We start from the raw sequence: 144,179 nt of genomic DNA, 5'->3' as shown, positions 1-144,179 counted from the left end.
AGCTTTAAAATTTATGGCTAATAAATTAAAGTTTGTAACCAATTAAAGCCGAGTGAAATAAATCAGATCAGTCATCATATCCGAACGAGGCCAGGGTTGGTCGCTAGTAAAAGTTAAAAAGAATTTTATTGCAACTTATAAGAACTACTATAAATAAAGTTCCATTTATTGCTTAAAATTATTTTAGCAAATCTGTTAGCAGTTTGCTTGTATAAAACATACTCCATGCTGACGATAAAGTTGAATGCATCAGCATAAAACCGTAAACAGTATGGCCGCCATGTTCCTCGACAGTTCAAGATGGCGCCTTTAGTGTTTTGGTAGTTTTCTTTGAACTATTTTATACCGTAGGTATTTGTTTGTCGACGGTAGTAAATATTTGAAACTAATCGACTATAAGGAAACCTTGAACATGACAATACCTACTCGAAGTACGAACTACTTAGGTATATAATTTCTATTTTACTAAATTAATTAATTCAATATTAGTATTCTAATAGTGCAGTAATAATTTAAATTTAAATTATCTGATTACATTAAATCTCTTCTTATTGTATAACTATAAGATCAGAAATTCAAAATTTTGAACTCTAGTATGTACCTATTGTAAGTAATTTTTGTTTATTCATAAAATTCTCTTTCTATACGGTTTTTGTTTTTCGATTTCAATAGCTGTATTGTAATAGTAACAGTTTAACACAAACTAATTTTATCGTCAGTTGTTAACAATGAAACTAATACCTACTCATAATTCGAGCGTTGATTACTATTTTTCCGTGATTCTATGAATCTTCATCTTAATTATGGGTACCTAAGGCAAAATTTTATTTTAATAACCTATGTGTAACAACGTGTGGATGCTAAGATTTTGAGCAACGTGTTTTTTGCTATACCTTAGTTTAAAGAAATCATAGTTCTTCATTTGAAACTAGATTTCTTGATGATTTTCTCAATTCGTTTTTAAAATTCCAGTTACTCTCTAAGCTATATTTAATAAGATGACCTTAATAACTACACAATTTAGATCACCTTAGTTCAAAACATTAATTTTTTGAGAACGTACTCGCCACGTCCTACGTTGAGTGACTCGTACTTCTAAAAACATCAAATTCACTTGCGTGAGGTATACTAATTTACAAATAGATAAATAGTAAATTTTATGTAACAATGTATTCTGTAATTTTTTAATGTATTTTTAGGGTAAAATCAATATCAGTCAAATGTAGCATTTACTTGCCTCTCAATTCAACTTCCTTGAATCGTAACGTAGTTTATCTTAAAATATCTCCTGAATTTTTTTATATACTTCTCAGACTAGAAACTCTGTGTAAACTGCAGTACAGACATGATTTAACTAGAATTTAAATTGTATCATCATATTTCGGTCATTCGTTTCTCCAGCTTATAAAGGTATTATTTTAGAAATTATACAAAAAAAAAACATATCGCGTTTGTCTAAGAATTTCTACAGGAAATATCAATCTCCGTGAAGTATTGGAGCTATCACCGTAGCAAAGCCGACGAGAATGTTTTGTAAACAGCGGGCGCTGTGTGTCGGGTTACAGCGAGTACGAACACTGCATCTGAGTAATTGAACAATATTTAGTCTGTAAAACGGACACATTTATTTGTGTATTCATAAATAATACGTCAAAGTTATGGAGTGTATTTCTAATTTTTAGCAATCGTATTAAAATATGTCTTTTTACATCAAAAACACCTCGCTAGTCATTTACCCATAGATTATAACTAATATTGCAATTAATTTTATGTATCCAATTATCCATATAGACTTTTAGGAACAGCTAATAGCTAAGACTGCGATGACGGTGGAGGATAAACATAATAACTGATTATATATTATTATTTATCATATAAATGTGTCAAGAAATCAAAATACATGTGTATGTCATCATCACTTCAGCCTATCGCAGTCCACTGCTGGACATAGGCCTCCACAAGTTCGCGCCAAAAATGGCGTAACTCACGTGCGTTGCCCATAGTCACCACGCTGGGCAGGCGGATTGGTGACCGCAGGGCTGACTTTGTCGCACCGAAGACGCTGCTGCCCGTCCTCGGTCTGTGCATTTGAGAAGCCAGCAGTTGGATGGTTATCCTGCCATCAGTCGGCTTTTCAAGTTCCAAGGTGGTAGTGGAACTGTGTTATCCCTTAGTCGCCTCTTACGACACCCACGGGATGAGAGGGGGTGACTAAATTCTATAGTGCCGTAGCCACACAGCCAACATGTGTATGTACTTTGATAATATTATATGTGACATTTTCAATATAATATTATCATTTTTTTTTTGTATTATCCTTTTTTTTTGCATTTTAGCTTGCCGACAAGCGCTACGTTACTTCGTTTTACCCCCGCTACAATCTTTTTAGAAAACCATTACAGCAGGACCCTTTATCTATCTGTAATGTAGCTATCTGTAGTACTACAAATATAATTTTGACTTAAAAAATATTAGTTGATGATGATGACCAGAGAAAACAGCTACAAAATTTCCTATTCTCATATTTATCGTTAACTAGCTGCCCGGACAGACTTCGTTCTCTCAAAAGTTAATATGTAGTAAAAATTAAAAAAAGTAATATTTTTTGTAGTATTAAGCCCTTCCGTAGGCGTGGGCCTTATTAAGAAACATACAAAAAAATAAATTAGCCGAATTGATCAAACCATTCTTGAGTTATGCGCTTTAGCAACATTCATTTTTATTTACCTATATCTTTAATATAAAAGTTGCTTGTTATGTTTAAATTGTGACTAAACTATCTTTTGTAAAGCTTTTCTAAAGACATTGTAACCCTATAAACTCAAATACTTAACTTCTTTGACCAGTAAAGTTTATTTAACATCCGATTACTCGTTCTTAATGCTACCGGCTAACAGAAAACCAGACAAGTGAAGACGTCACAAGCTTTAATCAAATAACACCAATACAAAACAATCGAGATCAATCAAAATAAAAAATATATTAAAACTATATACAATTGTATTATAGCAGCCGAAACAATCTGGATGATCAGTGTAGTTGTAGAGGATCTGGTGCAATCGCTCGAGATCAAACAACCGCTGACTGTAAACCACATCAAACGAAATCACGCTTCTCGTCCGAGATGTCCCAGTTTCCATTACTATGGGGATAGGAATATGTTACAAATGTTAGACTATCGACATGTATAATACCTTCGACGAATATACTACTAGATGGACTTCTAACTACTTCGATAGTTTGACTATTTCTTATACATAAAATTCTCGTGTCACAACTCACAATGTTAGTTAAACTACTCCTCCGAAACGGCTGGACCGAAATTCATGAAATTTTATGCGCATATCGGCTAGGTCTGAGAATCGGCCAACATTTATTTTTCATACTCCTAAGTTATAATGGAGCGGAATGAAGGGGGTTAATAACATATATGGCAAAACAACGTTTGTGGCGTCAGCTAATCTTTTAAATAAAAATCTCGCGTCACAATGTTATTTACCATACTCCACCGAGACGGATGGACAGATTTTTATGAAATTTTGTGTGCATATTGGGTAAGCCTGAGAATCGACCAATATATAAATTTTAATACCCCTAAGTTATAGGGGGGGGGGGACTAAGGAGGTTAATAACATATATGCCAAAACAACAATTACGGTTTCAGCTATTATATATATATATATATATATATATATATATATATACAAAACAAGAATAACTCGTTTAAAGATATCAGATAACGGCAGGTAAATTCAAACTATTAACTCTAGTAATCATCCCAGGGCTGCCGATAATTATAAGCTGAGATTTACCAGGGTTTACATTCAGTCCGTACGGCTTGCTCTATTTCAAAATATGATGCATCGATTGCGCTTACAATATCTTCCTGTGCAAAATGGCGATAAACCTGGACATCGTCGGCATACACATTACAGAGAGAAGAGATAAGCCGCATTAATTACCGTCTAATGATTCATCTATTCATTTACTAGTTACTAACATTAAAAGTACCTAAATTTACATTGAGCTAGTTTATTTTTAAATAATAGACACTCTTAAATACTACTAAATTAGAGTTACTACTGTATGATTCAAAAATATCTAGCTAAATTAAATTAATTAAAAAATATACATAAGTATTATTTCACACCATCGAACGATTAAGGACACAATTTTATATTTAAACATTAAAAGACTAACTATTACACGAATATTTTACATAGAATCAAAAATACGACATTGCTTCATTATACATATTATAAATCACTGAGAGTTTTTTGAAACCACTTTTATCTCCAAGATCAATTGAAACGAAACGAAAAATTAGACGTTATACAACTGAACACATGCGTTGATTAAAATACGGAGATACACACGTTACATGTCACATATTATTTTAATAAATGATTAAAAGGAGATTGGTGAGGATATATAAAACAATGAACAATGTTCCGTGGAGCTATTATCATTACAGCCTATACAGTCCACTGCTGGACATAGGCCTCCACAAGTTTACGTCAAAAATAACGTGAACTCATGTGTTTTGCCCATAGTCACCACGTTGGCAGGCGGGTTGGTGACCGCAGTACTGGCTTTGTCGATGCTATGATGGAGCGATTATTACAAAGTAATTAAATTGGATATTTCCAAAAACATATTTGACGCCGCATTGGCGCATCGGTCACAGCTATGGATTGTGCCTGTTGCGCTGGCGGTTGCGGGTTCGATCCTCGCACATGACAAACATTTGTGTTGGCCATACAGGTGTTTGCCGTGGTCTGGGTGTTTGTGCAGTCCTTGTGGGTCTCCCCACCGTGCCTCGGAGAGCACGTTAAGACGTCGGTCCCGGTTGTTATTACACCTGATAGCGATTGTTACTCATAGTAGGGAATATATCCGCCAACCCGCATTGGAGCAGCGTGGTGGATTAAGCTCTGATCCTTCTCCTACACGGGGAAAGAGGCCTATGCCCAGTAATGGGATATTACAGGCTGAAGCGAAAAACGTATTTAAAAGCATCCCAAACAGATTATCCAGCTGGTGATCATATTATCCAGTTACTGTATACAGTATTTATTGTTTATTCACTATGTAAACAACAAGCAAACGGTTCACCTGATGGTAAACGGTTTCCGGTAAGCTACGGCCTATAGACGCCTGCAACATAAGCAACTAAAGCGCGTTGTTGACCCTATCGATGCTGTCAATACAGCGCATGACAAAGCTACATCACAATAGTAACACAAAAGTGCTTCAATACGAACACTAGGAAGTGATATTCTATTGAGATAAGGGCCCTACCCTATTTAAAAATACTACACTTCGTTCAAAAATATGTCTACGTGGTAAGGCAAGTCCATTGACTCCAGTAATAATCCTAAGGCCTCCAGTAATAATCCTCGAGCCCGAAATAATGTTAAATCTAAATTGCTTAATCTTTATAAATATAATAGAACATGTAATAATAAAAAAATGTTTCCGTTAAAACTCCGCAATCCATTCGCGATTTCATTAATTCTAGTTTCAAGAAGTCTTTATTTTTAGATAAACGAGACAGACATATCAGAGTCGACGCGTGTCACGCTGCCTATACCGCTAGCTTCACTGTACTAAGTGACACAATTATTGTTTTTTCTTTTTTTTAATAATTATGTCGCACGCGTGACTTAAAATTTCTTAATAATTAGCAAAAATGTTTTTTAAAATGTGTGAAAAAATTCAGTAAAATGGCAAAAGTGTTTGGATTACCTAGCGAGAAGTTTGTTGTAGTGCGATCGGATCAGATTTATGGAAATTTATAATAGGAAGGAAGACAGTGCGAGCCTAATCGACTCCATCGCTGGTCTAAAAATCGGTCCAAAATAATATTAAAATGAGTTGATATCAACTTCTGCTAAATATGATTTTTTGTATGTATATTTATACCTAGTAAGTACACAGCTCAAATGTTTTTTTCCAAGAATACAAAAGATAGAAAATGACATATATATACATACATACCATATATGTGTGTGTACAATGCTTACAAAAAATAGCACTAGAAAATTCTCCGGTTTCTGCTCGGATTTGAACCGTCTTCTAACAAATCACCTGTTCTATTCACTCTTCCATCTGAGTAATGGTATAAAACTGGAGAGTTTGATGAACGCACAAATCTCAACAGGCGGCGCGGGCCCGATTTAAAATTTCTTTTTTCGTTAGATGTCCCGTTTATATGGAAACGTTATAGGCTATAAAACATCACAATATGTTTCAAAGGAAAAGGGCAGTAACCTGACACTAAATTATAGGAAAATACCGAAATACCAAGCTGACGCAAGAAACTGAGGAGTAGATACAATTATTTCAACATAAATTTCAATATAGTAACTTAATTAGTTACTTAGAACTTACAATATGCTATTTTTGTGTCATTTAAAATTAAAATAAAAACTTTTTCAGTGTTTAAGTACTCTCACATTTACATCTCTGAGACAGCATCTGTGCAACACATTGCACGGAGTGATGATAAATAATTTAACAAATATACATCTTAACAATAATGCATCTTAATATTTTGGATCTTTTACATATCGCATTACAAAAATTAACCGACACGTAAGCTACGCAATTGTTAATTAAAATCAATGGAAGCAGTAACTGATAAGCCAACAAAAATTTTGAATCTAGCAGATTGTACCGAATAAAAATTAACTGCAAGTATCATTTAAACAAAATGTTGTCACGTTTTTACCTGCAATGGCATTCGTAGCTTTTGTTACGCTAATATAAATATTGACATTGAAGCCTATATATACATGTTAAATTTCCCATATAAGCCATATATATATATTCCTCGCGGTTTCCGTTAGCGATAGAGACATATCCTATATCTTATATCTTCTCCAAATCGAACACCGATTTTAAAGGACTTAGATTTTAATATAAAGTATGTTAGAACAAATAAAGTATGTAACTACAGAACTAAAATATATTACTCATATCAATATTATGACTATATATTTAATGGCCTCTCAAAAAATTAAATACAATACGATACAAAGTAATAAAATTAAATCCCTTATTGTATCTATTTCAAAATATGAGCCCTGGGTCAAGACTCTGAGGCTAATCCTACACTTTTCTAAATGTTTAAATGGATGAATCCGGTTAATTTATATCAACACTCCCTACTTTAAACATTGAAATAGATATGACGTGCTATATTATTCTTAGATTTCTGGGTATATTCAATAAATTCGCATGCATGTCATCCACGCATTTAATCTTACTGTTATAAATCATAAGCATTTAATTTATAACATTTGTAATTTATATCCATAGATCTTCCTGAGAGGTAACTTAAATTACGCTGAAATTAATCAACTGCTCCTTAGTTTAAGCTTTCGATCATTTTGCTATTATAAAGTAAGATAAAATAAAATAAAAATATCCTCCGGTGACCATGAATGCTGTAAAGTATCCGAAACGTCGGCCATCTAAAAAACTTAATAAACCGCGATAAAATCCGAAAAAGTTGTTTAATTATAATGAGTATAATTTGCGTAAACATTAGAAAACAAAATAAAAATAATTACCTAATTAAAGCAATGATCGATACTTTCAGCAACAAAATTGAATTCCAGAAAATTTAAGCACTTTTTATAATAATATAAAAACTCCTTGTTACAAAAATGCACATATACTCGTAACACTTCGTTTGAATTCAGTGTCACTCACGGAAACGGTAGGGCGGGAAACCGTAAGACAGTTGAGCCGACGCACGCGCGATTACCACTGAGGCTGGCCGTGCCAATCCTTGCCATTGCACGTCACAGCCAACGTTTGCCAAACACACAAACGTCTGAATGATACATTCAGCCAACGTCTTTCAGGGACATACGTAGGGGTGCCGTTTAATCTGAGATCATCTTTCTAGAGGAAGTGGACAAAATTGAACTTTAAAAATAATCTATCTTACATATTATTAATACGTGAAACAAAAACTTTTTACCACTTTTTACGAAATTTGCGCAGACGGACGAGTATGAAATTTCGTACACTTATAGTTTATATAGAGAGGAGTGCAGAATGCTAAAAACTTTTTTAAAATTTTACATATATATACATATATTAAATCAATATAAAAAACATTGCATCAGTGTGTCAAATACATTATCATGTAAATAAAAAGAAAGAAATTTACAGTTATATGTAGTTGGCAACTTGGTTGGTTGGTTTATCTATATTATTGTAATTTTATATATTTTTTATGTTTTTAATAATATTATTATAATAGTTTGTTGTTGCTAATAGAACTTCTTGTTATTCTATTTTTTTTTTTTTTTTTTGATATCGCAGGGTAACCCATTTACGGGTGATATCCAGGATGCCCGGGTATGCATTCCTAGACCGTATGTCGGCTAGCACTTGGGGGTGCACTACCGACCAAAACCCCTGCGGGAGCCTTCAGCCGCTTTAATTGGAGGGTCCCGGATCTGCAGGCAACAGGATCCCTCCAGCGACAGGCTGGCCTCGGCGAAAAGACCAGACTTCTCCTCCATGGGACTGTCCGGCTCACCTCTGAACAATCCCGACGACGCCATGTCTAGCAGGACCGGGTTCCCATCCCGGCCCGACATGAGCACAGGGGCGTTACTGGAAACGCATTAAGTAGCGCCTCCTACGCACCCCCGTTAAGTAATCTGATCTACATTATCAAAGTTTAGTCCAAAACCGTGATTAAAATTCATTCAGGCAGTCAGCTCAGCCTATTGCAGCCCACTGCTGGATATAGGCCTCCCCAGGTCCTCGCCAGACATTCTGGTTTTCCGCAATTCTCATCCAGCTTACACCGGCAATCTTACATAGATCGTCGGTCCAGCGGGCCGTAGGTCATCCCACACTGCGTTTGCCAAAACGCGGTCCTCTCCAGGATACTTTTGCTCCGACGGTCATCAGCCCTACGACACAGGTGACCAGACCACTTCCGTTTCAGCTTGCTAATTCTGTGGCCTATGTCGGTTATATTCGTTTTCTCGCGGATAGTCTCATTTCGAATTTTATCTTTAAATTAAACTAAACTAATTACATAGATACTGTTAAATTCTAGACAGATTCTGCCAGGATTTTCGCTTATCCGCATATTCTATTCATCGCCTAATTAACTCCTACATTATAGCCTCCCTTTCTTTTCTTTTCTCAAATTTCATCATAGGCATTATAAATTTCACCACAACTGCCTTAGCAATTGGGCTACCAGAGCATAATAATTTAAGATTGTTGAATAACATTGTATTATTACTAATGTTATAGTTTAGCTATTTAAAAATATTGATTAATTAGATTTTCGTTAAGTTTTATAAATCACGTTATGACAAAATACATATTTTCATTTCATAGGCCGAGAGAGAATTTAAACAACTCATTACAAAATGAAACAAGTAGGTTCGCATCCCTGAAACATCGGTAGTACAATCACAAATAAAATCGTGTTCATCAAATGTGTACATTCGACCATCGCGAGCGCATGGCCGCACATAAAATGTTATTTTGATAATTTGCCCGTCTTATTATAACGAAATCGATGTTTGGTGAAACAGTTTAAAGCAAACGTAGAGATATCTCTCTAGCTGTCAGGAAACTTTTATTAATTACTTTAAAAATATATTATTATCTCTTAAGACCTAAAATATTTGTGAACGTGAAATATTAGATAGTGGATAGTTGTTTTTTAATTCACATGACTTCTTACGTATTATAAAAAAATATTTGGCTCGTAAATCCAATAAATTAATAAACGCCTCACATTCGATGATACACAAAATAGTCATAAACACCCAAACCGCGACAAAACATTTGTCATTGACGACAATCAAAAATGAAAAAGAAAAACCAACAGCCATTTGCAAAGACAATTACGCCAACATACAGTCAAATGATCTAGACTTATTTGCTCTTCGACTTTTTTTAATATAACTAAGTCGGCAAACGTCGGCGTACGACAATATATGACATCGTTGTTTTATACAACTAGGTCGACAAACAAAAGTACGGCTAATCTGATGGTAAGCGATACCGTACCTTATAAACGTCTGCAATATCAGAAGCATAGAAAGAGCGTTGTCGACCTTACCCCAACCCAGGAGCTATCGCTACCTTACTTATCACAGGAACACAACACTATTTAAGATCAGTATCATCATCATCATCATCATCATCATTACAGCCTATACAGTCTAGTGCTGGACATAGGCCTCCACAAGTTTACGCCAAAAATAATGTGAACTCATGTGTTTTGCTCATAGTCACCACGCGGGGCAGGCGGGTTGGTGACCGCAGGGCTTTGTCGCCCTGAAGACGCTACTGCCCGTCTTCGGCCTTGTGTATTTCAGTTCAGCAGTTCGATGGTTATCCCGCCATCGGTCGGCTTTTTAAGTTCTAAAGTCGTAGCGGAACTATGTTATCCCTTAGTCGCCTCTTACGACACCCACGGGAAGAGAGGGGGTGGCTATATTCTTTAGTACCATAGCCACACAGTACAAGATCAGTATCACTTAGCTGAAATCTTTAAATTTATCTACCCCGTTCTAGCAATACGTCGATTTTTGACCGAAGAGGTAAACTATTCGGATTCGTCTATAAATGCCGTGCACGCATCAAACATGGTCGTGATATTATAAATATTCTCCGTACAAATCACGGAAAATTAACTTTAATATTTAGCTACAAAAAAAAATATTTTCTGCTTATGACACCTGAAACCATGGCGCTACTAACAACAACGAATATTAACAACATATTCAGTGACCACGAATAAATATTTATAAGGCTATTTTTAAATGAGCTACTTCACATCTGCCATTTCCGCGTGACTATTATTTTTAACAGAAATTTCAAATTATTAAACTTCCACGGTAATTGTGAACATTTTTTTTCTCTTTTCTAATGTTTACGCGAATTTTACTCATTATAATGAAATAACTTTTTCGGATTTTATCGCGGTTTATTAGGTTTTTTTATATCCCAACTTTTCAGATACTTTACGTATATGACCTTAAAGTATCCTCCCGTGACTACGGTTGCTGTAAAGTATCCTTAACGTCAGGCATGTAAAAAACCTACTAATATTTTTTTTTATTCTACAGGTCTTACCTTCACCCGTTACAATTGCGCCTGCAACATCGCCGACATGAGCGTTACAATATTTATTTATTATTATTATTATTTATTATTATTAATATAACAATCGCGGTGAGTAAAATAAAACGTGTTAATATACATTTGTGTTCAACTCGCAACTACTCTCGTAACTAAACTCGACATGCTTATCCTATTATTCGCCGCCACGTTGGCGCAACGGTTACAGCTATAAATTGTACCTGTTGCGTTGACAGTTGCGGGTTCGATCCCCGCACATGACAAACATTTGTATTGGCCATACAGGTGTTTGCCGTGGTCTGGGTGTTTGTGCAGTCCTTGTGGGTCTTCCCCACCGTGCCTCGGAGATCACGTTAAGCCGTCGGTCCCGGTTGTGTGGTGGAATAAGCTCTGATCCTTCTGCTATATGGGGGAAGAGGCCTATGCCCAGTAGTGGGATATTACAGGCTGAAGCGTATCCTATTATTATTTGTCTATGTAGCCTGACTATGTACGTATGTATGATGTAACATGACGCTTTAGCACGCCGAAAGCATAAACAGACAATAAATATTATTGTAAGCGTGTGGGGTACGCTCCTCTTAGTCACAGAATAACATAATTACGTCATTAACTGCGTTTAATCCAATTATCATAAGCCGTTACGAATCTGGCACCTTCAACTGAAATTGAAAAATGAAAACATAAATACATTATCAGTCACACTCTCTTAGTTCGCGTTTCCTCGAACACGACTCATCGTGTCAGTTGCCTTTGTGTCCTCCGCAAAATAAATGAATATGTTTTTGGCGATTTCTTTTAAAACTTAACATCAAGGACCCAACACAACTACACTCTACCATTGCTTCAAATATACCTGATCATTACACACCACAGATATACGCGAATATATTTCTATTTAATTTTCTGTGCCTGTTGCTATTAATGCTTGTGTTATAGATAATAGCCGACTCTTATAAAGCTAGCTAGCTATTTATTTTAGCTAAATATTTTATTTTTTTGATAAATATACTTAGAAATAATACGTATACATAAATATATACAAAGATTTCACCCAGACTCAGGTGGGAATCGAAACCACAACCCGCGGAGCAGAAAGCAGATTAACTACAAACTGCGCCAACGTGCTAGTCAAATTACTTTTCATTAATGGCTGAATCAGACAGAGTAACTTCAAGATCCCAAATGGTTTTAGGGCTCTACCAATGCTTAAGTAATAAGGCACAGGCCTAAAGATGATTTTCGTAAGCTGGGTTTTTGGGCTTCTGTGTTCTATTTGTTTTCTGACCCCAAAAATAAATCTGAATTATATCCTACTAGGACGCCGCTGAACGGTAAACGTAAGCGTGAGTAGGATAACACACTATCCTTTCTGCATTCTTCCTCTTTTGTTTACTAATTAATAAATTATTTTAAGTTTAAAATTGTAAGGTCAATCAACGATGATTACATTAGTATGGTCAAATCATTGTTATACAAATTTTGATATGTTTCTCTTCACCATAAAAACACATGCCGGTATTTTTAATTTTGCCGACCCATTCCCCAATCCCCCCCAGGAGTCACCTTACTCACCAACAGGAACACAATACTGCTTGAAAACAGTATTATTTAGCTGTGATCTTCTGTAAGGTCGAGGTACTACCCCAGTCGGGCTATTCCATATTTCGAGCAGGAAATTCCTGCTGTGCCCTACCTCAATTAAACGTGGTTAATTTTACCTAAGTTAAGACTTATATGAGAGTACATCCTACTATCACGAAGATCTCTTGTCTTACATGTCGTCTTCTCTGTAGAATCTACATTCCGAATCGGTGGTAGCTTTTACAAAAATAATAATTTATTTTTAAAGTTTTGATTTGTAAAATGACGATTCGAAAGTGCTCTTAGAGCTTATTTGAATAAAGCTATTTTTGATTTTGATTTTACAATACAAAAGCTAAGCTTAAAACAAATTATGTTTTTTTTTTGCACCCCTTCCCTTGTTTTCTATGTCAGCTACCCAAAGGAATGAAATCGCCTATAGCGATAAGGCCGCCAATTGCAATGAACGAAACTATGTTAGCCTTATATGTAGTTCTATACATTATCTATACAAATAAATAAAATTGGAGTATCTGTTTGTTATATTTAAATAACCGCTTTTTACTAAATGCATATGCATGTACACACAGTACATAATTATACCAAAATAGCATTTTTTACAATTTTTGTTTGTCTGTTTGTTCCGGCTAATCTCTGAAACGACTGGACCGATTTTGTCGGGACTTTCACTGACAGATAGCTGATGTAATAAGGAGTAACTTAGGCTACTTTTATTTTAGAAATTCGTTTATTTTGTAACTCTACGAACTGAAAAATCATTTTTTTTTTAGCCCAAGCGGACGAAGTCGCGAGTACTTCTAGTTATCTATATAAATGAAATATGAGTATTCGTTTGTAATATTAAAATTATCGCTTTTTACTAAATGCACATTTATGTACACACGGTATATAATTATACCAAAATAACATTTTTTACAATTTTTATCTATCTGTTTGTTCCAGCTAATCTCTGAAACAATTGAACCGATTTTGACGGAACTTTCACTGGCAGATAACTGATGTAATAAGGAGTAGCTTAGGCTACTTTTATTTTAGAAATTTATTTACTTTATAACTCTGCGAACTGAACAATAAGATTTTTATAAAATTCCATGCGTACATAGTTGCGAGCACAGCTAGTAAATAAATAAAATATTATGGGACTACATGCACCAAACCGCTTATTACACTTTGGCAGATACATACCTCATTGTTTTAATATTCATGACAGATTTTGAATTTGTGTCCTCCCGGAAACAGAATTGACACGTCTACAAATGATTTAGTGGATCAACGCACGTTAGCACCTGACACGCTGACGGATTTATTGTGAAACTGTTTAGCGGAAATCATAACAACCTGACGTCTCACAGCGCCGATGACAGATGCCTCGGAACGTGTTCGGTGGCAACGAGGAAGTACTCTTATTTCTTGTGATCTTGTATTAAATATGTAAAGGTACATACTATTCATGTTAATATTGCTATGGGGTTTAGAAGACGAAGTTCTAATAGCTGTAAACTTAACAATGTGTATCTTAACTTACTCTTTAACTCAGAACTTGACAATCGGGTCTAAATATACGAATGGAAAGTTTTACTGCCATTCCAGCGATTTTCGATCTTTCAAAAAAAAAAATTAAAAATCTATAATTTGATCTATTTTTGACTAATGAATCGTTATTATTTATCGTTTTACTAAAAGTACGCTCTTAATTTATACGTTAAAAGTGGGAAAAAAAATATTCACATTTCTATACATTTTTCTACGCTTCAGCCTGTAATATCCCACTACTTGGCACATAGGCCTCTTCCCCCATGTAGCAGAACGATCAGAGCTTATTCCACCACGCTGCTCCAATGCGGGTTGGCGGATATATTCCCTACTACGAGTAACGATCGCTATCAGGTGTTCATGATAACAACCGCGACCGGCGGCTTAACGTGCTCTCCGAGGCACAGTGGGTACACAAGGACTGCACAAACACCCAGACCACGGCAGACACGTTTTTCTACACATTTTTCTACACTTTTAAAGAATTATCAACTTCTTTTTGATATAAATAAAAGTATCTCTTGTTTACCAACATGTCAAGTTTTATGGCGATCGATCAACCTGCTGAACACTGAAATATTGTAGAACAAACAAACGTAGGAAACCTAAATAATCTTAGTAAAGAAGAATCTTTAACATTAACTACATATCATAGTTGTTTACATCTATAACTTATGTATAAACTGTATATATAAAAAATCTAAATATATATAAATTACGCGTCACGTTGTTTGTCCGCGATGAACTCCTAAACTACTTAACCGATTTTAATCAAATTTGCACACCGTATTCAGTTTGATCCAACTTGCAAGATAGGCTATATTTTATTTCGACATTTATAATAATTATATTCAAGAAAAAAAAAAGTAACGAACGGTACGAAGTTCGCCAGGTCAGCTAGTTTTATATATATATATATATATATATTATTAGTTACTAGTTTTATATATATATTATATATATATATATATATATATAATCGTAAATAAAAAATCTTTTTATATTTTATTTGTTTCAAGTAAGTAAAATATTACACTTTTTGAAATTATGTGTTTCTTTAATCTTTTAGTGGAAACATATATTCACTTAAAAAAAATAGCTATGACTACATTATCTAAAGCATGTCAACAATAACCTAACAATATATTTAAAATTATTTTTAGACTTACTTTGAAAACATTAAATATTTAAGGTATACAGCATTAAATTACTGAACATTATCAGTTTCAAGAAATAATCAAGTTTGTGGGATGTAATTTATTTAAATATATTCTTCAAACGAAATCATTTTAGTAGTCGTTTGCTCTCATTTATATTTCGTGAAATCGGAGTTTTTAGAATAATGTGTAATAAAAATTGTGTGGTCAGGTGGTAATTTACAACCTGCTAAGTAGTGGAAGTTAAACAGTTTACTGAAAAAAGATACAAGAATCGGAACACGGTTGTGAGTTCCGTAGCAATATTTTACCACTTTACTGCACTGCTGCATCAGTACGATAATGCTAGTAATTGAGCATTGTAATACTTTCGATTCTCTCATCCAGACGATATAATAGATCGGAGGAAAAGTCTTTTCGTGTTTTCTATTCAAATTTCGTATATCGATTCGTATTTTCAATTAAATCTTTTTGGTTGTATTGTTTGCAACTGGCTGGTTTTGATACCATGAAATGATGACATTTTAAAAATGAACTTAAAAAGGAAGAAATAGTTTCCTACCATTTTTCATTTTTTTTTTCTGTTCTCCAGTCATCGAACAAAATAGAATAAAATAATGTAAAATAAATCTTACCTTGAATGTCTATATAAAATACGAATAAAAATTTTCCCCGACTTAATAATAATAATTTATATTATCCAATTTACGCTGATTTATACCGAAATAGTAATTACGTTTTCGAATATATTACTATCCCAACCGTATGTGCAAATTGTAATAATTTTCCTGTAAATAAATTCTACTAAACAAATTCAGAATTTCGCCTCAATTGTCGATTTTTATAAAACAAAACACATTTCGTAACAGTTTTATAGTAAATAAATAGACTTAATAAGCCTTAAATTGTTTAATATATATGTGTTAAGTATTTTAAAACAAAATTGAATAAAACCGACAATCTTCAAATATTTCAATACAATTTTAACACAGTCCATCATGAATTACGACGCACATGCTAATGGTCCATTAAAATCTTTTTGTAGTTTCAAATGTTACGCACAAATAATGGGAAACGATCATTTGACGGATGAAAGAGAGCTCGATCGGTTTCTGGCTGACACGCAAATGTGTATGATACCTTATTAAAACGATATATCACTTCGTGCGTAGTTCTCATGTCGTCCGCTGAATATAAGCCGATAAGAAATATGGCTTTTGTCAATTGTAAGTTAACACGATTAGCAGATAGGCGATGAAGGTCGGAAGTCAGCTAATCTATAAACTAAAAAATAAAGTTCCGGATTTTCTGTGAATATTTTTTTTACTGACTTACTATTTCCTAGATTTTCATAAAAATATCAGCTATGACTTTATCACTTGTAAATGAACACGTGTAAAATAAAAATGGCCCTTAAACTTAACTGCACATAATAAACTTATAACAAAAAGTTGGTAAATCTACAAAAAGAAAACGAACAGCTCAGTTTCTTCATTGCAAACAATAGAATCCTTGACAACAGGTGCATGACGGAAGATATTTCAGACACGACCACATCAGACGCGAGGTACACATGATCCCTAAACAGCTCAATAAAAGTCCCTCTGACAACACAAATGAAACGTATGCTTATAATGTCTTTGGCTAAACTCCAGCAAAAATATCGTCAGAACACGGAACAAAGGATCATATCGCTTTGTTGTAATGTAGTCCTGCTCCTTCGTTTAATTACAAATACATTGTTTCAATCGTTCAGTTTATCGGAAATTTCTTCCGTGTTTCCTAATTCGAAATAAAATGGTTCATAAAAACCTTTTTGGTAAGGATTATTGCTTTGTAATTGTTCTTGAAAGTATTACAACGTGCACCTTTGGAACGACCTATTATAGGTAGCAAAATAATTGTCAACGTAAAAACAAACCGTGGCTTTAATGAGGTACATTCATTTACAACTTTATTGACAAGTCTACAGATTATATTTCTAAGTAAAAAAGTAAAAAATTACTAAATAAGCTACCTGTAAAGAACCTATGCTCAAAAATGTGACCTATAGAAATAGATTCCTATTAATTACAATTTATGATTAGATGTGCTGTGTGGCTACGGCACTAAAGAATTTAGCCACCCCCTCTCTTCCCGTGGGTGTCGTAAGAGGCGACTAAGGGATAACAAGGTTCCACAACCATCTTGGAACTTAAGAAGCCGACCGATGGCGGGATAACCATCCAACTGCTGGCTTTGAAATACACAGGCCGAAGACGGGCAGCAGCGTCTTCGGTGCGACAAAGCCAGTACTGCGGTCACCAACCCGCCTGCCCAGCGTGGTGACTATGGGCAAAACACATGAGTTCACGTTATTTTTGGCGTCAACTTGTGGAGGCCTATGTCCAGCAGTGGACTGTATAGGCTGTAATGTATGATTAGATAAGCTATCATTACATCATTACAGCCTATACAGTCCACTGCTGGACATAGGCCTCCACAAGTTTACGTCAAAAATAACGTGAACTCATGTGTTTTGCCCATAGTCACCACGCTGGGCAGGCGGGTTGGTAACCGCAGTACTGGCTTTGTCGCACCAAAGACGCTGCTGCCCGTCTTCGGCCTGTGTATTTCAAAGCCAGCAGTTGGATGGTTATCCCGCCATCGGTCGGCTTCTTAAGTTCCAAGATGGTTGTGGAACCTTGTTATCCCTTAGTCGCCTCTTACGACACCCACGGGAAGAGAGGGGGTGGCTAAATTCTTTAGTGCCGTAGCCACACAGCACAGATAAGCTATAATATTCCTAAATTACTTATTTTAAAAAATGGCTGTCTGTTTGTAAAACAAGAAGGTCACTTATTCAATTACTAACTATTCACTAAATTTCAAAAAACTACTAGATCTCTGAAGCTAAGATCAGAGACACACGAATAAAAGATTTTACGGTACTCCTTGCATAAAAGAACTAACATTAGCGCTTAAAGTTGACAAGGAAAAGGTAATTAGGCTGTTTTGTGTAACTATTCGAAATGATCTGCTGATCTGATTAAGCTTGTCTTTGAGTAAAGGTTGCAAAAGTAGAGCTGTTATAAATATTATTTTATTACTACGCTCGCTTTGTCCGCGTAATATTAAAAAAAAAAGTTATTGTTCAGTTCACAGAGTTATGAAATAAATAAATTTCTAAAATAAAAGTAGCCTAATTTACGCCTTATTACAATCAGCTATCGGCCAGTGAAAGTCCCGTCAAAATCGGTCAAACTGTTTCAGAGATTAGCCAGAACAAACCGACAGACAGACAGACAGAGACAGACAGACAAAATTTGTAAAAAAAATGTTATTTTGGTATATGTACCGTGTATAAAAATCCATATTAATTTACTAAAAAGTGGTTATTTTAATATTACAAACAGACACTCCAATTTTATTTACTTGTATAGATTACCAAATAAACAATTACTCAAGTGTAGTGGTGGTTAAAAGTCCCTAGGCACCGGTCGCGGGTTTGATTCCCGCTCGGGATGGATTTGTTTTTGTAACATTTGTTTCCAACGTGTCTTGAAAACACCTAAAGCTTTCAATACTTACAGTAGATAATATATCCACCAACCCGCGTTGAGTAGCGTGGTGGATTAAGTTGCGAGCCTTCTCATATATGGAAAAAGAGACCTCTGCCCAACATTGGGACGTTACAAGCTGAATCTATTACCAAATTATCATTACTATACCCTACAGTCAATCTTACGCGAGAGAAACCTAGTGGTCGCTCTAGTAGTAACTCGGCAAGTTACTTATAAAAAGGAACAGGCTATGTCTACACACTGAGCCCTCCTAAAAAGGGCTCTCCTCCTTCTTTCACGTCACAGAACTCAGCCACCGCACCATGTGACGCTGTTTAGGCCGATAGGACCATCAGCAATAGACATTCCGAAAAAAATGGTCTGCCTATTAGTGCTATGTTGTAGATGAAAAAATTAAATATATAAAACTACTAGCTGACTCGGCAAACGTTGCCTTGCCCGCTAAACGCTATTTAAAAATAGGGGTTGGTGGTAGAAGGGTGAAAATTTAGAGTTGTATGTATTTTTCAACGCCAAATCATAATAAAATAAAGAATAAATAATTTATCTAAAATTAAAACAAAAATTAAGGGTTGGACTACCCTTAACATTTAGGGGGATGAAAAATAGATGTTCGATTCTCAAACCTACCCAATATGCACACAAAATTTCATGAGAATCGGTCAAGCCGTTTTGGCGGAGTTTAACTACAAACACCGCGACACGAGAATTTTATATATTAGATTTTATAAAAATAAAAGATTTATGTACAATTCAACACATGTAATGAAAACAGTATCAAATAGAACGTCATAAAGAATCATATCAAAACATACAAAATATATAAAATAAGAATAAAATATGTATAATACAATGTTGATGTCTTGACAACCAACGCTATGAATTACATCTTGGCACCAAGCCGATGGGTTTCAGACATCTGAAGTCTCACCGATCTGTGAAGTAAGAATTTATTTCCTCGATACGATGATGTTTTTTAATCCTAACGTTTTATAAGTTTACAGTAAAATAACAAACTAGAATTTTAGATTTTTGTGTCGTATACGAATCAATCAATATCATTATATAGTATAAAAAAAGTCGCTTCCCGCTGTCTGTATGCTTAGATCGTTAAAACTAATAGAGTGAGTCCAGGGGAAGTTTTATATGTATGTATAATACATGAATAATATAGTAGAGGAACACTGATAGTTTTTGGCACCCGGGCGAAGCCGGGGCAGGTCGCTAGTATACAATAAAAAATACTTTAAACCTGCAAACTTTATTAGTAAAACAATAGGTCAACGACCTGATTCTTTACACGTGTGAAAGTGTGATCGTATTTCTCAGTAGAACTAATTAAGATATTGCATATACACATATAATTTTCATCCCTAAATCACGTCACGTTTTCCTGGTAAATATGAAATTGTTTGCTTGAGGAAAATCACACGATATCCTAGTGCATTTTAAGCGGCATTACGTTTTATTTCGAGACCTAGCTATATATCACTTAGTTGAAGAACTAAATCTTGGAATCTAGTTATTCATTTTCTAAATTAACTATCCTTTCTTATTTCACCCGTTCTTCGCTATCAAAATGACAGTTTAATGTCTAATGGCCTATAACCATCCTTAATACAGAGCCTGTATAACTTATCGTTACTCATTAATAGTAGGAAATATATCCGCCAACCTGCATTGGAGCAGCGTGGTGGATTAAGCTCTGATCCTTCTCCTACATGGAGAAAGAGGCATATACCCAGCTGCGTGGGATATTACAGGCTGAAGCGAGCGAAACAATTTTGTGTCAAATTCAATAGTAACATTAATTGGGATCATATGAGTTGTTGTATCCCTATTACCATCCTTTTGTTTGACTATCGACAACATGAGACGTAAAGATTATTTTAAAATTGAATAACATTAAAAGGTAACTAACATTATATTTCTTAGTACAATCTCTCTCCATCATATGGAGCTCCGTCAAGTTCTGGTTGCCTGGTACCCTCGGGCGGAAGACCCCAGCGCGGCCGGCAGCCATTGTGCGCGAAGTACCGAGGGATACGATCATCACGTATCATCTCATACGCCAACCGAGCTATGCTCTCCTGGTACTCGCTTACGCCAGTTTTGTAAAGACATGGTCGTACGTAACCGAGAACTACAATGTAAATTAAAAACTTTATTAACCATACGTAAAAAATTTAATATTTATTTTTATTTTAAATACCCTTTTAGAACAACTTACATAAAATATTATACCTAACATAACAAGAATTATAAGTTAATAATATTCCAGTAGTACAAATGATAAAATCATATTTTTTCCGTCATCTTTCAGACAACTTTCTCAATCGACACATACGTACGCAAACCAAAATTCTATATTTTACAGTTAATGCTCAAAATGAGGAATTTATTTAATGGAACCATTTAGTTCTGGAACAATCATAAGTGACGTTTCAACAAGACAAAACAATGCATACTAACAACACCACAATGCTGTCCTAAAATCTCAGCAATTCATAACAACTAAGATAAAAGTAATATTTTAATATTGTTAAATAAAATACAGACGCGTTTCTGTATCTAAGCATAATATTACGATAAAACCTAACATTAAATCATACGATAATATAAAAAAAAACTCTTTTAATAAAATAATTAATACAATTAACGTATTAATATATTTTTACTTTGACATGAAAAATAAATGACATTTTAATATCAAACACTTTTAACCTCATAATATGTAGATTAATCAGGAAAAAATTTATTAAATTCCAAATATGGTCTAGAGAAAAAAATATACTACCTTCGTTGTATAATAAAATTACACTATAATATAATTAGAAAAAGAAAATTTACTGTTTTTTTAGAACAGATTAAAAACTAGTGCGTTTACCAGTCGTATATTATATTACATTAATCTATAAATAGGTACATTTATCTTATTGTAACAAAGAAATTAAATTTAATACGAAATATCTTATATTATTCATGTCATAAAGTCTATTCGTTAACATCGTTATACCTTACAACATAAAACATAAAAACAACAATAGACTCAACACTAACTCCTCAAATGCGTAGGTAAAGGTTCTAGTGTCGGTTTGTCCATATCTCGCTCGTACAACTCCCGCGCCACCTTCATCAGCTCCGTGTCTTTGATGGCCAGCTTCTGACTTGGTGGCGGCGGCGTGTCGTCTATCACAACTTCAGACTTACACGTTGGACGCTTTTTCTCGCGAGGTTTGAATGGTCTGGTCTTGAATTCTAGATTATAAACATAAAAACGGTTGTATTACAGTGGTTCGTAGTTGTGTAAATGTCCAAGATGTATCCCGTTGTTTCTCCCTCGTTTTTTCGCCAACAACCGCCAAAAATAAACTTTTGAAAATTTCCATTAGTCACAAATATATAACTGTTACTTTATCATAATAAAATATGATAAAATGACAAAATCTAAAAAACTGGTATGATTCTGATATACATAAAACGACGATGGTCCGTTGACGGACTTACTGAATTGATGACGTGTAACATTAGGCTAGCGATAGTGAGGAGGGTAGTTATGAAAATAAGTACGTTAACACCTGAGGTTAACACTTAATTTTTTAAAATAATAAAATGATATTCTTTTCAAACATAAAGTAGATTTATATAACATAAATCATATTTAAAATGTGATCATCGCAATCAAATTGTCGTAAAGATGAACGCACCTACGGCGCGTGGGGTTAAGACCGTATAATTCTGGAATAAACGTTATGACATGCGATTGAAATGCTCATGATTCAAACGAGACATAAGGTTCTTCATGCTTTATACCAATTACAAATCACGTTGAAACCTTAATAAATCTAAATGATTCAGCCTGTAACATCTCACTGCATAGGCCTCTTTCTCCATGTAGAAGAAGGCTGCTTGTGTGTAGGCTTGGCGAATATATTCCCTACCACGAGTAACGATGACTATCAGGTGTTTAAGATAACAACCGGGACCGACAGCTTAACGTTTTCTCTGAGGCATGATGAGGAGACCCACAATAAAAATAAATCGTGCAGAAAACCTTAAAATAGATGTTCAGTTACTTCGAACAAAACATTTATTTCAGTAAAAATGTTATATACTTATGTAATTTAAACTTTATATAAACTGGGACATACCGGGTGAAAGATGTGCGCAGTAATCGTTGAAATAAGTGGACTGCCCACGTAAGCTCTTCATAGTTTGCTTTATAAACTGTTGTATTTCTTCTTCCGTCCATGCTTTCTGTATATAAAATTAATATTTCAAATTAAGTCAAGATTTGCGTTTTTTGATCACAAATCAGAATAAACAATTAAAAACTCCACGACCTTAGTAACTTTCTATTTGTAGTCACAACAAGTCTTCTATTTTGAAGTAAGAGTACATAATTATCGAGAAAGTCTAAATTTCAGACTGGAATTTTTATGTCATTATTATTAACTAACACAAAAGCTTCCATATCAGGACAGAATATTACGAATGATTAATAAAATTATTGTTGAATTTAAATTTCAAAGCTCGTGTTACATGAGTCTATTGATTCAATATGTGAGATAAACGTGTCAGCACAAAAATATATAAGTAAAACTAACATCTTCTGATCCCATTTTAGGGTCCAACCATTTTCCTTCCAATTTAGCCCATCTGTGCTCAGGACGACATCTGAAAACATATGTCTCTATTCGTATATATATATTTCATTTAAGGATAGATTTTGACCACAGCGGAATATAGGATTTTGACTTTAACTATTCAGAGAATTCAGACTACATGATGTTATAAGAAAAAATCGAACGTTCGTTCACCATACCCCTCTCTATTTTTTACTTTGTAAGTATATCTACCTAACAATATTTATAAAGCTTGCTGACAGATAAGTTTATTTCGTCTTAAACAGTCTTTTGTTAATGTAGTTTTACAATAAACTCTAAATAAGTTAATAAAATAACGAACTAATTTAGATAAACCAATGCATAAACAAATGATGTAGTGAACCGATATTGCAAATATTAATCAAAAGGTTGCAGGCTCAAAACAAGGACGACACTGCTGAATATCGTATAAGTAGGTAAAAGGTCCGAGATAATCCAACACGCTGCTGAGCGTCAGGTATTTACTAACAGCCGAAACCGAATGCATAACGTGCTGTGCGGCGCACGGGAGGAAGACCCACAAAGATAAACAACAAGATCGAAAACAAATATTTGTACAAAATTAATACCCATCCCGAGTAGGATTTCAACTCCCGTCCGCCGATGTTTAGGCCTACGGTCCTACAGTCATCACTACACCAAAGTATTTTATATGTTATCTTTACATAAAAGTTGAATATTTTCAGACTAAGCATCGCACGATACAGTTATAGTACGATAGGGCAAGAAATAATCTTCGAAATAATTGATTAATAGCTTACATTTGAGTTTTCCGAATAGGATGCTGGCGATACTCATCGAAATATTCCGTTAGAAACGACATTATTTTCACTGCGTAATTTATTTATCTTATCTAAAAACAAGCTCAATACACTGTATTTATTACTTACGAACCATCAATGTGTTTTAAAAGTCATTATATTTTTTATTATCTTTGTAAAACAGCAAAAAGTTCCGGCGAAAAAGGTACAACAGTAGTGCATGTTTTATGGTAAGTCCTACAATTCGACTGACATTTTTCTAATTTCCCTTACGAGTTCCTTTAGTAATGTAATCACGGCATCGCATGCTACATATTTTGGAGGGGTTGTAAACGTTTTCTTTTTAATTCCATTTAATTTTTGTTACCATTTCCTTAACACTCTACGATGTTTTCTTATTTCCGTATATCACAAATATAAGTAGGTATTACAAATTTTTCACATCCTCCCACACACTCTCAAAATTACCATAGAGAGAAACAGATTAAACTTCGTTGATATAAACAATGATCCTCGTCGCCAGTATGCAATATTCTCACGCTACATCTATTCATCATTAGATATATTTCAGACTGAATCCCTAACGATAATATAAACGTTTTAATAACAGATAACAGCACCAAAGTTTACGAAACTCTTCCGAACGAACTTCGTTATAACTCGTTCCTTTACATCGCTCATACAATTTTTATGTGCTAACCGCAGACGCTGGCGTGACGGGCCGCTCTAAATCACGCTATCGTATTTTTAGAAAGCACTAATTTGTCGTAAATCTGCCGTCGTCTCCGAAGGTCATTATCGTGAACGAAATCAATCCAAGGCTGAGAGGAAATTACACGTCATTATTTAATTTATCACGGTTCCTGTTCGATTAGCTTGTTTTTTTAGCAGAGATGGTCAAGAGTACACGTAAAGTGACTCCAGACGGTCGTGTGTTCTAGAATGTATATATTCCTATGTTTATTTTAATTTCAAGTGGTTAACTATAATTTATTTCGTGCTCAGCAGTTAAAACTTAATGTTAGTTATAGTTAATAACTATATTAAAAAAAAAATAGAATAGTCTTGATCAGTGGACTCGCGTTGACTTTTAGAAATTTTAAGACTAGCTATTAAGGTTTCTGGGATTCTAAAGTTGCAGTGAAGTACCGATGCATGTTTAAACAAAAAAAATGGAATAACAAAAGCACAGACATAATAAGCCTGTGGATTATCACAAAAAAAAAGTTAAAACATAGAAAATTCCTATTTTTTTATACTACTAGTGTGGAACACAAACTTATGGTCTGGTCGATGGTAAGTAAATCCTCCGTTTCCCATGGACAGCCTGCAATCATCAGGAGTATATTAAGCCCGTTGACGACTCTACCTTCTCAGTCTGACCAGCTCCTTCTCAGCTCTTAACTCCGTTCTTCAAAGCAGGAACACATTACTCGAGACCGGTTAAATTTTGGTTGTAGCCTGGTTGAGATATCACCCCAATCTGGCTGCTCCGAAGTATTGAGTAGGATATATTTATTATTGTTTTAACCGTTTAATGACTGTGATTACTTTGTTTAGTTTTTGTTTTTATAATGGATTGTCAAGTGTTTGTTATAATTTTCTGTGGAAACTTGATTGTTTTGTGTTTTGACGTGACAACGTCTTATAAATTGGTTTGCCGGGTGACACTTCAAGAAACTGCGTTACGCTCCGCTCACGTTATGCGCTCACAATGAGAGCGAGTGAGAGGCACGCGTCCCTTCCACTCGGGCATGGTTAGCCCGCCTAAGAGCGAGAGAGACAGACATAAAAAGTGAATGAAATTCAGTGCGAGATTCTTTGTATAAATTAATGCTTTAAATATAATTCTTTGTATAAATAAATGTTTTAAATTGTTACTATTATTTCATCCTTCTTCCTACTATACGAATGAATATTCACATTAAAATTATTTTACCACTCAAAGTCGTTGTCACGTAAAACTTTCGCCCGTATACCGACTTTACAGGCAACCAATTTTTTTTTTCTTGTATTGTTTTTATTGAAGAGTGTTGTAATATTTGTTTGTTTCCCAAATAATAAAAAAATATCTGCTGTTTTATACATCAAAAGTGATAAGCATGCCTGCGGTTCGACTGATGGGAACCAATTACATTTAGAAGGACTTCAAGGACGTTGACAACTCTTATGCTTCTCCCTCACAAGCTCTGGTTACGTTACTTTATCAGGAAGACCACACAACTTGAGAATTGTATTACTTGGCTGTGATCTTCTGTGTGGTTGAGATACCTCCGCAATCTGCTGCTATATCTGCTGTGGTTTCTCAGTAAAATCTCTTTTGTACAGTAGTAAGACAATCACGTAAATATACAATACAACTTTCATCTTTCGTTGTATCAACTACGACAGTTTTTAAAAGTCTAAGCCTAACCTGTGCTATATTAAGAAATGTGTAAAATTAAAGCCATTTTACATTTTACGATTATAATTTTAATTTTGGACTTAACTATATATTTTTTATTAAATATTTCAGTGTGTGTAACTTGAAACTCAGAATCTGAACTGAACGTACAGCTCATCTTTAGCTGGTACATTTAATTTATCTTTTGCACAGATTATAAAAGGGATAGCAATCGCAATAAATAAAAGACTAAAAATATACTAACCGATATGGTTTTTATTTCTGTACTAAATATTCTTTGTCCTACAATTTTACAAGAATAGTTATACTCCTTATTAAAATATAGACAATTGAAATTTACTCTTACGCTTTTTGAAATAAGCGCCAAACAATGTTCATTCGTGTCATCTTTGATACAATTTATTTTAAAAAAAAAGTTGATTAAAATAATGTATTGAAAGTCAATCAAGTGATGTTTTACAAAAAATAATTTATACGTTAAGGACTTAAATTTTAGACCAAAAATTAATTTTAACATTTTATGTTTCTTAAGATTAAGAAAAACTATTATTATGCTGTTACTATAAAACGATTTATAACTTTATTTACTCGAATATTAAAACGCAATCGTTCGTAATTTTAATATTTCAGCCTTTTTCATTTTAATTTCAAAAAACACTTTAAAAAAATAAAATTCGAACTAAAAATGTATTCACACACAACGGTGCACTTTATTTCTAATAATCGTCCACAAAGTCCTTATAGCTAAACAATTGGGAAATACTTGTTCTAACATTTCAATGTTCAGTGATCGTGGTCTAGACTAAATCTAAAATAATATTTAATTTACACAGGTAATCAATTTTAATATTAATTCATTTCGTAATCTTAGGTCGCAAATACAACAATAAAACTTAACGTTTTAATTTTATATTATTTTTAGTCGTTTAGCTGTGCAATACTTGAGTTGAAACACGGGGAATAAATATCAAAAAACAGTTGTTCCCAGTTTTATTTAAATCATATAATATTTAATAAATTTTTATCTTGTTATATCTTAACATAAATCAACGAAAAGTAATGGGATTTTTGTATAGATTTACTTTCTAAAAGTACAAGATATATATTATGTTTTATCGGAATACATTATGTAATATTCTCTGTATGACAGAATGAGTCCAATAATTCTATTTTAGTACTAGTATAATAACTAAAATAAAACAATTCAAATGTACGTAAAATTGATTTTATTATCATTACATTAAGATAGCTTAAACTATAAATGAAGTAATTCTTTTAATATCGTCGACAACTCCTAAAATGTACCGTTAACTTTGATCAAACAATTTATTTTAGTACACAAGGTATTACAATAATATAAACTAAAACATAATGAGATGTTTACATTTAACGACAACGGTGACAAAACAATAAAATTATTTACCGTTCGATCCACACACGAAACTACTGATATAGCTTTTAATTATTATCTTTAACATTCATAATTCTGTCAACAATTACTTATGAGACGATGAAGTATACGCGGTACACTCGTGTCATTAAGGGCGAAAAAAAAAAACTAAGTTTTTCTTTTCATTACATTTCATTTTGTGAAAAATACACGAATAGAATTCATAGGCACACAGTCGCAAGACTCTTTGATCAGTAAAGCGAGCATAAAGGCGAGTTCACATTATGTCGGTCCGGTTGTGTACGGTTTCTTTTTTTTAACTAGGTCGGCAAACAAATGTACCAGGTCATTAATCCAAAATGACGGCATTGTAGACCCCACTCACTCACTCACTTCAGCCTATCGCAGTCCACTGTTGGACATAGGTCTCCACAAGTTGGCGTCAAAAATGGCGTGAACTCATGTGTTTTTCCCATAGTCACCACGCTATGGGAGACGTATTGGTGGCCGCAGGAATGGTTTTGTCGCACTAAATGCGGGATTACCATCCGACTTGGAACCTGACTTTGAAATACACAGGTCAAAGACGGGCAGCAGCTATGGTCTACACCGTGAGGTGAAAAATAGAATAAATGCGGGACGGAAGAAATGGCGACAGGTCTCTGGAACAGCTTGTGATCCACGAATGGCCCTTACACTTAAGGGGAAAATCTACAAAATGATCATAAGACCTGTCGTAATGTATGGAACAGAATGTTGAGAAAGTGACGGATGAAAGAATAGTGCACGCAGCCGAGATGAGAATGCTGAGATGGATGTAAAAAAAGCGATGGATGGATTGTGTGAGTGAGGACATGGGAAAGAAAGGAGTAAGCACTGAATTGACGAATAATTGATGGAAGAGGAAAACAGCTGATGGTGAGCGATAACCGTAGCTTATAGACGTCTACAATACCAGCATTAATCAAATGCGTTGCCGACCCGAGGTCCCCCCTCCCTATCTCTGGTCACCATACTTACCACAGGAACATAATACTGCTTAAAAGCAAATTTATTTATCTGTTGTAGCTGTTCTTTGTAAAGTGAAGGAACTTTCCCAGTCGGGCTGCTCCTAATTTTGAGAATAGCTTTTGTAGTACTCCGTTGCAACCGATTTATCGCCGACATAACGTAAGTGAGCTTGAATCATCGTCTATTGATCAGAACCTAGCGCGTATATAGACCGCGGCCACGTCATGGTTGGCGTACCCGAGCCGCTTGGCGTGCTTGAAGATCTCGTTAGTGGTGGCCGTGAGAGGCAGCGACTGTTCCAGCGCGTCACCCAGCCCCAGCGCCAGCTTCAGGTCCTTCTGCATGTGAGTCAGCGGCTGGTGCGTGGAGTACGACGACTCGATCATTGCTGGAATCAGAGCGATATATTTAATTACATCGTTCCAGAAAACCAATGAAACCTACTGGGTCCTAAAATGTAAACTGCTGGATCCAATTGGGTCAAATTCTTATAGAACCAAATGGCAAGTAGGTATCTCCCATCCAACAACAAGGAATCAAATCGGATCAGAAGTCTCGGCGTAATCGGAATACAGGAGTCCTTATTGTAAAAATTGCATTTCTTTATTAAATTAGACCATTCAATATTTTTAAAGTACAAAAATGTCAAATATGTAATATCTATAATCTATAAATATAAATATCTACAGAATACAAACACGGTCGTCTGTTCCTAAAGTAAGCAACTTACGGCCGAACCCAATATTCAATCTAAAGATAGAGATAGGTAGTTATCATCAACTGCTAATAACTAACTATCTATCCTTTGTACTTGTCCCAATAATTCGGATATGGGACTACTATCTCCAGTTAGCTGTAGATAGACCGGCTACCTGAGCTCTCCCTTACATTCCAGTATACGCAGCGTCACAGACGGCCTCAGTTGTGTTACATAGATGTTTTGTAGTATTTAAATTTGTCATACAAATTTTATTCATAAATATTAAAGTAATCTTGTTTTATAAAAATATGGACAAATTAATTTTTACACAGACTTTTTAATTTATAATAAATGATATTATTTTAATATGGAATCCATGGTAAATCTAGTAACGGAACGTTTTAACACGACACGAAAAGACGCTACGACGCCATTACGCTTTATTGAATCGTTGTTTCGTTTGAATTTGTATATATTTTTTTACAAATCAAATTATACAAATCATTGCAAATTATAGGTACAATCATTCACCGAATTGTTTGTTTTATTCACAAGATGAGTAAAGTAAGTATTATTTCACAAGAAACATATTATTTTTATTCAATTAATTGTTGCAAAAGAGCAATATCACTTGAACTGCTACTTGAACTTGAGTCTGCCATTATTTTTCACCCGAAATTAATTTTATTTTAAACAAAAAAAATACTTTTTCAATTAATAAATCTTAGTTATCCCCCGAAAACTATAGATCGGATATTGTTGTTACTAAAGATAACCAACGTTACTGACAGATAGAACTCTATTATTATTGGGACGCTTACACTGTCATTTTCATACGAACTGTTATCTCTAGTAAGCTATCTTCCCTCTCGTCGATAGACAGCTTTGAAGGATAAGATTGCCTATCGTCGACAAGTTTATTGGGTCAGTAAAATGAATGATAGATAGATATTTCTGTCTCTAGTAGGACATAACCAGAGATAGATTGAATATTGGGTTCGGCCGTTAATGCTTGTGTTATAGGTAACAGCCGACAGGTATAGCTACAATTTTTTTTTTTCGATAAACATACTTATAAATAATAAATATAAATATATAATATTACACCCAGGCTCGGAGTGGAAATCGAACCCACAACCCCCGGAGCAGAAGTAGGGTCACTACAAACTGCGCCAAAGGGCTAGTCAAATAAGCGTACGATTTGCCCGTCGTAAGCAGACTATGGAAGCCTGCAATACCACAGGCATCGCTAGCGCGTTGCGATCTGGCTACTTTGCTCGTACGCAACACTCGGGAGCACTTTCCTTGATAGCTCAGTATTAATTAGATGCATCTAATTCTTCCTTCTTCAACTGAGGCAGGGCATAGCAGGAAATATCCTGCTCAAAATCTGGGGCAGCCCGACTGGGGAAATACCGCGGCCTTGATAATACTGATCTCATTTAAATAATACTGATTTCAAGTGGTGTGTTTCTGTGGTGAGTAAGATCCTGGAGAGGGGGAGGGGGTTGGGGTAGGATCGGAAACGTGCTTGCGATGCTTCTGGTGTTACAAGCGTCTATAAGTTACGGTTATCGCTTACTACCAGGTGAGCCTTACAGTTGTTTGCCGACCTAGTTGTTGAAAAGAATAGATGCTGTAATGAGAAAGCTACTAGCCAGCTCAAAGGCCGAACGTAAGATAAATTCTATGGCAGTAAGAAAAGATCTGTATAAATTAAAGTATCCGATGCTGAAAAGGAAAAATTTTATAAAGAAGCAGAGCAGTTTTTCAAACGAGCTATTAAATACTTAGAAGAACGATTTTATTTCAATGAGGACTTCTCATACAATCGCCGTCTATAGTGAGCTCTTTACAGAAACGGTGCCACGGTTCGCTTAAACCGAATATAAAAATCATCATATCAAAAAAAAAATTTCGATCTAGCGAGTACATCGTTCCATAGCTTAATTGGCTAGAGCGCCGACACGGTCAGTCGGAGACGCGGGTTCGAACCCCGCTGGTACAGTCAATTTTTGATATGATATTCAAAAATGTTTAGAATGCCTATTTTGTGGGTAACACAAAAATAAAATCGTAGATATTAATCGTTTTCTGCTTTTTTATGTTAGTATTTATTTATATAGACATTTGTATCGCAGCGGACGATGTAACAATAACGTTAATGTTGTTGTTTTAAAAATATATGTATTAACTTTAATTTAATTTTATTTTTGTTTCTCCCAACCTAAGTCCCACTATTCTAAAAAAAATTTCTCCCGACAAGAGGGTCATTCGAACTGGTAACCCTAGATCCTGCCCGTTGTTGCGGCGGGCGTGACGTCAACTATCGTTTCAAGGAAACGCACCGATACCGATTGAGTGAGTAAATAAAGATCCGTATCCGCGGATCTTGACACTAAATATCCGTATCCGGATCCGTATCCACAGATATACATTTCTGAAGATCCGGCACATCAGGAGCACACACAAACAGAGCTCACCGCGGCCCTTGAGGATGAGGTGCGGCGAGGCGAGCGGCGTGAGCGCCAGCACGTCCAGCAGGTCGGCCTGGCTCAGGCCCGCGCGGTCCGCCAGCGACACTACATATCAGGAGCACACACAAACAGAGCTCACCGCGGCCCTTGAGGATGAGGTGCGGCGAGGCGAGCGGCGTGAGCGCCAGCACGTCCAGCAGGTCGGCCTGGCTCAGGCCCGCGCGGTCCGCCAGCGACACTACATATCAGGAGCACACACAAACAGAGCTCACCGCGGCCCTTGAGGATGAGGTGCGGCGAGGCGAGCGGCGTGAGCGCCAGCACGTCCAGCAGGTCGGCCTGGCTCAGGCCCGCGCGGTCCGCCAGCGACACTACATATCAGGAGCACACACAAACAGAGCTCACCGCGGCCCTTGAGGATGAGGTGCGGCGAGGCGAGCGGCGTGAGCGCCAGCACGTCCAGCAGGTCGGCCTGGCTCAGGCCCGCGCGGTCCGCCAGCGACACTACATATCAGGAGCACACACAAACAGAGCTCACCGCGGCCCTTGAGGATGAGGTGCGGCGAGGCGAGCGGCGTGAGCGCCAGCACGTCCAGCAGGTCGGCCTGGCTCAGGCCCGCGCGGTCCGCCAGCGACACTACATATCAGGAGCACACACAAACAGAGCTCACCGCGGCCCTTGAGGATGAGGTGCGGCGAGGCGAGCGGCGTGAGCGCCAGCACGTCCAGCAGGTCGGCCTGGCTCAGGCCCGCGCGGTCCGCCAGCGACACTACATATCAGGAGCACACACAAACAGAGCTCACCGCGGCCCTTGAGGATGAGGTGCGGCGAGGCGAGCGGCGTGAGCGCCAGCACGTCCAGCAGGTCGGCCTGGCTCAGGCCCGCGCGGTCCGCCAGCGACACTACATATCAGGAGCACACACAAACAGAGCTCACCGCGGCCCTTGAGGATGAGGTGCGGCGAGGCGAGCGGCGTGAGCGCCAGCACGTCCAGCAGGTCGGCCTGGCTCAGGCCCGCGCGGTCCGCCAGCGACACTACATATCAGGAGCACACACAAACAGAGCTCACCGCGGCCCTTGAGGATGAGGTGCGGCGAGGCGAGCGGCGTGAGCGCCAGCACGTCCAGCAGGTCGGCCTGGCTCAGGCCCGCGCGGTCCGCCAGCGACACTACATATCAGGAGCACACACAAACAGAGCTCACCGCGGCCCTTGAGGATGAGGTGCGGCGAGGCGAGCGGCGTGAGCGCCAGCACGTCCAGCAGGTCGGCCTGGCTCAGGCCCGCGCGGTCCGCCAGCGACACTACATATCAGGAGCACACACAAACAGAGCTCACCGCGGCCCTTGAGGATGAGGTGCGGCGAGGCGAGCGGCGTGAGCGCCAGCACGTCCAGCAGGTCGGCCTGGCTCAGGCCCGCGCGGTCCGCCAGCGACACTACATATCAGGAGCACACACAAACAGAGCTCACCGCGGCCCTTGAGGATGAGGTGCGGCGAGGCGAGCGGCGTGAGCGCCAGCACGTCCAGCAGGTCGGCCTGGCTCAGGCCCGCGCGGTCCGCCAGCGACACTACATATCAGGAGCACACACAAACAGAGCTCACCGCGGCCCTTGAGGATGAGGTGCGGCGAGGCGAGCGGCGTGAGCGCCAGCACGTCCAGCAGGTCGGCCTGGCTCAGGCCCGCGCGGTCCGCCAGCGACACTACATATCAGGAGCACACACAAACAGAGCTCACCGCGGCCCTTGAGGATGAGGTGCGGCGAGGCGAGCGGCGTGAGCGCCAGCACGTCCAGCAGGTCGGCCTGGCTCAGGCCCGCGCGGTCCGCCAGCGACACTACATATCAGGAGCACACACAAACAGAGCTCACCGCGGCCCTTGAGGATGAGGTGCGGCGAGGCGAGCGGCGTGAGCGCCAGCACGTCCAGCAGGTCGGCCTGGCTCAGGCCCGCGCGGTCCGCCAGCGACACTACATATCAGGAGCACACACAAACAGAGCTCACCGCGGCCCTTGAGGATGAGGTGCGGCGAGGCGAGCGGCGTGAGCGCCAGCACGTCCAGCAGGTCGGCCTGGCTCAGGCCCGCGCGGTCCGCCAGCGACACTACATATCAGGAGCACACACAAACAGAGCTCACCGCGGCCCTTGAGGATGAGGTGCGGCGAGGCGAGCGGCGTGAGCGCCAGCACGTCCAGCAGGTCGGCCTGGCTCAGGCCCGCGCGGTCCGCCAGCGACACTACATATCAGGAGCACACACAAACAGAGCTCACCGCGGCCCTTGAGGATGAGGTGCGGCGAGGCGAGCGGCGTGAGCGCCAGCACGTCCAGCAGGTCGGCCTGGCTCAGGCCCGCGCGGTCCGCCAGCGACACTACATATCAGGAGCACACACAAACAGAGCTCACCGCGGCCCTTGAGGATGAGGTGCGGCGAGGCGAGCGGCGTGAGCGCCAGCACGTCCAGCAGGTCGGCCTGGCTCAGGCCCGCGCGGTCCGCCAGCGACACTACATATCAGGAGCACACACAAACAGAGCTCACCGCGGCCCTTGAGGATGAGGTGCGGCGAGGCGAGCGGCGTGAGCGCCAGCACGTCCAGCAGGTCGGCCTGGCTCAGGCCCGCGCGGTCCGCCAGCGACACTACATATCAGGAGCACACACAAACAGAGCTCACCGCGGCCCTTGAGGATGAGGTGCGGCGAGGCGAGCGGCGTGAGCGCCAGCACGTCCAGCAGGTCGGCCTGGCTCAGGCCCGCGCGGTCCGCCAGCGACACTACATATCAGGAGCACACACAAACAGAGCTCACCGCGGCCCTTGAGGATGAGGTGCGGCGAGGCGAGCGGCGTGAGCGCCAGCACGTCCAGCAGGTCGGCCTGGCTCAGGCCCGCGCGGTCCGCCAGCGACACTACATATCAGGAGCACACACAAACAGAGCTCACCGCGGCCCTTGAGGATGAGGTGCGGCGAGGCGAGCGGCGTGAGCGCCAGCACGTCCAGCAGGTCGGCCTGGCTCAGGCCCGCGCGGTCCGCCAGCGACACTACATATCAGGAGCACACACAAACAGAGCTCACCGCGGCCCTTGAGGATGAGGTGCGGCGAGGCGAGCGGCGTGAGCGCCAGCACGTCCAGCAGGTCGGCCTGGCTCAGGCCCGCGCGGTCCGCCAGCGACACTACATATCAGGAGCACACACAAACAGAGCTCACCGCGGCCCTTGAGGATGAGGTGCGGCGAGGCGAGCGGCGTGAGCGCCAGCACGTCCAGCAGGTCGGCCTGGCTCAGGCCCGCGCGGTCCGCCAGCGACACTACATATCAGGAGCACACACAAACAGAGCTCACCGCGGCCCTTGAGGATGAGGTGCGGCGAGGCGAGCGGCGTGAGCGCCAGCACGTCCAGCAGGTCGGCCTGGCTCAGGCCCGCGCGGTCCGCCAGCGACACTACATATCAGGAGCACACACAAACAGAGCTCACCGCGGCCCTTGAGGATGAGGTGCGGCGAGGCGAGCGGCGTGAGCGCCAGCACGTCCAGCAGGTCGGCCTGGCTCAGGCCCGCGCGGTCCGCCAGCGACACTACATATCAGGAGCACACACAAACAGAGCTCACCGCGGCCCTTGAGGATGAGGTGCGGCGAGGCGAGCGGCGTGAGCGCCAGCACGTCCAGCAGGTCGGCCTGGCTCAGGCCCGCGCGGTCCGCCAGCGACACTACATATCAGGAGCACACACAAACAGAGCTCACCGCGGCCCTTGAGGATGAGGTGCGGCGAGGCGAGCGGCGTGAGCGCCAGCACGTCCAGCAGGTCGGCCTGGCTCAGGCCCGCGCGGTCCGCCAGCGACACTACATATCAGGAGCACACACAAACAGAGCTCACCGCGGCCCTTGAGGATGAGGTGCGGCGAGGCGAGCGGCGTGAGCGCCAGCACGTCCAGCAGGTCGGCCTGGCTCAGGCCCGCGCGGTCCGCCAGCGACACTACATATCAGGAGCACACACAAACAGAGCTCACCGCGGCCCTTGAGGATGAGGTGCGGCGAGGCGAGCGGCGTGAGCGCCAGCACGTCCAGCAGGTCGGCCTGGCTCAGGCCCGCGCGGTCCGCCAGCGACACTACATATCAGGAGCACACACAAACAGAGCTCACCGCGGCCCTTGAGGATGAGGTGCGGCGAGGCGAGCGGCGTGAGCGCCAGCACGTCCAGCAGGTCGGCCTGGCTCAGGCCCGCGCGGTCCGCCAGCGACACTACATATCAGGAGCACACACAAACAGAGCTCACCGCGGCCCTTGAGGATGAGGTGCGGCGAGGCGAGCGGCGTGAGCGCCAGCACGTCCAGCAGGTCGGCCTGGCTCAGGCCCGCGCGGTCCGCCAGCGACACTACATATCAGGAGCACACACAAACAGAGCTCACCGCGGCCCTTGAGGATGAGGTGCGGCGAGGCGAGCGGCGTGAGCGCCAGCACGTCCAGCAGGTCGGCCTGGCTCAGGCCCGCGCGGTCCGCCAGCGACACTACATATCAGGAGCACACACAAACAGAGCTCACCGCGGCCCTTGAGGATGAGGTGCGGCGAGGCGAGCGGCGTGAGCGCCAGCACGTCCAGCAGGTCGGCCTGGCTCAGGCCCGCGCGGTCCGCCAGCGACACTACATATCAGGAGCACACACAAACAGAGCTCACCGCGGCCCTTGAGGATGAGGTGCGGCGAGGCGAGCGGCGTGAGCGCCAGCACGTCCAGCAGGTCGGCCTGGCTCAGGCCCGCGCGGTCCGCCAGCGACACTACATATCAGGAGCACACACAAACAGAGCTCACCGCGGCCCTTGAGGATGAGGTGCGGCGAGGCGAGCGGCGTGAGCGCCAGCACGTCCAGCAGGTCGGCCTGGCTCAGGCCCGCGCGGTCCGCCAGCGACACTACATATCAGGAGCACACACAAACAGAGCTCACCGCGGCCCTTGAGGATGAGGTGCGGCGAGGCGAGCGGCGTGAGCGCCAGCACGTCCAGCAGGTCGGCCTGGCTCAGGCCCGCGCGGTCCGCCAGCGCCAGCCCCTCGGCCAGCGCCGCCAGCGACACGCCGCCCACCACCTGCAGCACGGAGTTCATCTTCGACGCGTTGCCGATCTCGCCTGCGGGGAAGAGCGGGACGCGCTCAATGACCTTGGACGATTACTGCCGAGCCCTCACTGGGCCCGCCGTGCCGAGCCGAGTGGGACTCGCTTCAGCCCGTAACGTCCCACTGCTGGACGTAAGCCTCTTTTTCTTTCCTTTCTTTAATAACGACCGGGACCGACAGCTTAACGGTCTCTCCGAGGCACGGTGGGGGAGACCCACGAGGATTAACGACCAGACCAAACATAAATATTTGCATTAACACAAATATCCACTCCGAGGAATCGAACCCGAAACCGTCGCCGTCGGTATTTAGGCGCCGCCGACACGGCACACGCTCCATTACACCAGAGCGGTCCTCAGTGTAAAGTGTAACTCAGTAGGATATTACTGCGACTTTAACCTACCCAGGGAACACATGACCTATAACTGACGTCAAGTGTAGATCATAAAAGTGTAATATAATTTATACGTCTAATAGACATAAAAATGACACACTTCATGATCTTACACAAGACGGTATATTAGGTTATATCATTGAGACTTCATATTTACATAAAACGTCACAAGATGACATAAAAATGGGAAATAATGACCTTTAAATGACTTAACTGTGATTTATACTTATGTAAGCTATGATCTAGTATTATGTCATTCTGACGGTAGTTTGACGTCATAGTGTTTACTGAGTATTTAATGGATTATGAGTACGTAGTATCATCATTACAGCCTATACAGTCCACTGCTGGACATAGGCCTCCACAAGTTTACGCCAAAAATAACGTGAACTCATGTGTTTTGCCCATAGTCACCACGCTGGGCAGGCGGGTTGGTGACCGGTACGTAGTATAACTTGCTGAATTTCCCAATTTGATTGAACAGAAACACATTAAATATTTTTAGATCATTAGAAACATATAAGATACGAATAAATTAAAATAAAAAGTATCAATTCATAATAATACATTTGACAATTGTTATATTCTTCTCTGGACAACAGCTTAATAGTGTAACTTAAATCACTCAATTATCCGGATGTCTAGAACTCTAGCATGCTGTTATAAATATAAAATAGAAATATGCAGCATTGGATAAACCCTTCCTCTCCTCTTAGAAAGGATTACATAATTAGAAAGAAGAAGAAAAGAAAGAAGAAGAATAGAAAGGATCGCATAATTCGCATTTCCATAGTGACCCACGATTTATTGGTGGATATATCTAAAATTCGTCCCAACACAAAGATTCTTTACAATAGTTTTATTCACTCTGTAGGTAAATTTTATACACAGTTCTTAGAAATTCATCACTACTTATTAATTAATTTTTATTGATAATTTTTTTTTCTCTCCACTAGGCTATCACTAACTCACAGGAAGACAATGAAACCCACAAAGAAGTGGTATTATCAGATACCCACCCAGGTACCTTCAACTGAATAAGATGTCGCTTTAGAAGCCAAAACCACATGCAATATTTTAAGAAGCTAGAAAAGAATAATCATTATTTATTCAGGAAGCTTTTCAAAGCTTTATGAAATTTGTTTTTTTTTTGGGCGTCCAGATTTGCTCGTTCATTGTTTAAAAAGAAATAAATAAAAAGCGGTAAAAAAAATAATTTAAAAATAAAGTAAAAAAAGTGCTAAAAAAGTGTATTCCATTTCACACTCGCTCGCATCAACAATCACACAAACAAATATAATTAAAAATAATTGTACCATTTGCAAAATAAAATATTTAAATTAAAAAGTAAGTAATATTTATTGCAACATTCTTCTTAAAATTAATTATCCATTCAAGTATCCTTTATACTGTAACATAATCATGTAATCACTAAGAATTTTTAGATTTTACATTTAAACAAACACAGCTACATTTCCATTGTTTGTTTTAAAAATTTGTTTACAAAATCCAATCTCTATGAGATTTCCTTTAGCACTAGATGTGACATATCTATCTTAAGCCCGGCTATCTTCACCTACATGTCTTTCAAACTTTCCTATTTTTACCATCTAATCCACAAATCCAAGTCACCAACTCAAAACCTTACACTACATCTTTTACAGTCCCAGCTCATTGTCAACTACATGTCTTTCAAATCCTTCCAAACTGATCAACAAAACCAAGTCACCAACTCAAAAACTTTCACTAGACCTTTTACAATCCCGGCCATTGTCACTTACTTGTCTTTCCAAAAATCCCCTTTAACTCCGGCTATCAGCTACATATCTTTCCAACTTTCTAATCCTTGCAAAGATTTATCCAGAATACCAAGCTCAAAATCTCCCACTCTAGATTCCAATACCACGGGGTATCGGTTACAACAATGAACGAGCAAGTTTCGTCGCGCCTCGAACCGGAGACGCGGACTACTACCGAGGTAAAAGGAGTTCTTGCTCATCGCCTTGAAGCAGGACTGGCAGTCGTCGAACAGGGACCGGTCGCCCGCCGCCAGCACGATCAGCGTGCCCTCCTCTGCTTGCGTCTTTGAGCCTTGGATCTGCAAATTATGTCATGTCATTTAGAAGAAGTAAGGCCAAGACGAAATTTTTTGGTGTTTTTTTTTTTAGCCTAAAGACGAAGATCCACGTCACTTAGAACAATAAAGGTAACAAACGACATTTCTTTTTTATTTTATTTTTTCGAATTGTGTATGATAATGGACAATGAAGACGGATATGTTGTTGACTCTAGCAGCCTGCATATCAGTAGTTGGGAAAGGGGGAATCCCCAGAGAACCTAGAAAGAATTTTATTTATTATGAGGAATCAATGTCCTTTTATTTGCATATTAATTAACAAGAAAGTTGCAAGTAGGAACTTCTTTACTTTAGAGTCTTTCTTAGCGTTTTTATAACAATTTTCTTAAATCCTAGAGTAATTAGTGAATAAAACAATTTTCTTAAATTCTAATACAATGAGTGATATCATAAAAAATTAAATTTACTTGAGCCTCAAGATATCTGCCTCCCTTCCCACTGATGGCTTCGACGATGTCGTGTGACGTATCAGCATCTATGGAGGTCATCTCTACATATCCTTTGCCTTCTAAGGACGGACAGTGAAGCACTCCGCAGTTACCGAACACCATCTAAAAATGAGAATTAAGATTGTTTATACCAAATTTATTCATATAATAATAACCATGGTAGGATTGGAAAGTATTTTGTCCATTATCAAAATCTAAAGGAAACTTAGAAAAAGCCTAACAAATTAGTAAAAAAAGTGTAAAGACATGTATGTAAGCATTTAACGCGAACATAAAATTACACCAAATGATAACACTCTTGAGAGATGTACTTAAAGGACTTTTTGCTTTACATATTACATTTCTGTACATCTGTATCAACTACATTAATTTACAAGTCGAAATACATACATATTTATTTATATACAAATAAGATGTAATATAGCCTAAAATTTTGCCCAATAATAAATTCGAAACTAATACATTAAAATAATCAAACTATTTATTAGCACGATAATATTTGTAGACGGTATCAATACGAGATATATATTTAGTTTGTTGAACTATAAATCATTATCTATCAGATTCTAGAAAGGTCGGTGAGAAAGGTCGGCGTACATTAATATCACAACCGACCTGTGCCCTTCGTTGTCAAGGAACATTATAAAGAAAGCAAATTCACCTTTACAATATTTGACTCATAATAAAATATCAATACGTTTTTACGAACTCTACAAAAATAGTTTAGGAGTTTTTGTATGTAAAAGAACTGGATAATAGACTAGTTTTATTAATAAACGTTTTAAGTACAATCATAATCTTATAATCAAAAATTAAAAAAAAAAAACTGAAATAATTATGTTTAAAACAAATCACTCATCACTTCAGCCTATTTACTTATTTTATTTTTTTTACTTTATTTCGCAGTCCACGGCTGGACATAGACATCCACAAGTTCGCGCCAGAAGTGGCGTGAACTTATTTGTGTTGCCCATACGTCACGGTTGGTGACCGTAGTGCTTTGTCGCTCCGAATACGCTGCTGCCCGTCTTCGACTTGTGTATTTCAAAGCCAGCAGTTGGATGGCTATCCCGCCATCGGTCGGCTTTATAAGTTCCAAGGTGATAGTGGTACTGTGTTAACCCTTAGTCGCCTATTACGACACCCACGGGAAGAGAGGTGGGTGACTATATTCTTTACTGCCATAACCATAGAGAAGGTTTAAAACAAAATTTACATTCAATTTTATATTGCTAACCAAAACGCGCAATTTTACTCAAGTTTGCCTATGCGTTTCAGCGTTATATTTTATAGCCTTAAATCTTCCCAAATTAACAAACTTTGTAATAAAAAATAACAAGTACATAAATCCACACATTCTTTCTCCCCTTTCGAATAGCAATGTATTTATACATATTTATATTTTTACAACGCGTTGGCGCAACGGTTACAGCACGGGTTGTGGCTGTTGTGCTGGCGGTTGCGGATTCCAGCCGCGCACATGACAAACATTTGTATTGGCCACACAGATGTTTGCTGTTGTCTGGGTGTTTATGCAGTCTTTGTGGGTCTCCCTACCGCGCCTCGGAGAGCATTTCAAGCCGTCGCGTCGGTCCAGTTGCTAGCATGTACACCTGATAGCGATCGTTACTCATAGTAGGAAATACATCCGCCGACCTGCATCGGAACAGGGTGGTGGATTAAGCTAAGATCCTTCTCCTACATAGAGTCCTATGCCCAGCAGTGGGATATTACAGGCTGAAGCGAACGATATATCTATATAGGCTTGTCTTTGTAATACCTCTTTCGCCGCCTGTGGATCGGCCACACAAGAGAATGTAATATCGGCCTCTTCAACGACATCGCAAGGTGTGACGGCAATCGTGGCGCCGACCTTCTCGAAGTCTTTACACTGTTAACAAAAGAAACAAGCATTTAGAAACTATAAAACATATATGAGAACATAGAACCATCTTCTATTTTGAAGTTGGTTTAAAAAAATTCAAGAGTTGCTTAAGACAAAATAGAGCAGGCATGCCATATATTTTGACAGATTAATTGTAGTGAAATATTTAATTATAAACATTTAAAAAGTAAGTTTATTTATATTTTTAAAGGTTCAAATTATATTTTAGAGCAATCTTTACTTTCATTCATTTAACAAACATCTCTATTTACATATTTAGTCAGATATAAATTAATGCCACCAATAACAAAATTGTTTACCCAAATAAACTTAATTAATAATAAAATAATACATATAATGCCGAAAAGCGCCATCTCTTAACAACATAATAACACTCATTTTCTGAAACGCAACGTTAGATGTCGCTACCGGTTTTTGTTCATAGTTTCGAATCGATAGACACGCCACGCTGACGATAGGAGATACGGTAACGTCAACGACCCTCGCTCGGAATGGCTGGCGGGCCACGCGCCGCCATTTTGATAACGGCTCTTTCCCGCTACGCACAGTCGTGCACGGTTCGACACGGTGTTCCAACTGTGTTACTTGCTAAGTTAGTTCCGTAAAGAGCGCTTAGTCACGGTGCGATAAATCGACGTAGTTGGAATACAGCATATTTCTAACAAGACTGTAATATTATGCATTTGAGATGATAGAAAATACAGCTTTACCTTGTTTCATACACCGTTCGATTTAATTATAGTGTGGTTCAAATTGTTATTTGCAAAAACAAATTTATGATCCGTTACGTACATAGATACTTACGGGTAATAATTTTTTTTTATTACTAGTATTATTATATAATTAAATGTATTAATTGTGAAACTTACGATTTAAAGATTTTATTCCTGAAAGTAAAATCTTTTTCTTTAGCAAGTACCTAACATTAGATAGGTACCTATAGACTATTTTTACTTTTAAATAGCGTTTTATCCGCAATTTAACAGGCAATTAAGAGAAAAACTTAATTATCCTATAAACTAAATACCACACACAAATCGATGGCACAGTTTAACGAAATTAGGTACCCAATTAATTTAAGTAAATTGCTTTTCTTTATTGAAAATGAGACATTTATACAGCTACCTAAAAGCGCTCATATTTTCAGATGTAATTATAAAAGACGTAATTGTAAAGGCTGACATAGAGTTTAGTATATAAAACGAATCGCTTAAATTTTATTTGGAATATTTATATTATAAATTATGAGTACGTGAAAACTAATACAAACAACATTTTTCTTTCGTTTTCATCCGCTTTGACGTCCATGTTTACTAATCCGCACCTATGAGCACGTTGTCATGTAATCTATGACCTTTCTCAACAAACAGGCTTTAGTTTATCGTGTTAGCACATTCAAACAAATAAATATACATATTCAGATTTTAATATTGGCACATATACGTAAGTCCGCATCATATTTTATTAATACGCTAAGGTTAAGGATGTTTGCCTCCCTACTTATTAAGAAAAACCTCACAATTAGGTACTCCACATAAATTATATATCATTTTATAGGTTAATTGCTTGCTCTACCGACATCAACAACTAAAAAATTTATTATTGCTTTTGTTTTTGTAAATTTATTAATTATTAAAATTACATAGGTATATGAGGGCTTTAATTTTATACATAATATGTAGTATGATGAACAAACTTTTAAATTATATACTTTTAATACATTTTAATAATTACTTAAAAACATATTTATGTTTTAAATCATATTTATTACGACCACACAAAATTTAAAAAAGAAAATAGTCTTATAAAACCCTTCAAGTATAGTATATATAGTAGTAGTAATATAGTATATAGTAGTAGTAAGTTGAATGTTGGTTTTGAATTTGCATATTTGTTGATATCGATCAATGTCGAATATAATACAAAACCAAGAAAGATTATTTTCTAATGTTTACACGAATTTCACTCATTACCTATAATGAAACAACTTTTTCAGATTTTATCGCGGTTTATTATGTTATTTACATGCCCGACGTTTCAGATACTTTACAGCAACCATGGTCATGGAAGTACTGACCCGTGACCGTGACACTTTATGCTACCATAATCCTGTAATTAAGTAATCGAATAAACTTCAACGTGTGTGTAAAGCGCGTACATATTAATTGATAGAAGTAAGTAAAACGTGTATATCTGAGCAGTATCAAAAAAATTAAAAAGCCCATACATCAAAAATTCAAGACTACTTAAAATGTCATAAAACTAACATTACTTGAACTAATTACGAAAACTGTCTGACATTTTCAAACGTTGATAAGAAAAGAACAGACACTGAATCATTTTTAACCGTAAGAACATATCGGCTGACTAAACTTTAAAGTTTTATCGTCTCATTAAACATAAAAGAGTTTAAAATTGGTGTTTGGAAATCGCAAGTGGCGCCTGCTCTGACGAAGGTCAATGTCAGAATGAATAAGTAAACAATCTCGAGCAGGTAAAAACGTAACAAAATGCATTTAAACATTACATCTGCGCAGCTTCTGTTAGCGGAATTGTATTTGTGTATAAAGTTAAAGATTCAACTGTTCATATAATTACTATTTTTGGGCCTACCTACCTCACCTACTAAACTATTAAAATACCATATAGTCTTCCTCGGTCAATGAACAATCCAACACGAAAATAATTTATCAAATTTGAACCTATAGTTCCTAAGATTAACGCGTTTAAACAAACAAACTATTCAGATTTATAAACAGTACCTACATATACATTAAGAACATAAAATTGACTGAGGTATGGCACAGCAGGAATTTCCTGCTCAAAATACGGAGCAGCCCGACTGGGGTAGTACCTCGACCTTACAGAGGATCACAGCTAAATAATACTGTTTTCAAGCAGTATTGTGTTCCTGTTGGTGAGTAAGGTGACCAGAGCTCCTGGGGGGGATTGGGGATTTGGTCGGCAACGCGTTTGCGATGCTTCTGGTGTTGAAGGCGTCTATAAGCTACGGTAATCTCTTACCATCAGGTGAGCTGTACGCTTGTTTGCCGACCTAGTGATATAAAAAATAAAAAAAAACCTAACTTATTTTTTAAAGTCGGTTAATAATCAATATACTTCCCTAAATATTAACTTGTCTCTTCCTTATGAGTTATTCAACAGTTTGACAGTGAAAATGTAACATACAATATACTGCCGGGTGCCTACAGTGTTCCGACGGCTCTCTAGTATCCAGAAATGTCGCTTTATATCACTGCCAAACAAAAGGGTTGGCACATTTATTTTCATTTACCTACTCCTTACTAAATTTGCCCATTCACAGTTCGTATTAAGGTTACGCCAGGAATAATTATATTGTATTCAAATATTAATAAGAATCAATTATTTTCTCATAAACAGTTATAAAATGCAAATATATACATTATTATAGCCAATACTCAATTGATATACCAAGGCACACAAATATAATAGTATAAAAATATATTTAGTACGTATAATATTATAACAGCTACATTTTAACCTAAAGCCTCTTATCGCTGTGTCGCTGACGTAACATAAAAATTATCTCAAATGGGGACTCTATCCATTACCATATCTGACAAAAAATATATAAATGTTTTTAAACATATTTTATTTTAAATGTTATTTTAAGATACTGTACAACGTACATTACCTACAGATTTATATTATATATTCTGAAATTATGTTACTAAGCAATATGACCGACAAATAAATATTATAGCAAAAGGTACCAAATATTTCAAAATAATTATGATGGAACAAGCAAATCTCATATGCATACACACATATATACGAAGTATAAAACACATTTTTTTAATTTCTCAATACTAAACAGAAACTAATGTATTCCGTTTCGAGTGAGTTTAATGGTGTCATTGAAAACAATCGCCCACAGTGGCTCAACGTAACAGCTAACTGACCTAACGAGTATTACATTATTCTATAGAACTTTCATTAAACCAAATATTATTCACTCCTTACGTCATACTCGTATAACATAATCCAATAAAAATGTCTGCTATCCTAGACATAAATATATTACTATCTTTGTTATTGATTGACGAAATTGTTTAAAGGAATGATGTATGAAATATGCCGTAAGGTTTCGATTCGTCACGTGATCAGACTAAGCGAAGTACGTCTTGACCTGTCTAGACAAAAGTATTTGATAATCGTTACACAACTTTGTTTGGCTCAGCTCCACTTATCGTATTAATGTAAGACCGAATTAGATTATATCAACGATAAAAAACTAGACGATAAAATGGGGCATTACATGGCAAATATTATAGATTTTGTATGTCTATGTCTAGTGTTATTTACGCTAAACTATAAACTTATTTTTTTCCTGAACTACTTTTTAACTACTATAGCTTAGAAATGGTATGTGGTACATATTATGTGGTTTATTGTTGCCATCGTAACTGATAAACTACATTATTACATAGAAAATTCTTACATTATAATCAAGGTTGAGATACTACTACTATACATTGTGCCCTTCGTACTCTTTAAGTAAATTAAAACAACGTAATTAATCTTTAACTGTAGAGACTATGTTAATAAAATGTTAAGAATTTTAAGGGGTTGTGAACTTCACCCTTAGCGGGGTGTGGAACATCACCTTATACGAGTCTGTATAACAACAAAAGGGGAAAGTAATTTTGATAAAATATTGACGATAAATTTTTGCAATTGTAAACATTTCTTACGGGATATCCATTAATTACGTGAACTCAGAATGGGGGTAGGGGCCCAATGAAATCTCACTAAATCTCATTTAAACCGAGGGGGGGGTTAGTCAAAAATCTCACATAAACTTGAGAAAAATATAAAATATAACGATATTAAAAAAAAAATTTTTTGTTCTATTTGCCCATATATTCAGCGTCTACCTCGCGTAAGGGGGGTCCAGGCAAATCTCACTAAATCTCACCTAGGAGGGGGAGGAGTCTAAGCTGATCGAAAAATAGCTAACGTAATTAATGGATATCCCCTAAGAGTCAACCCTAGTTTGTTTTCGCTGGTTGCCAACTAACTGCACGAGGAAACTTAGAGAACGTCACTTAAACCACAATTTAATTCCACATTACTCACTTATGCACAAACATAGCTGGGCTTTCCTATTAAATACATTCTAAATTTTGTGTCATATCAAACTAGACTTTATCTTAAATTCTGTAATAGGAAAAGCGTAAAGGACAATATTCATCGAGCGTTTACTGTTTTAACTATAGCCATAATAATACTAAGTAACCAGATAATTAAAAAAATAACTATTTCATATCGCTCACTAAAACAATTCGCTCAGGTTTAGGGCTAAATATTAATTAGTTGTTTCCAAATTTGCAACACAAGAGCTATATAAATTGAAAATCCTTTATTAACAGTCACGTATAATCTTGTGCTGTGTGGCTACGGCACTAAAGAATTTAGCCACCCCATCTCTTCCCGTGGGTGTCGTAAGAGGCGACTAAGGGATAACAAGGTTCCACAACCACCTTGGAACTTAAGAAGCCGACCGATGGCGGGATAACCATCCAACTGCTGGCTTTGAAATACACAGGCCGGAGACGAGCAGCAGCGTCTTTGGTGCGATAAAGCCAGCCCTGCGGTCACCAACCCGCCTGCCCAGCGTGGTGACTATGGGCAAAACACATGAGTTCACGTTATTTTTGGCGTAAACTTGTGGAGGCCTATGTGCAACAGTGGACTGTATAGGCTGTAATGATTGATGATTGAAAATCTTGTCAAATCATTACATAGTAAAACAAAGTCGCTTCCCGCTGTCTCTAGGTCTTTAAAACTACGCAACGGATTTTCATGCAGATTTCTTCAGTAAATAGAGTTATTCCAGAGGAAGGTTTACGTGTATAATACGTGCATAATATAGTGGAGGAACACTGATAGTTTTTGCAACCGTGCGAAACCAGGGCGGGTCGCCAGTTATTGATAAAAACAAGTTATTAATCTAAAGATGTTCGTATAATAGAAGGACAAAGGGACCGGTTAAGTGAAAGTCGGTGTTCGCTGAAGGCTACATGATTTGTTACTCGCAAGCGACTTACGGGCTAACTAGAATGGTATTATAGAGACAAATCAATTGATACTAAGACTTTATTTATTACTCTGTATAAATAATTGAGCTTGTTCTCAAACAAAACAAACCGGGTTTAAAACAACTCGTCAGATCCCGCTCAATTAAAATGGGATTGGGAAATAGATGGGGGGGTAACACACACATAAAAAATAGAACGAAATTAAGATCTTTATTTTCTTAAGTCAAAAAGTAGTAAAATGAAAACTGGTACCAAGATTAACTGAAACATTTTTTGTAACTAACAGCACGCTATCCGGCTACGCTAGATGTACTTTATCTTCACATATGTATATCTCAGCATTTTCCTTAGACCATTTGATGGTTGATTTCAATTCTAAGCAAAGATGTTATAAAAGAACACTAGGAAATACAACCCTGCTAACCCATATTTGAGCCTAAACGAACCGGCTGTGTTTGCTCCGCTGGGCCATCTCATCTCATATTTATGTAAAGTAGAACGGTCGTGGAAACAAAACAAAATATTCTTGTATTGAGGAGAAAACTTATCTAAATACGTGAGATATTTATAACACACTGCCTAAATTAAAAAGATAATAAGGTAAAGGTGTGTAATATTATATAGCCAATCAAAAATCAATTCGAACCAGTACTTCCTGAGGTTAGCACGTTCAAACAAACAAACATTCAAGCTCTAAGATTTATAATATTAATGTGAATGAAACATGTTTTCAAATATTTTGTTTTTTACTAAATTACCGGGAGATTTACGGCCCTTTCCAGTAATCTATCTATCCCTGGTTTTATATTATATTTTATATATACTCTATATGGCGCATATGAGTGCGGTTGGCCGCAGACCGGACCAATTGAGGACTCAAACTGTAGATTTATTGCATCGTAGGTAACGGGACGGATGCGTGCAATATAATAATATAATATTATGATTAAAAACATCTCTATCAGCCACACAAAGAATTATCGATAGGTGACCGCTGTAAAAAAATGTGCTTTGTTTTTATTGAAAATTGTATCAATCGTGCAATTAATTTATAAAGTTATGCAACAGTATGGAATTACAGAATTATTTCTTCATACGAGTATGTATGCCGGTGTTGTATTAGTAAGCAGATTTGAAAATATAAAATCGCGTCATGTGAAAGTTTTAGCACCTATACGTAATATTAAACAATTACTAAGTATTCTCACAGCTTGCATACGTCTATCGTTATCATGATATCGAGTCATTGTAGAAGTTTAACGTTATCATTTATCACTACAGGTTTCCTTAGTCCGTTATCGATATTCGCCTTTGCAATAAAGCATATTGTTTTGCTTTACATATTTATTATCTAATAACTGTTTCGAAATTGAAGTTATAACCAGAATATAGTTACAATTATAACGAGGTCGCCTGTAAAAATATCTTTGTTCCGAAGGTTAGGTTTTCTCAAATCAATCTTCTAGACTTATCACAACATAACCTCCTACTGTCCAGATTTTTTTTCAGTGATCTTGGCACGGTGAAATACAAATAAGCTGCGTATTTTAGGCGAACGTAGAAACTAATTAAATATCAAAAATTCAAATTCATTTTTTTTAATGGTGCTAATGCCAAGTCGTAAGGTAAAGCAATATTCTGCATTGCGGGTTCTGTGATATTCTTTGTACCTAACCAACACGTAAGTATGGACGAATGTTAACAGACGCCTAATTGGAAGAACTCAAAAAGAACAAAAAACTGTACAACAACGATAGAAAAACATATTGAACTTACTATTTCCCTGCAAATAAAAAAACTACAATTTTCACACTGCAAATAGAAATGTCTGAGATAAAAATATTACGTCAGACAACTTTATCAGCCACAGATCTTTATCTGAATGATAATGAACTGATAACTGATCTATCTCTACATTTGCTTACAAGAAATATAACTTTGATGTAGCACAATAATATATAAATAAAATTCGGTCATTAGCTAAATAGATTCCATTGCCCTTTCGATTACGACAGTCTAAATATTAATTTGCGTTACCCATTGAGTAAAAATCGCGTGTTTATAGAACATAGTGAACATAAGTGCTTTTTTTATGACAAACGATCGCAAATAAACAACGGATAAAGTAATATTGTCATAACGTTCCCTCCATTTAATTTCTTATATTTACAAATACAGAACCTTACAAATATAAAAAATAATCGATTCATTATTTTATGAGCTAGAAGGGAACTTTGACCTGTCGGAAAAATTAAGGTATCCATGTGCCACCTAACGAACACGACTACAATACAAGTTTAAGGTTAAAGAGAAAGTTAGAGAGGTTAAGAAGGGTTTATCCGTATCCATTCAATACAAATAAATAAAATTGGAGCGTCTGTTTGTAATATTAAAATAACTGCTTTTAACTAAATGCATTGTTAATCTCTGAAAGGGCTGGACCGATTTTGACGGGACTTTCACTAACAGATAGCTGATGTAATAAAATGTAACTTGGGCTACTTTTATTTTAGGAATATTTTTAATTTGTAACTCTGCGAGTTGAACAATTTTTTTTTTTTTAATTACGCGGACGATGTCGCTGATACAGCTAGTTTACAATAAAATCATAAAATAAAAATAAAAATACAAATACTATAAATCAAAATACAAATACTATAAATCAAAATACAAATAGTCTAGTTGGTTCGAATAGTCGTCTAAAATACCGACGATTTGCGGGTTCGATTCTCGCTCGCAATGGATATTTGTATTCGTGCAAATATTTCTTTACGGTTTGGATGACTGTCCTTGTGAGTCTCCCCACCGTGCCTCGGAGAACACGTTAAGCCATCATTCCCGATTGTTATCATAAATACCTGATAGCGATCGTTACTCATAGTAAGGAACATATACGCCAACCTTCTCCTACGCGGAGAAAGAGGCTTATGTCCAGCAGTGGGATATTGCAGGCTGAATACTATTTCTTATAGTTATATGGTATAAAAAATTTAATTTTAGAACAAGTGTTTTAAAACTAAATAACTTTAACGATCAACTATTAATTACGAAATATATTTGCTTTATACGTATATTGACTTTAGTCCGTACACTATATACGTTATAAACAAGGGGATCGATTCAGTAAAATATTATTTAATGAAATATTAACCTACTTACATTTACGTTGTTAGTGGATTTTTAGTTCCCTCAATAAATAATACGTTCTCTTGCTTCTTTACCACAGACGATAAGCTAAATAATTTAATTATACGAAATAACGTGACACGGCGTGTTTCGTAATTAATTTATTACTTGACTAAGGTAGAAAACTAACTCAACTTTTTCCTTATTAAGAATTAATCCTTAATGTACTGGGTTACGAATTGGGTAGGAAAGGTTCATTTGGTATGCTCAGTATGTACGAAAACTACTGAACTGATTTTAATAATTCTTGCTATAATATAAAAATAAATAATTTTCATAAAGACTGCTTAATTCCCTTTTTTGTACCCATATCCTGACCCAAAAGTTGTTTAAAAGAAATCGTTTTCCAAACGATACAACCTTTGTACATGTATGGTTCAGCCGCACATAGATATCGCCCGATCAACATTTTACACGATATATTAGCAACATACATCAGTTCACGTATCATCATCGTACAGCGCGTTCGTGAGCTCTCTCATAGCAACAAAATACTACAAAATATATTTACATTTTAACTTTTATTTTTAAATATTTTATTTACAATAATCAGCAAGTCAGGTGTAACATACAGTACATATTTCTTTATATGTTCTACTTATCTGTTCTCTTCTATTCTTAGTGGTATGCAAAAAAAGAGTTTTATTATTCAGAAGTTCATAAAGTTCATAAGCTATAATATCAAGTTACTCTAATAACAATGAAAGTCAACTTCCCATATTTTAATTTATCAAAAATAATATCACAACTCGAGATATACAACATTAAATTAAACTGCACGAGTGTGGCCGAAACGGACCGGCAATAAAACTCTCCAAGTATTGTCTTGTTTTATGTTCGGAGCAGTGAAAGAACGCGTATGACCTAAAAAGGTACATAATACCTCGCACCGCAGCTGAACTTCGAACAATAGAAACAGGAAGTTTTACAGTCGTGACCTGTCTGATAGGATGGTACTTTTGATCATTAGGTTTTTTTAGGCCATATGTATGCTTATGTGGGAAACTAATCTCAGATACAAGATCTTAGGTAAAATTGGAATAAATAAACGATAATTGTCTTGACGATAGGTTGCGGAAGTGATCACAGCAACCGACTATTATGCTAGCAGTCGAAGTTTCGATGACAACATGATTATTATAAAGGTTAGATTTAGACTATACAGATATTTGCCATATTCTGAGTATTTTCGTATTGTGCGTGTATACATATATGTAGATTTGATTTTATTCTTCTTCTTCTTTTTTAGGGTTAATGGCTTTCAATTGTTCCAAATGAACACAGATGATTTCGACAATGTCACGTAGAATTGATTTTATTTAATTTTTAACTCACTTTTTTTTCGTTTTCACGTTTTTTTTTACATATAATTTTTAACTTACGTCAGTGTTCAAGTCATCTATCAGTACTGTCTTAAGAAAGCACAAAAGTGTGCAACAAAAGCTTAAAGCGTCAAACAAAATTTTTCTTGTTTCTAAGTAAACTAAGAATTAGGAAAATTAAAAATTCTTATCATTCTTCCTTCACTGGTCAATTTTACTCTATAGGCAGATAAGTGAACAAGTTTTGACATCAGAATCTCGTAGTAATCTTTTATCGTATAATTTGCTATCTAAGTAATTTGTATTGAAATCGTTTCAAAGGCATATGTAGTTTAGTTTTTGTATTGTAAATTTTATACGTTATGCCACATAAGTACACCGACCGGTTTATGCGTTAAAGACACTGATTATGCAGTCTCTAATTACAAACAACCTTTGATCGGACCATCTCGTTTCTAATTAGCCTAAACCGAGAAAGGAAGAAAAAAAACCGCTGTATAACGGTTACAAATATTTTATGCAGTAAAATGGCATGGGCAACTAAGACCCCTGGATGATGTTAATATATATGTATTTAAAAAAAAAATTCTAAACTGACGCGTCTTTCGACTTTTTTATCGAGCGGTATCAATCTCAAAACTTCCAATAATGACACGCTAGAGCTTGAAAAAACATAACGTATACGTCTAAGATACAATTATATCGCAAAAATATATTTAGTTTCAAAGGAAATATACTATCACATAAATCCCCAACAAATCCGCAGATAATTCTGGCTTGCTAAATTTATTTGTTGCATTTCGACGGCAGAAAGATTCAGAGTTTATACTATTATTATCGTTCGTTTGGTACAATCTTTTTAAATTTATACAAGTTGTGTCAAAACTTTATCTTTAATAGGAAAACCCGCAGATTTAGATATTGGAATTGAAAATTGTCGAACAGCTTATAGCATGTTAAACATTATAATCTGCTTTAACTTATCTAAGAAATATCATTGTAGCATTTATTGTTTGAACAAAATAAATTTTATGGATGCATTGTTTATCATATTTAAAAAACAAGTCGCAAACGAAAAAATTGTGAAGTATATACGCGTTATTAGAAATAACTCAAAAAGCACATGTCAGAGCTATATCAAACCTAAATAGGAACATCACGTTTAAATTAAAAAAAAAAAATCTTCGTATTCGGTTAAACCAGTAAAAAGTTCTAGGGTAAAACAGTAAAAAAAATACAGTCGAATTGATACCGTCCTACATTTTGGAAGTCGGTTCAAAAATGTACCAGTGTCTCGGGAGTCTAACGTTATGCAGCCTTATAACTGTAGAGGTGAAACATTAAACACAACCCGTCTAATCTTAACAACATTAACACAGTAAGTTCTGTGAAACTAATAAACATATAATTCAAATAGGAACTCATTCTGTTTCATACTTCCTTATTCATATGGTAAATCTTCACTTATAATAAAACTCGTAACAGAACTTTTTTTTTTTTGTTTTATTAAAGTTGTTTTAGAGGATAAGAAATATTTTGGAGTAAATGATCGTAGATGATATAGATAATAGTAGATGTTTTTTCTGTACCGTAACCGCATACAAAGAGTACTGAACGACTTTGAATGAAATTCAGTATTATTTGAATTCATACCACAAGTTTGATATAGTACACTTCATCCCAAAATTCAGTGGGTTCCTGCCAAAGGATGAATGAAAGGCGAATGAAGTTACGGGTATAATAATAATAATAATAAAGCCATTTATTCCAAATCTCACTTCCAAAATTTTACAATGTTTGTTAGTAAGCTGTTGCTTTAGTTTAAGAAAGGTTACTTATAATAAATGTTAGTATTATTTATGAGATAAGGACCCCTATTTGGGTAAAGGCCTCCTCCATCCTTTTCCATAACTCCCTGTCCTTGCCTGACTTTATCCAATCGTTACCTGCGACGTGTGTTATGTCATCAGCCCATCGTCTTAATTGTCTGCCAACATTCCTCTTTCCCATTGGTCCTTTCCATCGCGTGGCTTCAATGGTCCATTTTCTGTCGGAGTATCGTGAGATGTGCCCGGCCCATCTCCACTTAAGCAAGAGTGCGTGCCTGAGAGCATCAGTAGTTTAGTTTTTTGACGAATGTTTTCGATCTTAATTTTATGTATTCTTCGAATTTTTAACATGCTCCTTTCCATTGCTGTTTGACTGCATTTGATTTTTTGTTTTATTTTATTTGTAAATATCCAGGTTTGGCAACCATACAACAAGCAGGGTAATAGGCATGTATCAAATATTTTCCTTTTCAAGTGCAAGCTGTAGTTTCCTTTTAGGATTTCTCTGAATGCCCAGAATTTCTAGAAGTCACGGGTATATCTTGTAATAAATAGAATTCTAAGTATACTTATGTAGAACACAAAGCTATAGAAAATAATTATACACACTGTAATAAACTTGCGTTTGATTACAATCTAGCTTGATGGAAAGCAAAGATGAGGTCTAGGTTGAAGTTGGCTCGTGTAGAAAGTTTAATTTTCCCTACTTTATACCATTACAAAGTCTCATTGTTACAATCATGTATGTACCAGTGATATCTACGGTAGGTACTCTGTAAGTAAATAAACGCTTCACACCTAACGATCTTCAATACATGATCTATGCTCCAGGCCTAAGTCTGAGGCGTCTCCAGAAAAACATAACGATATAAACATAACATAGAGCACGACATGCATCAATTTTGCCTGTACGAAAATTGATCATGAGCGAGGATTAAAACAGTTGTAATAAACTTAAAATATTTTTAACAAAACTGTGACCAGACCAATTTTATTAACACAGTTTAAAATTTTTAGAGAGCACTGTGTAATCTATACACCCAAAAACCATTTTGTTTTTCACTTTTGACTTCGTCTATTTGAATTCATGTGTACAGTCAATTAATCAAGTCAGTTGTACACAAGAATTGTAAGAGCCTGACAAATAAATCTAAAACAAGAACTAATATAAAACAACTAGCTGACCCCGCAAACGTTGTTTTGCCATATATTTAATTAACCTTCTCAATCCCCCCCCCCCCCATAACTTAGGGGTATGAAAAATAGATGTTGTTCGATTCTCAAACGTACCCGGTAAAGACAAAATTTCATGAGAATCGGTCAAGCCGTTTCGGAGGAGTTTAACTACAAACACAGCGACACGAGAATTTTATATATTAGATATAGATATTTTGTAAACCACTTCGCATCTGTAAGTACACAAAATACTATGCAAATTTGTATGTATTTTTTTTTCTTGTCTAGAACGCAACCAACCGTTTCGTAACACCTGCCCTGTACACGCGAGGGGTCTACACAACGTGCAAAATCTAATAATAATACAGTAATGTAATTCCAGTATTTCCAACAGTCACAGACATTAATATTTACTTAAATATCTAGGGAGTCGATTTAAGCCTTATGTTAACAATTGTTTGCACGAAAGCAGAAAGTCTTTTTGCTACTGTTTGATTCAGAAATAAACGGAGACTGGTACCAAGTAAATGTTATTTGACGTAGCAGATCAATATAGTTTAGCGCGGTAAAGTACATAGAAAACTACGAGGAAGCTTCATTTCTAGCTTACTTAGAAACAAAACAATTTTAAATAAATTATCTATTTATTATATGCAATGGTTGTTATTTTGGAAATACCCTCTTTATTACATAAATCCATTTCCATGTGTATTGTTAACGTAATAATGAATTATTCGTCGTTTATAGCAAATAAAGCGACAAAAAATCTTAATCAGTGTGTAACACTGGTTCATAAAAATCAACGGTCGTTGGTTCGATTCCCGCTCGGAACGGATATTTGCATTTGGGCAAATAGTGTTTTCCGGTCAGGGTAAATGTTGTTGCAGGTTCCCCCACAGTCCGCCGGAGTTTGCAGAAGAATTTTGAATTCCTGCGACTCCGGCAATGGCGAGCGAGTGGCACCCGTGGATGGTTTTTATTCAGTAAGAGTCTGACTCCCCTCCGGTGCCCCTTTATGCCGGAGGGTGTCCATGATGGATTTTCCTCACGTTAAAAAAAAGATTCCCCCCACCGTGCAACATAAATAACGTTAAGTCAACCATTAGGTATAAATTACTCTTTGTACAAATGCTCTGTATAGGAAGAGTCCTATATCCATCAGTAGGTAATTTAGAGACTTATTATTATCATTTCATAATATTTTTATTATAACTATGAAATTGTCGAATGTTATTAATAATTGTGTACTGTCATTAGTATAAGTAAAAACGTAACAAACAATTTTGTTCAGCATGTATGGATCACTTTATGAGTCTGGTAATCCCGGTGCCTCTGGTACGTGACTGTCTTTTGTAAACGGGGGATGCGGATAGTAAACATGTTCTAGCTACCGTTACAAAGCCGAAACTATAACTAACAAAATAGAAGCATAGGATAACCACAACGTCAACATTGGCAAATATTAAAACAAAAAAATTAAATAAAACCGGAAGTTCTGTCTATTATTAAACTAGGCGCAAATAAATGATGACGTCACAATATATACGTCGATATTTATAACAATGCACGTCACTCATACATTTATAGCTATGTAGGCAACGAAAGACCGACCCAAACTGAATGACGCATTCCGGGCGTCTGATAGGGGACGCACGGCGATAGAATTCCGTGCGAAATTATTCGCAAAATCTATTATGCAAACAAAAGATAACAAGCGCACTGCGATAAAAACTTCTATCGAAATTCAAACGCGAAGTGCATATGTGAGTGATACAATTACATTTTTGTATGCTACAAAGATGGCAAACGTGTCCATACCGACGGTCTATAGGAGCAATGCAAGCGTGCCGCTGACCCTAGACCCCGATCCTCCACATGGGCTTTGGCGACCTTACCACAGTAATAAATCACTAATTGAGAGCAGTATTATTTAGCTGTCGCTTCAGTTTCAGCCTGTAATATCCCACTACTGGGCATAGGCCTCTTTCCCCATGTAGGAGAAGGATCAGAGCTTAATCCACAACGCTGCTCCAATGCGGGTTGGCGGATATATTCCCTACTACGAGTAACGATCGCTATCAGGTGTACATGATAACAACCGGGACCGACGGCTTAACGTGCTCTCCGAGGCACGGTGGGGAAACCCACAAGGACAATACAAAACAAAATATACAAGACAAAAGATACAAATGTTTGTCATGTGCAGGGATCGAACCCGCAACTGCCAGCGCAACAGGTACAATCCATGGCTGTAACCGTTGCGCCAACGCGGCGTTATTTAGCTGTGATCTTCTGTAATGTTGGGGTATGTCCCCAGTCGTGCTGCTCCATATCTTAAGCAAGATATTTCCCGCTGCGCCCTCCCTCTCTGAATTTACCAGTTAATAAAGCGCAGACACTCTCGCCGCAGTGCGTATTTTGACCGTCTCGACCTGCTTCCACATGACGTTGTGTATATCAATTGTAGTTGAATTCATTGCATACATCGGAATTCATTATACCTACTGCTAGTGTTATACTAGACGCCAGCTGACTTTTACGATTAGACGGCGCAGATGTATGCTTGAGAACATTTTATGAGGAACGCGGTTTAGTCTCGGTTACATAAGCGTCAAATTGGCTAACGATTATGGTTGCTTTACTCGTATAAATCGTAATAGTTAATGACTTGTTTGATAGTTTCGATAAAAAGGCTGGATACGATACAGCCTGCGCGACACACGCTGTGGACATATCACAACAAGCCTAATGTCCAAAATTAAAATAATACGATCACGTTAAGCCGTCGGTCCTGGTTGTTATCATGTACCCTGATAGCGATCATTACTCATAATCATAGGGAATATATCCGCCAACCCGCATTAGAGCAGCGTGGTGGATTAAGTTCCTATCCTTGTCATACATGAGGAAAGAGGCCTATGCCCAGTGGGATATTACAGTCTAAGGCGTATAAGGAAAAGCAAAATATAAAAGAAATATTTGACAATCTTTTCTTCATCTACACTTCTAAAAAAGTTTTAAAGGGACTTCAACGTTTATTTGAATAGAGTCTAGAAACTTTTAAAATTATATAACTTATATATTATGTACTTTAACGATTCACAATATTTTCTTTGCTTAACTAAATGGAACCAAACCAACGAAGGCCGTCCAAATATTCTATAAAAACACATTGGAGACATTAAAAAAAGTATTTCAATGTTCAAGACACGGGATTTGTAGCTATTACGACCCTCAAAACAGGATGGTACTAATTTAGCCGTCTGAAACCTAAGGTAGGCAATATATTATCCAATCATAGCCGCGGAGAAAATATACGAGATGAGATCAACGAAGCTGAGTTCGGTATGATTGACGCGTGTGTTTTTAAGATAATGTAGGTACGGCCGCCCGATAATGATTTATATATTTATTTTAATATATACATTACGTGGGAAAGTTTCTATTAAATAATATTTGTAAGCTATATTATAAAAATACGAACAGGAGTTTTCGTACCTTGTTATAGTAACAATTAATAAAAATTAGTAACTTTTATCAGTATGTATATTCAATATATATAATACATCTTGATAATAGCGACCTTCGTTTGTGTTGCTATGAGCAACGTGTCGATATTAGAACATTTCATAATGTGCAAAAAAAAAACATCATTATTCATCATTATATTTATATTGAAAGAAAATTATAGTTTGCTTACAAAATTTGTTCATATATGTAAGTAGTTCGTTCTTTAAAACTTTAATAACATAATATTAAATGTACCATGCTCGTTATGATTTTGACATAAGAGCCACGTGTACAAAATAAAACTTAACATACTTAATTGTAAATTGAAACCCATACTAAACTTTTTCCATAGTTCACACACAGCACCACATACTAGATCGTTCAATAAGTCCCGAGACTAACCTGGAAATGGCGCATATATTAAAAACTCTTTTGATTTTTAAAAAGTACTGGCTATCAATACAAGAATATGTGTCAAATTTTTAAAAATGGAACAATAAAATTATTGATTTTGAAACATTTATGTGACGCTACGGTTGTAATTTCGATACAATGGAAAAAAACGAGTTTCGCGTGTTGATAAAACATTGTTTTTTAATGGGAAAAAATACCGTTGAAGCACAGCAATGGCTTATAAAATGTTATGCAGGATCAGCTCCCTCTAAAGTAACCATTTGTCGGTGGTATGCCGACTTCAAACGCGGTCGCATGGACACCAATGATGGGGAACGCTCAGGTCGTCCAAATGAAGCAGTGACTCAACAAAATATTAACCAAGTCCTCAAAATCGTATTGGAAGATCGGAAAGTAAAAGTGCGAGAGATAGCCGAGATAGTGAAGATTTCAGCTGGTAGTGTTTTCACTATTTTACATAAAAATTTGGCCATGAAAAAGCTTTTTTCTAAGTGGGTGCCGCGTTTGCTTACAACTAATCAAAAGGAACAACGTATCAATGATTCAGAGCGATGTTTGGCGCTGATGAATCATAATAAAAAGGATTTTTACGTCGGTATGTAACAATGGATGAAACCTGGATATACCATTTCACTCCGGAATCCAATCGGCAGGCAGCGGAGTGGAGAGCGGCTGGTGAAAGCCGCCCGAAGCGTCCAAAGACTCAGAAATCGGCCGGTAAGGTTATGGCGTCTATATTTTGGGATGCGCATGGAATACTTTTCATCGACTACCTTGAAAAGGGGCAAAATATAAATAGTGACTATTATATGTGCTTATTGGAGCGATTGAAGTACGAAATTGCGGATAAACGGCCTCACATGAACAAAAAGAAAGTGGTGTTTCACCAGGACAACGCGCCTTGTCACAAGTCCGTGAGAACGATGGCCAAAATTAACGAATTGGGCTTCGAATTGCTTCCTCATCCCCCTTATTCGCCAGACTTGGCCCCCAGCGATTACTGGTTGTTTGCAAATGCTTCAGGGTAAGAAATTTGACTCAAATAGTGAAGTTATCGCAGCAACGGAGGCTTATTTTGAAGCCAAAGACAAATCGTTCTACACACATGGGATAGAAAAGTTAGAAAAGCGTTGGAGGGACTGTATCGCTCTTGAAGGAGACTATGTTGATGAATAAAAATTAATTTTATAAAAAAGACCTTTTTTTTAGTACTTAGTCTCGGGACTTATTGAACCACGTGTTAACTATCATTTTTATAAAATAGATTAGTCTCATATGATAATCATACATATATTATCGTAAATCGTATTTAACTGGGTTGATATTACGTTATCAAAGTAGCACCAGAACTCGATATATTTTAGATAAAACAAATCTCTATTAAACATACACTATACACATCACACCTTGATACTTTTTTATTTTATCTGCTGGCATTGATCTTTCAACCTCACTGGTCAGAAATATTTCAATGCACTCATTGTTACGAATTATTTAATAAATTGTTATTACTTTTTGTAAACAGAATACCGATCTATTATTATTTATGTTACTTTCCAGAAGTATGCTGTTACAATTTTGCCACTACCGTACATTAATGTACGAATAATGTTTTCAAAGTGATTTAATGATTTGATTCATAGCTGTAATAATGTTCACTTGATTTAAAGGAGTTACTTTGGTGAATTTGCCCCCCATTTGAAAACTGTTCAGTCACAATAACTGGTTGCTAGTTAAGCTTATACAAATAGATGTTTTTTTAGTCAAGGAGTTTTTTTAAGCGTAGGTACACAGTATTTCCAGACTAACAGCAGGATTCTCATCTAACCAAGATTCCTTTGAGTATGACGCGTCATATGTAGCGAATCTTAGGAATTTAATTAGTAAATTCTATTGCAAAATAACAACCCCGTCACACATTTTTTTTTAATAAACGACAGTGATAGTGAAATTATTTTATTTGATAGTTTCGGAAACAAGTCGTTGCCATGAAGTACACGCCTCGTTGAAAATACTAATTATAAATTACAACATTGTATTTTCCTGTATGTTTCTATTTTTCGTATTTACATATACACCGAGACGAATTATGCAAGATTTCTAACGTTTTATAACGATTAATACAAACCGCAATGTATTTAAACCTTCAATATCAAGCTTGTTATTGTTTAACATAAAACTTGTTATTTTTGCCATTATTAATATTTTATATAAAAAGACAATGAATAAAACGCTTTATAATTATATAAAAATTAAATTAAATTGTATATTAGTTACTCATAATAAACCTGGGAAAATTACTTATAATTAGTTAAATAAATTACCTTATAATGACATCACTCATCAACTCCAGCAATGATAATAATTAATCATCATTATTTCTGTTATTTTATTTAGATTTGACATTCCTTTATCTGACTTTAATAATAATCAAAATAGCTTTATTCAAATTGGCTTTAAAAGTACCTTAGAATCGTCATCTTACAAAATAATATAGTCCGTAAGGGGGTAGCGAGTCATTCCCAATACAAGCGTCTCTGACTACTTACTGGAAAGACTCGGTGATACTTTGTACTAGAGATTATAGAAATAAATTATTTTTATTTATTTATTTATTTAATATTTTAAATATTGTTGAAAGTGAAACTACGACCGATTGGTAACGTAGATCCTGTTGAGAAAAACAGGCAAAAAATTTTAGTTACTCTTTTCATCATTACAGCCGATACAGTCCACTGCTGGACATAGGCCTCCACAAGTTTACGCCAAAAATAACGTGAACTCATGTGTTTTGCCCATAGTCACCACGCTGGGCAGGCAGTTACTCTTTTAAATTCCATCTATATAGTTCCCAGTCAGTAATGGAACTTTTTTATCCCTTAGTTCTCACTTAAAACACCGACGGGAAGAGAGGGGGTGCTATTATATCTTGAATTAGCCATAGTAACTTAATATGACGTAACAAATATTAATACGGACCTAATTCATTTAAGTGGATGTTTCGACAAACGCCTATTTAATGTGCCGCCCGGCAAGGTTATCTACATTGGCCTATGCGGCCCTTGCTCGAAAAAACTGTGACAACCCCTGCACTATATTGTATCACTGGAGCTTAGCTAGACATACATTGTCTTGGAATTTCTTAGGAATGCAGGTAAACTCGCAATTTTATCGTTTTAAAGAAAATTTGAATATTTTTGTGAACCCTCGCCGTACCGTTCTGGTATCGATTTACATTTTTTGACCACTAAACAAGTCATAGCCAAGACGTTACTTTTAAGTAACGTTACGAACCCGTCCGTCTAATAATAGAGTGGCATTGATATTGCAAACAGTGCGAAACCGTTGACCTAGAAGAGTAATCATGAGTATGGGCTGTGATTGCGACATGCTTAACTTTTGTTTTATATCATTCTGGACGGAAATTTCATTGTAGTATTGATGATATGTGATTAACTTATTCGTTACAACAAAACGTTAGAACTATTTTTGTGTATATATACTTATAAAAACTGTAACAGGGCAATTATATTGAAGATATTAAAAAAAAAGATTTTCCTAGTCTAATATTTCCAAATACTTTTTTAATTTGCCTCTACTAAAAATTCTAAAAAAAAAATATCACGATTTAAGCTGAGACACGATTTTTTCTTTATATTCGATTGAAGTCAATATTTCAATTGTAATGTTAAACCTTAACACGTTATCGTTAACCGAAGTACAGGTACACACAACTATTTTCATCTCTATATCTAGTTTATTATACAAGCTTAACTAAAACCGAATCGTTCGTATTAAATCTAGAAAGTCGTGTACCACGTAAAATCACTTTAGACTAAGAATGTGAAGCGCCTAAGAATTTATATATGTACGCGTCTGATCTCATTACGTTACACTGTTATAAGGCCGAGCGTTACATAAAAATGTTTATGGCGCACGTCAAACATCTTATTGTTTGTAACGCAAAGAGGAATAAAAAAAAAACAAATTTATTTGCATAATAAATGACCTACTAAAAATCAACCGTTGCGAATGAGTCGCGACACTCGCAAACGTATATTATTTCGATCTGATTGCGACGTGTGGGTAATTCAGTCGAAGATAAAACTAACCATACACCGAGCAGCTATGACACATTACGCTATAAAATCCATTAGTAAAGTTATATTCGATTAATTTAATTAGTTCTTAATAGTAATCACCAATTGCAATTTAATTGTAATTGACTAACAAAGCGAGACGGATTCGTAAGTAATTGGTTACATTTAAATAATAAATATGAACAATGGCAAGCCTTGACATCGCTAATTCTTTAAACAGCGACAATATATTACAACTGTTGCGCCAATTTCATTACAATTACAATGAGCACACCGAACATATAACGCTAATATGCATTACAAAGCTTAATATTTTTTGCTAATCGCACTAATCTCTAAATCTTATCGATCAATTTGAAAATTCATTTTAGTGTTGGACAGTTTATCTAAGAAGGCTATAGTCTAGATAGCCACAAAACAAAAACAATGAAATCTATTCGAATAGTATTAGTAGTCAACCATCCTAAAAAAACACCGCATCGTAACGGAAATACCAGTTACACAATCGGTTACATAATAATTATTATCACGTCAGTTGAGAAACGAACAAATCCGTCAAGTGATTGTAGCTAATCATTATAACATGTAAGTACATGTTAACTGAAATCTGTCGTTTTCATTATTTCCTTATTTAACATGCCATAACATGACAATAACAGACTATACTAATACTAGTTGACCTGGCGAACTTCGTACCGCCTTATTATTATTTTTTTTCTTAAATATATTATAATAATTACATATATCAAAATAAAATATAGCCTATCTTTCAAGTTGGATCAAATCGGTTAAGTAGTTTAGGAGTCCATCGCGGACAACAACGTGACGCGTAATTTATATTATAATTATAATTATTAAGATTATAAAGATGAAAACTTTCGTTGTTAAAATTCAGGCGCTACTGCATGGTTGCAATCGAAAAATATTTTTTGTTTCAATTTACCGCGCATGGCTATAGGTTATTTTTTTTCTTAAATCAACGCGTGTGAAGCCGCGTGGCACAGTTAGTCTCACATTGAAGAGTTAGTTCGAATGCAATAATAAAATAAACTACACAACCGTAACGGCAGTCTTTAAGCTTTCGAACACTTCAGTATAATGGGCCCTTATGGCTGTTGTACTGGGTTATCTTTGAGTTCCACAAAGTAGTACTACTAAAGGACGTTGTTATCTCCGAAACTAAGCGGTATCTTTGATATGAGAATACATACCCTTACTATGTTGTCAAATGTATACTTAAGTATTATTTTGTTTGTTTTCCTATTAATACATAACGAAGCAAATAATATGTATTGACATCAGGAGCAGTAGATAAATATACAATTCCTAGTTAATGGTGCTATAATATGCAATATTACGATACTATATTGATCTCAATCTAATTTAGGGCAGAAGAAACGTCGGGAGATTGAAGACATTTATTTAAATATTATATTTATGTCATTGTAAATTTGTTTACCTCAGTCTGGTCATTTTAATTCCATACAACGTTTTAACTACAAATGGAAAATATAATCAGTTTTAATTCAAATCTATCGTTTTTCTTCATCGCATACTGTATCACTAATATTTTTCTAAAATCATTACAACGATCGACGTAACGAATTGATGAAAAAAAGGAGGTCATAATTTAAATTTTCAAAATAATCCAGCATGAACTGGGTCACAATCTAGTTTGTCGACTAACGAAGATAAAGTAAACAGTGCAGCGCTGGATTACAATAACGCTGTCGTTACGCAAATTGGCGAGATTAACCATACATTATGCATTATAAAGTTTTAAGTATCAAAGTTTTTCTTTTCACAATAACTGTGAACAATATTTATAGAGGAGGAAGAGTGCCAAATTTTATTAATTCTGAGAATAAGGTATCTATAAGCGCGACTAAAATATTGTTTGTACTTATGTAGTATTGATTTTTAACCGAATTCCAAAAAAAAGAAGGTTCTCAATTCGATTGTATTTCTTTTTTTAACCGACTTCCAAAAAAGGAGGAGGTTCTCAATTCGACTGTATTTTTTTTTTTTTTTTTTTTTTTTTTTTTTTTTTTTTTTTTTTTTATGTATGTTACATCAGAACTTTTGACCAGGTAGACCGATTTCGACAAATTTTGTTTTAATCGAAAGGTGGTGTGTGCCGATTGGTCCCATTTAAATTTATTTGAGATCTAACAACTACTTTTCGAATTATATCTAATAATGCGTTTTTACTTGACGCTTTTTTCGTCGACCTACGTTGTATTATACCACATAACTTTCTACTGGGTGTACCGATTTTGATAATTCTTTTTTTGTTGGAAAGGGGATATCCCTAGTTTGGTACCATGATAAGGAAACCAGGATCTGATGATGGGATCCCAGAGAAATCGAGAGAAACTCTTGAAAATCCGCAATAACTTTTTACTGGGTGTATCGATTTTGATAATTTTTACTTTAATCGAAAGCTGATGTTTATCATGTGGTCACATATAAATTTTATCGAGATCTGATAACTACTTTTTGATTAATCTTTGATAACGCGTATTTACTTGACATTATTTTCGTCACCCTACGTTGTATTATACGTTATATCTTTTTACTGGGTGCACTGATTTTGATCTTTTTTGTATAAATCAAAAGCTAATACTTGTCATGTCGTCCGTTTTAAATATGATTGAGATATAATGAGCAATTTTTGAGTAATCTTTGATGACACGTATTTACATGACGATGTTAAGACGACTGTGGTCATGTTCAATACTTTGCCACAACGCCATCTATCAAAATGTAATGAAATTACTTCGTTCACTATCGATCAAATTACAATATTCCACTAGAGTAGAGAGTAGCAGTTTATTCGTTATAAATATATTTGAGCTTTTAATTTTTGAGTTATCGCTAATACTGGGTATTTACTTGGCTATTTTACGTCGACCAACGTTATATTAACCTCATTACTATTTTACTGGGTGGACCGATATCGATGATTCTTTTTTTAATCGATAGGTGGTGCTTGTCATGTGGTCCCATTTAAATATAATTGAGATTTGACTCGAACTTTTTGAGCTATATCTGATATGGCGTATTTACTTGACTGTTTTTGGAGTTTTCTCCTTAAGAATCGATTTTCATTTATGGCCCCGGAATGAAAAAATTGAACAGTAAAATCTACTGAACGAATGACCTTGTTAGAGATGGCGTTCAGACGTTTTCTAATAACGCAATTAGGTTCCGATAGATGGCGTTATTGCATTCATTTATTTACAATTTGATATAGTAATAATATATTTCTTAGACTAGTAAGCCTTTTTGTGCCTATTTAGACAGTTGATCTGAAGGGGTAAACTCCAGTTGTGCATCGGAGCTGTGTGAAAACATGAACATTACATATTTTTAATAAAAAAGACATAAACCGTAATTCAATATAAATCCGCTTCAACTAAAAAACCCGCCGTAATAAGCGATGTCAGCGCTTCGCGCGAATCGACGACGGGCCTTTTATGAAATTTCTGCCTACAATCGCTAACAAAATGTTAGAAATAACAGTAGAACATTATATAATTCTACAATTTTATAATGTCGCGTTATATGGAATACGAACAAAGTATTACTATTTTTTCGTCGATCTACGTTGTATTACTCTTCGATGTAATTGAAGTCGGTTTTTTTTTCGTTTGCGAGCAAACACAATTATTCTTATGTCGCTTCAGCCTGTAATATCCCACTACTGGGCATAGGCCTATTTCCCCATGTAGGAGAAGGATCAGAGCTTAATCCACCACGCTGCTCCAATGCGGGTTGGCGGATATATTCCCTACTATGAGTAACGATCGCTATCAGGTGTACATGATAACAACCGGGACCGACGGCTTAACGTGTTCTCAGAGGCACGGTGTGGATACCCACTAGGACTGCACAAACACCCAGCCCACAGCAAACACCTGTATGGCCAATACAAATGTTTGTCATGTGCGGGGATCGAAGGTGGATCGATGATTACTTTTTGAGATATTTTTGATAACATGTAATTACTCGACTTTCGTGTAGGTACTTACGTTGTATTTCTTTTCGATGTAATTGATGTCGCTTTTTTTTTTCGTTTGCGAGCAAACACGATTGTCCTGAACGTATTAAAATAGATTTGTACTTTATTAATTAACGATAACAACGTTCAGTTCAAACGGATAATCTTTCAAAACGAGGCTACAAAGAGGATGTGATAACCTTATAAAATTAGTATGATCATTAAATTCATTTTAATTTGAGCTGTGTCTATGAATATGTTTAACAAAATTGTCTATTAAACTATGTAGATACTATGCGAAATATGATATAAATATTGTGCGAAAATTGATCTAAAATGATTACATAGTTATTTTAAGTGTATTGTACGTGTTTTGGTTATAATACTTTTAAATATAATTTCCCGTATTTTTAAAAAGTCTCGTTTTATAATGAACTAGCGACATGCCCCGGCTTCCCGCGAATGCAATGCTGATACTTAATATAAAATATAAAATAAATATTTGCAATGTAAGCGTAAAAAAATGTGTTCATTTAGGTCATCACATTAAAAACCTCTTAAACTAAATATGTTCCTCTACTATATTGTGCATGTATTATACACTTAAACCTGCCTCTGGAACCACTCTATTTACTAAGGAAAACCCCATCAAAATCCGTTGCGTAGTTTTAAAGATCTAAGCCTACAGACAGCGTGAAGCGACTTTGTTTTATACTATGTAATGATACGACAAAAGAATTTCATATAGGATAAGAATAAATAATAATAAATAATGTGTAAATTTTTAAAATCATCGGAATTTCCGATTGTATATCTCAACAAAACGTTACTTGCGTTTATTTTGTTTCAGTGAGTAACAGCTTTATCGCAAAAATTATTAAAATTTCAATTACTAACTGCGCAAGAGCGAAGTCAAAACACCCGGTTTTTTTAAAGTATAATATAAAAAAAAACTCATCATATAATAGATAATATAAAGCTGAAGTAAGTTGGTTTTTTAAACGCCCTAATCTCAAGAACGATTCAAACAAGACTAAATCAATTTTTTGTCTTGAAGAGTTCATTTATCGAGGCAGGCAGGCTATATAATAAACAAGAAAAGGAATAACGTAATTTTAACTCACAAGTTTTCGACTGCGCCAAAATAAACGTCTCCTTTCTAGGTATATAGGTATTCATATTATAGCTGTTCCTGCGACTTCGTCCGTGTTTTGGGTATTTACATGTTCAACGTGATTATTTAAATTGGCATAGCCGTTTTTTATTTATAAACCGATTGACACGAAACATAACTAAATGTTAATTGAAGCTTACCACAACATATTAGTGAAAACCACAGGTAAATCGGGTAAACCGTTTCTGAGATTAGCGTGCACAAATACACAGACAAACAGACAAAAATTCCAACAATAACTGTTTTGGGAGCTATTTGCGTTGATAAAGGTCCCAATAATATTTTTTGACCTATATCTTCCATAAACAGACAGCAATCAGTTACATTTTTATATAAGTATGTATATGTTGATGATAAAATCTCACAAACAATTTTGCAACTGTCTCAACATAAATTTAAAGTGTTTATTAAAAATAAATTAATAGCTAGAGCTTATTTTGTTCGGACCAAGATTACGTTGATGATTTATATGTGTGGACTTAGTGCCGCTGTATTTCATGCAAGATATTACTAATTTTGTACTAAAACACAGTTTACATATTATTTTTAAAAAGTAACTGCGGAAATTCTTGCTGATATTTCTGGGCAGTCTACATTCTGAATCAGTGTTACTACCAAAGCTACCTTCAATTTAAAAATTATATTTAAGTTTTAATTTTTAATTTGTGTGCATCGGAGGTGCTTTTGAAACATATTTGAATAAAGCTATTTTGATTTTGAATATTCAAATTACCGCGGATATAACCGCGGAGCACAGCTAGTCATAGATAAGGTAGGACAAGTAATAACCTAGGACTTATCTATGAAACTAAATACAAGAGTTGGAGCCTATTTGCGGATGAATATTATCTACACAATTGATAAGATAACTCCGAAATACGTATCAACCAAAAGCTTTGTATTTAGCGTTGCAAAAACGTGACGTGTAAAATACATAATTAAAACGTTAAACAATGGATTCAATAGTGCTTCCACGTGATACAGTTGTCTCGAAACACGTGTCCTTCCGTTTAGGGGCATATAAAGGTACATGTAGATTAACCCTAAACGAAATTATAAGTGAATAAAATGAACATTTTTGAAAATTTCTGGTATGGTCTACCTACATGGTATCTCTCTATGCGCAGTTAAACAGAACGACCCATGTTTCGAAACCGTCTGTATATTTATTATTTGTTTTTATAATTCGCATCACAATATACTTGGGGACCGTTCTTGTATCTGCTTTTTATTTTGTAAAAAAAGCAATTTAATTATCTTCTATCAACTCAAACGATCTTTGTGATACACACAAGAGTGGACGGTAGCATATTTGTCAAATTCTACCAGCGCAAATAAAATAAACATTGACCATTTGAAAGACAATAACGCTACCAATTAGTAACGTCCCAATGTTAAACATTGTATCTAAATTATCTTTCGCTCCGTAAACTTTGTCGCTCTGTACTATTTGAAGCTCTTTAAGGTTTCACAGGTTAACACACTAAGGTTTCTCTACGTAAATACCGCAACTTGAATTTTGTTAAGCTTAGTACATTAATAATAAAATTAGTGTTACATACATAAACGTTCATCATAAAAATTATTATAACAATGATGAGAAATCATTAAAATAACCCATTATAATTTAAAATACGTTGGATGTAAAAAAATTAAAACGATGTACGAGAGTACATACATTATTTATTAAGTTCTTTAAATGCCCGACCTTTCGGATACTTTACAGCAACCATGGTCACGGGAGGACTCCTCCCTCTGCCCTCCTCCCGAAAAAGTTGTTTTCTTATAATTAGTGAAATTCACATAAACATTAGAAAACAAGAAGTAATTAAATCTTTGAAATGTATATACAAAACGTTCATCTTAAACTATTTGTTGCGGTTTCGAATCCGTTTAACAACAATTATTTATTAAATATTTGAGCACAACAAAATTATCAGTAAAATCGTAAAATCACTTACGTTATATTTTTTCTGTCGGTAACATTTTTGTGCACATTTTTTTTGCAACTTCATAATCAATAAGCACCAATACCAAAAAATTCAAACCTTCCTACAATTATAGGCTTACAATCAGGCAGTACAGTAAATAACAGATAAATATCTAGCGGCTAGTGTTTGAGATAATCTGAGTTCCGTTGGCGTAGCGACCTGCATTGCTTTACATTACGGCAGTACATTGTACGGCATAGTTGGCAAACTTCGTTGTTATAGTACACGATATACACTTCGTTGTTAAAGTGCCTGATAGTTATTATTTACTGCCATTTAAACTTAGAAATGTTATCTAGAACCACCGCTTGTAACCTTCTGATGAAATAGTGAAGAGTTCCATTAACGGCGACGGTCGCGGATTGGTTCATCCGCCTCGCAAAGGACATTTTAAGTGGTATTATCGTATCTTGGATATCACATATGTATAGATAACACTAACATTTTAATACAATCAGAACAATAAATCTAAGTGTGACGGGGTGAAACCACGCGGGCTGCCTTGTATATTTCGACTGTGTTCTATAATATCGACGCGCAGCGCAGCAGTCACAGCGCTGGCAGACGCGGGTTTAATCCCCGTTTGTATTGGCCATATAAGTACATATTTCTCGTTGTCTGGGGGTTTGTGTATTATGTTTCCGGACCCCCGACGCAGGAGTAAATACTACTGGGGGCCGTTGAGTCTGAAGCATTTATTTATTTATATCAAAATCTCGACTCTCAATTGACTGACTTTCAACTGGTTAAGTAGATATAAATGAAACGTTTCGACGAAACTTATTACCAGGCCGAATGCGCCATTGTGTTGATTAGCTCTCCAAATAGATAGGACCACGTGCGTCATACCTCTGCAATATTTTACTAAGATACTTTTTTAGTATCGTTTTTGGCAATGTTCAAAGAAGCTTCGAATAATTTAATATCAATATTTATTTATTTTCCGCCACTTCACCCACGTGGCTGCGATTTAGTTTATCTTATATAATAGTAATATTATCGACTTCCGTTGTTGAAGTTAAACTGTTAATATTAAGTGTCATAATGATATTTAAAACTATGAAACGTTTTAATGCAACTAATTTACGGAACATTGTTAAGGAGAAAAATGTTAATAAATTAGTTCGAAAAGATTACAATTTGATTATTTGCAATTAGTAGATTATAAAGTCGCAATTAATACGTATGTCGATTTGTTATTTAATATTGTATAACATATAGTATCTACATGACAGCTGTATACAACAATGCGATATACAAATATTCTATCGGTGCAGATAATAATAAACCTTGGGGAATCATTTCCATTGTGGCATTATTTAATCATCACAATTCAATCGTTTCTATTAAAGGCCGGTACAAACTACATGCCTTGATTGTATAACCTATAATGGTGGGTATGAAAAGGTAAGTGAAAATGTATTTGGACTGTTATTTATATTGTATTAAAAACTCAACGAGTTAAAAACTCAACTATATTTATGATAATTCAAAAATTAAAATTTACGAGCTGTAGAAGACAATGAATACAAAAAATACGTAATTTATTTAGTAAGGAGTTCTGCTAGTTTACATGCAGACAACTCGCCATTAAGATCATCATTACATATAATGTTCCATTTTATGCAGCAACACACACATCTTCACAATATATATTATTCCCAAACAGTCTTAAAGACTACTGACTCATTAAGAATTCAATTCGTCGTAGTCTACTTGCACAATTACGTGGGTTTTTTTAAAAATCCAACAAATCATATATATGTTACAGTCAGAACTCTTAACCAGTCAAAAGTACTATTGACTAGCGAAATCAGTCAAAAGTACTTTTGACTGGACAAGTTGGTCAAAAGTGGTTTTGACTGAAAATTATTGGTTATTAGTACTTTTGACTGCAAATTCGCGGTTAAAAATACTTTTGACTGACGCTCTCCGTCAAAAGTATTTTTAACTGCAAAAAAGCGTCAGTCAAAAGCACTATTAACTCGTTAGATGTGAATAAATTTAGTCAAATGATCCTGATAAACCATAATAAATTTATGCCCGCGATCTTCTTGCGACTGCATGTCAATCAGATCGACTTGGCAGCGGCTGTTCATTTCAGTGTGCAGGATCGTTTTCTAAACCTGACCCATCCTTTTCTTGCTTTTCTTCCTTTGGCATACTTCGCACATTGATAAATATATATTAATCAGTTCTTTCGTAACATTGGCGTATTTTTTTGCCGTTTTGTTCTTAAGTCTACGCGACCACCATGCCCTATAGAAATATGAGCAGCATCAATAATGTCGTAGATTTCCTCAGCCGGCAAAAATGTTTAACAGGTTCTGTGTTTGTAACTAATTTTTTTATACCACAAACTTCAATGTGTTAAAGCGTTGTAGTCTACTGTACTGTAATGGTGTTTCCTTTTCATTAAATTTCGCGTCTTCCACATCCATTGCAAACTTTTAAAATTTTTCTTTTGTCATCACATTGAAATGACTATTTTTCATATCTTCCATCGCTAAAATTCTTTGCAAAAAGCCTTCTTTCTTTTCGTAGTCACTCATTTTTGTTCTAATATCAGCACGTTCTCCACTAATAATGAGTAATATAAAAGTTTATATGTGCGTTTTTCGTTATTTTTATGGACCACCTTAACTTTTTAAGATTTTTGACTGATACAACCAGTCAAAACCACTTTTGACGGAATCATTTAGTCAAAAGTACTTTTAACCAGCTCCATTGGGCAAAAGTACTTTTAACTGTTATTTTAGTCAAAAGTATTATTGACTAAAGCAAACGGTCAAAAGTACTTTTGACTGATTTTGCTAGTCAATAGTGCTTTTGACTGGTTAAGAGTTTTGACTGCAACATATACATTTTACTGCTATGTCATAAAGTTAATTGTAACATAAAACTAGTTATCTCGAGAAAACAGATATTTTAATTGTCTTATTTATATTTCCTCATCATCATCATCATCATCACTTCAGCCTATCGTAGTCCACTGTTGGACATAGGCCTCCAGAAGCTCGCGTCAAAAAATGGCGTGAACTTATGTGTGTTGCCCATAGTCACCACACTGGGCAGGCGGGTTGGTAACCGCAGGGCTGGCTTTGTCGCACCGAAAACACTGCTTCCCGTCTTCCGCCTGTGTCTTTTAAAGTCAGCAGTTGGATTGTTATCCCGCCATCGGTAGGCTTTTTAAGTTCCAAGGTGGTAGTGGATCTGTGTTATCCCTTAGTCGCCTCTTACGACACCCACGGGAAGAGAAGGATTATATTTCCTATGACTTACTAACTATACACGAGATGCGTGTGAGGTTTACCGTATACTACTATATGCCGTATAATACTATGAAGCTTAATAGTGCGTTTATTTGGCTAATAGTAATCTTGGTTTTCAAAAACCCTCTTTTAAAATTTTAAATTAAGATGACTTATAGTTAAGGAAATGTAACTAGCTATTTGGTAAAATGTACGTGACCAATCACCAAGTTAGGACTCCCAAGACAAGCGGACACATAAAAAATCGAATGTGTTACAAAGAAAATCGCCGCTGAAGCGAGTGACGTCTAGAGTTATATTTTCAGCGAGATTGCCAAGAATGTTATCACAGACTAAATAAACGCATAAACGACATACGAGCGAAGTAATCGTCAATTAGAGAGCACAATTTAGATGTTTCATATCGCTAAAATACCTAAAAAAAGCAACTAAAACGGAAAAAAGCAATACATTTTCTCTACGATTCTCTTAAGAAATTTTGTGTTATATTGTCTTTCATTGGGTTTAATAATAATAACAAATTCTTTATTTGAACCAAATATGTACTTATTTCTTTATCTTTTTTAACCAACTTCCAAAAAAGGAGGAGGTTCTCAATTCGACTGTATTTTTTTTTATGTATGTTGTGTTCTTCAGAACTTTTGACTGGGTGTACCGATTTTGATAATTTTTAATTTAATCGAAAGGTGATGTTTATCATGTGGTCACATATAAATTTTATCGAGATCTGATAACTACTTTTTGAGTAATCTTTGATAACGCGTTAGTTACTTGACTATTTTTTTCGTCGATCTACGTTGTATTACTCGTCGATGAAATTGAAGTCGGTTTTTTTTCGTTTGTGAGCAAACACAATTATTATTTTCATATTCCGCAATTCTTAACCCGCCAAACTGCGTTACAGTTTATTATCGGCGTTTTTGGTTTACCACAGTAACCTTTCCTCACATGCCGTCTCTCACTCAACTATAAACCGTACACGTTACACATTAACTACATAAAACGTGAGCAAGATTATGTAAATACTTATGTACCTATTACGTAAAAGACAATGGATATAATATTCAAATGATTGTATAATGCTATGTCTAATCTAACTCTGTAACGAAGGTACGAGGTTAGTTAATTTTACTTTAAGTATTCTTAAGACGATTTTTTAATTACTTTTTCTCGGCATTCAAGACTCATGTTAGATAACTAGCTGTGCCCGCGACTTCGTCGCCGCGTGTAACTTAACAAAAAGTTATTGTTCAGTTCGTAGTTATAAAATAAATAAATCTCTGAAATAAAATTAGCCTAAATTACTCCTTACTACATCAGCTATCTGTCAGTGAAAGTCGCATCAAAATCGGTCCAGCCGTTTCAGAGATTAGCCGGAACAAACAGACAGACAAAAATTGTAAAAATTGTTATTTTGGTATATGTATCGTGCGTACATCCATACGAATATAGTAAAAAAGCAATTATATTTTAATATTACAAACAGAGACTCCAATTTTATTTATTTGTATAGACGTTTAAGTAGGGCAGATTTTTTTCTCTGTATTTAGAACACAAAGAACGAACAACGGATAATTTAATAATATCGACGAAGAAATGAGTTTTTCGTTTTGAGAACGCAATAGCTTATTTGTTATCGTGGTAAGGGTTTATATTGCGTGGGTTTCAAGACCCTACATGATTATGATCCAATTGAGAGTCGTTAAATTCGGGGTATTTATTACTTTTATTAAAACTTACCTACTTGTTTAATACATAAAAACAATAATTAAGTCCTGACATACAAAATAAAACCATTTCTAAAGTTGCAGTAGAATCATTTCACGGTAGTTATAATTACAGTCAAGAAAACATTTATAAATTAAATTTAAGCACGATCGCTCTGAAAATAAATGACATTTTGGATTACTTTCCATGAATAATTCACCACATCTATTTCGGCACGCGAAATTAACGACAGATGAGCGTATTTTCACGAGGAAAATATAACCATTAATTCTCTCAATTTCACCTGTGTTAAATTTCAAATATCATCTGCTAATGCCTTAACCCAATTTTCATATAGTACCTAACTTTTATATTTTGTGAGGATAAGCAATATTTTGTTAGGATAAGCAATGATTTCTTCAGATTTTATTGTAATATAGTGATTGATATAAGCCAATAATGACGATAGATTTTGTGCTTTTTTACGTTAGCTAAAGATGAATTTATGTAACCACAAAAAAAAAAATTACGGCAAAATCTCGCCAATAAAATATGGTATCCTGGACGTTTATGAAACGACCCAAACCACCCAGTGAAAAACACCTTTTGTCTAGACACCACTCCAGTAATTGCAAGGACAAATACCACAAACAATATTGAAATTAATTGTGTTTTTTATTATATTTCAATCCTACAGAATTCGGCGGAAAATAATACAATTCCGTAGCCTGACAAAATTAAAAAAAAAAACATAACAACAAGCAACTAAATTACTGTAAAATAACACAGGCAGAGATAATTACATTTTTTACATATCTTTGCCTTTTATTTACATATTTGTGACGCGAGCGGTATCAAAGAGCACACGTGTAAATTTTAATATGCATAATTAAAAAAATACACTGTCTGTTATAGGTTTAAATGATATTACAAAGTATATACATATACAATATATATATAGTATACTCAAACTGTAACTAGCTCAGAGGCTTGTATCTAGGTGAGTTGCATCTAGAAGAGAAGGAACGTCCAGAACCTAAATATAGGTCAAAGAAATAGTCATTTTTAGGATTTTTGTGTCTATTTGTCTCTTTTCGTACAACGCAAAATCTACATAAACTTGGAAATGGTTTGGTCCTGGAGATCTAACTTAAAATCTAGCTCAGATTTTATTTTAATACGACGTCTTTAAATTGAGTTATTTGTCTATATGTATGTAACAAAGTCATTATATTACATATCTATACTAATATTATAAAGCTGAAGACTTTTTTTGTTTGTTTGTTTATTTGGACGCGCTAATCCAGAAACTACTGGTCCGATTTAAAAAATTATTTTATAGTTAGATCACGCTAAGACCAAAAGGAGTGGAGCACCAATGAAGAATGTTTCAAAATCGGGGGTTCTTTTTTCCTTTTGAGAACTTCCGCTGCGTGCGCTGTAAAAACAGTTAAAGTTTCGCAAAAATCATGTATGACAGAATTGATTCTCTTTAAAAGTTCTAAAAAAAAGTCCGCGACAGGATATATCTATCTTTTAAGGTTGGCTCACTATAACATTTTTTTATGCTAACCAAGTTTGTTCTAAAACAATGCATTATTTGCGAATTAATTTAAAACAAAATAGCCTTTTACATAATTCGATTTCAATGAATTCATGAATTCTCAGGACATATCGCAGTTTTAAAATAACATCGCAGCAAAATAATGATCAAGTATTGCGCGCGCATCTGTTCCACGCGGACGAAGTCGCGGGCAGAAGCTAGTGTACATATATCTAGAAAGAATGAGATAAACTAGAACAATTATACACGTATTATAAAAAAAAAAACCTTCAAGTAACAACTCGATGCTTACATTTACATTTTCGTTCCAGAAGATCGATTTTACAGTTGATTACACAGTGACCCACGACTTGAGGGACGCCGCAATGCCAGCATCTTGGTCAGTTGAAATATCTGACTAGTTTAAAAAACGAGAACGTAAAATTTACTAAAATATCGTTTTTAATCGACTTCAAAAAAAGAAGGAGATTACCCCAATTCGACCGTGCATATAGTGACAACTAATGCGTTTGTTAAATTTTTTCGTCTACTTACGCTGTATTACTTTTCGATGTAATTGAAGTCGATTTTTTTCGTTTGCTAGCAAACACAATTACTATTATACAACATTATAATAATGGCTGGTCAATTGGCGAAGTTGACTTGGACTTTCCTTTTTGCTTCAGGGTTCTATTTCCACCCCGAAATTCGGTGTAATTATAATTTTTATCATGTATTTACACGTACATTCGTTTTGAAAAATTATTTTTATGTATATATGTATAGCAGTCGCTATTACCCAAAGCATAGTCGTCAAGTTACATACATACCTCATAAACAGACGATCGTGTATAGGTATATAAAAATGATAAAAATATAAGGAAAATTAAATTTAGTCATCTTTAAGATAATATAAGCAAGGTCAAAAAGTGCAATACATAAAACGACTGTAATTGCAGCAATTAAGTTTTATTTATACAAACGTCATACAATGTGAAGTAATTACCGGCGAGTTTCGTTCTTGCACAGATATACAGCAGGAAATCTCCTGCTCAAATATGCAGCAGCCCGACTGTACCACGACCTTACATAAGATCACAGCTAAATAATACTGCTTTCAGGCAGTGTTGTGTTCCTGTTGGTGAGTAAAGTGACAAGAGCTCCTGGAGGAATTGGGATAGGATCGGCAACGCGCTTGCGTTGCTTCTGGTGTTGCAGACTTCTATAGGCTACGGTAATTGCTTACCATTAGATGAGCTGTACGCTTGATTGCTGACCTAGTTATACATATAGCTTTAGCCTGTAATATGCTTAATCGACCACGCTGCTCCAATGCGGGTTGGCGGATATATTCCCTACTATAAATAACGATCGCTATCATGTACATGATAACCACCGGGATCGCAGGCTTAACGTGGTCTCCGAGGTACGACAGGGAGACCCACAAAGACTGCACAAACACCCAGACCACAGCAACCATTTGTATGTGTTGTTGTAGGTATATGCACACTACACATAATAATCAACTACACCTCATTATTAATTAAACTTATTCTAACCCAGATTGTGTATTAACTAAACACGAGAATATTAGAGTAAAAACTGTCTCCAAGTCAAATATCGTCTAGATCCATTAACCAGTTCAGTCGTGATTTTAGGCGAGGTTACTAAATAAGCGTAAATGTATGAAATATTTTGTATTCATTTTGTTACTATTAGTTACGAAATAAAACAGAGCTCATAATTCGCTTCCAATAGTGATCGTCGTCGGTGACGGGCCGATGAACTCGGTCATACGATGCTGACACGTTGATTTACGATTCCGCGATTTATCGGCCGACACTGATTCGCCAATCAACCAATATCTAGCTCACAATTCGATACAGGGCACTATTGATACATTCACGTGCACATAGCTTTGTTTAAAAGATAACATACAATAATCGAAATCGTGCATTCTAAATTTTTTCTAAAAAGGTTTTCAGCTTTAGTTGTCGATAACATTAATTTTGTTCTTAATTTTAAACAAAACTAATATTAATTTTTTTTACAAGAAAGCTTTATATATGCTCCAATATGCTTTAGTATTATTTTAAAAATGTCTTAATTTATAGTAAAAAAATATATTTTTCTTTAAGATTTTTGTTTAATAGTAACCAAAACCTTAATATATTTATTTTGTATATAAGTACTATACATAAGACCATTTTGATTGACGTACCTATAACTTTATATTAGGATGACTCAGAAAGCCTTCAATCAACTAATTTACTGCTAAGTGATTAGACGTGATTTTCACCTAGACTTTTCGAAGGTTAACAGCGCACTGTCAAGGTTTCTCCTAACAAGAATAACCTATTACTACGGTAAGAAGCTCGAAACGCGTATCTCTGACGTCAATATATATATATTTTATATACATATATTGACGCTGAAATCTCACTGAAGTAACTTAATATACAAATTTGTTGTTTCATTTGTTTGTAGTTAACACAATACCAAGCTTGCCTTGACGGGTGCATTAACACATAAGTGTACCGGTTGTTATCTTAGGCACTTGATAATGTCAAAAAACTGTGTCTGTAATTCTATTTAAAAAAATGTGTTCTATTTTTAAGAGTTCCTTGCTCTCGTGGGACGCGTAGGTCAAATAACAATCGTTACGAACAATCTTGTTAAATTAATATGCAGACGCTGAAAAATTTAATAAATAATGTACTAGATATTTGTATATATATTTTATGTACCAAAATAAACGATATGATCTTTTGAATTTTATTTTACACACGATTTATGTAACTGTTTTTGTTGACGACTGTTACGATATAGTTGTGCGAAAGTTCAGTTAACAGACGATCGCGGACACGTTTCCATACTGAAAGCAGATATTTATATAAATATATTATTTTTGGTTAACGTAATTGTTCATGTCGATCTCTACCTCTCGTGTGGCAAGGGAAACCGTCGGTTTCGATTGTTATCATTATCATTTGACAACGAATGTTCTAATTGCTGCAATTGTCAATTTTGCTCTAGAAAACATGCCCTTTCAGAACATTTTTGAATATCATATCAATAATTGTGTTTGCTCGCAAACGAAAAAAAAACCGACTTCAATTACATCGACAAGTAATACAACGTAGATCGACGAAAAAATAGTCAAGCAACTACGCGTTATCAAAGATTACTCAAAAAGTAGTTATCAGATCTCGATAAAATTTATATGTGACCACATGATAAACATCAGCTTTCGATTAAATTAAAAATTATCAAAATCGGTACACCCAGTAAAAAGTTATTACGGATTTTCGAGAGTTTCCCTCGATTTCTCTGGGATCCCATCATCAGATCCTGGTTTCCTTATCACGGTACCAAACTAGGGATATCCCCTTTCCAACAAAAAAAGAATTATCAAAATCGGTACATCCAGTAGAAAGTTATGCGGTATAATACAACGTAGGTCGACGAAAAAAGCGTCAAGTAAAAACGCATTATTAGATATAACTCGAAAAGTAGTTGTTAGATCTCAAATAAATTTAAATGGGACCAATTGGCACACACCACCTATTGATTAAAACAAAATTTGTCGAAATCGGCCTACCCAGTCAAAAGTTCTGATGTAACATACATAAAAAAAAAAAAAAAAAAAATACAGTCGAATTGAGAACCTCCTCCTTTTTTGGAAGTCGGTTAAAAATTGACCGCTCCAGCGGGATTCGAACCTGCGTCTCCGACTGACCGTATCGGCGCTCTAGCCAATTAAGCTATGGAACGATGTACCCGCTAGAGCGAAACTTTTGATATGATGATTTTTATTTTCGGTTTAAGCGAACCGTGGCGCCGTCTATAGTGAGTTCTTTACAGAGACCCGTAACTATTCAAAGTTTCATATTACAATGAAAATCTTTGACAGGAGACGACACCATGCTATTTTTAATATGTACGATTTTTATTTTTGTGTTACCCTCACATTAGGAATTCTAAACATTTTTGAATATCATATCAAAAATTGACCGCTCCAGCGGGAATCGAACCTGCGTCTCCGACTGACCGTGTCGGCGCTCTAGCCAATTAAGCTATGGAATGATGTACCCGCTAGAGCTATGCCCTTTCAGTTTATTTCAAAAGGTATAACCGGCAGTTTATACAAAGAGAAATGATATTTAAATACAAATATTTTACATTTATTTTCATCGTACTATCAATAATGATAAATATTAAAACGGTCACGACTTAGTAATAAAATAATAAACATTATAGTATTAGGTGTGCAAGCGAACGCGAGTCGAGACACAGTTACTGCATAGCAACATTTAAAATTAGCAATTTCATGATACACTTAGTTTGCGCTTGTGCCTTTATTCAGTATTATAAAATACATTTATAGCGTATTATTTATATTAGCATAAAAGCAGTTTTATGACGACTAACCAAACTTCACTTTTGACCTTTACGTGCGTCCACTAATGAATAACACTCATAAAAAATATCAAACGAAATTGCCAATAACACTTATGGAATCTTCCTTTATAGATGATCTATCTGTAATTTTCCTTACATGAGACAAATATTTTTCACAATTTGTATGAAAAAAATCAAAAATATTAGATAATTTTTAGAAACCGGCTGTTAGACAATACAATAAAATCTATATAAATAAAAATGAATGTTGCTAAGGGCATAACTCGAGAATGGCTCGACCAATTCTAATTTATTTATTTTTGGTTCCGTAAGTCCCAGGCTTCCGTTTCCGCAACAGAAAACGCAAAAAAAATCTCTAACGGAGAAATCTTATCGCTTGTAACAAATCACTGGTTCGCACCCTTCTATTCAATAAAACTTTAGTATCTTTTCCTACGGTATGACATAACAAAATGAAGTCAAAGCAACCGTCTACAAAAGTTGAAGATCACCTATATTTAGTTTATATAGTCTAATTTACAACCTATTACATAAGGATTTGAGCATAATGTTTATAACTATCCTAATTGAGCTAATTTCGATGTCCTTGATAATAAGGAGCATATTCACATCTCGTCAATTAATCAAACTACAGAATTACGTCTTGAAAATTCTATTCGTAAGAAGATTATGAGAGAAAGGATAAAAACAGCATGAAATGTGATAATTAGTTGGATAACGAGTTCAACCCTCTAAAGAAATTTACGTACCTACATAAAATACAACACCTCGCTTTTTAACCGATTTCCAAAAAGGAGGTTCTCAATTCGATTTTATTTTTTCATGTATGTTACCTCATAACTTTTCACTGGGAGGAACGCTTTGTCTGAATTGAGTGGGTGAGTGAAATTACATACAGTCATGTTAGAAACTCCATAAAATATTTATCGTAAGTATTTTCTTGTTCTAAATCCGGATTTGACGGGATAGTCTTTTTTGTTTCCGCAAAATTGTTTTTTCTTAACATGTAACTTAAAACTAGCCTATTTGAATAAAGCTGTTTTTGATTTTGATTTTGAAAACTCCTCTCCCCTCTTAATATATTAGTACCAGTATTAATAATAAATAAAAAAAATATGATTTTTAATTCAATTAACCATGGTTGAGTCTTCCCAGTGAGCGAGTCATTTACAACAAAGATTTAGAGGTTTAACATTATGTAGTTAGTTACATGTATTAAAATTAAATTAAAACATAATTAAATTATTTAAATAGATTATCTTCTCGACGAGTTAAGTGCATATAATATTAGTTTCATGAAAAACGTATTAAACGAATTTCCAGTAAAAGCTCTATCGACATTTCGTCTTGTCTCTATATCCGGGCCTGAGCTCGGAGCACGACAAATATTTACCCTATTCTTTAATCATCCCTATCGGTATAAACTAAAAATATATAAAAATATCCGGCTTCGCCGAATTCTTATTTCGACTACAGCTTTGTATATATATATTCAATATTAATTCTATTAATATCTAGTCTAGACTCGGATAGTTTTATGTTTTTACAGTTGCGTCTCTGCTTTTTTATAATGATAGTCGTGATGTGTTTGAACTAGCAACCGTCAGATATAAACAGGTGTTCTGGGAACCGTGATTTAGAACTCGATAACGTGAATTAAATTATGCAAATAGATAGTCATTGAGTGATGAATCAAAATCAAAATCAAAAACAGCTTTATTCAAATATGCTTCAAGAGCACTTTTGAATCGTCATTTTACAACATTTGACAACAGCTGTAATTCGCGAAAAACATAAAACTATAATGCAGATATACTAATCCCACCAAAAACATTTTCATGTAAAATGTTGCCAAGACGAGATCATATGGCTCGCACTGTCAAAAATTTATCATATCTCACGTAGAGCCAAGATCAGGGTTCGCCAAACCGATTCATAAAGATAACCGTTTGAAACGGTTACCGTATGAATCGGTTACCGATTGAAAAGGTTACCGTTTTATTTCGGTTCCAAAACCGTAATAAAACGGTTACCGATTAAACTGTAATACCGAAATATAACGTTATGTATTTCGGTTTTAAATGATTCGGAGAAGTAACAGAGGGTGACAAAATCTGTGAGCCATCGTTTGAAATGAAGAATCTGTAATGTTCTTTTGCTTTTATTGATAATGCTTGGTTTTTCATAAGACTGGCTTCTTTAACTATGAAAGTAATTAAGTTTTTTGTTTTGAATTATTCGTTATATACAATGTAAACATTAACGCGAAAAAGAGATGAAAACTTGCTCGCGCCACACCCGGGGCCTGTCGTCTATCACAAATAAATAAGTTTTAAGTAAAATCACGCAACACACGGGAGCGAATGAGATAGAGATATGGTGTACGTTCGGACCGCAATCCGAGCTAGCGCAGCGCAGCTACAAGAACGCGAATTGCCCGCTTAAACTTACGACGCGAACGTTATGCCTACTACCGGTTTATTTCGATACTGTATTACCGATATGATTCGGTTACCGAATGATTCTCTTACCGTTATTTTGATTCGATAAGTACCGTTTTATAAAGATAAATAACCCATACCGGAATATCCCTGGCCAAGATACTAACTCTACACGCCCTAACTCTACAAGCCCTAACTTTACAAACTCTACACCTTAGTCAAAATATGTGGCTTGGCCGTTTCGTTACTACCGGCTGCCGATGTTGTAGATGACGACTTTCCTGTCTCATTTATATATATACATATATATATATATATATATATATATATATATATATATATATATATATATATATTTTCTCTTTTTATTTTTATTTGTCTTATATGTATATCAATTATTCTTCTTCTTTTTATTTTTTCTCTAATAGAACTATTGTATAACAGAAAAGTAATAAACAGTGAATAAATTTTTCACCTTACGCCCACGTGACGGTTTTTGTAAGTTGCTTATAGCTGCATTTTAACTCCGGCACATTTTATACCATAAATATCATCCAATCTTCACCATATTCGATTTAAGCACGCTGTTTTTGATTTTACGTTGAACTGATATGCAAACGGTGACCTCCGCCAAAACTTAAATACCAAAATTACAAAATGTAAATTTTCGACATAAACTAATAACCGATTTTTATTTTTTATGTATTTTATTATTATAACTAATAACAAGGAGCCCCTATATCAATTTTCAGACCTCTAGCATCAAAATTTGCGGAAGTCTCATACAAATTTCCACCCCCTAGTTTAAGGGGTTGGGGGGTAAAAGTTCTAATTTTTAGAATTTCTTTGTTCTTTGCGTACTAATACTAGCTTACATACCAAATTTCAGCTTTCTGGGACTTCAGGAAGTACTCTAAGAATTTTGATGATCATCAGTGAGTGACGAAATCGGGGTTTTTTAGATATCATTAAAATCTAAAGTATAAGAGCTATGCAATTGAAACTTTATATGTTTAATAAGTCCACTATTGGCATCATATCCGGAGAATTTTGTTTATCTGGTATAACCCAAACCCAAGTTATGAGGGTTCAAAAAAACGACAAAGCGCTTCGAGAAAAGATAGGTAGTGCTTTTCGCTTTTTTTTTTTGGATCGGATTGGCGGGGGCACTACCGTCCCCCAGATATATATAATAATAGTTATTAACCGACTTCAAAAAAGGAGGTTACTCAATTGGACCGTACATATTTTTTTTGAATGTTCGGGGATAGCTTCGTCGTTTATGAACCGATTTTGATAATTCTTTTTTTGTGGTACCATGAAAAGGAAACCAGGATCTGATGATGAGATCCCAGAGGAATCGAGGGTAACTTTCGAAAGTTTGCATAACTTTTTACTGGGTGTACCGATTTTAATGATTTTTAATTTAATCGAAAGCCGATGTTTATCATGTGGTCACATTTAAATTTCATCGAGATCTGATAACAACTTTTGGAGTAATCTTTGATAATGCGTATTTACTTGTCTTTTTTTTCATCTTCGTACGTTGTATTACTCGTCGATATAATCTAAGTCGGTTTTTTTCGTTTGCCTGCAAACAATTATTTATCCTCTAAAACTCACTGTATACGTGTTTATCCTAAAGCAAAATATACTTCAGTGAGTCACTTAAACTTCTATAACGAATATTGAATCCAAACCAACGAACCAGACCATCGACGTATAAATTACTAGATGTGCCCCGCGGTTTCATTCACGTTAATTTAAGAAAAAAGAGTTACTAAAATATTATATCGCCTAGCCTTCCTCGATAAATGGGATATCTAACACTGGAAATAATTTTTCGAATCGGAAAAGTAGTTCCTGAGATAAGCGCATTCAAGCAAACAAACAAACTTTTCAGCTTTATAGTATTAGTGTAGATGCATGCTTGTTTCTAGTATTGATTTACTGTACCACTCATCGAAATGTGTTCAAATAGCTCGACCTCCTTGTTCTTTAATAAAAAAAAAGTGCCGGAAGGCGGATGGGCAGTTAGTCTACACAATGAAAGTATTAACGGTAGGTATATGTGCAAAAACTGACGTCCTTGGTTCCGAGCACGCGAAGCTGACGTACGTACCGTAAATATAAAATCTGCCACAAGTTAGAACTTACTTATACTTGATAAGCTAACATTACGCAACGCTTTTCCGTCGAGGCGTTTGTGTCTATTTTAGTAACTGTTACGTCTTTTGGCGATGACTTTTTATAAAAATTAATCAAATTATGTATAGATTCCATCGGTAATAAAAAAAAATATAGACGACGCTTTGGCGCTGTAGTCAAAAGAAATAGCCACTACGCTAAGGGACGGAGGTTCACTACAAGTTTATATAATAATCGATACAAATGTTTGTTGGTATCTAGATGTTTTGTATACCGATACAAGATTTCATCCTACTAGGATTCACGGATCATTAACAATTGCCTCGCAATTTTCTTGCTTCTCAAGTTTTTTTAAGCCACGACTTTTCGATCGCATCTTTAAAGAAAAAACAAAAAAAGAATCTGTGTGATTTAATTTTTCTAGTGAACGTAGTTTTGACATTTACTCCACATCAATTACATCATAATGTACAATATTACAGTATGAAGGCCAATCATTAATTGAAATTGAACATTAATGTCGTACATCGCACGTCAATTTATAAACAGTAGAAAAAAATCGCCTTACTGCGTGCGAGTCGGACTCGCGCATGAAGGGCTCCGTACCATTGACTCAACTAAATATAAGTAAATTTTCTGCAAAATATTTAACTGTTAAATAAAACTAAATATTTTGTGAATATTTCAAGGTGACTAGTACCTAGTGCTGATTTTAATATCATGCAAAAAGCAGCAAAAAAATCACTTGTATGAGATCCCCTTTTCAAATGTTTATTTAATTTAATTTTAGTATTTATTATTAAAGTAAAAATATAACTGAATATTTTAAGTACCTACCTGTTGCCATTATTGATGTCGAGCAAAAAGGCAAAAAAAATTGCGTATTGTGGTATGGGAGACCCCCTTAAATATTTATTTTATTTTGTTTTTAGTATTTGTCGTTATAGCGGCAATAAAAATACACAATTTGTGAAAGTTTCCACTGTAGAGCTATCGCGGTTCTTGAGATACAGCCTGGTGACAGACAGACAGGCGGACGGACGGACGGACAGACAGCGAAGTCTTAGTAATAGGGTCCCGTTTTTACCCTTTGGGTACGGAACCCTAAAAATGAGTGTCTGACAACCGGACACCTATATTACAATGTCGTAGTGTAAACCATTGTAAAGAGATACAATGTTCAAGTCTTAATTACTTTCTACGGCTGACATAGAACTTTCATAATTGTTGGTGTCTAGATGACTAACGATAACCTACTAATAGAAATACGAACTTTGGATAAATGCTTGTAATCACGCCAGAATGACTACGAATCTAGACGAAATTTGGCACAGTTATAAGTTAGACTGGAACATGACAGGGTTACTTTTTAGTCAGGAAAAAACCTACTGCTTATATATTGAATATCTTTCCATTGTATACTGTTTTCCGTTGTATAATAACAATTGTAATTTACAGCAGCTGTGTTCATACAAGAAGTTTCCTTAAAGTCCGTAAAATAAACATTTAGATCAGGCTCAATTCTCAAAAGTATACATCAAAATATTCGGGTGAATGAAGCAATGGAATACAATAGGATTTTGCTTTAAATAAAGATATGAAGAACAAACAATGAAGGTATTATTGCCCAATGGCCTCTACATAACGTAATTACTTAATTTTCACTTGGTTATTATGTCTTTAGTAATTATAAATTAACATTTCCACAATCATGAATAACTAGAATTTATTATCACGTTTCCAAACACGCTAAAACTTATAGAACTTAAAAATAAATAAAAGAATGAAAGTGAATTTTCTTTCGTGTTTAGCAATCGACGTACAAATTATAAGGTCTATTATTAATTCACGCGATAGCTGTAGCGGTACATACGAAATTGATAAACAAAACGTGCAAAAAACCAAACGCCCTTGTGTTAGATACCACGCACGCTAACCTGACGCACACAGGCACAGACAAAATTGTATTTATTCCAACCCAGTTCGCGGCGAAGTAAACAATTGTAAGGAAATAAATTTATTCATAAGACAATTTTTCCTTTCCATGTACCCATGTAACCTACCTATTTAATTTATTATAAACTAGCTGACCCGGCGAACTTCGTATCGCCTAACACAAACTTTATCGTATGGTATTAAAGTTCAAATTGATTTTTAAGTATTATCACAAATCTTTTGTATGGGAGTATAGAAAAGTGTTGTTTTTAGACTTTTTCAGGAAATTTAAATATTTTTTTTTTAGAATTTTTCTCTCCGTAAGAACCATCCTCGTACTTCAAGGAACATTTTAAAAAAAGAATTAGCGAAATCGGTCCAACCGTTCTCGAGTTTTGCGCTTAGCAACACATTTTGCGATTCATTTTTATATATAAGATGTTATAAATTTGTTAGCTATAACCTCATTTGTTAATGAGTGGAATTGGTTAATCAACGTGGTCTAGTCAGCGAGGTTAAATAAAATGATTTAGCGATTATCGATTGTCTGTCAACGAATAAACGGAAACTTTGAATTTAAATTATTAAATTATTCCTTTATATCATCAAGCTGATTACGAAGCTATCAATGAAACTCTGTCTAAGATTGAGTGGAGCCGTATTTATAGTTCGAATGATATTGACCAGTGTGTAAAATCATTTTATGACATTGTTAATAATGTAATTTCGAACAGTATTCCGACTCGACGTGTGAGAAATAATAACCGTTTCCCTATTTGGTACTCTAGGGCATTAATAAAAATAACCAAAGAAAAATTAAAAGCCCATAAAAAATGGAAGACTTACGGCAGAAGTAATGATTATACTACGTTTAGTCTGCTTCGTGAACGCGAGAAACGGGTGCAACAAAGTTGTTATGATAGTTACATTTCCAATGCAGAACATAATATTAAACGTAACAGTAAATTCTTTTGGTCCTTCGTGAAATCTAAAAAAAGCTCCCACGGTTTGCCTTCAAAAATGTTTTTAAATGATATTTCTTATAGCGGAGCAGAAGAAATCTGCGAACAATTCAATAGGAGTTTTCATTCTGTGTTTGTATCTGACTTGGACCCCATAAGCGCCGCTATGCCTTACTCTACCTCAGCTAGCTCTACATCTATTAGCTCTGTTAATTGCTCAGAAGACACTGTTTCTACGTATTTAAAAAACCTCGACATATATAAAGGATCCGGGCCAGATGGTATACCTCCGATATTTTTAAGAAACTGTCGTAAACAGTTATCCTTGCCTTTATCTATTCTGTTTAATTTGTCTCTCAAAACTGGCATTGTGCCTGAGATTTGGAAGCGTTCATATGTTATTCCACTGCATAAAAGCGGTGATAAGCACAACATCGCTAATTATAGGCCCTCTCTAAATTAAGTACGATTGCCAAACTGTTTGAAAAAATTGTATATGATCATATTTACCCACTTTTAAGACCAATTATCATTAGTCAGCAACATGGTTTTGTAAATAAAAAATCAACTGAGAGCAATGTTTCGGAATTTGTGCATCAAGTTACCTCGGCCATGGAGGATAGTTGTCAAATGGATGCTATATATACAGATTTTTCTAAGGCCTTTGATAAAGTTAGGCACAAGGTCTTGGTTTGCAAACTGGAATCGATTGGCATACATGGGGATCTCTTGCGTTGGGTTATTTCTTACCTTCGTGATCGGAGTCAAGCAGTGACCATTAAAGGGTTCTGTTCCTCGTTTCTCCCGGTTACTTCGGGCTTACCACAAGGCTCACATCTCGCTCCGTTACTTTTTAATTTATTTATTAATGACGTGGCCGAAATATTCGATCATTCTCATTTTTTAATGTACGCGGATGACATGAAAATTTTTAAAAAAATCAATACATGGTCTGACTGTGAGCTACTCCAAAGGGATCTTGATAAGTTTATAGTATACTGTAGAAACAATTTTTTGAATGTAAACATAAAAAAATGTAATGTAATAACGTTCTCTAGAAGCCCAAAATACCTTAAGTTCGATTATAACTTAGATAATATAGCACTAACGCGTGTCACGGAAGTAAAAGACCTTGGTATTTTATTAGACAATAGACTTACGTTTAATGAGCATCTGAATTATATAATCCCCAAAGCCCAACGTATGCTTGGTTTTGTTTTAAGAGTAAGTAGGGATTTTAAATACAGCTCAACACTTTCACACCTCTTTGATTCATATATCAGACCTCTACTTGAGTATGGTTCTGTTGTGTGGAATCCGCAGTACAAAGTTCAGATCAACGAATTGGACAGAGTTTTTAAACTTTATTTAAAACATTATAAGTTCCGGTTTAAGTCCATTCCCAATTTTACATGTCCAGAACATAGACGAATTGAAAGGGATCAGATGTTTTTGTACAAAATTCTCAATAATTATGTTGATTCACCTTTTTTATTAAGTAATATAAACCTGAGTTGCTCCCGAACGAATTCTCGTCATAGACATTTGTTTCACGTCCCGTTTTACAAAAAAAAGTACACTGGCAACAATTTTATATGTCGTTCTACAAAATTCTATAACAAACACCTACAGGAAACTGATATTTTTAATTGCAAAATAGGAAGATACAAGCGGGACGTTAAGCAAATGCTTAAATATATGCCTACTTAAAAGATTTTTCGTTTCGTTTACACTAAATTTTTTTTTTTTATCCATTTTTTTGTTTATTAAAAAAAAAAAAAACCTATGTTTCACGCAATGTATAGTGCTGTTGTATGTATTAGTTAATAGTGGAAACTTTATTGATTTCAGTTATTGTAATTAGTCATAATATAATAATGTAATATAAAATTGTATGTTTCCCAAATAAAAATAAAATAAAATAAAAATAAAATAATATAAAGTACTAAAAATAATGTAGGTATTATGAATATAGTTTACGTTTGTGCACATTTTTTTAACAAACAACCGATTATCACCTACCGGGTCTAATTATGAATCTTCAATACAAAATCAATCCTATTGGTTAGGAGTAGACGTAAAGGCATATACATACATACATACTTATATAAAATAATTGTCAATATTAATTTTGGATTTTATTTTTATAACTAGAAAAATGTTTCAACAATTCAATACAAGAATTTGTTTTTGTTGAAATATGCCAATGCTTTATATTAAATAAAAAATATTTACATTATAAATATTATAGGATACGACCGCAAACCAGACGAAATCAGCGAATCCAGAATGAATCAGCATTTTATTATACCTAATCAATCTTTCTGTGAATTTACTTCCGTCACAAAAGATTTATTGTGTGTACTAGCTGTGCCCGCGACTTCGTTCGCGTGGAACTTTAACAAAAAAGTTATTGTTCAGTTTGCAGTTATAAAGTAAATAAATTTCTAAAATAAAAATAGCCTAAGTTACTCCTTATTACATCAGCTATCTGCCAGTTAAAGTCCCGTCAAAATCGGTCCAGCCGTTTCAGATATTAGCCGAAACAAACAGACAGACAGACAAAAATTGTAAAATATGTTATTTTGGTATATGGTATACACATACATATGCATTTAGTAAAAAGCAGTTATTTTAATATTAGAAACAGACACTCCAATTTTATTTATTTGTATCAATGTATAGATTAAGTTTCATTCTCTAATTTATACTTAAAACCAAATTTGCATGACCCTCTTCAAGGTTACCGCGCTGAGGTCAAATTGATTATTCGTCTACAAAAAGTTATGCAAAATACACACGATAATAATGTCTTCGTCTAGTCTTCAAAAAATACACAAGATCAAGATATATAGATATCGTAATATAATTATTGAACTGAAAATCTTTTAGACTAAAGTTGACTCGAGTTCACAACTACAGTTAATGGTCCAGGAGCCAGGTACAATTTGGTCAATTATTTCGTACCAATCGAAACGACCCACGGAGTCGCAGCTGACGGTCGCGAATAATCCCTAATATATTTTACAAAGTTTCGATTGGGAGGAAATTGGTCATGAAAATCTATCACTGGCTCCCGGACCATAAGAGCCGGTTTCACAGGTTTCCGTTAAAGATATTTCACAGGTGACGCTTCCAAAGCATAAAAAATTTCTATATATTGTTCCTTTCTACCATCGAATTCCACTATATTTATGAAATATTTATATTTTCAAATGTGAATTTAAAAGTCGTAGTTTATTCAGTGGGGAGAAACAGGTCCTAATGGACTATTCTACCTCCTGCTATTAAAGTTTATTCGCATTTTATGTGCAGGATAACCTTTATCCACAAGCGGCGAAACAGGTGCTATGAATATCACTGAAAATCTTTTAAAGGCTTTGTGAACTTGACTCGAGGTTACAATTACAGCTAAGACATTTATATACTAAACACTACAGAAACACTCCACCACCGAATCCTCAGCCCGAAGCCCCACAAAGAAGGCCAAGTATTATCAAACACATCCTTACACAGACTTTCTGAATGACGACAATCGATCTTCCATCTCTTTCCTGCATATCGAAAAGAATGTCGAGTGAAAAGGATGTGTATATATATGTGTGTATATGAAAATAAGATTTGCTTATTCGCTATGTGTGCGAGAGCCGCAAATCTTGAATGGACTTTTATCACGTTTCTTTGTCGTATTTCAAAGCCCTATAAGTTTTCGACGTGAAGGTTTGTGACACGTATTGAGTGGAAGGTGATTAATATTATCACAAGACTATTCAGTTTGAGTATGCGACAGTACAAGGACATATCAGTATAGACCGTTCTTAGTCTGCACTATAATACGTGTCTTTTAAGATGTTATGCTGTTTGGAATCCGTAAACAGATCCCTAAATAGAGGAAGATTAAGGTGAATACAAAGAAATAAATATAGAACGTACACAAATATTTTGACACATTTTTCTTATCCTTACCGCTAAGGCAATATCAAAAATGCTTGTTAGCGCTTATTAATATTAAATTACGAGTACGAATTAAAGTTACAATATTATTATTGATAAATTAAGTCAAGATGGTCTACTAAAGGTGTTAGTTATTATTATTATATTAGAATTAGAATCCGAGTTGGATCATAGCCGTTTTTACAATAGGGCCAAAAGGGACATGACCTTGGGCGGCAATCTCCGAGGGGCGGCGCAAGTCGAGCACAAGGGGCGGTTCAAGCCGAGCGTACGTATTGGGGATGTGAAAAAAAGGTCAGCCCACAGCCGAAAAATCCAAAGAAAATAATCGATTATTTTTTAATCTTTTCTTTTTATCGAAAATACATCCCTAATACAAAAGCTGCTTTTTTTCTTTTAAGTTACGGGGCAAACATTATTGGTTGGGTTCGCGAAATTTTCATTGAAATGTTAAAATTAACATCATACACAGTGGTGACAAATCTTCATGTTACATGTCACGAGTACACGAGTGTCAAAATACGTTGAATACATCCGCTAACCCACTTTAGCAACTTAGTTAATATCGTACCTTTCTTATAGATAAAGGCCTATATCTAGCAGCGCTAGATACAATTACACCTTTACGGTAAAATAAATTTCATTGAAAATAATAAATTAAACAAAAGAATAAAAAAACAATTTATGCCAAAAAAAATCCCAAACCCAAGATAATTTAAAATGAAAGAAATTTATTGAGCTGTTTACTTCGCTGACGAACAGCGGTCGTAAAAATATCGTGCCGTGATAACTCCTTACGAGATCAGATACTTACAGATAAAATTAAGTCGGAAACGAACATTTGTTATACATTCGGAACACATTTGGTAACCAAGGTTATTATTTATACACATAGGTTATCTCCATGGTTAAAATAGGACAGCAGATTCCTACATATAGGTACATTTCGTTCTTTAGTCGCTACCCCCGCATCGATGTTAATGATTACTGTTCTACCTATTACGTGAAAAATAACGTTTTGTTATAAAGTCTATACCCCTTGAAAAAATCTAAATAATGTATCTTTGTTCAGGTATAAATTAATAAAATCGTTCAATACTTATAGAGTTTGGCAATAAAATATTGCTTATAAATTATTAGTAGGTACACAATGCAAGTTTCGTTGTCCAAAGACTAATGGCTATTTCAATTATACACTAAGTACATTTCTAATGTACTCGTTATCTGTTCCAAGATAATTCAAGTTCAAGATATGAGATTAGAATTACTGAGATGAGAGCAACGATAACGAAGATTTAAGAGATTAAGGAATTAAGAAACATTATGTAGGTATTCCGTTACCGCTTTTACTGTTACAATTTTTAGTTAGTATAAAAATTAATACTTTAACTAAAAAGAGTCAGCGATGTACAAGTAATCAGCTGCGTTATGGATATTGAAAAGGTCAAGAAAATCGATGCTTACTTAACAAGACAACTAAAACTAGTTCAACTTAATCAATAATACCTTTATGAAATTTATACTAAATTTGTATAAAAAGTTTTTCATTGAATCAATTAATTTAAAATGAGAGCAAAAATTATGTAAGTTAAATTATAATGAACTATTACGTTATATACACTTTTACGAAATTAAACAAAAATAGTAACAAGTCTAGTTGATTTTAATCGGTAAGTAAATTATCATATAGAATGCGGGTCAAGCCGCGAGTTCCATCTAGTTTAATTCTATTCTATATAAAGTAATACAAAACTAAAGAGTTCAAAGAACACATCACTGAATATTTCAAATGTATTTTATTAAGAATATTTTACAGTGAAAGTGGATACGAACTCACAGAGTAGTCAGTTCCCTCCAATCTCTCTTCAACGTTCAACAACGCTCTCGTATTTCGCGAGCTTCCTTTTACAAAAAAAAAATTAAAAAAAAAAACAATGATTTTTTTACACTTCACATCACAGACATAACTCTATAAATAAATGTTTAACATAAGTCACGCACATCTTCTATTTCTTAGATAAGCATTTTAATGGGTGTCATTTAACAATAATAATAATAAGCTTTTATTTATATAATATTATCAATTACAAAAATTTACTTATGCAAAGGGTTTAATTACATTTTATAAAAAAATTGAGTTCAGACTAATCATCCTATATGGATTATGAGTGTTATGGATTAACACTCATAATCAATAACATTTTATAATTATTAGTGTTACACGAGTGATTTACAGACTTATAGTACAGTAATATAAATGTGCATATAAATAATACTAGCTCACGCCTAGCTCGCGTAATTTTCGATCCGATCTATATATGATACACTAGTTCTCTAGAAAGAGTAACAAATACCTATCCGTTCTCAGAAACTTTCCAAAATACTACACGCGCAGTGCAACGGCTGCAGCACTGGTTTGGACCACAGCACATTTGTATTGGTCATACAGATATTTGTCGTGGTCTGGGCGTTTGAGCTTTTGGACCCCCTACACAGGAGTTAATCCTAGTAAAAGGGGGCCGTTAAGTGTGAGGTGTTTATTTAGACCCAAATTTCCCAAATCATACCAATACTAAAAAAAGCTGCAAAAGGCAGGGTGACTGCCATTTGCCTCAACGGCCAATTAAATTTTTATATTGTGAAACGCTATATTTAAATTTCGTGACCCATTTAAGGACTTTAGTTAAACGACGATGACCTAAATCTATGAAAAACGTGAGGTACCAACTTTATCGAGTTGTTTTCTATCAAATACAGTCGTTGTTTTAACTCGCCCCCAATTATTTCATTCTAAACGATTAGATGTAAAAGGAAACGAATAATTTGTTTTTAAATTAAATTTCTAAAACTTGACTATGTTTAAGAGAATATTTAAGATAGAAAGGTATCGAGTAGCGTTGAGCTGTCTCGTACAATATTTTATGAACTGTTGTAATACTAGCTGTTTTATACTCGCTTTCTGACTACAATTTATCTTATTCACATTTTAAATAACCTAAATTTAAAATATATATTAGTCCGGTCAATTTAGACATCCAAGGTTCCAAAAATTCCGACTTGGCTGAATATTGGTAGGATTGTTACAATACACTATTATAAAGGAAATGTGAAAGTCCTCATCGATCCGGCACGTGCAAAAAAATTTACTCGGGGTCAAAGGTCACAAAAACGGTTTTTTTTTTATAGATAATTATCTGATCTACAATTTTCGTCTGAGCTAATTTTATGATAAAACTTACCGTTTTGCTGAAAATCGTGAAAACCCGTTTTTGTGACCTTTGACCCCGAGTAAATTTTTTTGCACGTGCCGGATCGATGATGACTTTTTACATTTCCTTTATAATAGTGTATTGAAAAATCCTACCAATATTCAGCCAAGTCGGAATTTTTGTAACCTCACCCCTATTTTTTAGTTTAATTTGACCGGACTATATACATTTTTATACTTTATTTTACTCTTACGTCTACCATTGCATACGCATTTATCATTTTGTAAATCAAAGTTGTTTTTTTGTAGCTTCAAAATTAATTTAAAAAAAAAAACATTTATTAACATAACATTCAATTTTGCATCTTATTGTTTTTATAAATGAGTACATAATATAAAAAGTTCGCTTAAAATCACCAGCGTTGATTATTGAAAACTGACTAATTAACATTTCAGGAAGCAATATCAATTACATTCAAATTCAAGTTTTTGAACAAGAGTGTTCAGGTGAGGTTTGGAACTAATTTATTGCCTTTCAAGTCACGTATGATATTAAGTAAAATTATTTATTTTATTACTTTATACTTTACTGTACACCACAAATATATAACAAACAAAGCATAACGATAGTTACAGAAACTGAAGTACAATGGGCGGACTTATGGCTAATCAGCATGATCAAAAAGGAAACTTGTTATTTAAATTTTAAAATTCACTTGATGGTGATGATGATGATGACTAATAAGTCAATTAATTAAAGCACATAGTATTTAATATAAAACAATAACTGAAATTGTATTTTTTATACCGACAACTTACTGGAAGTTCAGAATATTTGCTGCAACTATGCGGGAACCTTATATTTACTTTTGATAACACATACAATGACAGCATAAACCAGTTAATATGCGCGTTCAAGATTACTATAACGAATACTGTAACGACCCAATAATATTGTCTTGTGCAGCGACAGAGTGAACAAAAAACGTTCACGTGAGACTATACTTTCACTTTTATACTATACTTCTCACTTTTAAAAAAATCCTAGGTTTATACTAAGTCAACGATAGTTATTAATAATAAACAAAAACTGAGATAGGGCACAGCAGGTATATATCCTACTCAAAATCTGGAGCAAGCTGGAGCTGGGCAAAATCTGAGGAAGTACCTCGACCTTACAGAAGATAACAGCTAAATAATACTGCTGTGACCAGAGCTCCCGGGGATAGGAGGTAGGGTCAGCAAAGCGTTTGCGATGCCTCTGATATTACTGGCGTCTAAAAGCTTCGCTTACTAGTACCTTAACCTACCCTAGTTGTATTTATAAAAATACCTATACATTTTTATAATCATAGGTACTATACAACATTTTATATATTTTTAGGTTACAACCTATTGTTCTTACAATGATCGAATGATAATCTTTAATATATAAAATTCTCGTGTCACAGTTTTCGTTGCCATACTCCTCCGAAACGGCTTCACCGATTTTGATGAAATTTTTTGTGCTTATCCGGTATCTATGAGAATCGGCCAACATCTATTTTTCACCCCCCTAAATGTTAGGGGTAGTCTACCCCAAAAATTTTTTTTTTATTTTTTAGACAAAATTTTTAATTTCTATTTTTTTATGATACAACATTAAAAAATACATATAACTCTAAATTTTCAACCCTCTACCATCAACCCCTATTTTTAATAGCGTTTAGCGGCAAGACAACGATTGCCGGGTCAGCTAGTAAATTATAAATTCTTATTTGCACCAAATTATATTTTAACATATTTAAAAGTAATTATACATAAAGTAAGTACGGTGGTGATCCTACAAGCAGGCACATTTATTTATATCTAAGAGACCGCCAGCTGTCGCTTCCACCGACGACTTGTAACGGGGCTACGTTTATTCGACGATCGATAGATTACGTTGCTCATTACATGTTCGGATATATTTATATTCACTTCACTGTATAATAATATTACTATAGTTAATTCATTTAACAACTTTGAAATATATTGCTTAAAAGGGGACCACACGACCAGCATCAGCTTTTATCAACATCGGTACACCCAGTTAAAAGTTATAATGTAACCCATACAAAAATACATTCAAATTGAGAATCTCATACTTTCCTTGAAACCGATTAAAAAAACTGTTTAACGTTTTTTTTTGTGTAGACAAAGCAGGTAAATCAAAAGGAAACCTTTAAAATAATAATCTGATAAACCTGTCTATCAGCATATCACCCACGTTACTTGATAGTATTACTTTACGGACTAAGTATAATAATTTAAAAATATCACCGCACACCGAGAATGTACTTTTGTATTTTATTTCGATCGATAGAAAATAATCCTTTATAATACTGATATCAAAAAAGTCTTATCATATATGTTGACGGACAATACAATGAATATAACATCTTGTTCATGCGAATAAAAATTTTATTATAACTTTAATACAACGATTTGTTAAAAATAATACCGTATAACAGTTACTGGTTTAATTGACCAACTTCCAAAAAGAACCGTACTCAGCACATCATTGCTGATTGAAAATCGACCTAACGGATTAATATAAAAACGTGAATAGACGCCTCGAGGGTGGTCTACTTCTATTTTAAGGTTTATGGAATGGAAATCTATCGTTTATTAAAAAATAATAATAACTACTTAAGCATAGCAGTATCTAGATAATATATGTAGACAAATTAGAATCACCTACATTTGATTAAATATTTATATTACTAACAAGTAATCAATAATGAACCTCTGTTGCTAGATTATAAATAAATAAAAAACTATTACTAATTCAATAATTTTCTTAGCCAAAAATCAATGAAGACGTCTCAATGTCGACTACAGAAGTAACTCTAATTAAAAACAAATGTTATTAAAGCCTGAGTAACACGAAGTTGTCGAGTCAACGTCGAAAGTACGTCGCGCGTCCCGGCCGTAACCACTAGCAAGGTCGGACGAGACGAGGTCTACATTTCACGACGATTTATACTTACACTGGCTAAGATATTCGTAACTCTGTCTCTCATTGCGGCTTTCGTTTTTTCGGCGAGATCGTTAATTCTGTTTTACGTTATTATGTTAGCTTTCTGTATTTGTAAAAACTGATCTTGATAATATGTTACAAAATTGGCTCAATTTGTATAAAAAAATATATTAAAAACCCGCTTGTTTTCCATTCCATTCATTTCGATTTTATCACAGAACAGTTTAGCAATAAGAACTACGAAATTAACAAGTTGGTTGCTGTAAAAGTAAATGTCTACAAGGACTGTTGGAGATTAGTTACTACCCACCTTGATTTGAGAAGATTCTAATAACGTAAAACATTTCTATTTCTTTTTGTAGTAAAATGTAAGATGTAATTAATAACAACTAAAAATTTAATTTGCATTAAAATAACTGACCTAATTTTAAATACTTTCATATGATAATACAAAAATAAAACACTTACAAATAACATTTTATTTATAAAAGTGCGAGGTTGCAATTCAATATTCCAAAACGTTTAAAAACATCATTAACATACGAAATTAAAAGTTCATTTTTCATTCTTTTGATAAGTACCTAAATTACAATTTGTGTAGATAAAGTTTTCGTCCTCCGCTGAACTCCGCTGAACGACGCCAAGGACATCATTTTTATTACAAACATGTCGCAATAATCCGCTACAGTTACTTATATGAAAATACTTTATATTTGAAATACTAGCTGAGCCGACAAACGTTGCCCTACCCTGAGAACTTTCAAACGTGTAAATAATATGTAACCGAAATATTTTAAAAAACTTTCCAGAATCTGCACAATTTTCTTAATTTTTAATTCCATAACAACCGTCTACAAATAAATTAAAAAACACGACTCGAATCGATTCAGCCTTTCTTAATTTTTTGCGTAGTAACACGTTTCGCGATTCATTTTATGTTTATAGATTTATAATTTTTTAGCCAAGTCACACGCATTGTCGTTGACGACGTGTAAGCGTAGTAGTTACAGCAAATGGCTATTGTATGACTGTCGAAGGTTCTATTCAAACTCATAAGCAAATATTTTTTAGATATACAAATTTCTCGGTCTGGACATTTGTATGTTTTCGGACCCTGACAGGATTTATATCCTACTTTGGTTCGTTGAGTGTAAGACGTTTTAACTTACTTATTCCACTCTAACTTTATTTTTCAGGTAACAACAGATGAAGAAATAAAAATGAACTCATTAAATCCATAATGAACATGTGCCGCTATTTTTATTTTGTATACTTAAAAAGCAGGTATCTGGCAAAAATGTATTTTGAGCACATCAACAACTAATGTAATCGTAGACATCCTAACGTATCTGGGAGGCGTAAGACTTGAATCACATACAGTCAAACCGGGTATACTTAATAAATTAAAATGTACAAATTTCAATAGCCTAAGATCTAGTTAAAAAATAAACGCCAGCTAAATAAACAAGGCTAGCGAAAAAAACAATGAACCAAATTATTTAGTAGAATCTAGACTAGTCCGTTGGCGTAGTTTACAGTGGCCTGCTTTTTATATACTACCAGATCGGCAAAAAAGCATAGAGCTCACCTGATGGTAAGCGATTATCGTAGCTTATATATAGACGCCTGCGACACCAGAAGCATCGCAAGCACGTTACCAAACCTAACCCCCCTCTCCCCCCTTACCTTACTCACCACAGGAACACAACACTACTTGAAAGCAGTATTATTTAGCTGCGTTCTTCTGTAAGGTCGAGGTACTTCCCCAGTCGGGCTGCTCTATATTTTGAGCAGTATCCTGCTGTGCCCTACCTCAGTTTTCAGTTGACCTGCTTTCTTCTCGAGGGGTTACGAGTTTGGTTTCCGTTTCGAGTTTGAGTGCAACATATATTTATTTATACTAATGGTCGAATTTCGACCATAATTAATTTAAATCATAAGTTTGAACATTAAACAAAAGAGTATACGTGTGTGTTTATAATTTATGTTAGTATTTGTAATTCCACTTCAGCCTATCGCAGTCCACTGCTGGACATAGGCCTCCCCAAGTTCGCGCCACACATCCCGGTCTTCCGCAATCCTCATCCAGCCTACACCGGCAATCTTACGTAGATCGTCGGTCCAACGGGCCGGAGGACGTCCCACACTGCGTTTGCCAAGACGCGGTCTCCACTCTAGGACCCGTCTACTCCAACGGCCATCGGTCCTGCGACACAGATGACCAGCCCACTGCCACTTCAACTTGCTAATTCTGTGGGCTATGTCGGTTACTTTCGTTCTCCCGCGGATAGTCTCATTTCTAATCCTGTCTTTGAGAGAGACCCCAAGCATAGCCCGTTCCATTGCACGTTGAGCGACTTTAAACTTGTGGACCAGTCCTTTGGTCAGTGTCCACGTCTCGGCTCCGTATGTTAACACAGGCAGGACGCATTGCTCGAAAACTTTTGTCTTTAAGCATTGCGGAATCTTCGAAGTGAAGACTCGACGGAGTCTGCCAAACGCCGCCCAGCCCAACCGAATCCTCCTATCGGCCTCCTTCTCGAAGTTGTTGCGGCCTAGTTGGATAGTATGGCCTAGGTAAATATAATCCTGAACAACTTCGAGAAGGGTACCATCGACCGATACCGGTATCGGTATGACTTGGTTGTTAAACATAACTTTCGTCTTATCCAAGTTCATACAGAGACCGACACGTCGGGAGGACTCGTTTAGGCCGGCCAGCATTTGGCCTAACTCATCCAGCGTCTCCGCAAAGATGACAATATCGTCGGCGAAACGAAGGTGAGAGATGAATTCACCGTTGACGTTGATGCCCCGTTCCCCCCAATCCAAGGTCTTAAAAACATCCTCTAGCGCAGTGGTAAACAGTTTCGGTGATATTACATCCCCCTGTCTTACCCCGCGCCGGAGGGAAATAGGTCTTGTTCTTTGGTCATTGACATGAACGGTCATCGTCGCCGCGTCGTACATAGATTTTAGTACTTCGATATATCGCCAGTCGATATGACATCTCTGCAGAGAGTCCAGGACAGCCCAGGTCTCGACGGAGTCGAAGGCTTTCTCGTAGTCCACAAATGCCATACACAGCGGTTGATTATATTCTTCCGTCTTTTGGATAATCTGCCGAACAGTATGAATGTGGTCCACGGTGCTGTAGCCATTTCGAAACCCAGCCTGCTCTGGTGGTTGGAATTCGTCGAGTCTTCTGGCGAGACGATTCGTAACAACCCTCGAAAACAGCTTATAGACGTGGCTCAGAAGCGAGATCGGTCTGTAATTCTTTAACAGAGACTTATCGCCTCTCTTAAAGAACAGCACCACCACACTCCTGGACCACGCCTCCGGCGTGGTACCTCGGTGGATGACGGCGTTAAATAGTCTTGCCAAGGCTTTCAGGACAGGTCGCCCTGCGGCTTTAAGGAGTTCAGTGGTAACTCCGTCATCCCCCGGGGCCCTTCCGTTTTTAAGCTGCCCGAGCGCTGCACCAATCTCATCCTCTTCGAAGTCCGGGATACACTCCGAATAATGGCGCAACAATGGTGCCCGTGGATCTTCGGTGTTCCAAGTCGCAGGCTTGCGTGCGCTCGACGAGTACAGCTGTCCATAAAAATTCTCAACCTCTTCTCGGACCTGAGGGCGAGAGCAGACGGTTCTGCCATCTGCTGTTTTAAGCTTCGCAAGAAGGCTTCTCCCCAATGGTCTTTGGAAAACTTTGGACCCCCTATTCTGCTCAATCAGAGTAGCAACCTCTCTCGTATTTGAGCAGCGGAGGTCTCGGCGAATAATTTTCCGTACCCTCTTGGAAAGAGCCCTCTGTTCTGGCGAAGCAGCCGGCAACTCGCGCCTCTGCCGCATCAGCTCCAAGGCTTCGGGAGAAAGTTTGGACTGCTTCGTTGGCTTTGTTGGTGGAAAGTGCCTGCGACCCAGTGTACACACCGTCTTCACCACGTTGTCGGTTATCTCGTCCACGTCGCTAGTAGTTTCCAGCGAATCGAATCGGTTTTGGAGTTCCAACTGAGACTGCTCGGAGCCACATAGTATTTGGAGCAGCGTAGGTCGGAGAGTAGATTTCATCAAGCGGGTCCGCTCCTTTCGGAGACATATATTCAGAGTGCCCCGTACTAGCCGGTGGTCGCTGCCGGTGTTAAACCTGTTAACCACTGAGACATCTCTGAATATATGCCTTTTATCCGCTATGATGAAATCTATCTCGTTCCTCGTCACAGTATCGGGGCTTTGCCATGTCCACCTCCTTTGGGGCTTCTTCTCAAAAAATGAGTTCATCAAGAAGAGCCCCTCCGATTCGAGGAAGTTGACAAGCGTCTGCCCCCTGTGATTCCTGTGCCCCAATCCGTGTGGTCCGATGCTCGATCCGTCGCGGCCTTGTACTCCCACTTTAGCGTTGAAGTCTCCCATAACAACGCTGTAGAAGGTCGAAGTAGTGCCATGTATGGCCCTTGTGATATCTTCATACAAGGCTTCGACTTCATCGTCAGAGTGTGCCGAGGTCGGCGCATATACCTGTATCACTTTCAGGGAGTACCTGTCGGTGAGCTTAAGTACAAGGTACGCTACCCGGGTCGACACACTACTGACTTCCACAACGTTGTTAGTGAGAGTCTTGTGAACCAGAAAACCGACGCCACCTTGGGAAAGCCCATCACCTTCACGGAAGTAGAACAAGTGCCCGGAGTCCAGGATCATCGTGTCCTCTCCCTCTCTTCGGACTTCAGACAACCCCAGTATGCTCCACTTAATGTGACTAAGTTCTACCTCAAGTTCGGTGAGGTGATGGTCCAACCGTAGCGTGCGTCCATTATACGTAGCCAGGAATATTTTTCTATGGCAGCCTCCCGTACCCCGGTGATTCTTAGCACCCTCTACCCCACCGTTACCACGGCCGCTGCCGTAGCCGGGAATAGTGGGGCTGCCGGGAACTGAGGGCCTTATTTTTAGGTTCGAACTCATGGGGGTTTTTGCCCATAGTCACCACGCTGGGCAGGCGGGTTGGTGACCGCAGGGCTGACTTTGTCGCACCGAAGACGCTGTTAGTATTTGTAAACCTTTTTTTAAATTGATTTAATGAATTTTTAAGCATAATATAAAAAAAATAACATTTTGCACTTCTTCTCTATATAAACTATATGTGTGCGAAATTTCAGTCTTCCGTCCGCGCAATATAAACGGGCACAATGTTTTTGCTTCACGTATTAATACATTTATTTATTTATTTATTTTATAGGCAATCCGACAGCGTTATGTTACAATAGTATGTTACAATGTAATTTACAAATATGGCCAAAATAGGATCACACTGATATATAAAAATATTATTCTTTATAAAATACATAACTAGACACTATATTTAAAAAATAACAGAAAGTAATAAAAAGTAAACGGCCAAGTTCCGTCCCCTCCACTGTAGTTATAGATGATACATAGATGTACATTTATCAAAAAAAAAAAATGTAACTATATTAGGCGACGGTTACCTAAAATGCAGGCATTAAAATGCCTACCTTAAGAACAGACGACTGTGTGAGTATGTTAATTAAACACATTTTTTATTTATTATTTAATTTTGTTTGCAAGCGGACCTCAAATAATCGAAACAATAAAATTTTGTTCACATAATTTAGTAACAATCAATTTCTGGAAAGTGTTCAATTAAACGAAATCGTTTTGAGCGTGGGTTAACACTTTAATCCTATTGAGTTTCCAATTAAACTATTATACCTGTAAGTCTTCCTCTTTTCCTAGAACATTCGACGACGTAACCGCGGAGCGTCTGCCTTGAAGTGGAAACTAAGAGCACTATAATCATTTTTTTTTTATATATAATTTATTTCTTACTATACTTATATCTTCTATACTTATATATTATACTCTATTTTTATAGACTATAATATACAAAAAAATTATTACTACTTAATACACATAAAAAAAATAAATAAACAGTGTACGTAACAGTGTGTAAGTAAGTACTAAGAAGTGGGGTAAAATAATATACGAATAAGATTTTTGTACATATACCTATTCGTTACTATGAATATAACGTTAAGTAAATAAAGATGATACAATATTAAATATCGTCTATATAACATTGTAAATAACATATACATGTTACAATTATTTACATTAATATATCGTCTATATAATGACGTAAATCATTGTAACATGTATATATTATTTTTTATCATCATTATCAGTACATAGCATTGGCATAAAACGAATTCACGTTTCAATACTTTTTTATCTCTAAGCACCAACACAAAGTTGTCGAAAATGTTTAATGCTAATGCTCCGTCGCGTGGTTTCATACTCGAAATTTTTGTTGGATTCGTTGTCGTTCTGGTGTTTTTGAGTAACAAATATCGATTAAAACTTTCGATTTTATTAAATTAGTAAGATAATGTTTTAGGTATCTACCTAAATAACATTCTTAATTACAGAGATTACCTAATTGAGTATGGACAAGTATGATGTGAATATATAGTTTAAATGAAAATATTATTTACTGATTAAAACTATTTTTTATCAATAATCAGTATGATAAAACAATAATAAACACTTATCGACTAATTTTCAAAAAATTCCATTATTTCATCGTCACGTTTTTAAAGAAAGCCTTTATCTATTTTATCTTGTATAAGTTTTGAAAACGATAGACTAATTTAATTATGATACTCATATATTAGTTAAATATATAGGTTATTTACTGTGTGGCTACGGTACTAAAGAATATAGCCACCCCTCTCTTCCTGTGGGTGTCGTAAGAGGCGACTAAGGGATAACACAGTTCCACTACCACCGTGGAACTTAAAAAGCCGACCGATGGCGGGATAACCATCTAACTGCTGGCTTTGAAATACACAGGCCGAAGACGGGCAGCAGCGTCTTCGGTGCGACAAAGCCAGTACTGCGGTCACCAACCCGCCTGCCCAGCGTGGTGACTATGGGCAAAACACATGAGTTCACGTTATTTTTGGCGTAAACTTGTGGAGGCCTATGTCCAGCAGTGGACTGTATAGGCTGTAATGATGATGATGATGATCTCATGTATTATTTATTATGTATGTTATGTGTCACTGTAACGCATATGATAAAATACAAACACAAATTTAAACACGCGTGCCCATTATCATGGCGTCTGCAACGTTTTTTTTTTTTGATATCGTAGGGAACCCATTTACGGGTGATATCCAGGATGCCCGAGTAGGCATTCCTAGACCGTATGTCGGCTTCAGCACTTGAGGGTGCAATACCGACCAAAACCCCTGCGGGAGCCTTCAGCCGCTTTAATTAGAGGGTCCCGGATCTGCAGGCAACAGGATCCCTCCAGCGACAAGCTGGCCTCGGCGAAAAGACCAACTTCTCCTCCATGGGGACTGTCCGGCTCACCTCACCTCTGAACAATCCCGACGACGCCATGTCTTGCAGGACCGGGTTCCCATCCCGGCCCGCAACGTCGCCTAAACATCGATAACCTAAAAATGATAAACTGGTACTACCCATACCAAAAAATAAAAATAAAAAATTTCCGTATTCATAGTAGGTTTCAACAAAAGCACTAAAATCGGCATTTTATAAATCAAAATGATATTAATTTTAATTATTAATTATAGATAAAGTGAAGCTAGCTACCACCAAAAAAAAAACCTCAAAGCAAAAAATTTATAAATTTTTTTTTAAAAATGGTGTACCACGTAGTAACAAGACAACTTTTATTAAGTTGGTAACAAGAATTTGTAGCGATAGAAGCAGAATAATTATCAAAGTTATTATCAAGTTTGTACTCGGCGTCCTAAATTCGAGATCACAAGATTTTATCCCTAGCCGTCGGTTTGCGTCATTACCTAACACCGCCTTATTAAGGCTACGAACAGGATAATAGAAAAATATTTTTGTCCAAATACCTATCTACATAATCGTTTCACGTTACTTACGAAAAAAAAATATATATAACAAAATTTTAGGTACTTTAATTATCTTTAGTTTTAGTATCAAGGACTCTGTAACTGTGTCATGTTAATTTCAGAAAGTACTTTGAAAATTAAACATTGTTTTATTGTAATCTAATGTCATAAAAGCTTCATAAAGGAGATGTATAAGGCATCATATAAGTAGGTAGGTAATACGAACGTGACCTTTCAAAAGTTTTCAAGGAAATTTAAAAATAAACTACAGATTCATTAATATTTTCGGGTCAGCTGCAACGCACAATTACTAAATGCTGTTTATTTTTACTTTCGCTGTTGTAAAGAAAAAACGAGTGTGCTTTAGACCACACGGCTGAAGTATAACTTTCTTTAGCTCCCACAGTAATATACGAAACGTAACAACTTCCGTTCGCGTCGCCTGATCATAGATTTCGTAACGCTCTCGTCACGCATTCACCAGCTTACTCCCCGAATCAAGCGTACGTAAAGAAGTTTTACTTCAATAAAACCAACTTAGGCAACATAATGCGGACGTTGTGTCTAACTTCGTAACAGGATTTATGTTAAAGCTTGACAAATTGGTAAGTTTTTCCTTAAGTATCGAGAAAGTCGACCTCACTAACGATAAGTTAAAGCATTGTCTGCCATTTTGAAAAAGTTAATGTGAATGACACGACTTAAGACTTAATGTTATTATATAAATACTAGCCGACCCTGCAAACGTTGTTTTGCCATATATTTTATCAACACCCTCAATCCCCCCCCCCCCCATAACTTAGGGTAGTGAAAAATAGATGTTGTTCGATTCTCAGACCTACCCAATATGCACACAATATTTCATGAGAATCGGTCAAGCCATTTCGGAGGAGTATTGTAATTTGTAACTAACATTGTGACACGAGAATTTAATATATTGGATAATACACGGTATCTTCTTAGTGTTTTCTACCAAAGATTACCAGATAAAACTTGACTTGCGGCCAGTTTCAATACTCAATCTATCTATCTCTGTATTTGCTTACTAGAGATAAAATTTTGACGTAGGTAAGCTCCATACAAATTGTGTCAAAAAGCTATCGTTGGTAAGCAAAATCAAAGATTATTGAATCGTCCTAACTAACAGAGCCTAGCATAATTTAATATATCGTGGGAAAATCGGGAATATCGGGATAAAAGCCTGTGTAAAATATTATATCTCCAGCTATCTACATACCAAGTTTCATTCCAATCAGGATAGTAGTATTGCGTGAAAAAGTAAAAAAATCCATCCCTAATCACAAACAGTTAGCGGTATATCACAAAAATAAAAACAGGCAAACGAACGATTCACTATTAGTCAAGAATATCGAATTTACGACAATCGACACAGTTTGAACGTACGTCAACCAGTCGAATATAACCTTCAACGTCATAATATAAATTTCAAACCGTGCAATAAATTTGTATATTAAATAAAACAACACATTTATAAGTTCTGATGTAACTACTAACTGTCCTTGTGGGTCTCCCTGTTGTCATGGACGCCTGATAACGATCGTTACTCTTAGTACTGAATATATCCACCAACCCGCAGTCGAATAAACTCCCGACTCTTTTCCTACGTGGAGTAAGAAGGCCGATGCCCAGTTGTGGAATGTTACAGGCTGAAACAATCTATCAATCAAAATGTACATTTTGATAATGTTACCACGAATTTACCCAGCCATAAAGAGTAGCCTATGTTCTGTGTCAAGGTCACCTACATGCCAAATTATTATGGATTTAGTATAAGTTGGTTAACACGCTTCGCAATTTAATAATCATATAGATTTTATATGAGTGTTTAATAAAATAAAACCAATATAAATAAATCATTACGTGGGTGTCGTAAGGGCGGAATACACCTTGGTCCTTAGACCACACGCCTGGAACTTATCCAAATTACGTGGGTCTTTCTATAATTTACTACTTAAAATCTAAAATTATAGTTAATTTATATGACCGTCTATGTAATCGTTTAAAATAATCTATGTCAATAAAAATGTATCCATAACTGCGTTGCTAAGCTCAAAACTCAAAAACGGCTGAATCATTTGAGCTACTTTTTTTGTAATTTTCTTGCTTTGTAGACGTGTATGAGATGAAAAATTAAGCATACCGCGCATATAATTAAAAAAAACTGAGTTTTAACGTGACAACGTCTGACGAGTCAGCTAGTAATTAATAAATTTATAATTGTGTTTGCTAGCAAACCAAAAAAGCCGACTTTAATTACATCGACAAGTAACACATCGTAAGCAGGCGAAAAAAAAAAAAAAATAGCAAACACACTAGTCGCCACTACGATTTTCGAAGGTTCCCCTCGATGTCGTTGAGATGCTATCATCAGATCCTGGTTTCCTTAACATAGTACCACCCTTGGGTATATCCTTTCCAACGAAAAAGAATCATCAAATTCGGTTCATAAACGACGAAGTTATCCGCGAACACACATAAACGATATACGATCAAATTGAGAAACCTCCTCCTTTTTTGAAGTTGGTTAAAAAGTATATACGTAGGTATATGATGAGTTTTAAAAGCAATACAGATATTTGTCGTGGTCTGAGCGGTTGTTTCCGGACCCCCGACTGTATTCTCATGCTGGCGGATCATTGTGTGATATTTATATTATGTAGTACGTAATACGAGGTATGTTTTTACTTAAATAAAAATCAGTTAAAAATCGCTAGAAATTACTTGATTTGCATTTTTGCATAAAATGTTTACACGACTAACTCCCATTATTATACTTGAAAATGTAATTTATTTGGACAAGTCAACATTCAATGTCAAATTTTATTATCAGTGTCATGAACGTCTTACGTCACTTAATGCATCAATTTGGCCTAAGTAAACTGAATTTATTCCCTACTATACTTCTTGCACGTATTAAATTGTATGTTAGTTCTAACTGAATTAAATATACAATAATGTATTATATATATATACTCATAACTACTTCATATAATATTATTCACAAATTTAATAAGTTATATACCTATTTGTTTGTATTCCTTATTTACGCAGAATTTACTATCGTATACTATACCGCAAATATATTGCGAGTTAAAAAAATGTAGGTATATATTCGCGAGTTTATATTTTACAAAATAATATAATTTTACAAATTAGTTCTAAATTATACCCTTAAACGGACAATTTGTTTGTATACCGGACCGACGCGATCCTTAATAATTTTGTTTGCTCGCAAACGAAAAAAAAATCGCCTTCAATTACATAGATAAGTAATACGACGTAAGTACACGAAAAAATAGTCAAGGGAATACGCGTTATCAGCAAAAATTAGTCATTAGATCTAGATCCAATTTAAATAAGACTACAAGACAAGTATCAGCTTACGATTTGACAATAAAAAAATATCATAATTCTAAGCTAACATACATTTTAAAAAAAATACAATCGACTTGAGAACTTCCTCCTTTTTTGGAAGTCGGCTAAAAATATTTAATTTCGTCCGATCTCGAACGAATTCATGTAAAGCCAACAGATCGAGAATGAACGCGAGCGGAGACCCGGAGCGCTTCCGAACACTTTCGCCGTTCGGCATCCGTCGGCCTCTCTCGGCCCCCAGCTGACGGAGCCCACGCGAGAGCGAGACGGCACGCACGCGCCCTATGCGCGCGACGAGGACGGCAAACTGCGCAGCTCTGACGGCCGCCATTTATTTCTTTCTAGTGTATGACTCGGACGTAGACACTGCGTTTAGTTTTATCGCGTAAGGATAATCGTTTTATATGTGAAAATCGTATTTAAAGTTCTATACATAGATTGATACAAGCTAGTGTTATCTTTGTGAGCAGCTACAATGAAAAATAGTGTGTGCGATGTCTAATATGTGACGTGTAAAACGCAAGTATGCCTGGCGTTTTCCCATCTGTTGTCAACACTAAATAACGTGGATTATGCAAGTTGGATCGAAATGTGGACAAGTGTAAGGTAAATTTCGCAAATTATATGTTCAAAATATGCATAGTGATGATACGATACGGATGTAATGTAGTCGTGTGGAGTACGAGTAACTTGTACCGAAATGTGAAGGTAAGGCAGCAGGTAGTAAGCCGATGTTACAATAGTTGTCTGAGCGTAAACGTATTGTCTCGCGCGTTTTAATTCATTAAATGGTAACAATAGCTTTTAATTAACATTGGTGTTGTTCTAGAAATTTTGACCATAGATATACAAAATTAATGTTGAAATGTTTTATCAATTTCCATTACGAACGAGTTAAGTTAATTTGCAAATAATACGGAATAAAATAACGAAAATACAGCGATAAAATTCAATTTGCTAATTACACAATAACAAATTTGTTTTAATTAAAATATAGATACCACATTATTGAAATGCATTCGCTAAAACAACCGAATCAGGTCAGTTAAAATTAATAAATTATTTATTGGATACAAAATTATACAATAATGTTACGAATTAATGGAAAATTTGTATATAAGATTATAAATATAATCGTTTTAAAATTTAACCTTATTATTTCCTTTTTTAATAATTATTTTTTTTTATATTATACTACAGTAATAACACTAAGAAAAGTTATCTTTATTAATAAAACAAAAACTTGAATAAAATCTCCGTATTTATCTAGAAATTTAAATATAAAAGCAAAATTATAGGTTAAAAGGTTATATCGATATTTACTTCCGTGATATTTAAAAATTCAGTTTAGTCATTTTTATTACAATACATAATTAAAGTAGTGAATGGTTCAAAAGAAGCAACAGACTAAGCCAATCAATTTTATTATAACTTAATTTATTTAATTAATAACGAAGGAAATAAAATCGTTATAAAAAATTATATACTTGTCTCAGTAAGGGCCTGTCACACCAGTTGTGAATAACGCTATTTGATGGATGACGATATAAATACTTTAACAGCAGGCAGTATAGGTCAGTAGGACCTGTTTCTCCTCAATTAGTAAACTGCAACTTTAAGGTTAATATATGCGAATAGAAATATCTCATAAGTATATTAGAATTTCATAGTAGAAAAGAATAATAAATCAGAAACTTTTTACTGTCGGATACTCTCATCCGCCAAATAGCGTTATCCACAAATGGTGAAACAGGCCCTTAGTCTGTTATCGTTATTTCTGAATTGTAAATATTTTGTCGTTATTATAATTACCTAACTAATTACAACACTGGAATGTTGAATAAAATTCATAATCATATAAACACATATATGAAATAAAATGCTTTGTCAATTATTAAACTAAAATATTGTACCTAAATATAATATAGCTGTGCTTTAAATATTTAAAAAAAGAAATAAATAATTTAAAAGTTTGAAATTAATTAATGGAAGAAGTTTTTATCGAAATTTAATTAAGTACCGCTTATCTGTTTTTGCTTTTAACCTTGATATGCAATTTGCTAGTGACTCGGACGATAACTTAATTTTCGCAAGCAAATGAATCTTTTAGTTTTATTCAAAATATTGACGATAAATTCGAAACCCACCCAAACTCATCGATAATGTAAGACGACTATATAATTCATCACAAAACGATATATATACGTTATTCGTTAACAGTTTATCAAAAAAAAATAATACTGTTACGTGCATTTAATTGAATGACGTGTAATAAGCACATAAATATTAATAATGACTATACATATCAACAGATTATTTACAAGTAGTTAAAATGTGGGTACAGTAAAAATAAATGTATTTTTTTTCTCTTTCCAGTCAATGAGACTATGAGGGTTGTAAAATAATGCAGTGGCTGTACAAAACATTGACGCTGGCAATAATTTGCACAGCGGTAGAGGCTGAGGCGTGTCCCTCTACTTGCGTATGCACACCGACTCGCTTGGCGTGCTCCGATGCCACTGTACCCAACAACAAACTTACGCGAGCTGTCCTCGACAACTATGGACCCTCCCTTCAAGAGATAATCTGGACGAGCTCGAACATAACTGCCTTAGAAATAAACGTGTTCGACGGACTATCTAATATCGAATACATCGATTTGAGCAGAAACGAAATTAAGAGAACTGAACACGGCCTGTTTGCGAGACTGAGTCGTTTAAAACATTTAAACCTATCCAGAAATCACATCGAAGACATACCTAGATTCACGTTCGCCGATCTTTACAATTTGGACGTTCTCGATGTATCTCACAATAGACTTCAAGTTATACCATTCCAGGTCTTCGGACCGATGACAAGATTGCAATATTTGGATATATCTTACAATAAAATAGCTACTTTCTTAGATTACTATTTTAAACCTAATCGCCAACTAAAAACACTGTTCCTAAACAATAATAGCCTAGTCAAAATTACATCTAACGCTCTAGTCAATCTTAAGGAATTGGAGACGCTAGACATATCTAGCAACAGTTTAGATACTATACCTAAAGCTATATTTGATAATTTAGAGCAGTTGAGAGATCTCAACCTTAGCTACAACAATTTTCAAAACATATCACAAGATGCTTTTAAAAATCTCATTAAATTAAAATCGCTTAATATGGGCGGAAATAGACTGAAAGTATTACCCCCGATGCTCTTCCAACATAACGAAAATTTGATAACGCTCTACCTCGAACATACAGAAATTTCTGTTTTACAGAACACTAATTTTAAAGGATTACATAATTTGCAGCGACTTTACATAAGAAACAATGTACTATTACGAGAAATAGAAGCTTTTGTACTACAAGATACTCCATCTGTTACGCACTTAGATATAAGTTCGAATTCACTTACATATTTGCCGTTATCATTAAAAATGTTAGATAGTTTACAAGAATTAAGAATACACAACAACCCGTGGGGATGCGACTGTCGAATGGCCTGGTTCGTCAACTGGATAGAACCTAGGAAAGACATAATTAAGTCAGATTTAAGTTGTAGATTAACGTATCCGAATGACATGTTGTTGATTTTGAATAATACAAACTGTGAGGGTCCTCATCTCATCAAAAGCAGTCCATTGACGCTGCATAGACTACAAACAGACGCATTATTGGTGTGCAAGTTCGGAGGAAACCCGGCGCCTTCGATAACTTGGATAACTCCTACCAGGCACGTGTTCCATTGGAATCCGGAACCTTCGGTGCCGGATATATTCTACAAACATGGTATCGCTCACGATCAGTATTATCGCCCGATAGACTATAGTAAATCTAGAGTAAAACTACGCGATGATGGATCTCTATTCATAACAGATATACATAGAGAGGATAGTGGAATGTACATATGCTTGGCTAGCAATCCTTCGGCCAATGTAACCACAGAAGTAGTCCTAAACATAGATCCTATGACAATGTTTGAAATCAAAATGTATAGTTTGTTATGTGGAGCGCTATGTGCAGCGGGTTTTTTGGGCCTCACACTTCTTGTTCAAGCTACGCGATACGTCTTTTACAGGTTGGTAGAATAATATTATCGTGAAAATGCCATAAAAATACATAAAATTAATATTATAACCGTTTCAATCATTCATATGCGATTTCAGGTTTCGTCTGCTTGAGACTTGCTGCAGTTGTTGTGCATGCGTCAATCGCGACGCTCCCCGTACTCAACAAATATATAATATGTTAGACAATATTGAACAATATAAACGGCTGCAGTTAGAAAGATTAAGAGAAAATTACGCAGTTCAAGTAAGTTTTATTAAATTAAATTCAATGTGTTTATATTTTGGCATAGTAAAAGTGTATTAACTTTTTTTTCCACAAGGTTCATCGAATCAAAGAGAACTGCACTCAGCAGATGGAGTGGATTCAAAGTAGCTACTCGTCACAAGCGGCACACTTACGCAATATCAGAGACATAGGCACGAATCATTTGACCTCTATGAAAGACCAGTATTATGATCAGGTAGGTTTAAAAATAAAAAATAGTATTTATAATTTTAACACGTTAAGAATGTAAATATTAACTGTATTAAATTCGTTCTCACCCCAGTACTCATCCACACAGGTGAAACGAGTACGCGAATACTCGACCTCTCAGCTGAACTGGGTTCGAGAAAACTACGTTTTCCAACGAAACAAAATAAGAAAATTTAGCGCCCACCAGATACTGAGATTGCGCGAATCCTACAAATACCAACAGCAAACTCTGAACAAAGTTCTCGAAAACCTGCCCAGCCTGTACTTCGAGAACTGCCGCAGCGGCTCGTGCGGACGGAGCGACTCCACGGCCTTCGACCCCGACGTCGAAGTCATCGACATGTACCTAAAGACGAAAATCGAGAAGCTGTCCAAACTGCCGAACCCGCTGGACGACGAGAGCAAGATGTCCGTATACTACACGCCGACCGAGAGATCGGTGAACTCGCGCCGGAACTCGCCGATTATCGTGCCGGACGGCGTGCACATAAACATGATCGAGCGCAGCGGGCCGCCGCGGCTGATGGCGATGATCCGGCCGTTCCCGGCGGCGCTGCCGGCGGTGCTGCCGCTGCCGGACGCGCCCACGCCGTCCAGCTCGCGGCGCTCGGACGGCAAGCCGGCCAGCGAGCCGCTGCTGTGCGCCAGCGCCAGCTCGCCGGAGCTGAGCCGCGCGGAGGACGCGCGCGTGCTGCTGGCCGTGGAGCTGGCGCGCGACTGCTCGCGGCACGCGGCCGGCACGCCCGTGTGCGCGCGCTGCGCCCGGCTGCGCGAGCGCGCGCCCTTGTAGTACCGGCTGCTGCGCGTGTGCCCGCCCTTCGCGCTGGCGCCGCGCCGCGACTTCGTGTAGCCGGGTAACCGGGTGCCGGCTGGCCGGGTAGCCGGTAGCGCTCTGTGATAGGTGGCGAGGACGGTCCGTGCAGGTGTGTAAATATCCGTTCGTTTCGTTTCCGTGTATTTTTAAGGTAATCTCGTAGAGAATCGTGCATTTTAAAATCGTTCGACCTAAACGTAGTTGAAGTTAGAGCGAGTCGTGAAAAGTTGTTACTGTCATTGTTGTAATTGTTGCGGTCGATGTGAATACAGTCGCCGTACCGTATCCGTACCGTGTCCGCGAGCGGCCTCCCCACGTACGTACGGCTCAGCCCCCGTTGTGTGCGTGTAATGGTCGAGTCAAACTCTATTTATACTATATTTATATTTTGTGACACCGTCGTATCGAAGTCTTGCAGTGATATGCCAAATACTACATACAACAATGATTATATTGTATAACGTTTCTTAAAATAAATTATACAAGTATTGTTGAAAATTTTCTAAATATTATTAACGGAGTAAGCGAATCATGAAGAATAAATTATTTTTCAATGTAATTTCTTTTGTTTTATTGCTATTAAGGTGTATATAAAACCCACAATTTAGTGATAATAAGAAAAAGGCTAACTAAATCACACAACAATTTTATGAAGCCTATATAATAGTGTAAAATCATTTTATTAAAATTGTTAAATTGATGTAGTTTATCTGCTTTTATAGAATGTTAATAGAACATAATGAGCAGTATGAATGAAGATGTGGATATATCAGTATTTAAAAAATTATTTATCCTGTTTTTGAGTTGAAAAAATGTTTTAAATTCCTAAAATTTACATTTGCTTTAAGGATAGTAATAAATTTAGATTTTAAAAAATTAAGCAATATTATTAACTTACTAATTAAGCTTAATATTCAACGCCTCTAATACTATGTCCAAATATGAAATTTTTTCTATGTAACTAGTAAAAATATTATTTACCATTCTTATAAAATATAAAAAATTTCATATATAAAAAATTATCGCTAAGCAATTGTTGTTAAAAAACAAAGTGAAAATTGAAATACGTATATTTTAACCGTTATCTCTTCATTGAGAACATATAGTGTTGTGGGTTTGTATATTGACACAATTAGATCCAATTACGAAACGGTATTTGACATTTCACGATCATATTTCTTGTGTCTTGAGAAATAAGGATCCTCTAGTCTACTTATTTGCTATCTATATAAATAAAAATGAATGTTGTTAAGCGCATAACTCGAAAATGGCTCGATCTATTCGGGTAATTTATTTTTTTGTACGATCCTTAAATGCCCTCGGAAGGTTTTAATACTAAAAAAAAGTTAACCAATTGTAGTCCTTTTTGTGTTGAGTAGTTCATTTACTGAAAAAGTCTATAGACTATATAATATTTTAGTCCGATTTTTTCATAAATTTACGTGGGTAAAACCGCGGAGCTCAGCTAGTCAATAATAAAACAACTTTTAATCATCCACAATCAATATATATATATATATATATATATATATATATATATATATATATATATATATATATATATATATATATATATATGTATATAATATTAATAAATTAATAAAATTTAAAATTAACTTATTCTTCGTTGGTCTAAGTAGGAGTGTAGGACTTTTTCATTAAATTAGATTAAATACAGAATAAGACGCATTGTCTAAATGAGCCTTCACTCAAACTGCTTAAAGTTAATATATTTTTATAAAGCTAGATACCTATTTACTATGTAATATTAAACGTGAACTTTTAAAAATATGTTTTCTAAATAACTAAATGAAATTATGCGTCATATGTGACGAATGTAATTTTAATGATTATTAACAATTCGTAAACGAAAATATCTCATATTTCTAGTAGTATCCCATTAAAGCTCAATTCTTAAGAATCTTCAATGAACCGATTGGACTTAAGCAGCTTCGTCCTACTGCCGGTCTAGGGCTGTTCTTAGGACAGATGAGTGGTTAATCTGTCGCCCTGCTCTATTGTAACTTGACGAGATTCCCTAATCAAAGTGACAATCGTTATCAGGTATTTATGATAACATTTGGGTTGAAGGTTTAACGTGAGATAGGGTGACCCGCAAAGACAAACACCCACACAAGAAAGTAAGATTTTTGTAAAGTTTCAATATCCGCTCTGAAAGGGATACTAACCCTAGTAAGTAGTAATATTTAAATTTAATGAAATTTAAAGGTTTAAAAGAAACTCAGTAGATTTAAAATTAAATAAAACACCGAGTTCATTGTCAAGATTTTATTTTATTAAGCCTTTAGTCGTTTGCGTATTCATAGTAAAGTAATAACACGGTTTAGTCACACTACATGAAATAGAATATAAATAAATCTTCTATATATTAATACGTGAAACAGAAACATTGTACCCCTTTTTACGAAAACTGAGCGACGAAGATGTGTGAAACTCTGCACACTTATAGTTTACATAGAGAAGGAGTGCAGAACGCTAATATACACACATTACCATGTATTTGACACACACACACACACATACACACACACAAAAGCATATATACTTTTTGTTTAATGTTCAAACTTATGATTCAAATTAATTATGGTCGAATTTCGACCACTGGGCGACCACTAGTAAACGATTTAACTTGAAAAAGTTTGGTTTAAATATTTTATATATTAACACAATAAATAGGTCCTGTGATCTCCTGCCGCGTAGTTGATAAAAAATCAATTCATCGTAATTAATAAAATGTTTCTATTGTATATCATAAATTCTTGATCTCAAGAACCTATATTCGTACTATCCCGTTAATGCAGTTTGAAGTGACCCTGCTTTCTGCTCTAGTGTTGTGGGTTCAATTCCCGCCCTAAGTCTGGGTGTGATAAACGTTTTTATCTGTATATTTATTTTGAAAAATATGTACCTATATAGGTCGACTGTTATCTATAACACAGGTCATCAAGTTACTTATCTCGAGAAAAAATGAACGTGTTATAAAGGATATATAGATGTATATATTTATTTTCAATAAAATGATAGAGAAACGGACACAAAAATAAAATATTTTCAAATATAGTTAGTTAAAATGGATTCCGCTAAGTCAAAATACGTGTAATTATCATATCGACGCTTGGAAGGCAATCCTTAACCGACATAAATTCGTAAAATGAGTTATATATACCATTCGAATCGCCAGATTTTTCTGCGTCTTTTGGTCTATATCTCATAACTCTACGATGAGTTTTGTTTTCGCTTAGATATTGAGTGATTTCGGTCAGATCTACATTTTGTGCTTACTAAACAACCAACAAAAAGCTATTTTAAGAATATCCAGCAGTTACGACATTCTTAACCTTAGGAATATGAATTTAGTGTGGTTTTCATTTATGTAATTTTTCATTTATTTGTATTTACGTATTTTCACTTGTTATGAAGTTTTCCTTCGAAACCACTTTGTAGATTTTACCTACTACCTCAATTGTAATTTATGTAGTTTATATATTTTAGCTTGTTAATATATTTTGTGACAGTGGCATTTATACAAGTTAACTTAAAATAAAGTGGAAGTATATTAGAGCGTAGATATTTTTACTTGTACAACATATTTCTTTTTTATCCTCAGTCCCTTGTTATTATAGTAATTAAGGACAGCAATTTTATTAACTATGTCAAAAAAATTACACTTATCATCACTCCAACTAATTTTGCTGTTATTTTACAAGAATTTTATTTGTTTAGTTTACTATTTTTAATAGTTAGTTTATTAAAAATTCATAATGTATTTACTAAAAATGTGAGTTATATCTTTTTTGAAAGTGAGCGATTAAGATGATCGTGTAATTTATAATTGCGACTGTGATAATAATTTTCCAATAAAAAAAAATGATCTCAGACTGAATAGTATTGCATGATTAGTTTCCTTATTTATTTTGTATGGTCGGCACTACGGCGCATATTTGTTTAATTTTCAATAAAGACGATTATTCAATAATAATTAATTTAATTTATTTTCGTGCATGATAAAATTACCTAGAGCTCTTGGTTAGGTTAGTCAGTTACGAAGTTACGTTTGGTGTAATTTTAATAACTAAGATAGAATATCCATAATCAAAAAAATCATTAATAAATGCTCAGATAAATTTACTTGATTTATTTTAAACTATCAGATCTTTTTAGATCAATCTTTCTGTATCAAAATTCTAAACTAAGTAAGTTTAGCTATTTTTGCATGTTACTGCACATATTACAGTAATTAGTTAGATAAATTTACCTGTTTATCAAATCAGGTAAATTTTATCTAACCGACACAAACCGGTGTTTATAAGTAGGTTAGGTATCTTATTTTAACAATGTGGATAGCTACTTCTACGAGTGTTAACATCATTTTAATCAAACAGTTAGGTAAATTTTTATGATTTTTTTTTATGTTTGTACTTTCAATCGCTTTCCTGTAAAGTTTACTGAATGTCGCTTAGTAAGGGTTGCCTTTCAAGCGTCGATATGAATAATAACTTACAATACAGCACTTGAGACTTTAGCGGCGCTCATAGGATTCAAACAAATGTGTTTTCCTATTAATACATTAATTTACCTCCATTTTAGAAAGTAAAGGAATGTCACATGTAAGTCATCTTAATAACTTTTTACTAGTTGATAAAGTATAAGCTAAATAGTGCTGGCTTTGTCGCATGTCCAGCAGTGGACTGTGATAGGCTGTAATGATGAAGCTAAATCATTTTTTTAACCCGATTGGATTTTTCTGGAAACAATTATAAAGCGCTTTTTTTACAATAAATAAAATGTATTTTTAACCGACTTCCAAAAAAGGAAGAGGATTGATTGAGGAATTTGATCGATATTTGATGAGTACTTTTTGAGTAATGTTTCATAACGCGTATTTACTTGACAATTTTTTACAGTTGTATTACTTGTCGATGTAATTGAAGTAGTTTTATTTTTTGTTTGCTTACAAACATTTATATTGTTTATCATAATTCTTTCATTCAAAATCAAAAACTTATATTGAATAGCGCGTTGATGCTGTTTGCAGTGACCCTACTGTCTGCTCCAGGGGTTGTAGAGCATCCGGACCTACGTGCGATTAGTACCCTGAGCCTGGATTTAATATAGATCTATATTTATTATTTTTATGTTACTTTATTGCGATAAAAAATATTTATCAGCCCACTATTACCTAAAATACGGGCATTAAGTGTCTACTAAAATATAAGTATATGTATACTTTTACTTTGGTAGTGTTTTGCACGTAAACATTATTTTTCTATTAACATATATCTAATGCAATTAACACGTGAAGCGACAAACCGATTTTATTGTAACGATAAACACCAAGATGAGTGCACCTACACGTATGTCTCTTCGGAATTAAAAGTGTATAATTTATCAAGTTTGTATTTTGATGTCACTAAAATAACTAGGGCACATTTTGTCATATAACTTCTAAGTCTTATTATTTATTAATACTACCTTCTGAAATAAAGGTATTACTTTTCTAAATAAGGTTTCCACTATACTGGATAAGGATTGTAATTAATTTCTAATCAATATAAGTCGTTTTAGAGTTAAACAAATAGTGTAAACTAAAACAAGTTATTCAATAAACTTCGAAGTCTACCAAAGAATTAAAAACAATATGGCATTAGACTATCATTAAAATACCAGTTAATGATAATGACTTAAAAAAACGTTAAGAAATAAGGTATGACGCAATAGTAAGCTATCATGTCAAATTTGATTTAAGTAATTAGTTATTGAAACAAAAATTTCAACGCATCAGATTATAAAAAAGCCGAAGAAAGTGACGTGAAAATTAAGTAACAATATGACGATAAACGGTCCTAGCAATATTATCTGATAAAACTATATAACAGCGATACTATTTTCAATTTCTAATCAAATTCTAATGAAAAAAAAAACTACAAATATAGATGGAAATAAAGAAAACCCGTAAGTTTTCTATATGCGCTATTTCAAACGAAACAAACGTGTCAATCAATACAATACTGTAAATAGAAGTTGTGGACACAGCCCGACACATGAATAACAAGAAATATGTCTAATAACATGATCACCGCTGAATATTTTTCTTTTCACAATATAATGAACACGGTCATTTTCGTCTTATTAAAATCTATTTCAATATATTTATAACTGGAAAAGTTATTTTTATTGCCACATACCTGTCTCATTTATATAAAGTGCAAATTTCTTTTTAACTAACGACGAATAAGAAGTTAGTATTCGATCTATTAAATCGAATTGACTACAATCGGTTATAAGTTGATAGCTCTAGCTATCAAGTCAATCCGTTGCATACAATAATCAAAATCTCGAAAGTACCTTCGAATCATCATATGACAAAGTAAAATTTTAATCGCCTTTAAAATTGAAGCTATCACCGATTCGGAATGTAGATTCTGCAAAGAAGAATCGGCAACTCTGGAGTCTATGGAGCCAATATCAAAACCTCATAATAGTTCACTCATTTTCATTTTACGTAGCTAAATTACAAGTACCAAAACTGCCAATCACAGTAGCCAATAAACTGCAACACGTGTTCAGTTAGTTCGGTTAAGATAAAAGACTACAAAAAAAAGTATAGCTAATCACTACATATTGTTTTTAAAACGTAAAACACACTGCTAAAGCAACAGAGCCCACGTCCCTGTACATTTTGGGTACGAAACCTAACATTTCATTTAAAAAAAAATAACTTATTTTTTTTAAGTGGTTATTAAGTCTTATATTAAGCATACACCACAGCTATAAAATGGATTCACGGAAGAACTTGGTGGCTAAACTTAAGCATCTTCTCGAATGTTCCCCTACCCTCAACGCAAAACACGAAAATTTTCAATTTCATTCAACTCGAAATTAATTTGAAAATTTCAATCTTAAAACGAGCTGTAACTTACGCATGAACACACCGTAGTAACAGTTAAATCACACATTGGATGACCAAATCATACCAACTTCGAAATTGTTAGGTTTAATACCAACTGACTACCACATATATATTATATTGTCATACAGACAATCAAAATTTAGTACCCCAATGTAAAAAATCCAACATGGATACTGCTGTGCTTAAGTAAAAGGCAGTAGCCGCTTTTTACTATTTTTGTAAAATTTTGATGACATTACATTTCTTTAGATTCAGCCTGTAACATCCCATGGCTGGGCATAGGCCTCCCTCTCCATGTAAGTGAAAGATCAGATCCCAAATCGACTAGCTGCTCTACTGCGAGTTGGTGGAAATATTCACTACTAGGAGTAACTATCGCTATCAAGTTATTAAAAAAAAGTGTCTATAGTAACAACCGGGATCGACAGCTTGGTGCTCTCCGAGGCACGGTGGGGAGACCCACAAGAATAGAGATCCAAACTGGAAACAAATATTTGTACAAATACAAATATCCCTCCCAAGCGGTAATCGAAACCGCAAATCACCTATTAAGGCGCCATGGCGTTACATGGCACACGTATAGTCAGTTTGGACAAATCCAAAACTCAATTTTCTCAGATTCTGATATTATTCTGCCTTTAACCTAAGCACGACAGTGAAAGTACCCCGTCATCACGATGGATCGGCAACACAAGTACATACCTTGGCCCCGGTGCGGTTCCACACGAGCACTTTGTGTCCCGAGTTGAGCAGGTTCTTCACGATGCCACTACCCATTATCCCGAGCCCGAGGAAACCGAACTTCATCTGACTTGCCTTGATATTCTTCTCCAGCAACGTTTCCGATACGTTCTCCAGGTCCAGAGGTGGAGTGTCCTGGGGGGTGTTCATTATAATATTTTTTATAAGACTAAGTGTGATGGTAAAGGTTTAATACTAACAATCAGATATATTTTAAAATTTAATATCACAAAATTTAGACCCATCCCCATCCCTCTTCACAGTGTCACACTTCGTGAACCCTTAACGTGTGACGTAATTGAATGATTCTTAAGCCCCGAGTGTCGATCTACCCCTGACCCTCCTCCAGGAGCTCTACAATTTCAGCAGGATATTTCCTACTCTGCCTACCTCAATAAAAACAATAACCATTCTGTCAGACTATTTGAGCCACTCAACAGAAAGTAGACGAATTCATAAAATAAAATTTGAATTGAATTTCCTAGAATGTTCATTGCATTTTTAATTTAATATATTTTGTTTAAATGAAATTAGTAATATAAGATGGAATTTGGGATTACCAAAATACCTAAAAAAACTATATTTTCACACTAAACAATTAATATAATTTAGGCAAATCTTCTATTTATACAAAATTAATTTAATTTCATTTTCTATTATATGCAAAATATTTCTGTCTCTTCTATTAAACAGATGAATAATATCCCAACCCTCTTTAATAAGAGAACAATCTACCCATTATTGGAGTATGACAGGCACTTTAGTCATAATATACACATATCAAATTATCACAAGCAAACAATTGAAAATCATTTCTGCGTTAAAGATTTACCCCCTGCAAATGGAGGGCATAAACTGAACTTCACAATCCCTAAGTACTGGAGCCGCTTGGGGCGATCAATCTATCATCATTACAGCCTATACAGTCCACTGCTGGACATAGGCCTCCACAAGTTTACGCCAAAAATAACGTGAACTCATGTGTGTTGCCCATAGTCACCACGCTGGGCAGGCGGGTTGGTGACCGCAGTACTGGCTTTGTCGCACCGAAGACGCTGCTGCCCGTCTTCGGCCTGTGTATTTCAAAGTCAGCAGTTGGATGGTTATCCCGCCACCGGTCGGCTTTTTAAGTTCCAAGGTGGTAGCAGAACTGTCTTATCTGCGATCAATCTATATCTTAGTAAATTATTTAAATACTATAAACAGCATATACAAAAAATTAACTCCATAACCATAACAGAAAAAGACAAATTTTGGCACAACTTAAAACTGTTGACCAATTCATTCTACGCCCATCCCATCCACACTTACACTTTTAACTAAAATATTACTACACTTTTGAATATACTATTATTTAAATATAGCACAATAAGTTACCCAATAAAAAAGTTTCAACTTACAGGACTCAATATATTAGATGGACGGTGCAGAAGGCTGGACTTCTTGGAGAAGGAGTGATTCAGCATCGACGGTTTCTCGTTTGTGTCAGAATCGGTAAAGGAGCGGGAGAGACTCTTGACCTTCTTACGAGGAGTCCCCTTCATACCGACTGATGATGAGCGTTTTACTGATTTCACCTTTGAAATGCCCAAACGAATCTATAAATATTGAGAATGGAATGAAAATATCGGGTGATTATTTTGATTTGGTAAATTTCCGTGTTCAGCCAATTTTGTTTATCTGATCTTTGTTATAAAAATACATGCATTAGTTTTGACATGCTTGATTTAGTTTTCTTTTAGTGTAATTGCAAGTGACCAAATTAAATCTTATTTTAATGTTAAATTTATATCTTCTGTCATACTCAAAATATAAGTAGGTTTCACTATCAATTTAAATTTTAAAAATATTTTGTGTATAAAATGTATACAACATACAATGAAGTCATAACAAAAATAACAATGCAACATAAACAAATATATATCTTGTTTACTTCAAGTATAAAGCTTAATATGGCAAAACATAAATGTAATTTCTTACCCTAATTAAATTTTATCAGTTTATATAAAAAGAAAAAAAGAAATTTTAATCTGCTTTTAAATGCAAGAATGTTAATTGGTGATTTTTATTTACTAATAATTATTTCTTGTTTATTAATTTATAATTTCATTGCATATTACTTCATAATACATTGTGAGGAAACTATACGCCACTCCGATATAAACTCCAGTAATCTTTACTCAGCAGTAAAGTGTCTAGAGAGTAGAGACTAAAATTTTAGGTATTTATATGTACAAACTTTATTATGTCATCATAAAATAAATTTACTTACATTGAAATGAAACTAATATTTTTTATACTTCTGCAATAATTATTATGTTTTTGGAAGGGCAACAGCCAAGTTCAAGATTCTAATTTTTATTTCATTTCAAAACTGTAATAAAATGCTCAAATATTTATTGTTATGTACATTCAATTCTTCATGTGTTTGTATTTGGTAAAAAAAGCTGACGTTTTATCAGACTTTCTCATACCGCCTACGGTGTCGGATTTCATATTGCACCGTTAAAAATATACCCATAAACACTTGAAATACTATGCTATACCGAGAACTAATAACCTGTTCTTTAATTTCTATTATGTAAAGAAAATAAGTATATATATATATATATATATATATATATATATACTTATCTATCTTTAGACATTTGTCAGCACATTCTCTGTCTGTTTATCCAAATATAACAACATTAATCATACACAAAATACCCACATGAATTAGAACTAGCAATAATGTAACAGTTAATTACGGAACAATTAGTACCTGTAAGAATATTTTTTACCTTAGTCTGAATCATGCACATGCAACTGTCGACCTTATTACCTTAGGCGTAGCGCTCTTTTTCTTAACGTCAGGGGTTACATTCTCTTCTCCAGCTTTCTCATCGGAGCTGTCCTCTTTCATATCGTCCTTCAATTTGTCGAACTCCTCTTCAGGATTGCGGACGTGTTCATCGAAATCACCGAATTTCTATTGACAAAAAAGAAAATAGTTTTGTTGATTTATTATTATTATTATTCCAGCCTATCGCAGTCCACGGCTGGACAAGGTCGCGCCCAAGTGCAACGCGCACAAGTTCGCGCCATAAATGAGGGAACTTATGTGTGTTGCCCATAGTCACCCCGCTGGGCAGGCGGAAATATAATGGGCCTCTACCACGTTTTTATGTAAGGCTTTCACACGCAACCTGGTCCCATTGCACAACTTAGGCGGATTGAGATTTCTCAGTAGCATTACTTGTATTTGAAGTTTGAAAACTTATAATTACTTATTTTTTTTATTGGAGTACACCTACAAAGGTTCGAATTGAATAGTCACCCCATAATGGTGAAACGGGTGATCAGAGTTTGTATTGGGAAACAATTTAATTAATTTTATGTCATGTCCGCCGTCTTAGACTTCGAAATAACTGCATTTTCACAATCAACGTCCCAAAAACATAAATATCCATGTCGATTATTAGGTTTATTTACCCCATTTCACCCCCTAAGAGATTAATTTTCGGAAAATCACGAAAGACGTATTTGCTTAATTATTTTTGGGAGTACTACGAAGTTTCGAATCGAAATGTCTATTTAATATTGTTTCGCCATACAAATTTTGAACTACAATTTTACCCCTTTAGGGGTTGAATTTCGAAACATCATTCCTTATTCCTTGTATACGTCATAAAGTGAAACTGTGTAAAATTTCAGCTTTTTAGCTTCCAAGGGGTTGGACTTGTTACTTCGGTCAGGACTTGTCTTTATATATATAAAGAAGACTATAGAGACATTAGAAATTATGAGAAAGATGTGTACAAAACGCAAGCCAATATACAAGTACTCGTATTATGATACCAAGAAAATACGTATATGGGACTCGTGTTAAAAAGGGCCACGAATAAAACTTTTTTTACAAAATATCAACAATATCGATTAGATTTCGATTTCTAGAGAGAAAGTACCTCAACCTTACAAAAGATCATAGCTAAATAATATTGCTTTCAAGCAGTGTTATGCTTCTGTGGTGAGTAAGATAACTAGATCTGCTGGGAGGGTCAGAGTTAGGGTCGGCAACGCGCTTGCGATGCTTCTGGTATTGCAGGAGTCTATATAGGCTATAGTAAACGCATACCATCAGGTGAGCCGTACGCTTGTTTGGCGACCTCGTTTTACAACAAAGGAGGTTAATTAGGATTATTATTATTATTATTTGAATTTGCGAACAAACACAATTATTATAATTAAGATAATACACGTAAGTATATTTTAAAAGAAAACATTTTTACCTGGAAAGCAATATTGTTTTTAATTTGCTAGAGTTTATCTATACTAGAATTTGTGGAACTGTAGTAGAACCTAGCTGTAAATAACTGCAGCTCATATAGGTCTGACGCCACATAAGGACCGAATCGGCGTGATGGTAATATAGTTGCATTTTCACTACATAGTATAAAACAAAGTCGCTCACTCTGTCCCTATATCCCTATGTCCCTATGTATGCTTAAATCTTTAAAACTACGCAACGGATTTTGATGCGGTTTTTTTTAATAGATAGAGTGATTGAAGAGAAAGGTTTATATGTATAATAACATCCATTAAATAGTGGGGAAATACTGTTATTTTTGAAGTTTCTAATGTGATGTCGTAAATAATTACATTTTTTCCGCTTACATTTCAAACGCAGGCTGAACTCTACGAGATTTATCAAAATAATGTAATAAGTATTGTTCGCATTGAAAAGGTCTACAAAAAACTCCGCTATGGTATATGTCTATCCCTTATGGATATCCAACAATAACATTTTTTTGTCATTTACTTTTTACGACAAATAATGGCTAATTTTCGAAGCGATTTTAACCAATACAGCATTAATCCTTATCTAATTAAATACCTTAAATACATTGTTGATTTAATATAGATCTATATGGCCTTTTACAGCATATGATTTAAATGAATATTTTCGAAGATATTACAGATTAAAAAATTGCGGTACGTAGCGTTTGCGGCGGTTCCGGCCAGCTTTTACTCGTAAAGTTAACGCTTGCGGGCCACGGGCAGTAATGAATAAATCAAAACTACTGGATCGATTTTAATCATTTTTTCAGTGAATGACATAGGCTATAATTATATTTTTTACCCGTGCGAAGCCGGAGCGGGTCGCTAGTAGTTTATAATTAACAACATTAATAACGCGGGACCAGAACCGCAGAAAGTGTACTTCTGGATCTCAATCTATTAACGTACTAAATGTTATTACAATCACATCATTAATTTTTGCTTGAGTAAGTAAGAAACATCCACCACATCATCACTACACACCCACCATTCTCAAAATGATTATATATTTTTCCTGTACTAGACATGCCAACTAGTGTGCACAATAAATATACTAACGTTACTTTCTCAATATATCTATTTTTAGCCGGCAACACTGAGGTTATGACAGTAAAAACAAACAATCCTACATTTTCGTTTTCTTTTCTACATTTCTTTATAAACGCTGGCAACAACAGGCTGAAGCCTGTAATATCCCACTACTGGGCATAGGCCTCTTTCCCCATGTAGGAGAAGGATCAGAGCTTAATCCACCATGATGCTCCAATGCGGGTTGGCGGATATATTCCCTAAGATCGCTAAGTAACGATCGATAAGTAACGATCGCTATCAGGTGTACATGATAACAGCCGGGACCGACGGCTCAACGTGCTCTCCGAGGCACGGTGGGGAGACCCATAAGGACTGCAAACACCCAGACCACGGCAAGCACCTGTATGGCCAATACAAATGTTTGTCATGAGCGGGGTCGAACCCGCAACCGCCAGCGCAACAGGTACAATCCATGGCCGTAACCGTTGCGCCAACACGGCGCCTTTCAAAATTTCTTTATAACGAATCAATAATATCACGTGCTATGATGTTAACAGTATCTTGTAAATAATTCATGGAAAGTACTTTTTTTCTCTAATTATTTTGTATTTGAAGTCTAACAGCAAATGTATGGCATAATCAATAACTGTTATGTTATTTGTCAATAAATGATAATATTTTATTTTATATTTCGACGACGCGTTGGCGCAATGGTCACAGCACTGTTGGTTATGGCTGTTGTGCTGGCGGTTTGCGTGTTCATGGCATACATTTGTATTAGCCATACAGATGTTTACCGTGGTCTGGAAATTTGTGCTTGTGTATTCTGTTACTAACCCTCAACAAAAGTGTTTGTTAATCCAAGTGGGAGCCGTTGAGTGTGCGGCGTTTATATTAACAAAACACAGATAAACACTTTTAACTGAGGTAGAGAGTACAGCAGGAATTTCCTGCTCAAAATATGCAGCAGCCCGACTGGGGTAGTACCTCGACCTTACAGAAGACCACAGCTAAATAATACTGTTTTTAAGCAGTATTGTGTTCCTGTTGGTGAGTAAGGTGACCAGAGCACCTAGTAGGGATTGGGGATTGGGTCGGCAAGGCGCTTGCGATGCTTCTGGTGTTGCAGGCGTCTATAAGCTATGGTAATCTCTTACCATCAGGTGAGCCGTACGCTTGTTTGCCGAACTAGTTTTATTAAAAAAAAAATGTTTCTTAGTAGAGTTTTGGCATCTTCATACTTGCCATAATTTGCCGATACCGAGCCGCTACAAGTAATATGTTTATAACCGAAAATTTAGATAGTTGTCTAAATTAAATATTTAGAAAACAGTAAAAACAAGTTTTACGAGATTGCAATTGATTATTGCGAGTTTTAGTTAAAACTTTTCCTTCTGATTTTCTTGGCGGTTACCTACAGAATAATCATCGAATCGCTGTTCGAATATTTGAATAAGCAATATAATCCTATAAATAATAGATAGTGTTTTGTAACACTAACCTCAGGGTTTTCAATGTACTCTTCAATTTGGGCGACGGCGTCTTTGAACGCAGCGGTCTTGCAGGACTTGATCAACTGTTCTTTGTGCTCCTGGTAGGGTTTGATGTTATGCTCTTCGATCCAAGCACTGTTGACAAACATATGTTTAGTACACTTTTGAAACCAGCCACACGAATAAATATACTGGCTAAGGCCAGTGTTAGGGCCTCATTCCAAGTTTATTTTGAACATAAGTTACTGGTAAGCTTCATCAGCAGAATGTACATAAGTCAGTAGATTCTGTTTCACCATAGCTAATTAGCTACAGCATCTGAATTTAGAGGCAGCGAAGTACCAATGGATAGAGGGAAATCTATATCATAAAATTGTATCTGCAGGATACTGTAAAGTCAGATAGTATTATCAGCAATAGGTAAGAAGTACCTTTCCTGATTATGCGGATAATATTTGACGGAAGACTTTTTTTTACCAAAATCCAAATTAATCAAACAAAATATAACAAGTATTAAGTTGGGTTTGGACAAGCCTGGAAAGTTAATAATAGGTACAGAAAATAGAAAAGAACACAAACTAAAAAAAAAAAAGACGACTCCAGAAAATTTAAAAATTTATTCAAGATGGGCCCTAAACCAGGTTGATGCGGTAGACCGCCGATAACGGTTCTGAACAGAAACACTTAACTATACCCAAAAATGTATTATTTTTGTCCTAAAAAATATTATCAGACCAAATTCTGTCAACACAAATTGAATTGTAATTTTCAAATTAATAAAAACAAGCACATGTGCATCCGCACTCATGAAGTTAATGTTTAGAAAATTTCAGTGGGACCAATTTAAGCAAACTAGCTGTGGCTCATGCGGTCAGTTTAATTTGTAGTCAATTATGGTTATGGAGCTTACTCCTTATAAATGATAAAAGGCCCATTAAATGGAAAAAAAAATATGGGGAGAGAAGTCACGCAAAACAGTAACCTGACCTGAAAGTGACATTTAACCGCGCGACGTTTCTTGCGAGAAAGAGAAATTATAACGACGAAAAACATTTAAATATCGCTGATCACTTCAGCCTGATACAGTCCACTCTTAGACATAGGCCTCCACAAGTTCGCACTAAAAATGGCGTGTACTAATGTGTTCACGCCATTAGTATACGCCGGTAGTCGCCACGCTGGGTTGGTCACCGCAGGGCTGGCTTTGTCGCACCGAAGACGCTGCTGCCCGTCTTCGGCCTGTGTATTTCAAAGCCAGCAGTTGGATGGTTATCCCACTATCGGTCGGCTTTTTAAGTTCCAAGGTGGTAGTGGAACTGTGTTATCCCTTAGTCGCCTCTTACGATACACACGGGAAGAGAGGGTGGCTATATTCTTACTGCCATAACCACACAACAAATATCACATTATTTTTATTTTTGAAAAATTATTTGAATTAAGTATTTAACAAACGTTTATCACGAATGTATTTATGTTTTTTCTTTTATTTTTAGGCTAAGAGCAATTTTAAATTAATTTTTTCAATGCTTACACGTCAATGTAGCTTAAAAATTGTAAAACTGAAAAAAAATTTTCTCTCAAATTAAAAAAAAAAAATTATATATACATAAAAACTTTAAAAGTAGCAATATCTTATAAGCAAATGCGCTATTTATCTTCAACTACTAACGTAAAAAATACCTTTATTTACTATATTAAATATTTAAAATGTAAGTGTAGCATTTGGAACTCTTTTAAAACACAAACTGTCCGACTTACATCCGTATAGCCTAAACAAATATTTGTCATTTGCAGAGTTCAAACACGGTCGTAAACGAGTCAGTCAGTATTTGTGACAACTGTTCCAAGGCATCGCCACGTCGTTTTATTTAAGTTTTTATTCATAATCTTTATTTATAAATTTACTGTAATCTCTAATTATATTTTTCTGGAATTATCAGCAGTGCAAGACCGAATTTTAACATGCAACCAAGCACCACCGGTAAGAATTGATCTCACATATATTTCGTAACGATTCACTTACGATGCACGCGCCATAATGCTTGAAGACAAGCCTTCGAGCTATGGTTTCTAACTGTACTGACCTATGGGGTCGAGACATGGACACTGACGAAGTAACTAATCCACAAGTTTGAAGTCACACAACGTGTTATGTAAATGGCTATGCTTGGGGTCTCTCAAAGATAGAATCAGAAATGAGACTATCCGCGAGAGAACGAAAGTAACCGACATAGCCTGCAGAATCAGCAAGCTGTAAGTGGGCTGGTCATGTCTTTCGCAGGACAGATGAAGTTGGAGTTTGGAATTACGTCTGGCCCGCTGGAAAGGCTGGTATAGGCTGGATGAGGATTGCGGAAAAACGGGATTGTTGTTTGGCGCGAATTTGGATAGGCCTATGTCCAATAGTGTAGTGGCTGAAGCGTAACGAAACGACATACAGAAAATGTCTGCTTATTATTGGTAGAAACTTTACTGAAAGGATGCTGACTTGGTCTGAAGTCTTTGATGTACAGAATATATAAATACATACTCGTACATTCAATTTGTTTCAATATATATTTTTATGTTATTTTGTCTACAGTGTTTCACATACATCGTGCATTTAACGTGTATTAACATTTTTTGTGAATTAAAATGAATAAATCAGTGTAAAAACATCACTGTAAGTAAAGTCATTTCGCACCTTAACTCAACTAACTAACTCTTCCTATATTATTGTACGTGTACAAACAGTTCCGTACAATAATTTTTTTTGGTCCTTCGAGCCGGATAAAAAAATTGAAACAAATTGAATGTACGAGTATGTATGTATATACTCTGTACACTTGAGCTATTTTACATCAATAATGTGGGAACGTTAATGTCTAGAAGAAATTGTGAAGGACATCTTCCAATCCGCAGTTGAGTTACAATATAGTTTTATTTAATAACTGTAATTATTTCCCTTAATAGGAGATGCTTTGCTTAGTAGTATAAACATGTAGTCTGTCTCAAAGTAATACAATATACTATTTTCAAGCAGTGTTGTGTTCCTGTTGTTGGGTAAGGAGACCGGTGCTCCTGGGGAGAATTGGGGATAGGGTCGGCAACGCCGTTGCGGTGCTTCTGGTATTTTAGACGTCTATAAACTACGCTAATTAGTTGGTGTTACAGACAGTCCCCTATGCAGAGCGTGCATGGAGGCAGAAGAAATGGCCTCACACATCCTGCTGGAATGCGTAAGTGTGGCGAACTACAGGGCACTACACCTCGGGACACCGAGGTCCCTCCAGGAAGTCGTCGGCAACGTGAAGGGTCTGCTAGGCTTCCTTAAGGACCTGGGCTGGCGCGAATAGTGTCCACAGCCAGTCACGCAAAATAGGCGCACAAAGACGTCGAGTTGCGAAGAATGGCCCGTTACTTATCATCATCATCAAGCTACGTTAATCCCTTACCATCAGGTGAGCCGTACGCTTGTTTGCCAATCTAGTTATATATATACATATATATATAAATATATTTTAAAGTTGGAGCGCTTTAATTTTTTTTATACTTTAAATAGGGAATAGTATTTCTAAGATCCTTGCGAAATTTTATAAAGGGCCTGAAAGTCCTACATGGAAAAAGAGGCGCATATATATATATATATGCCCACCACTGGGATGTTGCTGAACAGGCTGAATTGTATTGTTATAAAGGCAATCAATTATATATACTACTATTTTTTTTTTAATATGCATTGTTAAATAATAAGCGTATAGTATGCACCACACAACATGAATGAGGAAACACTAATAAAATCATTTTATATCACAATAGAGCATCAGCATGACCGATATACACTTCACGTATTTTATTTTTAGTTATTTTGTTCAGAACTAACATCAGCTTAGTTACTTTACATTACAATACATAGCATAACTTATTCCAGAAAAAACAAAAATATGTACACATACATATAATATTCAATATTTTTTTCAGCTGCCATTGGCAGTATTTTTGGTAGTTTATATACTAACATTCAAATTTCACATTTAAATTAGATAATTATTTTATAACACAATATTATTGTTATATTTAATACTAATTAAACTAATATATTTGAGACAGCTAAAATAATATACTATGGAGTTTTTATAATAAAGAAGATTTTATCTACCACCTTATAAGACCTAATTAAATTTAAAAAAATAATATTTCAGAGTTGTGGTACATTGTTATGTCTAGAAAATTGCAAAAATTATGTACAAAACTTAACATAGCTTTTGCATAGAAGTAATATATATTTCTATTGATCTAGAACATGAGATGCTATGAAAATATATAGGAAGTTATTTCCTATATATTTTCATGGCATCTCATTCCTTCGTGCATTCAGTACATGTTAACTATGTTATAAAATATTCGAATCTATAAAATATATTATAACTGTATTATTATAAATATTCAGAACCTTATATATTTTTAAAATCAACATGATTTGGTATGTTTTTGATGTATCTATAGACTCACATTTAAACAAATAAAGATAGAATTTGTTTACGCATACATATTTTTTTAAGATTTTTGAATACTTACTAATTATTAGTTCCAAAAAAGTAAATGCATTGGACATTCATGGCCTTTTTGGGAGGTTTTAGTTCCGGGGTAGGTATAGTCACCTGAAAAACGAAATTCAAACTTTAAGACATTTACCATAGAACCCTTTGAGTAATGAAAGTATAGGATAATATTCCATTCTTCTTCCACGCATTGAAGCCCATGTATGATGAAAGGAGATATGTAATGACAATTTTTTATATAGGTATAAGAGTTTATTATATATAAGAATTTATTTTATACTAGTTATATATTAGAGTTTATTATATATTGTATTTTTACGCCCTGCTTTACGCTTGGCGCCAATTGTGACACCGTAATTAGTGAAAGACAGAATGTGTACAACAAATAAGCGTCTGAATTCGTATTCGTAAAAACTTCCCGCTATTTAATTTCTACACTAAATATTCGCTGAAATTTACCACAGAAAAATCTGCAATACACCAAATCAAATTAATAATATAACTTTCTTTGGTTTTATTTATTATAGTCAGCATTTTTACTTTAAAATAGCATTGTAAAGAGACTCACCCGGCCGGGCCAAGGGCTGAACCCCTTCATTTTTGCCCTGTAACAAATAAAAATATATAGCTTTGCACATCATTTTTATTGTTACATTTGTTTTCACTATTCAATATAAGTTTTAACTACATACCAAACTAAATCCCCAAGTTTATATGCAACAGACATTATGTACGTCCACTCTTTACAAATTTCCACGACGAACTGTATCAAAAATAATCTAGATTAACACAAACTTTTCCGCGTCTTATTTATACTCTATGCTACCTTCACAACTCTATTCCAACAAACTTTTACACTAAAAAATAAATGTATGTCTTAGAGTATTTCCATTAGATAACAGTAAACTATATTCATTTATTTATAATATACTGAAATTGAATTTATTACTCATAATTTTCCATTTTTTATTCTCTATGACCATTATTGTATTGCCATAACCCTAAAGTACCTTTAAAATAGGAAAAAAATAATGTCTTAATAATTTATTTCTAAAGTTTTGAACCTAATTTATAAAATTTATTATTCAGTAGGAATTTGATGTTAGTGAAATTATCATTATCTGGGTAATTCAACACTAGGTAATTTTAATAAAACATCACAAATAAATTATTGAAAGCAACTAGGACAAAAATTCAAAGAAGAAATAAAAATTACAGTACCTTTGATACACGTAACGCTATTTTTTTACTAACAGACATTGCATTGCCAAACTAAAATTTAAAATACTTTTTCCTTGTCTGCTTGGCCTTATTAATCCCAGCTTTTATTGCCAGGGTCTGCCTTTCGACTAACGCCTCTCCACTTTGCGCAATCTTTTGGATCATTCTGAATTAGACCATTGGCTCTCATACTCTTGTTCACAACATCTAGTCAACTCTGTGCTTTTTTGGACTTCCGGGAGGTCTAGGTTCAGTTACAGACATATCAAGGCAGCTTCGTCCTACGTATACTGCGTATTCATTGAAAAGAAGGTGTTCACGATAGTCAGATCAGATACGATACAGGTTCTTGAAATATTTTCTCCCTCTATGTTGCGATGATTATAGCCAGAGCCCGACTCTCAGCTGACTTACCCATATGACTGTTTAAGTCCTCCAACAAATATCCCTTCGGTTGTCAGTATACCTCGTGATAATTTTTCTCCCAGGATTCCTTTCAGTGGCACTACAGCTAGCTTAGGAGCGTGTAAGTATTGATCGAGCTGGTAGCAACTCCTACAATCAGCACTCTCACCTAAATCTCACCCGTCACAGTGACGATCACATTCTAGTACTTCCTTCCGAAGCTCCTCAGAAAGTACAACCGCTACACTGTTTTTACCTTTGGGTGACCCAGTATAAACAAGCTTGTAATCCTACTCGTTGGTACGTGACTTGTTGCCCTTTCAACGAGTTTCCAAAAGGAAAGTGCACTGGATCCAATGTCATGAGTACGTCTGCGAGTTCCCGGGTCTGCTTCGTCCGGCTAGAGAGCCAATATTCTACGTTGCAAAGTGGAATTTCCGTGTGGGTACTAGCGTCTTTAGCTGTGCCCGACACTTGACACAGTAGCTCTTTCTCAATTATCACAGGTGTAGGGCGTTGTGACTGCGCGTCGTTTAGCGGTGACACCCTAGCTGTACCTAGCTTTCGTTGTCTCTTAAACATAGATAATGGGTGAGAGTAGTTTTTACACGGAACGATTGCCATCTGACCTCCAAATATATATTTCATGGGAAAACCAGAGTGGTGAGAGATCACATGGAAAGGTACTCAATGAAGGAAGAGAATGAGATTCAGAGGAAAAATAGATGAAAGGACACCACTAACGTGGACTGGATGAGTGCATTTTAGTGTTGACTCGAGAATCTGGAGCCGGGTACCCGTATGGCCTGAAATAAGTATCAGACAGATACTTGACAGGTCACTTTGAGCTTAAAATTAAATATACCATACAACAATATTTACTATAAATAACTGTAGCAAGCCCTAAGACTTAACCAAGACCATGAAGGTCTGTGCAAGATTACTCTATTAAGATTAAAATTTTACTTGAATAGTTAGAAATACTAAGAATATTTGTCAATAAATTCCTATAGGCAAGCTCCATCAGACTAAAACTTTCTTTTCTATATTGTTACACATAGATTGATTGGAATTTTTGATTAGTTCTATTCGTTCCAAGGTTTCATTTATTTATTTTACTTTCATTTCATTGATTGAAGATCGAGTACCAGATCAAAACATTATTGTATTATTTGACCAATTTACTGTTTGTAATAAGGATATTAATTTTTATTTGTAAAAATTTTCTTGGGATTGGTCTTAGTGAGCTATAAACCACTATATGAACTAATTTTGTATTTAAAATTAGCTAAAGCATTTTTACTGAATGAAAGTAAAAATAAAGTAAACTGTTCTCATTTTTAATTTTATTCCAAATTTTAAATATTAGTCTGACAGCACTTGATATCTTTTGAGCGTAGCTACACATCCAGCTGCAAAAAAGTTTGTGAAAATTGAAAATGTTGTTTATGGGTACTTAAATGTCATCAAACGTTTGTTTTTGTTTTGAAAAAGGATTAAGCGCCAAAGGCTAAAGTTAACTTTAAAATGAAACCTGATAGAAAGTACAGTAAATAGTTAAAACTTAAGATGTCTAAACGATTAGTATTCCCGCAACAATGTGGAGAAAGAAAAAAACCAAAACTTGATATTACCGTATCCGATCACAATTTTCCTTTAAGTCAAAATGCTGGACCTAGCAAAGGTATAATCCATATAAATAAAAATGAATGTTGCTAAGCACATAACTCGAGAATGGCTCGATAAATTCGGTTAATTTATTTTTTGTATGTTCTCTAAGGCCCACGGAAGGTTTTACTAAAAAAAAAAAACAAAATTATTTTTACTAGTAACTTGACAGAACGAAGTCTGTCCGGGCAGCTAGTAACAAAATAAATTTAACATTTTCTTTTCCGATAACAATTATAGAATTGTGAATAAAGTAGTATATTCAAATTTCGTAAATATTAACAATCTGATTATAGTTTATGCAATATACACAAATTAACTTATCTTATATCTCCTATTATTATCTTATATTATCTTAATCATTTTCACTAGATGTTAGCCAAGTGGACAATTGGGGCGATGACAATGACGATGAAATCCTTCTACTGGCGAGTCAGGCATGCGAGGAAGCTTACAATGACAATAATACTACGTTACCTGACTACAGCATATGCATGCAACCGTCTTCAACAAGCACTCAAATTAACAAAGAAACACCGAGTACATCTAAACAGGAATTCTCGTTTAAAAAGCCTACCTTCAGTCCATTGAGTGCAGTCTCGACCAAAATGAGGAGTAGTTTCAAAACAATATCTTCTCCGCTACCCGGCATGGCAAAGGATTGCAAAACCGATGGCGTTAAAGTTAGTGATGAAATAATATTTAACGATCACATACACAAAGGTCAAGATTTCAACCAAATGTATCGCCAACTACTGCAACTACAAGAAGAGAATACAAAATTGAAATCTGAAAATGGTAAATTGTTGGAGAAATGTTTTACGAAAGAAGGTGAGGCTTCCATTCTCCGAACTCAGCTCAAAACTTGTCAGACAGCTGTTGACAATGCTCGATTAGAGAAAATAAAGGCTCAGGAGAAAGCTCAGATGGAATGGTCAGAAAAATTAAATGCTTTGAGTAACCAAATGCATGATTTACAAAATCAGCTGGATTTTAAGGTATATATAGAACTCTTATAATACGATTCAGCCTGTAATATCCCACTGCTGGGCATAGGCCTCCATCTCCATGTAGGATAAGGATCAGAATTAATCTGCCACACTGCTCCACTGTGGGTTGACAAATATATTTCCTACTATGAGTAACAATTGCCATCAGGTGTATTTAATAACAATAGGGACCAACATGCTCTCCAAGATACGGTGGGTAGACCAGCAAAAATAGACATCTGAACCAAAAAAATTAGTTTAAATACAAATATCCATTCTGAGCAGGAATCGAACCCACAAAACATCGATGTTACACTACACCAGAGCGGATATTAATTTTTACAAAACTTGTGATTATTATTACTAAAAAGAAAATAAAGAATCTCTTACTAAGAAGTTCAAAGAGATCAACAACCTGATCTTTGCTTTGCCGTATATCTATGAAAATATAATGTACATACGGATAAATAGGCATTTATTTGTTAGTCATAGTGATTGACACACCTCAAATGATGTAAAACTCAGAAATGCCCACAATTAACATTTACTAAATGCCTGCGCAGAAAAAAAATAATTAATTTAGAGGAATACCAATTTTAATGTAACATAAGATTCCGCTACGTGCCTTTACTGAAGTTTAAAAAAATTATTAAGCTAACTTTATGTAGTAAAGCCTATTATAACATCAATGAATACCTTAGTGATGTAAAGGCATGAGTTTCAATTAAGCTTGACCAGGCTGTCTATTACCCGTTCTGTCAATAGGTATAGTTACAAACATTGTGAGTAGGTGTCATGTGGTGATTTCTGGACACATGATTGGCTGTCTCGTGTTTGTCCTGATCATTTTACGTCTCTAATGTTGCGACTTTTACTTTTTGTATGTGGACTTTAAAGTTAAAAAGAGTACTGACAGTTTTTTTTCTCTCTGCCTACACTAGGGACATTATTTTAATTTATTTATTGTAATGCTTAATAAAGCCGAGGATATAATTGAAAGGTAATATCTACTGAGTCACTAAGATTTAGTGTTCCTTAACTATTGTGACATGTGTGTAAAGTTATGGTTGCTGTAAAAAAATTGGTGCATTACCTAAGTTTGTAATGTACATAATAGTTGGACGTTGAATTTTTTTTATTGATTTATGCTTTTGCTACCTTAAATTTTTTTGTTACTCTTTTTTTTAATGTAGTTTTTTTTTTACGTTTGTTAAGTATGTATTATCGCCTAATTACAAAATAAATATTTTTATTTCATTTCATTTAATTAACACTAATATTAGTAGAAAATATTTTATTTATGCAAATGTTTACAAATCAATCAGTTTCCTTAAGATTTCATAATATTAATAAGTTACAATGTGTACAACATTTTGTTTTTTCATACATTTTCAGAATTTAGAAATGATAAGTGTAAAAGAGAAGTGCAAGATGCTCGAGTCAAACAAAGTGAAACTTACCCAAGTCACTGTTGCCGGTAATGACATATTTGGAAGGTAAATATTGTTGTTATTCAATATTATTTAAAAAAATACTTTACATCCGCTCAGTAACCTTTTAAATACCATAATGGTCATTCTCCTTTGTGCTTTTTCTATCCCACGTGACATTGGCGAAAACAACAGTTAAACAACAAAACTCTTGGCACAACTGAAAGCCAATAAACTCAAGAATTAATTAACATAAAATATATATTGATATGTAGCAATTATATCAAAGAATTTTATTTTACCAATTGCTCTCCACAACGTCTTTGGGGTCTGTGAGCTTTTGACACGCAGTAATATTTCTGTTTTCCTACCTCTGTTCAAAGCACAAGTTATGAAAAAGTCTTCATATGAATATATTTGAATTGGTGATATGAATGATTGAATATATTTGAATTGAAATACGTTCGATGCATTTCATATAAACATGAGATGTCCAACTCCTAACTGCGTTCCTTCAAATGGAGGATTCTGTAGGTATAAAAGATCACGTTCCATGCGAAATAAAATACCTAGCCCATTTTTAAATTTAACTTTGTTTAAATAGACAAGCTACTTTGATAGACTCATTCCGCATGATACCTTTCGTGAGATACTGCTATAATTTTATTTAAAATGAAAAATATTCTATAAGAAGAAGAATTCGTTTCCATGTGCAGTTCTTTATTTGTATACATCAGTTAGTGTTAATATTTCATTTTATCGACCTTTTTCAGCGTTAAGAAAAATAGTATTGGACGGCTATGCAGAATTACCTTGGCAGATTAGCTCGTATCGTAAGACATAGTAAAATTTAAAAAAGCGCGTGGAACATGATCTATATCACCTACGGAACCCCGCTTTTAAAAGAACGTAGTTAAAACTCAAACATTCTATATAGATTTGAATTAACCGGTATCATATAAGTCAAATAATGTATAAAATCGGCAATGTGTTAAATGTACTAATAAATAATTTTTTTCTATTTACAGTCAAAGGCATAACAACGGCGTTTGTATTAAACAAGATGCAGCAAGTCATGTAAAGAAAGTTAAAACTTTGTCAAATAGTGTTCAGACGGAGGACAAGTCACATTTTTTAAAGTTAAACCTAGTTTTAAGAGAAGGTATTGTAAAATGTTATTATAGAAGATAGAAGTCTTAAAACGCAAGGCTTCGTAAATTTTTAACCGACTTCCAAAAAAGGAGGAGGTTCTCAATTTGACTGTATTTTTTTTTATGTACGTTACTTCAGAACTTTAGACTGGGTGGAGCGATTTCGACAAATTTTCTTTTAATCGAAAGGTGGTGTGCGCCAATTGGTCCCATTTAAATTTATTTGAGATTTTTCGAGTTATATCTAATAATGCGTTTTTACTTGACGCTTTTTTCGTCGATCTACGTTGTATTATACCACATAACTTTCTACTGGATGTACAGATTTTGATAATCCTTTTTTTGTTGGAAAGGAGATATCCCTAATTTGGTACCATGATAAGGAAACTAGGATTTGATGATGGAATCCCAGAGAAATCGAGGGAAACTCTCGAAAATCCGCAATATCTTTTTACTAGGTGTACCGATTTTGATAATTTTTAATTTAATCAAATCTGATGTTTATCATGTGGTCACATTTAAATTTTGACTACTTTTTGAGTAATCTTTGATAACGCGTAGTTACTTGACTATTTTTTCGTCGATCTACGTTGTATTACTCGTCGATGTAATTGAAGTCGGTTTTTTTTTTCGTTTGTGAGCAAACACAATTATGATAAAAGTACTCGATTGTTTTTGGTTTATGTACGCTTATTTTCAACCCATTTAGAGTGAAAGTTCTGACGCCAGGGCTTAATAAAAAGTTTCGACCAAAACGACCCGTAGCTCTTCTCATGTCGTAGATCTCAAGATGTTAGGATCACTACAAATACAATGGCAACCACCGTTTGTGTTTGTTGACGCCCCAGTGTGATATTTTCAAACACATGTACTAAATACCATATTTTAGCTATATACACAAAGTCATGGGGAGGCTGATGTCCAGCAGTAGACTGCGGTAGGTTGAAGTGAATGATACAAAAAAAAAAAACATTCAAATAGATACATCAGATAAGTTGTAAACCTATTGTGTGCCTTAAGTGCAGCTTTAATTTTACTGATACACATATATATTGCTAAAAAATTGTACGATTATATGCGGCTTAATTTCATGCCGTTTGCCTGTATCAACCTTAAATAAATCCATTCTTGGTGTCTCTAAAATAATATGTATTTTTTTAAATTTCAGAAGAATCAAAATTATCACAAATATTACCATTTATCTTAGAACCAACGACAGATCAGTATTCTATTCTGAACTACAACGAGAAACTACGGCAACGGACCGACGTACAGAATAAATGTAGAATATTCAGCACATTTCATAAGTTACCGAAGACGAGAGTCAAGAAAGATATTTGTAAGACTCGGGTTAATTTGAATTGTATTTATGAAGACCTTAGTTACATATCAGCTAATAGAAATGGCAGTGTCGAGATGTATTTGAATGTACGTATTTTTATATTTATGTCTCACGATTAAATTATGATCTAGTGCCTTCATATAAATATTGATGCCTTATAGTGCATAATTATTATTTTTTAAGCTATTGTGCAAAAGGCATACGATAAAAGCAGTCTCTACATTTTAGTTTTGTTAAAAAAAAAATTATGAAACATATTACATAATATATTCTTAAGAAAATAACATTAATTAATGTAAATAGTAAATGTGTTTTATGCTTGCCTATAATAAACAAATAATAATATTAATTTTGACCCAAAAATACATTTTATAAATTTTCAGATTGTTAAAGTTACTATGAGTACATTAAAAGAACTTAGGCAAGAACTCGAAGCAATCATTCACAGACTGACATCTGCTTTTCAAAAGGAAATGGATGAGAGGTACA

At 35.5% G+C, this 144,179-nt stretch overlaps 3 protein-coding genes across 3 annotated transcripts in view; 1 reads left to right on the top strand and 2 right to left on the bottom strand.

Annotated features, from left to right (window-relative positions):
* Positions 1 to 20,928: 20,928 nt before the first annotated feature.
* Positions 20,929 to 24,487, bottom strand: LOC123663037. Its single transcript, XM_045597778.1, has 5 exons — positions 24,426 to 24,487; positions 23,605 to 23,674; positions 23,149 to 23,254; positions 22,058 to 22,255; positions 20,929 to 21,140 (listed from the first exon to the last, which is right to left on the bottom strand). The coding sequence occupies exons 1-5, from the start codon at positions 24,485 to 24,487 to the stop codon at positions 20,929 to 20,931; spliced, it is 648 nt and encodes a 215-aa protein (XP_045453734.1).
* A 4,931-nt stretch (positions 24,488 to 29,418) lies between these two features.
* LOC123662616 (putative oxidoreductase GLYR1 homolog) lies at positions 29,419 to 136,244 on the bottom strand. Its single transcript, XM_045597432.1, has 12 exons — positions 136,177 to 136,244; positions 136,053 to 136,089; positions 135,501 to 135,583; positions 130,952 to 131,078; positions 126,923 to 127,069; positions 125,499 to 125,696; positions 124,060 to 124,233; positions 42,262 to 42,372; positions 40,440 to 40,583; positions 39,867 to 39,993; positions 37,335 to 37,514; positions 29,419 to 29,618 (listed from the first exon to the last, which is right to left on the bottom strand). The coding sequence occupies exons 1-12, from the start codon at positions 136,209 to 136,211 to the stop codon at positions 29,419 to 29,421; spliced, it is 1,563 nt and encodes a 520-aa protein (XP_045453388.1). The 5' UTR covers positions 136,212 to 136,244.
* A 2,309-nt stretch (positions 136,245 to 138,553) lies between these two features.
* LOC123663040 overlaps positions 138,554 to 144,179 on the top strand; it is a 12,853-nt gene continuing 7,227 nt past the window's right edge. The window contains exons 1-6 of the mRNA XM_045597781.1: positions 138,554 to 138,794; positions 139,151 to 139,776; positions 141,163 to 141,263; positions 142,226 to 142,359; positions 143,517 to 143,776; positions 144,074 to 144,179. The exon at positions 144,074 to 144,179 is cut by the window's right edge and continues 55 nt beyond it. Coding sequence (XP_045453737.1) covers positions 138,680 to 138,794; positions 139,151 to 139,776; positions 141,163 to 141,263; positions 142,226 to 142,359; positions 143,517 to 143,776; positions 144,074 to 144,179 — 1,342 coding nt within the window. The 5' untranslated portion in view covers positions 138,554 to 138,679. The remainder of the gene's footprint in view (positions 138,795 to 139,150; positions 139,777 to 141,162; positions 141,264 to 142,225; positions 142,360 to 143,516; positions 143,777 to 144,073) is intronic.

The sequence above is a fragment of the Melitaea cinxia genome, chromosome 19 (assembly GCF_905220565.1).
Source record: "Melitaea cinxia chromosome 19, ilMelCinx1.1, whole genome shotgun sequence".
Taxonomy (NCBI): Eukaryota; Metazoa; Arthropoda; class Insecta; order Lepidoptera; family Nymphalidae; genus Melitaea; species Melitaea cinxia.
Note: the sequence above shows the minus strand (reverse complement) of the source record. Positions and strands in the feature narration are given on the sequence as shown.

Coding starts and splice junctions, on each gene's coding strand:
- LOC123663037 (XM_045597778.1), bottom strand. CDS start 24,487: ATGTCGTTTCTAACGGAATATTTCGATGAGTATCGCCAGCATCCTATT. Junction 22,256..23,148: donor CTGCGCACATCTTTCACCCG/GTATGTCCCAGT, acceptor TTTATAATCTAG/AATTCAAGACCAGACCATTC. Junction 21,141..22,057: donor TTTACCTACGCATTTGAGGA/GTTAGTGTTGAG, acceptor TTTACATTGTAG/TTCTCGGTTACGTACGACCA.
- LOC123662616 (XM_045597432.1), bottom strand. CDS start 136,211: ATGTCTGTTGCATATAAACTTGGGGATTTAGTTTG. Junction 135,584..136,052: donor TCAGCCCTTGGCCCGGCCGG/GTGAGTCTCTTT, acceptor TTCGTTTTTCAG/GTGACTATACCTACCCCGGA. Junction 37,515..39,866: donor GAACTCCTTTTACCTCGGTA/GTAGTCCGCGTC, acceptor TCTTCCCCGCAG/GCGAGATCGGCAACGCGTCG.